This window comes from Jaculus jaculus, chromosome 9 (assembly GCF_020740685.1).
Source record: "Jaculus jaculus isolate mJacJac1 chromosome 9, mJacJac1.mat.Y.cur, whole genome shotgun sequence".
NCBI classification, from domain to species: Eukaryota; Metazoa; Chordata; class Mammalia; order Rodentia; family Dipodidae; genus Jaculus; species Jaculus jaculus.
This window is the reverse complement of record NC_059110.1, coordinates 38,782,632-38,899,680: the sequence shown is the minus strand read 5'-3', so window position 1 is coordinate 38,899,680 and position 117,049 is coordinate 38,782,632. Positions and strand designations below refer to the sequence as shown.

Sequence of the window (117,049 nt, the reverse complement as noted above, 5' to 3'; positions counted from 1 at the left end):
TTGCCACACTGACATCTGAGCTGCACCTCTACCATACTTGGCACAGAACTCTCTCAAGACATTTTCATTTGCTAATTTCACTGCATAGAACACTGTGCAGATGCCTATAAAGTTCACCCTCTCATCTCGTTCCAATCTCTGCTTTTTAATTCTATTTTCATTGAGGCCATCCAAGTCATTGTGTTTAAGTTAAACCTGTAACTCAGCATATCCTATTCTCTTTCTTCAGTTTTCCAACATACAAACTGACTTCATTTGTACAATCCTTCATTTACACAATTTTTGGTAGTATCATGAATGAGAATAGGAGCACCAAGGGAACAGATTTAATCAGCTTGACTCACTGTTGTATCTACTGAGACTCACTATATAAATGTGTCCAATACATGTTTACTGAGTGAAATAAATGAGTTTTCAAATTTCCTGATAATTGAACACAACACTTCATTTGGCACAGACTCTGTTACGTAAAAGGCATTTGCTGTTACTGAGAATGGAATATGATGTTGTCCTCCAAACTCTACATATGTACATGTACCTGCAACATACACATGCACTAAAAATAAATAAGACATAAGGAAATATACAAAAATGCTAAATAAATATATTACCAAGTACCATTGTGCCTTTCCTTAGGAGAGAAAGCTTTTCTGTAAATTGTGTAAGGACAGTAAATATATACTTATTATTCCTGTTGAAAATAAGGGACTTGCCCTCTCTTCCTCTTTCTCAGAACATTGGCTTGAGAAACTTTGTAATTGTAAATTCTTTTTCCTCTCTTTGAAATGTTTACAAGCCTTTTTAAAGCCTAAATAGGCCTGCCAATCTAGAGGTGTCTCTCCCAGAACCTGCACACCATCTCTGAAATGTAAATACTGGGCAGGTTAACACCCTTACCCACAGCTTCTGTAGGAAGACATGAACCCAACAAGAGATCCAAGCTGCAAAATTCTCTTTTATGATAAAAATACACGCCTGCTTCACCTGAATAAAGTCAGTCTTTTCTACAGATACCCAATTATCAGGTAAAGTTAGAATGAACTATGTGTGGCAAATAGTGTGATCTTATTGCTTTTCCTAAATACTAGTTATTTATTTGGAAATACGTGTAATGAATTGTATGTGAGTGACTACAGTAAGGATGTTAAGACTCCTGTTTTACTTTGCATTCGGTCAGTGCCTTTCCTGTGAGGTGAGTCACTTTCTAGCTCAATGATTAATTGATAATCAAAACACTTTCTCTCTATTACCTTTAGGGAGAGGAAATCCTGGTTAGGAGAAGATTTTGGTTTTAATTTAAATATAATTAAATAATTTCATAATTATCTAGTGAATTTGACTATGTTTGAAATGAAAACTAACTCTATGATTAGTGTCTACTATGGTTACTCTCTCCTTTCAATTTGATTGGATCTAGAATCACTCAAGAGATAAATAAATCTCTAGGCAGCTCCATTCCATGGCTGGGGTCCTGGACTGAATTGAAAGGAGAAAGCAAGTTGAGGACCACATCCATCACTCTCTGCCTGCTGAGCATGGATGCAATGTAACCTGACACTTCCTCATCCTGCCTCTATGGCTTCCCAGCCCTGATGGACTGTATTCCTACAACTGTAAGCCCAAATAAACCATTCCTTCTAAGTAGCTTTTGCCAGGAATTTTGTTACAGCAATAAGAAGCGTAATGAATTCAATGTCTATTTTTTTCTAGTCGAAAATTTCCTCATCTTGTTAATATCAGTAGTTGGGAAATACAGTAGTACCATCTTATTAAAACCAGAAGCTCCATTAGACCCTAATGGAAGTTAATTTAAGGTCATTCTTGATTTTGAAAACAACCATTTGTCATTAGCCCTGGCTAGTCCTTACCTTGGTTTTCTGCTTTTTGGCTTTAAAACATTCCCTGTTTGAGCTAGAGAGACAGCTTAGTGGTTAAGACACTTGCCTGCAAAGCCTAAGGACTCACTTTGCCTCTTTAGATCGCATGTGAGCCAGATGTGCAACGTGACTCAAGTGCACAAGGCTGCACCTGCACACAAGGTGGTGTAAGTGTCTGCAGTTCAATTACAGTGGCCGAGGCCCTGGACTGCCAGACAATTCTCTCTCTCCCACTCACTCACTTGCTCTCTTGCATAAACGAAGGCCAATCTGTGGAGTTGTCCCTTTTCTTTCTTCACTTTATTCACTGGTGTTCTTTTAAAAGCTTGGGGCTATGCCTTACATTGCTGTAGCCTACATTGGCAGTATAATTAAATATTCAAACTGGTCACATATGAGAGAAAAAGGTGGAATTAATAATAACTAAGTAGTCTTCTCCAACCAAATTTGTTATAGGCAAGACTAAATGCATGTAGAGTTTCCAGAAAAAAAATACAGGATGTCAGTGTTACTGAACACTTATGTTCAGAAACCCACCACCTTAATATTCCAAAGACATTGGTAAAGGAAAATAGACATTTATACTTTAGCTAAACATGAGGCAATATGGGGTGAAAGAAGTCTAATCCTTTCCATGTACACACTCTTCCAGTGGTGATCTTCTAATTAATAGAAGGTTGTGAGAAAAAGGGTAAATAAATAGGTAACTTTTTGCTTATGTGTGTGTGTGTGTATGTGTGTGTGTGTGTGTATGTGTGTGTATGAATGAATGATATGATGGTATGTGGTATGATGCCCCATACATTCTGCTGAAGTGGGGATGGGTGGGGGCACCTGCCTATAGTGGCCAGAGCAGAAAGTCAAATGTCACACTCCACTGCTTTCCCACCCCTTATGAGCTGGAGCCTCTTTGTTGATTTTGGAACTTGTAGGACTCTGATGATTCTTGGGTCTCTGCTCCCTGCAGAGCTAGGGTTACAGGCATGTATGGGGCGGCTATGCCAACACTGTAAATACAATCTGGAGACTCAAAATCTGGCAGTCACAGGGTCCCCCGAGTCCTCACGCTTGTGCAGGAAGCACATTTAGCCACTGAGCCATCTTTCCTGTACTAACAAGATAACTTTTTTGTTGTTGTTTTTTCGAGGTAGGGTCTCACTCTAGCTCAGGCTGACCTGGAATTCACTCTGTAGTTTCAGGGTGGCCTCGGACTCACGACAATTCTCCCACCTCTGCCTCCCGAGTGCTGGGATTAAAGGAGTGCGCCACCACGCCTGGCTAAGATAACTTTCAAATAGCAAAATACATTTGTGCTTTCTGCACAAAATTTTTGTTGGAACGTAAAACTTTAAAAGAAAATAAGCTTACATCTTAAACAAAATATATTCCATTCAGCTTTTCAAATAATTTTATCCTTTAGTATTCTAATTGGAACTTTAGCTTAATCTTCCCTCTAAAGAATCAAGAATATTGTTTTTACCTTATGAATATGTCTATATTCAGTTAAACTATAAAGATAAGGAGTTTCATTATATTTGACCTCTTATCTATTTTAAATAATATACTGTCAGTGCGTTTATTCACCCTACTCATAAATAAGAAACTACCATCTTGGAGCTGGGGAGATGGGTCAGTGAATAGGATGAATCCTTACCATGCGAGTGTGTGAGGACCTGAGCTTGGAGCTTCAGAACCCATGCAAAACTGGACATGACAGTGCATTTCTGTATCCCAGTGCTTCTGTGGTGCAATGGAAATTAGAGACAGGCAAATTCCCAGGATCTCATGGGCAGCTAGGCTTGCATACAGTCTGTGGGCAAGAGAACCTGTCTGAAACAACGGTGGAAGGCAAAGACTGGCACCTAGAGTTGTCCCTCTGACATATACACACATGCAGTGGCACATGTTTCACAAATGCACACATCCCGCACTGCTCCTTGAGGAGGTGATGGTAGTTAATGATTACTAGGGCAGGAGTCATTAACCTGGTGGTGTATCCACCATTGCTAAGAACTAGAAAGAAGGGTTTCTGCAGGGGTGAGATGGGAATGAGAGAAAGTATTGGGACGTATATGCTCAAAATATAATATTTACATATATGAATTTTTCAAAAACGTGTACATTACATGTCAGACATTTACATTTAAAAATTAGGTGAGTAAAAGGGTCTAAACAAATGAACGAGTTCTTACTTCAGTCAAATCTGTAGGATAATGCTACTATGTGTATTAAGTTTCTATAGAGAAACAGAATGAATGTATATTATGAAAAGAGCCTGAGTGGTCCAACAATGGCTGTAATCTGTATGCTGGAGAGGCTGAGAACCCAGTAGCTGCTCAGTGTATGAGGATAGATGCTCAGCAGTCCCAACCTGGAAGTATAGGTCTGGAAGATTCCTGAAGAGTCACTGATCTTTAGTCCAGTTGGAAGGCCAAGGAAGCTGGGTTCCAATGCCAGTGAAATGTGGTGGCAGCAACAGGATAGACACACTCATAAGTAGGAAGCAAAGTAGGGCAAACAAAAACAGCAGTTTTCACCTTGGACTTCTTTATATCTGGGCAGCTTTCAGGTGGATCTTCTCACCTGAAGATGCCCTGTCATACTAGCCTAGAGACATGGCTCTTAGCTGATTATAGATTCAATCAAGTTGACAATCAAGTTTAACAAGCACAACACTCTAGATAAACCAAGGTGGACTTTTTGTTTGTTTGTTTGTTTTGAGGTAGGGTCTCACACTAGCTCAGGCTGACCTGGAATTCACTATGTTCTCTCAGGGTGGCCTCAAACACACAGCTATCCTCCTACCTCTGCCTCCTGAGTACTGGGATTAAAGGTGTGCGCCACCGTTCCTGGCAACTTTTTAAATACCTAAACCAAACTACAGAGGGGTTACTCAATTGGAAAAGTAGGAGTGAAAACAAACAACAGGAATGGATCTTGGTAGTTACAGCCTGGCCTTGCTTCCATCTGGAGCTCTCTGCTTCATGGTCCTCTCTGCGGAGCTGAAGCTGCACACTCCTGCTGCGTAGGTTCCACTGGCCTTCCTCATGATGGACTTGATACTGAACTGTTCCCTTTCTTCCCTTAGGTTGCCTCCTTACTCTGTCCAACAATGAGAGAAAGGAAGTAATAAGGTCCCACAGCAGTGGAGGATGTGTCTCCAAAAGCAGCTGGATGAAAGGTGTTTGGTTCTTTATGATCTTTTCTCATCTCCTATCAACCTATAATAATTTCATAGTCAAGTTTAAAAAATAATGCCTTTGCCAGGCTGGAGAGATGTTTTAGTGGTTAGGGTGATAGCCTGCAAAGAAAGCTAAAGGATCTTGGTTAATTTCCTCAGGACCCACGTAAGTCAGATGCATAAAGTGGCACATGCATCTAGAGTTTGTTTGCAGTGTCTGGAAGCCCTGGCATGCCCATTCTCTCTCTCTCCCCCTCTTTCCTTCTTTGAAATAAATAAATAAAAATTAAAATATTTAAAAATGCCTTTGCCAACTTAATGCAAGTAAGAAAATTTTATTTTTTAAAATTTATTTTTATTAAGTTTATGTGTTGGTACTATCATTTCCCTCCTTCCTCTCCCCATTCCGCTGAGGGACCTCCTCAGTGGGATTGCTGGTATTCCCCATAGGGTTGTGGGTTATGCATTTGAGAGCAGCAGTTAGTCATTGTGGGATGGGGGCAATGCCTCTGTATATTTCCTCCTAACCTGTGGTTCTTACAGTTATTCCACCACCTCTTCTGCAAAATATTTTGAGCCATGGTAGGTGTGTTTTAAGTCTCCTTTAGTGTTGAGCTCTCAGGAGCTTCTGGATTTCAGCTTTGGTATGTCTTGAGTATCCTCAGTGTCTGTCTTCTTCACTCTGGTGCAGGTTGTTAGGTTTGCCATGACAGCAGCCCTCTTACTCATCTCGCCAGTTCCTCTGTATTTTCACCTGGGCCCTGGCTGATGCACAATGGGTGGTTCATCTCCAGCCAGGGAGTTAGCTTATATTTTCTTGTCTTGTTGATAGATTTTGGTTGTCCTTGGTTCTCACTGCCTTCTTTTGAAAAAGAATAGATTCTCCAACAGAGTAAGTTTAGTATAGGTTTAAGAATATAAGCATTGTTAATTTAGAGAGAATTTGTTGGATGTAGCCCCTCTTTGGGCTAAAAACTACTGGAAGCTTGTCACTGGAGACCATAATCTTGATCTCCATAGGATTATGACTTGGTTACCAGTTCCAGCTATGTGTTCCTTTCCACTGAGTAGATTTCTTAGCCAATCAGAAAGCCACTGGTTATCCACTAAGGCTGGGTATTAGCATTGCACAGGTGTGTAGGTCTTGTCAGGTTGGCTGCTTTTGTATAGCAGTGTCCCCTGTTTGCTCACAATGTTGCTGGCCACTTTCCTCAGCAGCTCCTGTAGCTCTTTCCAGCACTATACTGGCTAACCATCTGGGAACTGGCTTCCTTCCAGATTGCAGCCAGACCTCTTGATGTTCTGTGTTGGCAGCATGTGGTGTCTTCAGCAATAGGGTCTTACCTTTCACCTCAGGCAGGTAATCAAGTGCTTTGACAAAAGTCTGTCTTGTTTTGGGGACCCCATACGTCTCTCCAATCAACAGGTCAATATGGGTTGTAAACAATTCCTGGTACTGGGAGTTACAAGCCAGACCCCCAAATTAAACCCCTAATGAATTGGAGCCATAGAAAACTTTCTCATAGATACTAGACTAAAATATAGAACCCTCAACAGGAGTATGAGGGGAATGTCTGGTAGGAAGGGCTTCGGAGAGGGTGGGGTGAAGCCTAACCCTAAAACATTTGGCTGTGGCTTGTAAAGATTTTTGGTTTTGTGAATATATTTTGTTTTCATGTAAGTGCAGAAAATTATTGTTTTTTTATTTTTTGCAATTTATTTTTATGTGCAATTATTGATAAGAAAAGTTGAGACTTTTATGCATGAGAAATAAAGGGGCATTGACATTTCATTCCCAACCAGCTGTTCTGGGCACATAGCTAGGTGGAGAATAGGGTGTGTTGTGCTTGCTCATGGCTTTGGCTGCTGAACAGAAAGAGCTGAAAGCTGTGAAACATTCACATGTCCTTCGAGGTAAACAGAGCCGAGCTTCAGAGAAATTATGCTACTGCATCAATCAGTATTTTGCTTGTAAACTGTACATTAGACTCCACCCAAAATCGTATTGTTTACAACTATACAATCCCTTTTAGTTCTAGCCTGTTAGAGGAAGTTAAGTACCTCTCAAAACTCTGTATTGCATGCATGTTTATCATTTTTTTAATTTCTACACTTAAACGTAAATAAAATTGTATTTTCAAAGGAACATGTGATTTAATAAAGTCTGGATTACCAACTTGGTATGATTAAAGATTTTAGTAGGGAGTTGGAGAGATGGCTCAGTGGTTAAAGGTGCTTATTTCAAAGCCTAGTGGCTTAGGTTCGAATCCCCAGTACCCACATAAAGCCAGATGCATAAAGTGGCATGTGTAGCTAGAGTTCATTTGCAATGGCAGGGTGTCCTGGCACTCACTCTTTCCTTCGTTCCCTTCTTTCTTTCCTTCATTATCTTCTCTTTCTTTCTTTCTTTCTTTCTTTCTTTCTTTCTTTCTTTCTTTCTTTCTTTCTTTTTCTTTCTCTCTCTCCTTGCAGACAAATAAAAAATATTTTTTAAAAAATTAGTATAATCAGAAACCTGTAAAGGCTGTTAAAGTTTCCCAGTGACACTGGGGTGGTCAAAAATATCATAGACACTTTTCTACTGAACTGGTAGTAGATAAACATCATCTAAAATAGTAGAAATAAAAAAAATTGGAGCTATACTTAAAATAGATTTAATTGTATGTGACTGTTTCTATTTTTAAGGATAAAACCCTAAGAAAAATGCATAAACCATCATCAGGTTTGGGAATAATATTTATTTTGTTTTATTTTCATTTTATTTTTTATTTATTTACTTCCTTAGCTCTTGAATCTTTTTTCTCAATTTTTATTAACATTTTCCATTATTATAAAAAAATATCTCATGGTAATACCCTCCCTCCCCCAACTTTCCCCTTTGAAATTCCATTCTCCATCACATACCCTCCCCATCTCAATCAGTCTCTTTTTTATTTTGATGTCATGATATTTTCCTCCTCTTCTGATGGTCTTGTGTAGGTAGTGTCAGGCACTATTCAGTCATGGATATTCAGGCCATTTTATGTCTGGAGGGAGCACGTTGTAAGGAGTCCTACCCTTCCTTTGGCTCTTACATTCTTTCTGCCACCTCTTCTGCATTAGACCCTAAGCTTTGGAAGGTGTGATCAAGATGTTACTCAGTACTCTAGTCACTTCTTTCCAGCACTATGATACCATCTGAGTCGTCACAATGCCATCTGTAAAGAGAAGATTCTGTACCCAAAGTGAGAGTAGCATTAATATAAGGGTATGAATATTAAGAGAAGTGCTTACTGGGCAATTTGATAAGCATAGTATATACATTTATCCAGAAATCAGCAAATGTTACACCCCTAGGGCTCATGAGTACCCCTGCTTTAAGTTTTCAGTACCAGGAATGTATTCCCTCCCATGGAGGAGGCCTCCAGTCCAATTGGAGGGCAGTTGGTTTCCACCATGATAGATGTGTCACTATTGCACTTGTTGGCTCATTTGGCCTGGCCAAATAGAAGGCTTGCAGTGTCCACTGTTGAGTATTTTCACTGGTGGGATCTTTCTCCCATTGAACTGCATGTAGAATGTCTTCTTCCAGCTTTCTCTCAGCTGGTCTACATGGAGGAGGTTATCAGCTCAGTTCCAGCAGGATTTCTCAGTAGCCTTCCAGCCCAAATATGTGGAGTCTTTAGCAATAGGGGCTTACCATCTATTCCTGGTGGGAAACCAAGGGCCTCGGCAATGGCCTATAATGTTTTGCAGGCATCAGGGACCTCCCTGGACAACAACTCACTGGAAGTATCCCATCCCTGGCACTGAAAATTTTCTAGCAAGAATCTATGGCTCCAGAGTGTTCCATTGTTCAAAACTGGAGAATTCCATATGATTTATCCTCTTAGATTTTGATTAGCTCTCCCTCCACCATTTCTTTACTCAATCTCTTCCTGATCTCACATTGGTCCTTTTCACCCCTGTCAATGTATTCTTCTAATTACATATATACAATACCAACCTATTAAGTACCCTTCTCTCTTCCTTTCTCTTCCCTTTATGTCTCTTTTTTTTAGGTTACTGGCCTCTGCTACTGAGTTTTTCCTTCTCACGCAGAAGCCCAATCATTTGTAGCTAGGATCCACATATGAGAGAGAACATGTGGTGCTTGGCTTTCCTGGCCTGCATTAACTCACTTAGTATAATCCTTTCCTGATCCATGCATTTTCCTGAAAATTTCATAACTTCATTTTTCATTACCGCTGAGTAGAACTCCATTGTATAAATGTGCCATATCTTCATTATCCACTCATCAGTTGAAGGACATCTAGGCTGGTTCCATTTCCCAGCTATTATGAATAGAGCAGCAATAAACATGGTTGAGCACATACTTCTAAGGAAATATGCCTAGGAGTGCTATAGCTGGGTCATATAGTACATCAATCTGTAGCTGTTTTAGGAACCTCCACACTGATTTCCACAATGCCTGGACCAGATTGCATTCCCACCAACAGTATAGAAGGGTTCCTCCTTTTCCACATCCCTGTCAGCATTTATTATCATTTGTTTTCATGATGGTAGCCAATCTGACAGGAGTGAGATGGAATCTCAATGTAGTTTTAATCGCATTTCCCTGATGACTAGGGATGTAGAACATTTTTTAGATGTTTATACACCATCCATATTTCTTCTTTTGAGAACTCTCTATTTTGCTACATAGCCCATTTTTTAATTGGCTTGTTTGATTTCTTACTATTCAACTTTTTGAGTTCCTTGTATTTCCTAGATATTAAGCCTCTATTGGATGTATAGCTGGCAAAGATTTTTTCCCATTCTGCATGTTGCCTCTTTGCTTTATTCACAGTGTCCTTTGCTGTACAAAATCTTTGTAATTTCATGAGGTCCCAGTGGTTAATCTGAGGTTTTATTGCCTGAGCAATTGCGGTTATATTCAGAAAGTCTTTGCCAAGACCAATATGCTGAAGGGTTTCCCCTACTTTTTCCTTTAGCAATTTCAGAGTTTCAGGTCTGATGTTAAGGTCTTTAATCCATTTGGACTTAATTCTTGTGTATGGAGAGAGAGAAGAATCTATTTTCATTCTTCTACAGATACATATGCAATTTTCCCAACACCATTTGATGAAGAGGCTGTCTTTTCTCCTATTAGTATTTTTGGCATTTTTATCGAATATCAGGTGGCCATGGCTACTTGGACTTACATCTGGGTCCTCTATTCTGTTCCACTGATCTACATGTCTGATTTTGTGCCAGTACCATGCTGTTTCTGTTACTATGGCTCTGTAGTATAGGTTAAAATCAGGCATGGTGATACCACCAGCCTTATTTTTGTCACTCAGTATTATTTTAGATATTCTAGGTTTTTTGTGATTCCAAATGATGTTTTGGATTGCTTTTCTATTTCTGTGAAGAATGCCATTGGAATTTTGATGGGAATTGCATTAAATGTGTACATTGCTTTTGGTAAGATTGCCATTTTCACAATATTGATTCTTCCAATTCAGGAACATAGGATGTTTTTTTCATTTCCTAGTGTCTTCTGCAATTTCTCACTTGAGTGTTGTACAGTTTTCATTGTAGAGATCCTTTACTTCCTTGGTTAGGTTTATTCCAAGGTATTTTATTTTCTTTGATGCAATTGTGAATGGGAGTGATTCTCTGATTTCACTCTCTGTGTGTTTGTTGTTAGGATATAGGAAGGCTACTGATTTCTGTGTAATTATTTTGTATCCTGCTACATGGCTGCAGGTGTTTATCAGCTCTAACAGTTTGCTGGTAGAGTCTTTAAGATCCTTTATATATAGAATCATGTCATGTGCACATAATGATAACTTGATCTCTTCCTTTCCAATTTGTATCCCTTTTATGTGTGTCTCTTGCCTTATTGCTATGGCTAAGATTTCCAGTACTATGTTAACTAAAAGTGGGGTCAGTGGACACCCTTGTCTTGTTCCTGATTTTAGTGGAAAAGCTTCCAGTTTTCCCTGTTTAGTAGAATGTTCTATACCAGGTTCAACTATTTTTCCTCAAATTTTATTGTGTCATTTTTCTTACTGTTGTATAGAATTCCATTGTGTAGATATACCACACCTTAGTTATCCATTCTTCTAGTGATGGACATCTGGGTTGATTCCAGCTCTTAGCTATTACAAATTGAACTGCTACAAACATAGTTGAGCAAATCTCTCTGGCTTCTCATTGTCATTGAATTCTAGAAATTTTGTAGTTTCATTTTTAATTTCATCCACTATCCATTTATTGTTTAAAAGTGTGCTGTTCAGTTTCCAGGTGCCTTTGGGATTCTTGGTAGTTCTTTTGTTGTTAATTTCTAGCAACATAGCAATGTGATCTTATATCATGCAGGAAGTTATGTCAATATTCCTAAATATTTGGAGGCAGGCTTTGTGACCCAGTGTATGATCCATTTTAGAGAATGTTCCATGGGCTGTGAGAAGAATGTGTAGTCTGTGGGTTTGGGATGGAAAGTTCTGTAGATGTCTGTTAGGTCTAAGTGATCTATGATTTTGTTGAGCTCTCTTACTTCTCTATTGAGTTTCTGTTTGGATTATCTGTCTATTACTGATAATGGTGTATTGAAGTCCCCAACTATGATGATGTTGTTGCTTATTTCTGTTTTATTGTCAAGTACTTTTGGTTTATGAATTGTGGTGTCCCTGTGTTTGGTGCATACAGATTTATGATTGTAATATCCTCTTGATGGATCATTTCCATGATAAGTAGGAAATGGCCTTCTTTGTCTTTTTTGATTATTTTGGTTTGAAGTCTATTTTATCCAATATTAATATAGCTATGCTTGCTTGTTTCTTATTCCCGTTTGCTTAGAATATTGTTTTCCACCCTTTTACCCTGAGGAGGTATCTGTTTTTAGTGGTGAGGTGGTTTTTTTTGAAGACAACAGATTGAGGGATCTAGTTTTTTTTATCCTCCTGTTAGCTTGTGTCTCTTGATGGGTGAATTTGTCACGCCCGCCTCACCAGCAAGGAGGACGCCACAATCTGGATTCTTCTGAACACACTTTATTGGGGACTGCCAAACTGCTAGATGCGAAGACGCGAAGACCCAAAACCACGAAAGGCAACTGTTTATATAGGGTGTAGGCTGCTTACCCACAAATGATTGGTCAACTGTGGATATGTGGCCACCAGTGATTGGTTACTTTCTGGATGCCTCATTAGCATCGGCCCGCAACGGGTTGGAGCATGCGCACTGTGCTAAATTTACACCAGCTGTGACCAATAAGAGGCCAGAAACCGGCGCCAGCTTGTAATAGCATCTGCGCGGCTCCTAACATCTCCCCCTTTTTTTATTATTTAGACACCAAGGGACCAAATCACCGATCTAGCCTTTCCCACTTCTGGCAACAGGCGATCAAGGTTATAAGGCCTTGGAAAACTCACAACTCACCTTATCCTGTGCAATGAGTTATTCCTCAGGGATGTGCAAAGGCTGAGTGTGAAATAAAACTAAAAGTCTTATGCCTAACCTGGTGCAATGAGAATAAGCTCTCAGGGTGCAAAGGCCACAAGACAGCTCAAACGAAGGGAGAAAACGTCCAGGTCAAGCAATAGCAAAATTACACACAGGCACATCATGCAAGTACCAACGAGGCCCAGAGTAAGCACCAATCACTGGTTTCAGCTCCCTATTGTTTCAGAGTTATCAATCAAGCGTTAGGTGAGTGTCCTATTTCCAGTGCAGCAAATGCTTGCACTAGCATAGCAATGTCTCTGAGTCTTTGACTTCGCATTTTACAGAAACACCAAAAACACCCGATTGCAGCAACAATCATAAACAGCATCATGGAACCCATTCCAGCCCATTCCTTCAAATAAAGGGTAGCTTTCTATATCCAATCCAATAATCCCGTAACCAAAAACAAGTCCACTCATGTTGAATTCTAATGGGTCAGCAGTCCAGTTAGTAAGCAAATAATGTGATAACTGGCGTGACAGATTATACACAATCCATTTTCCATTCACATATCCACTATAATAAGTTCCCAATGTTTTGGCAGCACTGACAATAAAGGCAGACCTTTTTGTATAGGTCCCATAATTTGCATTTGAGTATTAATAGCTCTCAGGTCATGTAAAAGTCTCCATTTTCCTGACTTTTTCTTGATCACAAAAATAGGAGTATTCCAGGGTGATTGTGAGGATTCTAAATGTCCCTGCTCTAATTGTTCCTGCACAAGTTCTTTTGCTGCTCTTAATTTCTCGGAGGTGAGAGGCCATTGGGGTACCCACACAGGTGCCTCCGTCACCCAGGGTATGGGCAAAGCATCCTCAATGGCCCCTAGGAAAAACCCAGTCCTTTTCGATCTAATTTTTGAGTACCAGTCACAGGCTCTGGACTTCCTTGTGACATTTTTCCTAATCCTTTTTCTGGAACACACCCCATATCTCTCATAATTTGTTGACTCTGATTAGAGTAATCATTAGTCAATTTAAACTTCATCTGATGTAAAATATCTCGTCCCCACAAATTTACTGGTAAAGGGAGTACATATGGTACGAATTCTCCCGCACGTCCTTCATGATCCCTCCATCTTAAAGCCTGAGCACTTATACTAGGAGAAGACTCATATCCCAACCCTTGTAAGGTTTGTGAAGACTGATTGACAGGCCAATTAGAAGGCCACCATTTGGTGGAGATAATACTAGTATCTGCTCCCGTATCTAAAATACCAGAGAAAATTTTTCCTTGAATAATTAACTCCAAGGTTGGTCTTTCATCCAGATCCAGTGAGACATAGGCACATCCTCCTCTGGAGGATCCAAGACCTTTTGTTCCTCTAATATCCTTTTTATAAGGGAACAAGCCATGTAGGCTAGGCAATACTAAAAGCTGAGCAATACGATCCCCACAGGAAATAGAAGATATCCCTCTAGGGGAAGAGCACAGAATTTTTACTTGTCCTTCATAATCCTCATCTATAACTCCAGGGTGAATAATTAAGCCTTTCAGAGCTGAAGATGAGCGTCCTAGCACCAAGCCTACTGTATCAGAGGGCAGGGGTCCTTTAAAATCAGAGGGGATTGGTTGACAGCCCATTTGTGGTGTTAATACTGCTCGGGTGGTGGCACAGAGGTCCAACCCTGCGGAACCCAGAGTGGCTCTCCGTGGCTCCCCGGTGGCCTCATGGATACCTTGGGTGGCTCGACATTCATGGCCCCATACATTTGAGGGCCCTGGGGTCGAGGGCCCCTCTGTCCGTTTTTTGGCTGGCTATTAGAATCATTTGTGAGCACTCTCCCCTTAATATCTTTAACTGACCTACACTCATTGGCCCAATGTTTACCCTTCCCACAACATGGACACATCCCAGGAACTTTCTTCTGTACATTAACTCTGTCTTGACTTCCTGGAATCTGACTCTTACACTGCCTTTTTATGTGTCCTCTTTTCCCACAATTATAGCAAGTAATGTCTCTAATCCTCTTTGCAGCAAGGACAGCTGCTGCTATCCCCGCATTAGACAAAGGACCTCCTATCTCTCTGCATGCTTTCATCCAGGCATTAAGCCCTTTTCCTTTCCATGGTGTAATAGCATTTCTACACTCCTTTGTACATTGCTCATAAACAAGCTGTTCTATAAGGGGCATAGCAGTATCAGGGTCTCCAAAAATTCTACCTGCAGCCTCCATTATTCTTGCCACAAAATCCGAAAAAGGTTCATTTATGCCTTGAACTATTTTTGTTAAGTTGCCAGTAACTTCTCCTTTATTGGGCAGGCTTTTCCATGCTCGTACAGCTATCTGGTTAATCTGTCCATATACCTCCACAGGGTAGGCCGTCTGATTAACCGTCCATTGTCCCTGGCCAGTCAACATTTCATAAGTCCAAAATGGCTGACCATTAGCAGCATTTTGTCTAGCCTGAGCGGCACAGGCATCTTGATAGATAGATTTCCAATCAAGATATTGTCCCATTGTTAAGCAGGCTTTCACTGTATTATACCAATCTGCAGGAGTCATTGCATAAGCAGTGAGCCTCTCTACCTGAGCCTGAGTAAAGGAGGCATTAGTCCCATATGTCCTAACTGACTCTGCAAGATCTTTTAACTGTTTATGTCCTATGGGCTCATGATATCGGCCCTGAGCTGGATCGTCAAACACTGGAAATATTTGTTGAATTTTTCTTATTTCTTTTGGCTTGCAGAAAGAAGTTCCCTCCATGTATCTCAGTACTTCCCTATTTGTTAAAGGTGGGGCAGAAGGCACAACAGGTGGGTCAGGGCGATATCTCTCAGCCTGATGCCTGTCAGCTTCCTCCTCTAACAGAGCCTCATCATACAAGTCCAACTCCCCTTCGCTATCTGAAGATTCAAAAGATCTTACAGAAGCAGTCTCAGAACTTGATGAGCTTGCCACATGTAAATGTTTGAATTCACTTAATAAAGGATACAAATCATTACCTTCCAAATCTTTAACCTTAGTTTCCTTTTTATCATTAACCTTCATTACATTTTGTTCCTTCCTTTTATTACCTTCTAAATCTTTAACCTTAGTTTTCTTTTTATCATTACCCTTCATTACATTTTGTTCCTTCCTTTTATTACCTTCTAAATCTTTAACCTTAGTTTCCTTTTTATCATTAACCTTCATTACATTTTGTTCCTTCCTTTTATTACCTTCTAAATCTTTAACCTTAGTTTTCTTTTTATCATTACCCTTCATTACATTTTGTTCCTTCCTTTTATTCTGTTTTCCTTCCTGTTCCCTTTCTTCTGTTTCTGATATACTGTCCTGATGTTCCGCTAAAATCCTCTGGCCCTCTTTCACTTTCTTTTCACACTGCTTGTCATCCAGACAAGCTCTAACCATCTCTTGTACGTACAAGAGCGGGCAGCCAGCAGAGCTATCTACCTCTGACTTACAGCAACAAAAAACACAACAAACAAAAACTATAATGAGCACACAGGGCAAGAAGAAAATTACAACAATAGGATCAACCTCCCAGGGCAGCATACCTTTCAGAAAAAAGTCCGGATCCGTCCGTCCCGTGTGTCAGTTCTGAATCCTCCTTAAAACAGGGGTCTTCGCTGGTGCAAGATGTTCTTCAATTCCCGGGGTTTCGGCACCACTTGTCACGCCCGCCTCACCAGCAAGGAGGACGCCACAATCTGGATTCTTCTGAACACACTTTATTGGGGACTGCCAAACTGCTAGATGCGAAGACGCGAAGACCCAAAACCACGAAAGGCAACTGTTTATATAGGGTGTAGGCTGCTTACCCACAAATGATTGGTCAACTGTGGATATGTGGCCACCAGTGATTGGTTACTTTCTGGATGCCTCATTAGCATCGGCCCGCAACGGGTTGGAGCATGCGCACTGTGCTAAATTTACACCAGCTGTGACCAATAAGAGGCCAGAAACCGGCGCCAGCTTGTAATAGCATCTGCGCGGCTCCTAACATGAATTAAGGCCATTAATATTTAGGGTAATGACTGTGCGATTTGACTTGATCCCTGCCATATTGTGATGGTATATGTGGGTTGGTGTTTTCATGGACTTTGAAGTTTTTTTCTTTTGCCTACTTTGAATTTGGTTATTCTGATCTGCTTCATGTAGGCATTTGTGTTTGATTATTCATTTCTTCTCTGTGGAGAATTTTCTGTAATATTCTCTGTAGGTTTGGTTTTGTGTTTATATAATTGTAAAGCTGAGTTTTGTCATGGAAAGTTTTTCTTTCACCATCTATTATGAGGGACACTTTTGCTGGGTAGAGTAGTTTGGGTTGGAAGCCATAGGTTCTTAGACTTTGCAGTGTTTCATTCCAGGCCCTTCTAGCTTTAAGGGTTTCAACTGAAAAGTCTAGAGTAATTCTGATGGGTTTACCTTTTAAAGTGGTATGCTGTTTTTCCCTAGCTACTTTTAGAATTTTCTCTTTGGTGTCAATGTTTAGAGCCTTAATGATAATATGTCTTGGAGAGTTTCCCCTTTGGTCCAATCTTTTTGGAGTTCTGGTGGCTTCTTGTATCTTGATGGGCCTTTCTTTTAAGAGACTGGGGAAGTTTACTTTAATTATTTTGTTAAATAAGTTATCCATGCCTTTGTTCTGAATTTCTACTCCTTCTAGTATTCCAATGATCCTGATATTAGGACGTTTAAGTGTATCCCACAATTCTCTCATGTTCTATTCACAGAAACTTTAGAACTTATGGAAATTTTTGAACTCTCAAACTGTTTCTTCTATCTTGTCTTCCAGATCAGAGTTTCTATCCTCCACATGGCTGACTGTATTCTTGAGAGCTTCTAAAGAGTTTTGGACTTGTTCAATTAGGTTTGCATTTTCTACTACTTTTCTATGTATAATTTCCGTCCCTCTGTCAAGCTCCCTTTTCACATCATTTTCTGATTTTCTTGATGGTTCTTGGAATTCATCCTTGCATTTCTTTATGTCTTCATTTAGCATTGCCAGCTGATTTTTGAGGTTTTTTCTTTTTCCACTCTCTCTCAAATCTCTTTACTGCCTTTGAACTCCTTCCATTTTCTTATCTATTAGGTCTAGTCTACTGATGGCAGAATCCACATGATTATCGGTCCTTTCTTGCTTTTTTTGCAAGTTCTATCAGCCACTTGGTCAGGGTTGCATTGCTCATAGCTTCATTTTGGTGCTTTGATCCTCATGACTCTTCTGTGTTTTCATTACAGGTGTTCATTGTAGGACTGGGTGATCTAACTGGATTTTCTTGCATTTGATTTTTCATGTTATTTCTTTTGTGCTGTGGTCTGCCCATCACAGTATAGGGGCATGTAGATGGGTGGATCAGCCTGGGCTCAAGCACAATGGGAATCTGAAGTAGCCTGAGGCCATTGCCAAGCAGCCTGGGCTTCGGCTCTCACTTGCCAAAGCCACCTGAGTTCCTGCCTGGCCGGGGCGCCAAAGTTGCCTGATCTCTTAAGCAGTAATGTGCCAAAGCTGCCTGCCCTCATGCTAGGAGAGACAGTGAGGCACCAAACACTGAATCAGCCCAACCTCTGGCAGAGGAACACCAGGACATGGAAGCAGTCTGTACTCCCCCGCAATAGGACAATGGTGGGCGGCTGGCATGGCAGATAGGGAGGGAATGGCACCTGAGCTGGCGCAAGTGACAGACACGGTCAGGACTCGAGTGGCAGTTGTGATGGGCCTGGGATCATGTGAATGTGTGGCGGCCAGAGAAGTAAGTGAGCAAGTGGGTGGAGCAGTCTAAGCTTCCACATGCAGGGATCGATTGGCCTGGTGGCACCATTTGGCATGCAAATATATCAAAGGAGCCTGAGCTCCAAAGGGCCAGTAGGTGTAGCCTTGCCAAGGTCACTCATGGTCAGGGATAGCAGGGAGATTGCCCCTGTGTAGTGAGGCAAGTGTAACTATGTTGGCCTGGGACCCTTTTCCTACAGTAAGTACGGGAGGTTCCTGAAGCTGGGACTGTGGGAATGGTGGCTGGCTGCTTGGGGGGAGTGGTGGGTTACCCCCCCCTGGGAGGGAATCAGCGATATCCTGTTTTACCCCCTCTGTTTCCTCTCACTGGCAATCTATTGGAGATTAACACCCCCTAAAAGACCCAGTGAACCCTTAATGTCTTGCCTTTCTTTCCCCAGGGATCTGCAGTTAGGCAGTTGCCATCTTGGCTAGAAGTCTCCATGTATGCTTTTCTTTTTCTTCAGCATGGAGGATTCTTTCATGTATTTTCTGTAGAGCTGGTTTTGTCTTCAAATACTCCTTTAGCTTGTTTTTGTTGTGGAATGTCCTTATTTCTCCATCTATTTGAACAGATAGCTTTGCAGGATAAAGTGACCTTGGTTGACAGTTGTTATCATTCAGGACTTGGAATACATCACTCCAAGCCCTTCTGGCTTTTAAAGTTTGTGTTGAGCAATCTGCTGATAGGCTAGCCTTTGTAGGTATCTTGATTTTTCTTTCTGACCGCTTTCAATATTTTTTCTTTGGTTTGTGTGTTTGGTAGTTTGATTATAATATGGTGTTGCAGTCTGTTTCACATTGCTGTTAGAAATCACCCAACCAAGAGCAGCTTCTGGGAAAAAGAAATTTATGTTGGCTTACAGGCTCAAGGGGAAGCTTCACGATGGAAGGGGAAAACGATGGCATGAGCAGAGGGTGGACATCACCCCCTGGCCAACAGAAGGTGGACTACAGCAACAGGAGGGTGTGCCAAACACTGGCATGGGGAAACTGGCTTTAATACCCATAAGCTGGCCCCCAACAATACACTCCCTCCAGGAGGCATTAATTCCTAAATCTCCATCGGCTGGGAACCTAGCATTCACAACACCTAAGTTTATGGGGGACACCTGAATCAAACCACCACATTCGGCCCCTGGCCCCCATAAACTGATATCCATACATGATGTAAAATACAATGCATTCATCTCATTTTAAAAGTCCCCATAGTTTTTAATCAGTCCCAATGATGTTCATACATCCCCATAGTCCAAGATCTTTTAACTGAGCTATAATACCAAAATATAACCTCAAAAACCCCATAATGGCACAGAATAAATATTCACACTGCAAAAGATGGCATTGGGCATAGCAAAGAAACATTCAACCAATACACGATTTAAAACAACCAGGGCAAACATCAAACTCTGTAGCTTCAAGTCCAGCAACTCTAGCCAGTGACAAATCTTCAAGTCCGATAATTCTAACCAGCAACAAGTCTCTGGCATTCCAATTCTGCCCCTCCAGCTAGGCTACTCACAGTCCTGGGAAACTTCATCGGGGCCGGCAGCTCCTCGGCAGCCATCTCATGGTTTCAGCATCTCCAGTGGGTCTCCACTGCAAGCCACGGTTCATCCTCATGGCCTCATGGCGTCTCTATGCAGGCAACCAGGAAACCTGCTTCACACTGCCCATGGCCATTTCCAAAACACAAGACCATGTTGCAAACTCAATGACCCTCTTTCCAGCATTTCTTATACTCTATGATACCAGGTAGGGTGCCAATTTGTTAATCCAGGGGGAAATAAAGCAGACTTTGAAGAACAGGACACTCCTTGAGCACTCAGGCCCCTTCAAAAGAGTTGAAATTTTTCTGTTGCCCCAGCACAGGTCAGCAAGCCCAGTCTCAAAGGTTGTAATCTCTCAGTTGCAGCTGAACGGGCAACAGTTCACCCAAAGATTTTTCTTTCTGTGCCATATCCCTCTGCACACACTAGTTCATTTCTACGCAAAGCAACCCTGCACAACTTCTCAGGACATGGGCATAAGAGCAAGCTTCTACACAAACTGCTAGCCCAGTCTAGGCAAAGCTCTTTATCACCCTCATAAGCCAAACCTCACAGTCCATAGTTCTTACAGCCTTCAGGTCTTGTAGCTCAGACCAGAATAGTCCATCAAGCTGTACTTACAGCACTTCAAGGCGTCTCTTAGGCCAAGGCTTCAACTCCTTCCACATTCCTCTTGAAAATCAGCTCCAAAAGGCCGCAACCACATAGTCAGGTGACTAGCAGCAACCCCACTCCAGGTACCACTTTATTGTTGCAGTCCGGTTAGCATTGCCAGTAGAAATCACCCAACCAAGAGCAGCTTATGGGAAAAAGAGTTTTATTTTGGCTTATAGGCTCGAGGGGAAGCTCCATGATGGCAGGGGAAAACGATGGCAAGAGCAGAGGGTGGACATCAGTCCCTGGCCACCATAAGGTGGACTTCAGCAACAGGAGGGTGTGCCAAACACTGGCATGGGAAAACTGGCTATAAAGCCCATAAGCCCTCCCCCAACAATACACTCCCTCCAGGAGGCATTAATTCCCAAATCTCCATCAGCTGGGAACCTAGCATTGACAACACCTAAGTTTATGAGGGACACCTGAATCAAACCACCACACCTTACTTTTTTTAATGGAGAGTTTAATAGGTGTAGGCCCTCTTGTACCCCATGATTGATGGTAACTTGATATTGGAGAGTGAGCTTATGTTTGGATATGGTTCTGACTTGTTTCCCAGCACCAGCTATGGGTCCCGCACCACTGAGGGGATCAGTTAGCCAAATCAAGAGCAGTTGGTTCCTCACCATGGCTGTGTGCCACTATTGTACTTGTGTGGGCATCACAACAGGTTATTTATTGCTGAGTAGGTTAGACCATGAATTACTTGGACAGATATTGGTCATTTCTCCCAGTCGCCCATGAAGCACCTTTTGGCACTAGACACGCTGACTGTCTGGGGACTGACTCACTCCTGGCCTCCAGCCATGCCATTCCATTTTACATGTCAGCTGAATATGTAGTCTTAAGCAATAGGGTCTTACCACTGACCTTTGGTGGGTCATCAAGTACTCTGACAGAAATCTATCATTCTTTTAGGAAACATTGTAGGTTTCTCTGATCAAAAGCTCATTGTGGATGATAGCCCCATGCTGGTACTGGGAGTTACAGGTCAGTGCCCACTAAGAAAATGAGGAAAAAGATAACTAATATATAAGAGTTAGAGAGGAGAGAGAGAGAGAGAGAGAGAGAGAGAGAGAGAGAGAGAGAGAGGGGAGAAGAGGGTGGGAGGGGGAGAGGTATGGAGGGAGGATTTAGAAGATTTAGGTTAGATTTGATCCTACCCTCTCCAGTGTCTTATGGTTCAGGTGTTTCCTGTAAGGGCCTGGTGAAGGTTCAGCCATTTGGTCTGCCTTTTAGGAAGTAGAATTTTATGGTACCATTGCCATTTGGGTCTATATTAGTGTTTCCCACCCCTTTGATGCCCTCCCCTCCCTCCACCTCCATCCTAGTGTCTAGTCCATGAGATGCTTGCTGGATATGTAAGGTATCTTGGGTATATTGAGGTTAGGTGCTGTAGATGAGTGAGACTATGTGGCGATTTTTTTTTTTTTTCTGTGATTGGGTAAGTTCACCGAGAATGATCTGTTCCAGTTTCAACCATTTTTCCTCAAATTTCATTATGTCATTTTTTTCTTACTGCTGTATAGAATTCCATTGTGCAGATATACCACATCTTAGTTATCCATTCTTCTAGTGATGGACATCTGGATTGATTCCACCTCTTAGCTATTACTAATTGTGCTGCTACAAACATGGCTGAGCAAATCTCTCTGGCCTATGGTTTGAAGGTTTTAGGGTAGATGCCCAGTAAGGGAATAACTGGGTCTGTTGTATCTCTATAGTCAGCTTTTCCAGGAGTCTCCATATTGCTTTCCAAAGTGGTTGTGCCATCCTACATTCCCATCAACAGTGGATGAGTGTTCCTACTTCTCCACATCCTTGCCAGCATTTATTTTTGTTTGATTTTTTGATGTCTGCTATCCTTATTGGGGTAAGGTGGAGTCTCATAGTTGTTTTAATTTGCGATTCTCTAGATTATATTGATTTTTGGTGTTCCTTGTGTTATAATGTATATATTTTTGCATCCTGGATTATTTAATGATTGGATATTCTAGCTAGCTGGGTAATATTAGATGTGTCAGTCAATCTGATGTTATATATCTTCAGGGTAACAGCTTAAAGTACTAGGTGTGTCTCTCAAGACTCTCAGAGTATCTACAAAAATGAGTCTAGGTGTTGGGTTTGCCTCCTATGAGAGTATTCAAGTAGGCTGAGTGGAACCAAATACAGATAGTTTCTAAAATTTAATTAAACAATATACACTTTCAATGAAAAACATCATAGGGTATTTATCCAAGAGTAGGTATTATGACTACCAGATCCTCTGGCTGTCCTTTAGGTGGTGTGGTGCCTCACTTACTCCCTTAATGCTGACAACAAGGAGGTTAAGATTCTGGTCTGTAGAGGGTTCCAAGTCAGTTTGTGACCAGATGAGACCCTTCCCTAATGTATAACAGAAGAGGAAACAAAGCCACTATAAATCAAGAAGTAACAAATAACAAGCCCAAAATGCAGGTTAATTAAGAACGGCAAATCTGACCATCCATCAGATTTAACACATAATTTATCCTGATATGGCGGTGCAATTAGCACTTCCAGTTCAGGCCTATATACCAGGTTTATTAGACAGGTACTGACCTGGTGTAATCCCAATTATCTTTTGGGATGATTTTGGTCTCTGCTCCTGCTTGAATCCCACTGTCAGTTCAAGTAGATGTGGCCAGGTCTCTGGACTGCTGCTCTGTTCCCAAGAGAGAGCTGGGCACTGGTGTTGGGGGAGGAGAGGCTGCGATGTTGCTCTAGGTTTCTCTCTATTCCACATATTCTTCTACTTTGTGATCTATTCTTCCTTTGTTCATTGCCATTCTCCCTTCACATTTCTTGAGTTTGTGGAGAACTCCAGTGTGAGTGGAAAATCCCCTCACCTGGCTTTTCCTGAGGCTCAAGTCAAGCCTGGTGGCTGGCTGGTGCACTACCACTGTGGTCACATGTCCGAGCTGCTTCTGCCAGCCTGTGTGGGCTCTGAGTGGTCTAGATCTCTCCTACTTCTCCACTGCTGTTTCAATTTCCTATACACCTCACTTTTTAGTAAAAGTGTGTATTTTTCTGTGTTTTTTTTTTTTTTTTTTTTTTTTTGTCTTTTCCCCCCTAGGCTGCTTTGGCGTGGTACCTACACCACCATCTTAACCAGAAGTCAAGGTGTTCATTTTTTCCTGAATAATATTTAAAATGAATGGCTCAAACAGCTATAAAATATAGGGACAAAGGAAAAAATATATATTGCCTAGGTGTAAAAAACTGAAAAGTCAGAACTGCTTGATTATTAACTAAATCCTATTAACAAAAGAAAATGAACAATCTACCAATACTGTGGTGAAGTTCTGTGTGATAGTTATAGTGAAATCAATGCACAGCTTAAAAAGAGACTGGTGAGGTAGACTCACAGAACATTGTTCCTTCTTTGCTGGAAGATGAATGCAAGCCTTTGCCTTTTTACCTCATTTGGAAAACATGGACATTAATGTTAGTAATTTGATTAGTTATCAGTGATTGTTCACTAATTATTTTATGGGGAGTATGTGTGGTGTGATGTGTCTGGTGCATGTATGTCTGTGCACATCCACACACATGTGCAGAGGCCAAGGAGGATTGGAGGATCTTCTTCCATCTCTTTTCTGCCTTATTTTCCTGAGACAGAGTCACTAAACCTGAAGCTCCCTGATTGCTGTCGTTGTTTGACTGACTGTTCAGGCAACCCTAATGATTCTCCTGTCTCTATCCAGTTCAGATTGGGGTTACAGGCATGAATGACAAATCCCACCTTATCATGTTGGATGCTGGTTATAGTCACTAATTTTATTACAAATGACTTTCAGTGAAAGAACTATATAAATAATATTTAAAAGGTATATAATTTTTTAATGTGTGGAAAAACATGGATGGGCATATACATGAACAGCAACCTGTGATTCTGACATGGATGGACAAGCAGTCTTTTTGTGTCCTGTATGCAACAGAAGCCTGGAAATTACTGAGCAATAATGCCTCCTCTATCAGAATTTGTCTTTTTATTTTCTAGCAGAAAAAAGTTTATCTTTAAAAATTAATTTGTAAATAAGTTTGAAATGAGCTTGAAACCTTTTTTTTTTTTTTTTTTTTAGGTATGGTTTTCACTATAGCCAGCCTGGAATACACTATGTAGTCTCAGAGCCTTTAATTCATGATGATCCTCCTACCATTGTCTCTCACATGCTGGGATTAAAGGCACTTGCCACCATGCCTGGCATGAAAATTTACTCTGTGGCATAAATGGACTGGCTTAGGCAGAGAAAGTTGCTGATTAGATTTTTGGGTGATGAAATCGCTCAGTGGCTAACGGCACTTGTTTGCAAAGCTTGATGGCCTCAGTTCAATTCTCCAGCCACCACATAAAGCCAGACAGGTATTTATTACAATGGCAAGAAATCCTGATACGTATATACACACCCATACCCACACCCCCCCCCACACACACAAGCACACAATAAATGTTGTTAAAAAACAAACAACAAAAAATTTTCAATTATTGGAATTGCTCTTTTTAAATGGATAATTAAAAATATATGACAGCAGCTAAAACATGGATTTAAAAGATGAGTCATTGTTTTACCCAGTGATAAACAGTCATTCTCAAAGTTGCCTTAGTTAGTGAAGACATTTCAAGGGTGACTTCTTTGTGAAAGTGAAAATGCAAAGACTCTGTGGTAAAAATGTAGCAAACTTAAAAATCTGTGGGTTTGACAAAGCTTTGAAAACTTAATTCAACTATGTGATAAAAGGCACTACAAGAGTCTTACATTAATCTGTAAGATGCAGTCTTTTGAACATTCCTTTACTAAATATTTAGCAAAATGTCAGTCAGGAGACATCTGAAACACACCAGAGTGCCAGATCTTTGACAATACTCTGCTCATTCTGTCCTACTGGTTATGCTCATAAATTTTGCAAAATATAGATGAAACAGTTTTAATCTAGACACACATTTTTGGTGGGTTCAGGCTCTCAAAGTATTATGCAAGAAGAAAAATTACCATGCAATATAAATTTAGGTTAACTTAATTTTATAAATGAACCCAGTTTAACTATAACTAAGTAAGGACACAATGGGCATATTTTTGTTTCTCCAGGTAGCAAGGGAACAATATATTTAAAACATTTTATTGATTCATTTAACCCTCTGTCTCCCAGCACTTTCAAATGCTTGGCAAACAAAGCAGATGATTTTCATGTCTCGTTATGAATTGCATTTTTTAAAAATAGATCATGTGTGTGTGCATACACACGTGTGCTCACATGCTTCTGCCACTGCCAAAAATGCCAGAGACCTGTGCCAGTTTTGTATCTAGCTTTACATGGGTGCTTCAAATTTTTGCAAGCAAGCACTTTTAACTGTTGAACCATCTTTCTAGTTCCTGGTCCACAAATTTTCTCATTAAAAATCCCTCTAATTTAGATAAATTCTCCCTTACAGTGATCTACTTTAGACCTTATCAGATCCCACTGGGTAACTGTTTTCTTTTCTCTGCTGTTAGAGAAAAACACTCTCGATGTCCTCTTAGATTCCGGAAAGTACTTGGTAGATAAGTCAGAGGACTCTTGGATGACCTTGGAATAAGTGAAAACACAGAATTGGATGATACCCAGTGTTTCCTGTTGCCCAGGTCTGCCTGGAGCCCATCCTGGGCCTGCAAGGACTAGTCCTATAACAAGAAAGTTCCTGTTTACAGACCCTGGCTCTTCTCACTGGACAGCAATGAATCAACTCAGGACATTTTTGCCCTTGATATCTCTGTGCCAGAACTCCAAGCAGCCCAGTTTCCTTCTATTCACTCTCTCTGTGTATTAGATACTAACTTTTAATTTCTGACTTAGCTAATGTTTCTTTGATCTATTATGTGAAATTATGCATGGCTATTTGTCATATAAGTTCTAGGGATAGAGTAAGAAGAAAATAACAATAAAGGTGGAGAGAGAGGACACCACCTCATTCTTTTGAATTTGTTCCAGTTCTTCCCAGTGAGGACCTCGGATGGCATGCTGTCATTTCTGGTACCTACACGTATCCCATACTAACTAGATTGAAGTCACTAGCCATTTCTTTCAGCTTAGTGGTGATTGCCTCCAACAAATAGGGCCTTGTTTTCTATACGCTGGTTTCCAGGTAGGGACTTCTTGATTTCAGATCTTGTTTTGGTAAATCTCCTTCCAGAGACCCCTTCGTTTTCCCCAGGCTGGGAGCTCAAAAATCTGGTGCTTATTTATAGAAATATCTCCCTGAGAATGACCGCCTGCCTGTTGCTGAAGCACTGTCTCCATGGAGTCACTGCTGTAGTGCACTCCGCAGGCTTAGGAAAGCTTGGGAAGCCGTATGCTTTTACTTCCTAAATTCAGTCAGCTCTGACTCTCTGGACTTACTGCACCTTTCTCTTCTACACGATGGCATTCAGGTCTTGCTTGTCTCACCTAGCCTGGGCTTTCCTATGAAGAAGAGCACTTGCCTCAGTGACTTACCTCCCATTGTCCCTGTCACTTCTACATGTAGCTTCCTTTTCAAAGTGCTGTGGATGCTTCTCTGGTTTTCACTGCAAATTAACCTTTCACTCCAGATTTCACTAGCTCAGACAGCACTTTACTGGCTTAATTTCTAAAAATACTTCAAGTGAAGATTCAACCTTAGCAAATTGGCATTAAGATTGTTTAGGATCCTATAGTTAAAAAAAAAAAAAAAAAACCAAAACAGTAGACCCCAAAATACTGGATTAAACTTGTTTAATAATTCTTATAAAATTGGCGCAAGTAAACAGTTTGACTGTAAATAAGCTTCAGAAAGAAACTGGTAGCAGAGCTAAATGTGAGATTTAAATAAGTGCCTGTGAAAAATCAGACCTCCAGGAGCTCTACACTAAAGGAGTCTTATAACATGCTCTCCCAGGTTTAGGGAACATTTCAGGAGAGGACAGAAAGATTGTAAGAGTCCCAGGGTGAGAAGGTGTATTCAGAGGCACTGCCCCTCCCCCAGAGACTGGCTGGTGCCTTCATGACCCCACAGTGAACACTGATAACCCAAGGGTCCTCAGTGGAATCAGGGCAAAGGGCAGGGGACATGAGTATAACCTGAAAGGAATATTACTATTAGGCAATATGTTTATACAATAAAGTTCTCAAAAAATCATTGCTTGATTGCTATGGCTTGAATGTGTCCCTCCAAAATTCACACTGAAACTTAATCTTCAATGAAACATAATTAAGAGGTGGGGTCTTTATGATGTTATGCCAAAGAAAGTTATCCTCCTTATTGTGATCCCTGTAAGAGGCTCTGGGTTTACCTAACATTTAAGCCCTTTAAAAACAATATTTATTTATTGTCAGTCTGCCATGCAAGGATACAGGAACAGGGCACCAGCTTGGATGCAGTGAGCAGTTCTCACTAGACATTTTGCTCACACTTGATGTTGAACTTTCGAGCCTACAGAATTGTAAAAACTAAATTTACATTTTTCAAAAATACTTTTTATTTTAACTCGAGAGAGAGAGAAAGAGAGAGAGGGAGGGAAGGAGAGGGAGGGAGGGAGGGAGGGAGGGAGAGAGAGAAAAGAGAGAATGGGCATGCCAGGGCCTGTAGCTACTGCAAATGAATTCCAAACTCATGTGCCACTATATGCATCTGGCTTATGTGGGTTCTGGGGAGTTGAACCTGGGTCCTTAGGCTTCATGGGAAAGCACCTTAACCATTAAGCCATTTCCCAGACCTCAACTTACACTCTTTTTTTAAAAATATTTTTTGTTCATTTTTTATTTATTTATTTGAGAGCGACAGACACAGAGAGAAAGACAGAGGAGGAGAGAGAGAGAATCGGCACGCCAGGGCTTCCAGCCACTGCAAACGAACTCCAGACGCGTGTGCCCCCTTGTGCATCTGGCTAACGTGGGACCTGAGGAACCGAGCCTCGAACTGGGGTCCATAGGCTTCACAGGCGAGCGCTTAACTGCTAAGCCATCTCTCCAGCCCTCGACTTACAGTCTTTATAATCACCTATTTTCAGATATTTTGCTACAGCAGCACAAATGGACCACGATAATGCTTAGGTGAAGTGTTCTCATCTATTGTGGATATTTTTACACAGCAGGTAACTTTTCCTGATCCTTTTGCTGACAGGGAATGTTGGTATTCCTCGATGCTGGATAAACACAGTCTATGTCATATCCTACCTACAGAATCTATATTAAAACAACGCACAGGTACTAAAACTAGAAAATATTGTTCTAAAGTGAGCCTTACTCATAGCTTCCTGAACTTGCTAAACCCATATAAAGGAGGAATGATCACTGCCTGTTCAGAGCACCGAAAAGCAGACTCACATGAAAGTCAAAAGAGCACAGTAAACAACATCAGTGATGTGCATAAAACATTACAAAACAAAGATGGAAAAGAACGGTTCACTCTTTTTCCTCCTTCACTCACCCACTGGTGGTTTTCTTTTTATTTTTGGTCAGAATGGGACAAAGTTGGAAAGGGACCTTATCCAAGAGTCTGAAGAGCCACTTACCTATTTCCAACCATCATTGTGAGAAATAATTATCCCAATTATTATTCTATTTAATTTTTCCTTTTGTTACTAGCAATCAGAGTCCACCTTGAAATCTGCAATCAGAAGTTCACACCCCATGCAGTATGAATGTGCTTTTCCAACTCTATGTCTCAGATACACACGGGATATGACACAGGGAAGCAGACCATGAGTCTCCAGTACTGGGCTTGGGTTCCATCTATGTGACTTGGGCGTCCTGAGTCACATGCTTCTCATTACTCTGTCCTCTTCCCTAACTTGTAGATTTCTTCATAGCTTCATAAATATGCCTTTCCCAATGTCCCAACCTAACTTATTGGATTCATAAGATTACTAACATTAGAATCCACTTTTAAGTCGTATAATTCTATTTCATTGACATTCAGATCATTTTCTATGGTAAGAAAAATTATATAGGAAAATGATTGAGTAGCAGTCACCTTTATATTTGTCTGAAGGATCCCTCTACAATTTTGGTTTTCAATCTTTTATTCAGAAGCTCACTTTTGTAAAAAAAAAAAAATTATTTGCCAGAGAGGGAGAGAGCAAGAAAGAGAATGGGTGCACCAGGGCTTCCAGCCACTGCAAACAAACTCCAGACACATGTGCCCCTTGTGCATCTGGCTAACGTGGGTCCTGCAGAATCAAACCTGAGTCCTATGGCTGTGTAGGCAAATGCCTTAACCTCTAAGCAATCCCTCCAGCCCCAGAAGCTCACTTTTTTGAAGGAGCATAATTTCTCAGTGACATGAATAAGTCATTGCAAATTATACTTAAGAAAACTTTCAGAATTTGAACCTGAAACACTAGATTAGAAATTTGAATCTGCCTAAAAATAATGTAAGCAATTTCATCATGTAGATTCAAATTTCAGAGGGAAATGTTCATTTAAAGAAACATTCATCAGACTTATCTAGCAGTTAATATGGGCACACAGTGAATATGCACATGAGAAGCAAGGCAGGGCTGTGTCAAGAGCAGGTGTAGCTTAAATCCTGAGATATTTTGGGGAGCAGCTAGGTTAAATTGTGTATGCCTGTAAGTTCAGAGTGTCAGCACCACAGGAGTTCAGTACCAAAAAGGAGTAAAATACAAACATTCTCAATGTATATGCCACAGCAAGTGTTTCTCAACTTACTTAATAGCTTCTCCTGGCTGAAGATGTCAATACAAAGTGGTTGTTTTGTCAGAAAATGTGTCTAAAACAAGCATATTCATTTGTTATTTTAGGAAAGCAGATACTCTTTTTAGGTTAATATGTTTTTATTTTTTATTTTTCAGATGTGGAGCCCGGTTAAATTATCTATGCAAATCTCTTTTTAGAGGAAAACCAGTAAAGTGAGATAGTGATTTTATGATCCATAGGAACAAATGGAAGCTAAGAGTAATTTTTGAGACTCTGACTTATACAAAGTATTATATGTCTATAACTATATATGTTCATATTTGGTTTTAGGGCATAAGGCAGTACAGAAAACTTGCATGAGAGGCTCCTGTGGGCACCATGTGGGCATGCACCCACACCACAACCCTAGATCAAGAATGCTGCTTCCTTGTTTTCTTTCTGAAAACAGACAAGCATCAATGATCCCCTGCACAAAACAGAAGACTTTTCTTTTGAAAGCCTGTTAGGAAAAACAGGTAAATATGTGTTCCTGGTCAAATATTTCTGTAAATGTTTACAAAAGTCTTTAAATCCAGCAATGATACCATAATGAATAGTATGTTTGGGGGGGGGGGAAATGTTCATCCAAAGTAGAAAGATTACCAGTTAAAAATTGTAATAGGTCAAAAAATATTTTAAAGATAATTTTCATTTATGTGATAGGTTTTCCCATAAAATTATAAAATATCTTAAAGATAGTAAACAATATTCAGTGTCTTTTGAATTTCTTAAGTTTTTCTTTTCTTTTTTTTTTTTTTTTTTTTGTAGATTCTCACTCTAGCCCAGGATGACCTGGAACTCACTATGTAGTCTCAGGGTGGCCTTGAACTCATGGCGATCCTCCTGCCTCTGCTTCCCAAGTGCCAACAATTTCCTAAGTTTTACAATTAGGGAGTTGGACTATATGCTACTTATTTTTTCAGCTCAAATATTTCATGGTTTTCATTAAAAGTTTAAAATGGTCCTATTGGTACATTCAATTGACAATAGAAAACATGGTTTAAATTTGTAATGTAGTTCTTTTCATTTATAGATATCAAAAGCAATATAGGGAATGGAACTATAGAACCCAAGGGTTCTCATTCACTCAGTGTCACTGCTCCCACGGCTGCCTGGTCATTGTTTTATGCTCTTTTGTTTTCTTAAAGACTCTCAGAATCCCAGGCCTCCACTGTTGGAAATCTTGCTTTATTAGTTATGGGGTAAGATGAGGACTCTTTCAAGGACATCCTCAATATTCTGACTTGTACATAAAGGTGGGGAACATAGAGCAAGCCAGACTGCCTGGGGTGCAGAGATGGGGATGGACAGGAAATCTGCACATTATTTGCACACTATCCACAACAACCATTTTGGGCCATCATTTCATACCCAAGGGTACTTTCCCTGTACTTTCTTCTCCTGTGAAAAAGTATATAGATTGATATCACCTGGTATCTAGTTTAGTCTTCAGTGTTAAGAGTTCTTATAGAAAAATATACCCTGACTGAGACAAGAGTAGATCAATAGCCCTTGAGTACTGTCCATATCAAACTCACACTCTAGACACTTAATTCAGCTTATGTCCTAGGATTCTCCTTGTAAACCATGAAGCTAGGTATAACTACAGTAAGTATTGAGCTTTTGAAGGCATTCTGTGACTTACAAATTATTTCATTTTCTTCAGGGCATGATAAATAAAAAAGTGAATTCCTCTAAGTTGCTAGAATGTCACAAGGAGAAGGCGCACTGAATTCAGCTCACTGAATTCATTTCGTGTAAGAACTTGACATTTTTGGGAGTAAAAAGAAAAAAACAGCTGAAATAGTTAATTTTTAACTAACAGTATAACATAACTGATTTTAAATGGAGACAGTAGAAAAGAAAGTTGCTTCTAAAATTGTCCATGTAATTCCAAGCACCTCAGTATTCCAATTTCTTCTATGTCAGCTCTTGGTACAGATTTCATGCATGTGATGTATACAAATTGTAGCCAAGATATACATCATTGTTTCTCATGCTACTATGAGTGCCAAGTTAGTGTACGGCTTTTCTTTTTTTACATAGCATAAGAAATGCATTATAATTCACCTGTCAGTGCAATATTGTTCTTGGTCTTCCTTGCCAAAGAAAAGTAAAGTAGTACCTACTGATTTTAAGGAAAAGGTTATTATAGGAAACAAGAGTGACTTACCTCTATGTAGGCATGGCTCCAGATAATGAAGCTACACTACAAAGTTACCAAAATTTAACAAAAAGTAAAATATATCATAATTTAATTCTTTTTGCATCCCGTTTAAGGAATGTCTGTTACTGAGGTTGACAAAATAAAATTAATTATATTGTCCTGTCATTATTAAGGCAGTCTTTTAATACTGGCTCTGAGAATCAAGTATACAGTTCAGGCCACAAGAGACTACCAAATGATATATAAAAGCCTTTATGAACAATTATGTTTGCTTTAGAAGACTCATCTATTAAACCTGTGACAAGTTTTATTTAAAAGAATAAACAAAAAAATCGGTGGTGTTAGTTTATCTTCATATAGGTTAAGATGCTATTGAAAGGCTAGGTATAGAAAATTACCAATGTTAGGTGTGTGTATAACTCTTAATTTTCAATGCAGTTGTGGACCAAGTAAGTTAAATAATATATGAATCTGAAAGGTCTTAGGTTGGATACCTACTAAAAGGTATACAAAATATAAATAGAACTGTATATTTCAAAACTTTAAATAAACACAAAGAATATATAGGTGTACATGTTATAATTTCAAAGTTGATATTAGCATGTAAATTTCTTATCTAAATACACACTAGAATACTTTCTATGCCAACACATGCACTTACAAACACAGAGCCATGCACACAACCTTGCTTTCTGCATTTGCAAGAAAGTTAGAATATACAATATAGTACATTGTTTCAACTTAAATCATATTGGAAAAAATCAATGAAGATGTCAATACAAAATTCTGATCTATGTAAGTAAAGTATGAGGAGATAATTGTTCCATAGATTAAAAACACTGAAGACTGATGGGAAGCTGAGGTTTAAGCTGCTTGTCCCAGTGATCTTAAATGGCAGAAGAGAACAGGATTGTTGTAAACACTTCACAATGTCTAGTGTAACAATGGGGCCTAGAACTTTTGTAATCCAGCAACCCAGGTTGACATTTAGACCACTGGGGCACCAGATTGCAAAGAAATGTTGCAGGTGTAGGCAGTCCTCCGCAAGACAGGGGGCGCAGAGGGAGATCTGGATGCCCATCTTGATGGAAGCCTGCGGTTTGCTGGTCTAGCAGGTCGGGAAAATCCTTTACCATTGGAGGTTTTCACTGCCCCAGATTCCTAGAATATACACAAAAGCATTCATCTCACTACATATGCACCAGCACTGGCTTAATCTAAGATAGGGCAAGCTATAGGACTGTTTTAGCAAATTCACATGCTAGGAAAGCACTGAAAATGAAAGGATGTGTTTGTCTTATATTTGTAGCTCTGAATGTTTTAATGAAAGTCAGTTTTAGTCAAAATCCCAATTTTAATACAGAACATGACATTTGATAATCTTATAGGTCTCTTCACATTGGCAAATCTTAATAACAGTTAATCTCCTTGTAGAACTATTAGTTTGAGACTTAAAAGTTCATGTAAAAGAGCTTAATTTTTAAAATTTTATTTATTTATGTGAGAGGGAAAATGGCAGAGCGAGAGTGAACAAGAGAGAGAGAGAATGGGCACGCTAGGGCTTCCAGCCACTGCTAACAAACTCCAGACACATGTGCCACCTTGTACATGTGGTTTATGTGGGTCCTGGGGAATTGAACTGAAGTCCTTTGGCTTCTCAGGCAATTGCTTTAACTGCTAAGCCATCTCTCCAGCCCAAGAACTTCATTTTTTAAAAAAATTATTTATTTATTTATTTATTTGAGAGCGACAGACACAGAGAGAAAGACAGATAGAGATAGAGGGAGAGAGTGAGAATGGGCGCACCAGGGCTTCCAGCCTCTGTAAACGAACTCCAGATGCGTGCGCCCCCTTGTGCATCTGGCTAACGTGGGACCTGGGGAACCGAGCCTTGAACCGGGATCCTTAGGCTTCACAGGCAAGCGCTTAACCACTAAGCCATCTCTCCAGCCCAAGAACTTCATTTTTTAAATGCTGTTATTTACTTAATTGTATGTGTGGAGGTTCATGTGGGGTGTGCCAGGTTCTCTTGATGCTACAAACACACACCTATCTGACTTTACATGGGTGGCTGGGAAATTAAACCTGGACTGGCAGGCTTCTCAAGTAAGCACCTGTTTAACTTCTGAGGCAACTCCCCAGCCCCAGCCTCAGGAATTTTGATAATAGAACTACAAATGTTTCTTAGTTCTATATTAGGAGGTTTTAGTGTTATTTGAACATAAATAGATAATTTAGGGGTTGGGAAGATGGCTCAGCAGTTAAGGTGCTTGTCTACAAAGCCTAACAACTAGGTAGGGTGCGATAGTCCAGTACCCCTGAAAAGCCAGATGCACAAAGTGGCACATGCATCTGCAGTTTGTTTGCAGTGGCTAGAGGCCCTGACATATCCATTCTCTGCGTCTCTTTTTTCTTTATGAAGATAAGTAAGTACATTTAACAATTTTACAGCTCACTTATGCCAGATTACTGGCACACTTAGAATTCTTAAGCAAAAGTCACACAAATAAAATAACTTAACCTGATTTTTTAAGACTATGGATCACTGTTGTTATGATCTCACAAAATTTTTAAAGTGATTATTATTAAAATCCACTCCTCTTGGGTTTGTATGGCCTCACACATGCTAGGCAAGCATTCTTCCATTGAACTATACCCCAAGTTTAAAAATACTTTTACATAAAACTTTCTTCTAATTGCTAATGAAAAAGTTAGGATTTTGAGTATGTTCTCTAGAGTGAAAATCTTTTCCTTTTTTCATTTCCTTGATCTGTTAAATAAAATAAAAGCATCCTTTCATCCTAACAATAAAAAAAAGCTAACTAAGGGCTAGAGAGATGGCTTAGTGGTTAAGCGCTTGCCTGTGAAGCCTGAGGACCCTGGTTTGAGGCTCAATTCCCCTGGACCCACGTTAGCCAGATGCACAAGGGGCGCATACATCTGGAGTTTGTTTGCAGTGGCTGGAGGCCCTAGAACGCCCATTCTCTCTCTCTATCTGCCTCTTTGTCTGTCACTCTCAAATAAATAAATAAAAATAAACAAAAACAATTTTTATAAGTTAATTAATCAAAAAGATTCCATGATATATTTTAAACACTTGGTCACAAGAGGCCTTCTTTTGCATTCTTTTGAGACAAGGTCTCTATCACAGGCTGACCTAGAACTCACTCTGTAGCCCAAGCTGGCCTCAAATTCACAGTGATCCTCCTACCTCAGCCTCTCAAATGCAAAGATCAAAGGTATCAGCCAGTTTTCCAAGTGAGCTTCTTGACAAAGTCTACGTTCTTTCATCTGAGATAAGCAGTGTATATGGCCTCAATTTCTCCTATTTCAGTAATGGCCTGGCAGAAACCTGCATTTTCTCTCTGATGATTTATTTTTTAAACTTATTCACAGGAGTTTTAAAAATCAAAAGAGCAATATAACTTACTACTAAGGATCGGTAGTACAACAACCCTTCCAAAATTCCCAATCAATGCAAACAGAGAAAGCATTTAGCATCTGTTGTTAGTGACAATTTTGTTGATGTGTGCATATAAATCTATGTGTGTAACATTTCTATCTCCCATCTCCATTTTTAGGACCTACAGTGTTTATGGGTTCAACTAAAATGTAGACAAATACAAAAGCAAGGTAATTACTTGAAATGTTGGTTTTTAAATTGAATTTTAAATTAAAAATATGTCATTATGAAACTTCTTGCAAATTAAGTTGTTAAAGATTATATGTGCAAGGGCATGTTGTATCACTCTTCATAGTAAAGTCCAGTTTCTTCCCTCTTTCCTCCTATATTTAATGATATTCATATGTTTTTGTAAATAGATAAGAAAAATGGCTATTTACTTAAATACCCATTTTTCTAAATTCTATGCAAAGCATATCTATAAATAAGAATGGCCTTCCATATACTGTCTTTTACGTCACAGATGAGAACTCCATCAGTTGCTGTTTCACCCATACTTACATTCATGTAAGGAATCTTATGAGAACATGAATAACATGATGAGTGAACCACAGTAAATAAATGAGAGGTGAAAAGTTTTTAAAAATGTTTCTCTAGGGCTGGAGAGATGGCTTTAGCATTTAAGACACTTGCCTGTGAAGCCTAAGGACCCATGTTCTACTCTCTAGATCCCACATAAGCCAGATGTACAAGGTGATGCATGTGCAAGGTCACACCCACACACGAGGTGGCATACAAACCTGGAGCTTGACTACAGTGCCTGGAGGCCCTGGTATGCTAATATTTCCTCTATCTTTCTCATAAAACATGCCTCTATATACTTAAGTGGAAAACCTTTAAAGAATGAAATTTGTTAAGGCAACAGATGTTCCACTCTGACCTTTTAAAAGAAGTAACAGGGCTGGGGAGATGGCTCAGCAGTTAAGGAATTTTCCTGCAATGCCTAATGACTCAGATTTGATTCCCCAGTACCCACATAAAGCCAGATGCAAAAAGTGGTGCATGAATCTGGAGTTTGCAGTGGTTAGAGGCCCTGGCACACCCATCCCCCCTTCTTATAAATAAATAAATATAATTTTAAAAAGAAGAAATAACACATGTAACCTTCCTGAGGGTCTTTAAATCACTTTGTATTAACATGATTCTTCTTAAAGTTATAATGTACTAGTCCCCATTTTTAAAAAAATCTTAAATTGGTATTTGTATCTATTCACAAAGGATCAAATAAGAAGATGACAATCATAACTACATCTAACTTTTATGAACAGGCTACTGAACTGACGTCAGGGCTATTGCTAAATATGGATTTAGTCCTATTAAAGCACACAGTCAGCTTTCTCACCTCTGTTATCTTTTTCCAATCCACTGCATGTTTCACTTGCTGTTGACCATGTAAAGCTGCTTTTGACTGTGTCTTTTGTTCCATGTGACACATTTCTAAATGCTGGCTTAGCATGGCATCACCACTTATGACAGAATTACATTTGGTCCAGTTATCCCTGTAGCATTTAGAATTTAGCAATGCAGACCCCGTTGCTGTCTCATAGGTTTTCAGCAACTTTTCCACAACACCATAATTTGACCTAGGATCAGCTGACCTTGGTCGGCCAGAAAAATCACTTGGTCTCCAATCACGCTCATGGAACATATTCTGATAACTGCTAGGATTCGGGCATTCCTCCATCTGTTTGACAAAGCCTGTTGTGGATATTTCGGTGGCATTATCAAACACATTGTCCATGGTCAGAGACATGTGGTTACTGGTTTTTAGAACATCAGTCCCATTGTCACTTCTTGCCATGTTCCCTCCATGAGTACTTACAATATCACAGGGCTGAAGATGCTCAGGCAGTTTTGTGAGGCTTTGATTTTGCTGTATTGCACAATTTCTATCTGTTCTAAATACAGTTCTGTTAAACTCATCAGTCTTTGCTGCCAGCTTTTCATTCCTAGTAGTTCTTTGAAAGCCAGGGTTGATGCCTCTAAGTGGGCCACTGCCCTCTGACCCAGAGGGATGATGTCTGCTACTCACATGAAGACCAAGATGAGATTCAGTGAGTTTATCTGGGATTACAGATGCAAAATCTGGTTTACTAGAGACAGAGCTGGTTTCCTGAAAGAACAAAGCCAAAGGGTTCTTTTGTATACCGATTCTAGGGTCACATGACCACACTCTAAGTCCAGTGTCTTCATTACCTTCAGGCTTGCTAGCTATTTCGACTTCTTGTGTCAAGGAGGGAAGTATGGTCCTGTCTTTCAAACTCTTCCCTTCATATGTATACTGCGCAGGCTGCCTCCCAAGGAAATAAGAACTGCAGTTCTTTTTAGCTCCACACTCCTGTGACACCCACCTGGATGCCAAGCTTGCTTTCAGTCTTTCTTGAGCCTGCTCACAATACGCTGAACTCGGAAAATTCCGAGAGGTGCTTCTTGGAGGAGGAACTGGTGGTATTTCTTGTTTTAGCAAATCAATTGTACCAGTTTCACATTTTTTCATAGACTTATTTTGAAGTCCATCAGTACAGCTCAGATTCCTTCTGTTTCTCTGTTTTTCTTGCTCTAAACTGGCTGAAAGAGTGCCCTGGCCCTTATTGATCAGCTGGTCCCCATGAGGCACACTGTTTATATTTGGCATTTCCTGGAAAAAGTCTGACTTCATCCTAAATAATTACAAAACATGGTATATACATATATTAGTGATAACTTTAAGATTAACAAAAACATAGCTCAAACAATGCATTTCTGCTATAGGATAAAATGTCACATTTTCACATATTTTTATTATAAATTTCCTAGTCAACAACTTCCAGTCCATTTACTGTAAACCCTCCTCTCATTCATTGTTGCACTCAAGGCACTACTCTGACCCAAATTATCTTGTCAATCTTGTCTCTTCTTTCCCCCATTATGTGAAACTCATACTTGATTCAAAGAGAGTATATCATCTCTTGAATATCTGACCTGAGTATTCCTATTTCTATAGCTTTTCCCCTGCCATAGTCTTTCTTCCTTTTTCCCTTTGAAATCTCTATTCACTACTCATAATTTCTATTATAATTCAGTTCTAATTCTTTCTCTTGAACTCAAAGTAGAACTTAAAGCAGTGTAAATCTTAATTAAAGAGATAAGAGATAAGAAACTCCAAATGGAAGGTATCTTTTGAGCTTAAAATGAAAGTAAGATTTTTTAACTATTTTCTGAGGGCCACAGGGTAACCACAAGAGATTTATACAATGTGTGATTTGTATATGAAAACTGGCAAGTCTTTTTCAGATTTATTTATATAAAAACACAAACATAGCAAAATGTGAATTTACAAATAAAACAATCATATCAATAAATAGAAATATTTATTCATATTCAGTTTATAAAAGCTTATGACCTATCTTACAATAAAGTTTAGATAAACACCCACTCGCAGAGAACAGCAGACAATGCCAAAAAAGGAGGGCAACATCATGAGTAAAACACAGTTGGCTCACAAATCTAGGGCAAGTAAGTGCAAAGACCCTCTGGATTTCTTGAAAAGAAAAATGAAGAATCTCACTGTCATATCCTAGAATATAAATTTTATGGCTCTGAAGAAGATAAACATTAATTCAAGAATACCTCATGCATACTATGTAGAAAGTTCCACTGTTATTATTTTAAATATTTATTTGTTCATTTATTTATATATTTGAGAAAGGAGAAAGAGAGAGACTGCAAATGAACTACAGACCCATTTACCACTTTGTGCATGTGGGCTTTATGTGGGCATTGGGGAACTAAACCTGGGTCATCAGGTTTTGTAAAGCACCAATAGCCACTGAGCAATCTCTCCAGCCCCAAGTATTATTTAATGTAGCTAAGGCTTACTCTTATAATAATATGAGGTGTCTGACCTAAAACAGGACTTCTGTGGCATGTTTATGTATGCACACATAATATGTTCTGAAAAATATGTATACCTTTATTATTATACTAATTGCAGAGAAATAAATGACTCAGGCATAAAGTATTTTAGTAGAAGTTATCTAGAATTTATATACCACAATGTTCAATCTGACAGAGTTTAGAAATATAGTTAAATGGATTGGTCTAGTTGTGTATTCTTTCCCTAGTCCAATACTCAAAATGAGAAATTGCTAGAAGAATCATGTTCATTCACTATGGAAAGTCTACCTTCATTAAATGCCAGAAGAATAAAATATTCCTAAGATTTAAATGACAAAGAGAACTGGAAGTTTCGTTTGAATTATTGGTTAACCTATATACTTCCCATTGAACATAAAAAAAAATTAAAGCTGGGAGTCATGGTGTACATGTTTAATCCCAGCACTCGGAAGGTAGAGGTAGGAAGATCGCCTTGAGTTCAAGCCAACCTGGAGCTACAGAGTGTGTTCCAGGTCAGCTTGGGATGGAGTGAAACCTTTGAAAACAACAACAACAACAACAAAATTTAATACTTGTTAAATCTCAATGACAGACTATAAGGACAGGGCAGGTTGGATTCATTAACTAAATACAATGTTCTTTTTTTATATAGTAGCCTACCTTCTATGATTAGAGCGCCTTTGGATTTCCTCTTGAAAGCTGCATAATTCTTCACTAACTTTGGCAAGTTCTTCAAGAGCCTTTGTACACATATAAAGAACACATTGTTAGCACTTTGAAATGTAAACAGTTCTTTAGAAACAGTTCACTGCCAATCCCATCTTACTCACTATGTAGAGGGCACCAGAACAGTCTCTCCTCTCTTCCTCAGAAGGCCTTGGACCAGGCCAGGCCTCATGTTCCTTCTCATCTGTGGCCAAGGGATTGATAAACCTAACTGTTGTTTCTGTGGCTGCATTTTGTTCTTTGCACACTTGATTTACTTCCCCAAGAAATTCCTGTTCTGCTTTTTCTTTGTCCCTGTGATTTATTCCTGTAAACTCAGATTTTCCTGAATTATGGTAATTTGGAGGCGATTCCATCATTTTATCTTGAATAGCCTTCTCATGATGAAAATCAATGTCCTTGGAATGTTCATTCACGTTCATTTTCCTTCGGAGCTTTACTTCCTGGCAAAGCTGTAAGAAATAAAAATTAATCTTTCTCTTTTCCTAATTTACTGGTCAATATACTTTATACTAAGTAAAGCTTTGGAGTTCTCTATCATATTATTACATAATGCCTGGGGCAATAGTGCTTATGCCTCCAAATGTGCTTCTGAAGTATGGCTTACCTTGCACAACCTTGATGAACTGTTAAGAACACTTTTATTAGGGCAATGTATGGACAGGATGCTCTACTTTTCTAACTATAAATATGGACTGACTGAAAAATAAAGTAAGCCTGGATCTTTTTACTCATGAGCAGAAGCACAAAAGCAAAACCATACGGACCAGAGTCAATCACTGGCCATCTGTCTAACTACTTTCAGAGAAAAAGAGAGTATAAAGCCATGTATTTTCAATACAGGACCCTACTTGTAGCCCAGTATTCCACCATCTACCTAGCTGACAAAATCACATAGAAAAGCAAGTCATTCTCTTCTTATTAATCAAAAAAAAAAATTCCCCTATTTAGTCAATTACATTGCTGAGGGCTAGACACTATAGCAATGTTTTTAATGAAACATTCTTAAAACAGTTTTCTTTAAGACTAAAACAAATGCTTCCATGCTCTATGTGATCAAGTAGAGCTCTAAATCATGGAGCATCTATTTTCTGTGTAAAAGACATTCCTAAGTTATTTCTTGATGAGGTCTCAGTTAAACCTCTCACAGCTAATTCCTGAAGTCAAGAACAAAATGACCTCTTTAGGCTTGCATGTTGAAAAAGTTTGTCAAACTTCAAAACAGATGACTTTAAAACAAATAACTTTACAATCTCACAAACACAATGCCTAAACTACACATGTTATTCAAGAAATATAGTAACAGATTTACTGCCACTCAATATTTATGTAAAACTCTAATTCAGAGTATTATACATAAAATATCATGGTACATTTATTTCCCTAATATTGACCAATTGTGTAAGTATTTGTTGAAGAAAATAAGGACATCATCAATCTGCAGCCATAATTTTGTTGTACCAACTCAATTATACCAAATTGCTGTGGGCATTAGGAATTGTTTTCAACATGAGAAACTCAATACACAATCTTAAAAAGTATTATGTTAGGGCTAGGGGATGGCTCTGCATGTAAGAGCATTTTCTATAAGCATGAAAGCCTAAGACTGCCTGAGCTCCATCCCCAGGGCCTACATAAACTGGGTGGGTGGTGCATGCCTATAACTAGTCCTATGAGGAGTAGTTACTAGAGAACCAATAGGGCTCAAAGAAAGCTGCAACTTAGTGTTCAGAGACTACATCTCAATACAGTATGTGGATGAGTGACAGAGGAAGGACACTGAATGTTCTCCTCTGGCCTCTGCACACCTGTGCACACACACAAACACACATGCACACGCACAAGCACACACATGCACCACCCATACTACACATGCAAAAAAAAAAGTGTTATTGTAGATCTAAGATGGCTCAGCAGTTAGGAGTTGTTACTGAGCAAGGACGAGGGCCTGAGTTCTAGTCTTAGCTACAAAAAAGCTAGGGAGGGCCACCCATGCTTCTATGAGCTGCAAGTTCAGTGAGAGACTTTATCTCAGCAAAACACTGCACATGAGCCATGGATAAGAACATGTGATATCCTCCTCTGGCCTCTACACATGTGCACAGGACACATGTTTTTATTCATGCATGTATCATACAGGTATATATCTACCACACGCTACACACCTACACACAAAACCTAAGGTTGCTGTTGGCAATGTTGCCTTCTTTATAAGAAATCATGAGTGAAAACAAAATTGCTTTAGTTTTAGAACCAGGGAAAAATGTACTATTTGGGAGAAGCCAAGTTTTCTTTCATTCTTCTAGCATGGGAAAATATGCATTTGATAATTATGCTAGGTACTAAAAAGACACACTGCTGTGCTTCATATACAGTTCATCCTCCTGCCTTTATCTCATCTTCCTATTTTTGTTTTGAATGCTTTACTTTAAGTGTAATATTCTGTCATTATAAATTCTCTTAGATACTTACTTGATAAATAAGTAAACCCTTAGGCCACTGTAACTAATGGGACTCCATTTGTTCTGTATGAAGAAATTGTCTTACCTGGTACTCAACCCTTGTCAATGGTTTTCTAATCATTCTGCCAAAGGAGCAGAAATGATTGCAAAGTGAAGAGAAAATGTTGGAGATGTATATGAACTCTACACAGTGTCTCAGTAACCCATAACTGCTATCTAGATTACTCCATGTTTCAAACAGTCCATGTATATACACTTTGAGGTTTCAGTGGCAAGTAGAATGACCTTGGAGAGTGGCAAAGCAAAGATTTAAGCATCTTCATGTCCAGTACTGGGTGTTCTCACTTGAATGAGTTATCACTTACCATCACTCTCATATTCTAAGTACACACATAGGTGTCTACAATTCTCTAATGGCTCACTGACCTCCAAACTATTTAATATCAGAATTTCATAATAACTGTTAAATAGACAAATTCCATGCTTGAGAAATGGCATAATCTTATGTGTTGATTTCTTAATTTTAATTTTTTGCTTATTTTTATGTATTTGAGAGTGACAGGCAGAGAAAGAGGGAGACAGAGAAAAAGAGAGAGAGAGAATGGGCATGCCAGGGCCTCCAGCCACTACAAATGGACTCCAGATGCATGCGCCCCCTTGTGCATCTGGCTAACATGAGACCTAGGGAATCAAACCTCAAACTGAGGTCCTTAGACTTCACAGGCAAGCACTTAACTGCTACACCATCTCTCCAGCCCTGATTTCTTAATTTTAAAAACTTGTCTTAGTTCTATAATTCTCATATAAAGTATTTTAAACTATTAAAATATTTAATTCTCTAAAATACAAAAAATATTTTTCATCGTTTTTCTCAATATTTTGACTCTAGCTCTGTAGTTAACAGCCAATAAGAAGGTATCTCTTATGCATGTTTTGGTATAGATTTACTTATTTATGTATTTAGGTTTTCCGAGGTAGGGACTCACTCTAGCTCAGACTGACCTGGAATTCACTATGCAATCCTAGGGTGGCCTCAGACTCATGGTACTCCTCCTACCTATGCTTCCTAAGTGCTGGGATTAAAGGCATGTGCCACCATGCCTGGCTCACACATTAATTTATATAACAGGAACACACACAGCACTAGCATTTAGATATGATCTATGGACATTCTTGATAAACATATTTTATAAACATATTCCAAGTATGTCTTTGGAAATATAGGCAGCAAGATTCCCATAAAGGAAAAAGTAGTCCTTTGCCTCCTGGATGTAGAAAAATACATTATTGTGTGGACTTCACTTCTATTTAAAGCATGCCACACACCTGCTAACTGATGAGGTTATTGAGGTGACAGAGTAATTACTGGACAAAAGCAAATTTAACCAGATAGCAAACTGTTTTAGCTACATGGTTTAAATAACTGGCTGACTAATGCTGTATCCTTAATTATTTTGACTGGATGCTAGAATTACCTAAGACTGTTACTAAGTGCACATTATAGGCCAGTGACCCATGACTGTCAGTTTCTGACTGCATTTAAAATTTTTTTTTGTTCTTCAAGGTAGGGTCTCACTCTAGGCCAGGCTAACCTGGAATTCACTATGTAGTCTCAAGATGGCCTCCAACTCTTGGCAATCCTCCTACCTCTGCCTTCCAAGCGGTGGGATTAAAGGCTTGTGCCACCATGCCCAGCCTAAGTTTTTGACCCTGATTTAATATTGACATCTTCATGTCAACCTGATCTCTGGGTAAGGAGGGTGAAGGTAAGAAGCAAAATCTATTTTACTATTGGGAGAGGGACAAGTGGAGTATCCACAAATCTATAATCATACATTCTGTGGTGGTTCAGTTCAGGTATCCCCTATAAACTTAGGTGTTTTGAATGCAGTTGATGGAGATTTGGGAATTAAGGCCTCCTGGAGGCAGTGTATTGTTGAGGGAAGGCTTATGGGTGTTATAGCCAACTTCTTCTAGTGTCTGGCACACTCTCCTGTTACTGTTGTCCATGTGATGTTGGCCAAGGGGTGATGTCCACCCTCTGATCATGTCATTGTTTTCCCCTTCCCCTCAAGTCTATAAGCCAAAAATAAACCCCTTTTTTTCCGAAAGCTGCTCATGGTTGGGTGATTTTTGCCAGCAATGCGAACCTAATTACAACACATTCTAAGCTTTAAGTTAGAGGAAGAGTTTAATTAGTTACCTTGCTTTCATTTTTTTTTTGTAGGCCAGTTTGCTGATTTGCATTTGATTCACAACTTATTTCTTAGCACTATAAATACATAAAGGCCAGGGAATGTATTAAAATAATTGCTTTGACAAGTTGAACAAAACCATAAAATTCAATACTACAGACACTACCAGAATAAAGCAAGGTAAGTATATATTGCTTCCAGTTGAAGCAAGCTTGAATATAAACTAAAGCAAACTATACTTGAAGGAAATATCCCAGAGCTAACAGACTAGGGAATTATTTGTTTATTTATTTTTGGTTTTTTGAGGTAGGGTCTCACTCTAGCCCAGGCTGACCTGGAATTCACTATGTATTCTCAGAGTGGCCTCGAACTCACGGCAATCCTCCTACCTCTGCCTCCCAAGTGCTGGGATTAAAGGCGTGCGCCACCACGCCCAGCCCCAGACTAGGGAATTATTAATGAGAATAAACTTGACTCTGTGTCAGAGTCATGACATCGTTTTTAAGATCCTTTTCCTAATGAATGTGCCAAAAAATGTAGGATATCTGATGTCCACTGTCACTTTTCTATTTGATGTATGACACATCTTCTGATGACACTGAGTTATTTAACATATCATTTCCTTTGGTAGACATTATTCATCAATTATTTCATAAAAGATCTGTATTTTAATGTCTAATTTACAATTTGATCATTTATTTTTCACAAATTGCACACTTATTACATTTTCATCTTGGACTCTAGAACTTGAAAATTCATGTAGAACATGTATCAGTTTTGGTACAACCCTCTGTAGTCAGAAAATAATAAACTGATACATTGTAGAGTGACATCTCAAGGCTTTAATCTTCATGCAAGGCTATAAAAGAAACGTAGTCCCTATAAAATCACAGGGTGCGGTTATGCTGTCTGGTCTGGTAAATGTCATTGAGACACGTATTTCTGTGGTGGAATAAGGCAAAGAAAATCTGATGTAATACAAACATCAACAGAACTGTCATTCTGAGCTTGAATTTACAATATATTCAAAAATAATCAAGCTGTACCTCTTCTATCTTCTTCTGCATGATCTTCCATTGACTTTCCCATTCCTTCCTCTCGTTGTCAAACTGGTCCAGCAATTCCATCTTCTCCTTGTGCCAGTCAGTCTCTTTGTTCTCCCGCTGCTTATGCAGCTCCATGGCAACTGTGTGAGTGTCAGCGAAAACTTTCTGCTTGTCTTTGCCTTCTCTTAACTATTTCTTGGAAGTGTGGAACTGTTTTATCTGAAGCAGCGTCACCTGCCTTTAAAATATAGCCTGATATAAACATAGTAAGACAGAGATCCAAATTCATGTGCTTTCTGGAAACATACTTTATCATTTTTAAGAACCAATGATATAAACAAATTATAAGAAAGCTGGATTCAAAAGAAGAGAGGTAACAATCTGTCTAAAAAGATAAGAATTAAACACAGTCCAAATCTAACTATTGTCTAAGATTTCTTTTCCCTCTTAGAGACCAGGCAACAAAATTATAGTAGACAAGATGGTTTAGTGTACATGTGAGATATAAATATTCCTTGAACAACTTAATGTAAACATAAATTTTCAAATAAATATCTTAAAAGTATAAGTTTGAAATCTATCTATATGGTTATTATCCCCTCCAGTGAGGCAGATTCTGTGATGGTGCAATTCCTCCTTATGTTTTTATGTGACTTGATTTCATATTCCTGTGACATACAGTCCTCCGCCTCAATTCTGTACTCAGAGCAAGCCCAGGTCAAATGAGATTACCATACCAACCAAGACTCCAAAGTTGGTAATCATATAGGAACACTGACTCTTCAGCAAGGAACCAGCATAAATCTTAAAATAAATAAAAGCATTATTATTTTACAGCATCAAGTAAACTCTAAAAGCCTTGACAGTATCCAGAGACACACATTAAAATGTACTCATGTTTTCCTTTCTTTTAACTCTCTGTATTAATCTGTTCAGAATAAGAAATACAGAGAAGTGAAGAAAATCAACTCATTTTGTAGGGAATCTTCTACTACACTAATACCTGAAATGATATTAATATTCAGGATGTGAACATTTAGGGCTGAAGATTTACATTAAAATGGAGACATGCACAGAATTGTTACAAATATTAGGACCTAATGGATGCAAAATAATGCAAGAAATTTTTAAAATCCTTTTTTGGTTTGAAAGTCCTGTTTTTACTTCAACTGAAGAGAATTTTTATTGATAAAGTCATGTATTTTAGCAGTGTGTATAAAAACCTATTTACAATTAATTATCCTCTTCAAAATAACTATGCCTATAAGATACTTTAGAGCTGCACTTAGCTCACTGATAGAGCATGTGCTTAGCATGTACAAGGCCTTGAGTTTAATCTCTAGTATCTTTTGTTGAGAAAAGTAGGAAGTAAAAGAAAAACCCTAATTCTTCAGTATACTAAGCTATCATCATGATGTCACAACTTACCAGTGTACTAAGTGTACATGATGCCATAACTTTGCAATGGACTAAGTGTACTGAGCCATCATCATGATACCCTAATTTATCAGTAGCCACTTCCGTACAGAGCTGTAAAGAGCCATTCTGTGGCTGCTGACACTGTAGAATTATGCCTATGTAGCCGGCGACATAATTTTGTATTCACAGAAGGTAGATGCTTATGTCTTATGTCCATCAAGATTGGGATCTACATTGTTACTTTTCTCCTAAACCATCTGCCAATGACATGTGATAAATTTTTACCGATTTCCTTGGCACTCACCATATGATCAAGTCACTTAAGAATATAACTTCACTTACCTTCTGGCATGGTATTATATCTCATTTTATCAATCTAGCTGTGCTTTATTTGTAACATTGTTTTCTTTTCCTTTAATTTTAGAGAGTGAGTGCAAGACAGGGGGAGAGAGAGAATTGGTGCACCAGGGCCTCAGCCATTGCAATCAAACTCCAGATGCTTGAGCCACTTAATGGGCACGTGCAACCTGTGCATACCTTACCTCTGTGAGTCTGGCTAACATGGGATCTAGAGAGTCAAACGTGGGTCCTTAGGCTTGGCAGGCAAGTGCCTTAACTGCTAAGCCATCTCTCCAGCCCTCTAACATTGTTTTCTAACCCTCTGCTACTTCCTTCTTTTGCCACCTCAACATTTATAAGACACTAAGCACAAGAACTTGCCATAAATATATCAATGGAGACTTGGCAACATGAAGATAGAAAAGTATGGTCAAAACTTTGGCTTTCCTTTGTTTTGATCTAATCATCACTTATTCTGATTACTTAGTAGTCTTTTAGGTTCATCTAATAACTGTTCAGAGGAAACAAAGACATACATAGTACTAATTTTTTACACTGGAAGACTGCTTTAAAATTATATGTAATTTACTATGAGCTGAAACTGTCTCGGTGACTAGAACAATTTGCCACTGGGCTGTCTTGGGAAGTGGAGTGGTTTGAGATATCAAGCAGTATTTGTAGATTTAATTGAAGATGTTCTAAAAAGGGAGCAGTGACCACAAGATACTCAAGAGAAGAGGTTCAATAGTATCCTGTGTTTTGTTCCAAACTGTCTGTAATACCAGACATGTTCAGAAATGACCACCACCAGGTTTCCCTACAGCTATGTAACAGATAGGCCAAGTTTTTATCTCTATGTCAAACCCCTACTGAATTTTCAACACAAGTGTAAAAGGTGCAGTCTTCTCTTTTCACCTAAAGAGTTGTCCAGAAGTACTCTAATTGGTCTTGCTGCTCACAACATGGCTATGTTAGTTCTGGTAACATTCTTGAAAAGGCCTGAATCCTTAGCTGAACTGCAAGAAGCCAAGTTCATTGCTTAAAACAGAGAAAGGCCAACCTCCAGAACTTCCCTTTTCCAGGGTTAGAGCAAATATTAGTGCTAGGAAATGTAATGGTTATGGATGAAAAAGTCTTTGCAAGTTTTTTGAGTTTACTTAGCTTTCTTAGCATCTGTCTTGCTAACACAAATATAAAGTATAATTGAACTGATAATATTGTTTCCTCCTCCAAAAATAAAGTGTATGGGGAACACAGATATGTTTGAAGATTAACAGAGAAAAGAGAAAATGTTTAACAAAAGTGCCCAAACACTGCTTAGGTCATAATGAATGTTTGGTAAGTGCACATCTCTTGATTTGGTCCCCTGTCCTCTTTTTATTGTCTTACTCTTTTTCTCTATTATTTCCTTTAATCATCCCTCTGTATTCTGCTTAGTGAACTATATTTAAATAGAAAATTGATAGAGGCAAGTCTTATTGTGTGAATTCATGTATTTTCCATGATTTTGCTTTGTCCTAATATCTTTCAAGTGTTTTTAAAAATCATGTCAAGTTAAATACTTAGGGAAAGTATTTTCCTGGTAGTAAAAAGCTGAATAAATCGTATATAAAGCTGCTTCTGTCATCATTCTACATTAAAAAAATTTAAAGTCAAACTAAAGGGTCAATTTTGTAGAGACAAAATGTTCTATGGAGAGATGCTATGGAGCCAAGTGGATCAGTGCATTCAAAAGCTGAATGTTAGTGCTTGCCACAAAGCAAATGTCCAAGTTCTTTGTCCTTAGTTGTCATTCTTTTCCTCCCACAGATATTGGCATGTATGTAGGAGAGACGGATTGCTGCATTCAGCACCCATTTCCTACATTTTGCATTCTGTACCCCTTTCCCATATCCCTTTGCTATATGTTTCATTTTACTCCTTCCAGAATCTCATTCAGAGTAACAATTTATCAGAGAAAATGTGAAAAGACAGAGGCAGCTGCAATAGTTAATCAAGCACATGTCCCCCCACAAAGCTAAGCTAGCATTACATAATCCCTTTTAACCTCCTTCTCCTCCTCAGGGCCGGAAGCCAAGACTGGAGCGGAGCGCTGTGAGTGGGTAGACAGTGTGAGGGTGGGAGGCAGGCAGTGTCGCTGACCTTTCAGTGCCGCCGCGAGTGACATGGAGGGACAGCACAGGGGTCTCATGAAGTGATTTTCACCCAACATTAGCTTCAGTTTGGCCATGGCAACACTTGTTTTCTGATTCACACTCCATTTTTGTTACACTTTGGTGATGGCCATCGGAACGTTTATCTTGCCCAATCAAAATGGATTTTAGCCAAGCAAGCTAGAGTAGGAGAGATTACTCCATAGCTCCTTCTCCCCTAGGGGATTTCTGAGTACTTGTGTCTTGACCTTTTTTTCTGTTTGGTAAACATACTATTTTTCATCTAATTGGAGATTTTTTTCATTTATATGTGGTTGCTTATTCCAGTGGTACTTCCAGCCTCACAGTTCCTGGAAAAAAGTATTTGGTGCCTAGTGACCTCTGAGAGATTAGGAATTCCCCTGCCTGTACCTGTCATAGTGCTACATCATTTTCCTCCAATTCGCTAGCCCCTTTCCAGGTTATTAGAAATTACTGGCACTGTTTCAACTACTTAACCAATCCTGTTCCTCTTGTATTTTCCTCTGCAAATACACTGTTCCAGAGACCACCCTGATATGATTTTTTAGAGGATTAAAGTAACATTGTTTTGACTTCTGTTCCTCATATTCCAACAAGGTCAGAGACACAGCATTCAATTTTAAAGAAATCAATTTTGCTTCACATTTAATTTTCATCTCCTTTTTTCCCCTCTCTGGTTACCCACTCAATCTAGAAAGCACCCAAGCTATTAGCACAGCAGTTTTAGTTTTCTTAATTGACAAAATGCAAGCTTTGATTGAAATAATCTTTTGGCTTGGATAAACAACTGTCAAAATTAACCACCTTGAGCAGATGATATACTAGTGAAATTTAACCAAACCATGACAAACGTCTCAGAGCTCACACTACAGAAACACACATCCTGGAGCGTGCTATATGAAACTGTACTTATTTACTGCAGCTTTCAAATACAAGCAACATCAAAGGAATTGCAAAAATGAAAAAAAAAATCCTCATTCCAGCGTTAAGTTACATTATAAGAAATCATTAATGACGATAGAGTGTGTGAAAGACTGAGTAGTAGTGTTTGGGAAACACGGTCTCAGACAATGGATGGTGCTGTCAGTCCAGGGTTGGTAAATCCACCCTCAGCAGCTGAATGGCCACTTCCCCATCAGTTCAACCGTTAGGCACCCCGCCCACTGTCTTGAAGCCCATACCCAAGACAGCAGCACAGGCAGATGTTGAAATCACATTCCACTTAAAGAGTATCCATAGTTTAAGATGTACCAGCAGCAACCCTGTCCTAATTAGTCATTTGCTTTGGAATTTGCTAGAAAGAAACATACCTTATTTGTACGGGGGCCAATCCTACAGCAGGTTGAGCTCTGGTCAATCCAGCAATAGAAGTGGGGTGGAAAGCTAGTTGCTTTACAAAGACTCAGCTCAATGAATCTTGTTTCTTTACAGGATTAAATGCCTATAACCTAGGTCCAACCATTCCACAAAGCAGTACTGGTAAGTCCCTTTGCAACCTTCAGCACTTTCCCAGTCAAAGGACTGCTCAGCACTGTCACAGCAGCAGCTGAGACTACTGTGACGTCAGTGACTTGGAGGCGGCCTTTGGACCACTGCTTCCAACCAGAGCTCTGTAACTTTAGAGCAGTCACACTCTGGGTAAACAACTCCAGGTCCTGGACATTTTTAACTTTTATAATGGAGTCCAGCTTTTTAAAACTTGCCAAGAGAGCTGTCTGTTAACATCTCACAACAACAACGGCCAGTTTTAGAATTTTTTATTAGGAAAATAAACTCATTTTTTATGGGCAAGAATTGTTCCTCTCCTAGCATCCCTTGCTCTTTCCCCCTTTCACCTAGTAAGGATGCACTCCTTTAGTGCCTTTGGAAGTCTGGGCCTGGATGGAGCAGAACAACATGTCTTTATAGATAGATTAGATTGATAGATAAGAGATACATGGATGGTATATATACACCAAAAAGCATGATGTACTGAAAAACATGTGAAGGCCTACTGTACTTCTGCCTTTGAATGAAACGGAAATGGAACAAATATCAAAGGCAACCTTGCAGCTCTTTGCGATTTTATGACAGCATGTCATCCGTATCTATAGTACAGTGATATCTTAAGTTAGAGGAAATCAGAATTCAGGGAAAATAATGATGCCGCCTCACGGAGGGTAAGAAAAATAACAGCTGTCTGATGCCCACATACTGCCGCTTCAACAGGAAAACAGAGGTGCTCAAGGATATGGAAAAGTCTGAGCCAGAGAATACAACCCTGTTCTGAAAATGCCAGGAAAATTTGCCTCCAGAATCATTTCTAGGTGTTTTTATTTATTTGTGTGTGTATATGTGTGTGTGTTGTTGTTTTGTTTTGTTTATGCCATTTTTTAAATGTGTGGCCATATACACACACATGCATCTGATGGGTTAACTTCACAACTTTGGTTTACTTTAGTCAAAAAAGACTACAGAGCAACTTTACATTTAATGTATCAAATAAGCTGCACTCAAGTTTAAATGAAGGAGTCTTGCATTCAAGTTTAAGTTTCTGCACGGTCACAGCATGGTCTTTCAAGCATACAATACTTTCACATTATTTTTGCTTCCAGATACTATTACAGGGGTAGAGAAAATATTTAAAAATGTTGAACTGTTCATAGTAGTATTTATTTATTAATTTGGACAAGGTTCATGCTACAGCTCACGCTGTGCTTAGCTTGAGACAACCATCCTGCCTAAACTTCCCAAGGTCTAGGATCACAGGTGTGAGCCACCATACCCTGCTCTTAGTAGACCTTTAATACATGTAGGACAACTGAAATAAACATTTCTTGTTTTATTTACTCGAGAGGGAGAAGGGAAAAGAGAGAGAAAATGGGCCTCCCAGGGCCTCTTGCTGCTGCAAACGGATTCCAGACGCATGATACATGTGCCACTTTGTACATCTGGCTTTATGTGGATACTGGGAATTGAACCTGAGCTGGAGGGCTCTGCAAGCAAGTACCTTTAATTACTAAGCTATCTCTCCATTCCTAAACTAAATTTATTTCTGTGTATAGAGCCTAATCTCATAATCTCAACACAATAGCAACTATCATGTAACAGTTACAGCAGTAATAGTGATTTCGTGGGAGGAAGCTTTCTGAATGACTCCATGCTAAATACTTCCAACAGATCTTTATCTCAATTTATCCCCTTAGCAACTGTGCTTCAGATATTATTAACTAGATCTTATAGCCCTGTCGAAGAAAGCTGAAGTATCTTGCCAAGGCTCATAGAAACACACCAATGTGAGGACTTGGAGCCAGTTCTTCTCATTGGAGACCCTGGAACTTGTCACGGAGATCTAAGTTTCAATTTTATGGTGACCTTTAACTGTGTGATCCTGAGCCTTTAAAAAATATTTATTTTTATTTATTTCTGAGAGAGAGAGAGAATTGGCATGCCAGGGCCTCTAGCCACTGCAAACAAACTCCAGATGCATGTGCCACCTTGTGCATCTGGCTTACATGGGACCTGGAGAATGGAACCTTAGGCTTTGCAGGCAAGTACCTTAACCACTAAACCATCTCTCCAGCCCTCTTTCTTCACACATACTTAATGTGATAATTTGAATTAGGTGTTTCCCCCAGAACTCATGTGCTCTGAATGCTGGGTCCCCAGCTGAAGGCACTCTGGCAATTAGAGCCTCCAGGAGGTGGGTGATAGGGAGCAGGCTTATGATTGTAACATCCAGCTTCCCCTTGCCAATGTATGGCTCACTGTCATGTTGTGGGGTTCCACCTGCTGTGGTAGAGATGACATCCAGCCTTTGTTCATGCCATCCTTTCTTGTGCCATCATGGAGCTTTCCGTTGAGTCTACAAGCCAAAATAAACAACTTTCCTCCCATCAGCTGCTTTTAGATGTGGGTTTTGTGCCAGCAATGTGAAAGCAACTGCAACACATACTTCGTGCGTTAGTAAGAGATGAGGAGATGCAAAGAGTGAGAGGTACACAGTGGCAGCTAATTCCTGCTTGCCTCAGGTACTAATGCAAACAAAAGGAATTTCTGGGCAGTGGGGCAGAGTGAGTTTGTTGCTCAGAAGTATCAACCAGAGCTGTCAAATAATACTGTTCCTCTAGTCTCTCTCACTTTAAACCTTTTGATTTCTGTGTGTCCTTCATCAGTCAATTGAAGACTCTGCAGTACTATCAGAAATTTAGATATGTGTAAATTCCAGGAAAAGTTACATTGAACTACACTTCAGTGTTACTCAGTTGTGCCTATTTCAACATCGTTGGGTTCCCCCCCCCCATGGCCATCCTAAGTAAATGCTTGTTGCAGATCCTCTTAACCAACTTCTATCCTGGAAAGCTGATCTTACATTGTAGGTTGTTTTTGACAAAACCTTCACTCTAAGTTTACCATTTATGCTAGCATTACTAGCCCCTTTTAATGACTATTTGTGTATGTATACTTATATACATAATGTAACTTCCATGTCATGTTTCACATGCAAAAGATGTATGTCAATTAGATGATAGTACACAAAGGCAGTAACCATTAGCAAAGCTTTTGATCATTTTCATAAAAATGTTAAGAGTATTTTAAGAACTCCCATAGTCATGTACATGATGCAAATGGATTGACAGACCCTCAGCCCTACAGTAACACAGTGATATTTGAATATCTTAAACTGTGTAGCATTTTAAAGTAGGTATTATAATTACTAAAAATTATGTGGGAAACATGAATTTTTCTGTGTAAACTAGGTTGCTTTTAACCAAACGATTAAATTTTAAAGCATAAAACACCCCCAAGTTATCGTTCTATGGCTTATAAATAAGCATAATTGTCCTACCTGAAAATCTAACAACCCATTTTCCATGTATAATGGATATGTATAGGAATGTGATAATATTTAATAAAAATGCATGGAAACATGTTAGCTACTATGAAACAATATAGAAAATGATTCACAAAATATGTACTAAATGACAATATTCAACCATAATGAGACCGCTTGGGAAAGGGTGAAAGAGGGCTACTGAACACATAAATGTCACTAGCAGGTGTTTCCAGACTTACATAATTTTAGAGCCAGAAAGAGCCTCTGAAATCAGCTAGCTAACCTTCTCATCTTGCAGTGGGGGGACAGGCCCCAGTGTGAAGTCATCTGCTCAAAGTTACAAAGCTACTCACTAAGGGTGCCAAGAATAGAATCCAGTTTTCTTTATTTCTGCTAGAGTGGCTCGAAGTTTAACATTCCTGACAGTTCAAGGGAAGGGAACCAAACCCAGAGATAAGTTTTGACTGTGACAGGAGTCGAGGTTGACACCTGGCTTTGTCAAATTTATATTCAGTTTTCTTCTATGTCCAAATGAGGGTGATTATTCTGTATCCATCATATATGGTATGAACATCTTATAGCTGAGTGTTTGATGATACAGAAGGCTGGTGTCCTTAGCTAATAAAAATTCTGAATCAGAATACAAATACAAAAGAATTTTAGCATAGTTGAAAAGATCTAAAGGTCCACACATTAGTATGGTCTTAAACATGACACATCAGGCTCCATAGTTTTCTGTCCACTGGGTACTGTGAAGCATCACAGAACACTCACTTGGATCTTCGTGTGCCAGGCCTATCTGGCTGTTTAAAGACTAAGTGGTTTCTGACTTCTTGCTTGTAACACCGGACCAAATTAGGCAGAAAAAAAATATTCAAAGCCCTGGACATCAACTCTGGATGGTCTGATTCAAAAAGCTCAAAGGAGGGAAAACTTCAGCTTTTGATTTTATTTTAAATATAGATCTCTAAGTGATGTTTCAACTTTTCAAACTTTCTCCTTCCTTTACTATTCAAACATATTTAACAGCAAAAGGGGTACTATGTTTCTATTTCATAAGAAAGGGCATAGAAGTAATGAGAAAAAGTGACTGAAAATCTGTGCTTACTCTTTTCAGGTTAAAGTTTAGAAACTATTTTAGGTGAAATATTTTAAGTCATTAGTCCTTCTAGAATAATATCTAAGTTGTTAAAGTACATTAACATATATGATCTCAGTTGTTTAATAGAGCTCTTTAGTATTGACTTGTCTTCAATTTGTAAGGAGAATCAGGGGTACTTCAATTAACATTCTATTTATGAACATTTGTGGGCAGCACCTCTGCTAGACCAATCATGGGGATTTGAGAAGAGGAAGACAAATCTTTGTCCTCAAAAGACTCCATCAGCTCTAGAGATTCCCCAAAATGTGAACTACAGTGTGCCTGTTCACATCCTGAGTGTCTGGTACCTTAAAATAAATTTACAATGAAATATGAGTGTCCATCTGGTGGTCACTTCAGCATCCCATTCTGGGATGCACAGTTCAGTGTTGCTGTTAGCCATGGCCACACACTGCAACCCAACAGATTTATACATAACATAAAGATGGAATATGGGCCTTTCCATCCTACTTTGAATTTTTTGAATCAGACCAACCTTTGTTGAGGTCCAGAATTTTTTATTTTTTATTGCCAAATATGGTCCTATGTTCTGAGATCTGGAAAAGCAGAGTTTCAAGTGTGTGATGGTCAAACAATAATTTGATATATGTGGTGGTTTGATTCAGGTGTCCCCTAAAACCTTAAGTGTTCTGAATGCTAGGTTCCCAGCTGATGGATATTTGGGAATTAATGCCTGCTGGAGGCAGTGTATTGTTAGTGGGGAGCTTATTAGTGTTATAGCCAGTTTTCCCATGCCAGTGTTTGGCATACTCTCCTGTTGCTATTGTCCACCTTATGTTGGCCAGGGGGTGATGTCCACCCTTTGCTCATGCCATCATTTTCCCCTGCCATCCTGGAGCTTCCCCTGGAGCCTATAAGCCAAAATAAACCTCTTTTTCTCAGAAGCTACTCTTGGTTGGGTGATTTCTACCAGCAATGCGAAACGGACTGCAACAATATATCTGAGGCTCTGTTTCTGGGTATAACTGAGATGGCTATACCCAAAGTATTCATTGTCCTTAGAAGTTTCTACCTGGACTACTAAGCTTCAGCTAATGCTCTCCCTGCCCCCCGAGGTTGGATGTTTTCCCTTATTATCATGGAATACTGGTTCCTATTCTGAGAACTGGTGACATGTCAATAGATATTTTAGCCAAACAGATACATCACAGGGCTTATGTGTAGGCATTTCCAGATGTCAGGAATATTCGCCCCCAAACTCACTTAACCTATCAAGGTTTTATTCCCCCCCCCACCAAGTGCTGGTCCAAATTCCAAACAAAACCATAACATATTTGAGAAATGTGTTTTATTTAAAAGTAGAGACACTGCCCTTACATTTTTCAAATTCATTTTAACCATTGTGTTATTTACAGATTTGTGACTTGGAAGATGTTGATAATGATAGTAAAATAAAAACGCCAGAATAATTCGAGTGTTCTCTATTTTATGTTGTTGTTTCTTCGAGGTGTGGTCTCATTCTAGCCTAGGCTGACCTGGAATTCACTATGGAGTCTGATTGTAGCCTTGAACTCATGGCAATCCTCCTACCTCTGCCTCCCCAGTGATGGGATTAAAGGTTTGTGCCACCACGCCTGTTTTTCCCTATTGGTGACCAGAAAAGAGCCTTAGGAATGCCCACTCACCACAAGAGGGCCACCCTGAGTCATTTCTCTGTTATGATATTCTAGCAGAAAACCATAGTTAAGAGAGGCAGAGCATTTGATAGGTATGATTTGTAGTATGAGGAATTATCTCTAGTGTCCTAGATAGTGACAAGCCCACATATATCTTCTTCCAGAAATCTTAGAGTTGTCACTTCTGGGCTACAGGATCTTATTTCTAGGCGTTGTCTTCTAATGACAGTAATAAAGGAGGCCAATTACTGGCTATTCGCACTATGGCAGAGAACTGCCATCACTTAGAAACACTGGAAGGAGTAATATAAAATAGATAAGCTTCAATGGGAACGTGGGAAAATTCACCTGTTTAATTTATAGATTAAGTGGGGAAGGGGAGGTAAGACCCAAGTCGAGAACAGCAGGAGAAACATGCTAGATTTTGATCACATGGTGCCCAGGTGTGAAGAACTGATATTTGTGAGAAGGTTACAATAAAATATCTGGGCACAGGAATGTGAGGGTACAGAAAGAAAGGCTCAAAGTCACACTCATTATCACCTATGGCTTCACACTCTAGTAATGGCTTTCTACAGAGTGAGTCAAACCCACCCCCCAAGGTCAAGGCAAGTGGGAAAGTTCAGAGGCCTGTAAACGCAATGCCTTCATGGAAGTTTGCCCATGAACACTTCAAAGGTCCTTAATGGAAAAGTAAAATAGAAAAAGAACAGAGAGTGCAATGCAGTATATATACAAGAAAGAGACGGTCCAGTGCAGGAAGGAAAGAATAGGTATTCAGTATCTCTGCCAAAGTGGCTGTGGCTGACCCTTAGAGCATATTGTATTAGATGCCACTGAAGTAATTTATTCTATAATTATATTCTATAACTTTGCGATTTCTTTTTCAGCTATTTTGGTTCTACCCTACTACTTGGAATCCACGCACTTTTTGAAAATATCAGTAACTTCAAACTAGTAGCTACTTATCAATTGTACTCCTTCTAAAGTCACAAGCATAATCAGAGTCATCCCACAAAAGAGAAGGCATGAATGAAAATGTATTAAGTTCCCCATCACAGGCCTTCAGAGTGCCACACTGCATATTTTCAAAATGACCAACAGAAAAAGAGCCACCATTGTTTCTCCATCTCCTAACTGAGTAATATAAAAGCAATGTTAGAAACATCTGGGATTCTTTGCATTCATTGTTGTATGGCCAGGACATAAAACATTCTTATTTTGCATGAGTTTCTCTCTGAAATTCTACAGGTTGACTGCTGAGAATAACAGGACACATTCTTGAAATATGTATTTCATCAAAATGTATCTTCAAGGAAGTCCACTTCTATGGTGGTTTGAGTCAGATGTCCACCATAAAATAATGGCTTCTGAATGCTTGGTTCCCAGCTGCTGGCAATTTGAGAGGCGGGGCCTTGCTTATGTTTCTGGGTGCTGGCTTGGGAATGTTATGGTCAGTTCTCTCTTGCAAGAGTTCAGCTCACTCACCTGCTGCTGTTTTTCACCTGCTGTGGGAGAAGTGATTTCTAGACCCTGCTTATGCCATACTTTCTCTGACATCATGAAGCTTCCCCTAGAAACTATAAGCCCAAATAAACTTTCCTTCCATCAGCTGCTTTTGGTTGGATGCTTTGTCTCAGCAATGAGAAGGGAATTACAACAGCTACAAAAAAAAATCATATCAAAATTACAAACATGCTTAAAACTGTTTTTCACCATACCTGTTTTGCTTATAACTAGGATCTAAGCAGTTATATCTTTAGCCATACTGTTCCTAATTTTTTTTTTCTCAATTCCATTACTTTAAGAATGTTAGTTTCTCTCTATGTTTCTCTATGTGTTCATCCTCTACATTCACATAGGGCATCTGGCCCAACCCATGATGCTACCAGGTGACACTATAGTTCTATGAAAACACAGCCAGACACTGCATGGAAATTTGGAGTGGAGGCTGAGCTGCCAACCTGACATTTTAGCTTCAGTAGCAGATGATTTAACAGCACATCCCACTGCAGCACACAAGCTGGAGAGAAGCCTGGGATACAGGCGATAACACATTCCAGACTCAGAACTGATTTCCTTTGTTTTATGAGTATCACTCAGTTTTGTTTAAAAATAACCCTGAAAATTATTTTTCTCTTAAATCTAGGCTAAATTCACAAGGACATTCCTTCCTATGCCCAGCAATGTGCCATGCAAGGGAAGCTTTTTTTTTTTTTAAGTTTTTAAAGTTTATTTCCAGTGTAATGTTTACATACCAAACTTCAAAGGTGTACATAGAAGATCCTTTGTCTCAGTAATTGGGGGATTTTGTGTCCTTGAACAAAGAAGCCTGGTTGCTTTTTGGTAACTAGCTTAATGCAACAAAAATAATGTGAGCATTAGAATGAAAGAGGAGGATAAGGAGCTATTGGCTGCTCTCATTCAGAGGTTCTCAGACACATTTTTACTAACTTCTCTTCCCAACTCTAGGTTCTGTAGTGTAAGAGAGACAAACTCTAAGTAATGGCTTCCACAAAGAGCCTGAGAGCCAGGGAGAAAGTCTCTTTGTTCCTACTGGAAGTTTTCTGAGACCACATTCCACTCACCAACACCCTCCCCAAGTTTATTGTCTGTGCCTTGGGGACCTGAGTGCCTGACCCCGATGCATTTCTCATGGAATACCATAGCAAGATGGAGTCATGTGTTGGCACATTCACAATAACTAGAAACCTGACTGGCACTGGGAAGGGTAGAGTTGGAAATATTCTCCTTAGGTCTGAAATTTGCATTCCTGCATTCAAAGGTGCTGACCGAGGGATCCCAAGGCCACTGAGCGTATGAACAGCAGTCAAGCCAGTCCTGTTTCAGTGTGATTTCTTTTCCCAATATCTTGAAAGTTTTCTGTTTACAGAGGGTCTGAATGGTAAATTAGATTCACCTGAAGTTCTTATATAAAATCAATGTCTTATGAGTTCATATTACCATAATTACCAAAAGGAGATGTATAAGTATGGCTGGTGTTTGGTTAGCCCAGACACCTCTCCTTCTTTATCCAGTTTTCAAGTTTCCCCTGAGGTATGTGCATCACCATTGTAAATACTCTGTTCCTACAAGAGTGCCTATGAGTTGTGCAGTAATCACACACTGGACCACCATGAGGCTTTCATTCAGTGTGTATACTTTCCTGTCTGTACCGATGAGGACTCTCAATCTACTCATCTTGCTTCTCCCTTACGTGCTACTCCTACTTGTCTTCTCTGATGATTTTGTTGCTTTTGACGACTTCCATTAATGAAAAGAGAGTTTTTAAAAACAACACCAGGGCTGGAGAAATGGCTTAGCGGTTAAGCACTTGCCTGTGAAGCCTAAGGGCCCTGGTTTGAGGCTTGATTCCCCAGGACCCACGTTAGCCAGATGCACAAGGGGGTGCACGCATCTGGAGTTTGTTTGCAGTAGCTGGATGCCCTGGCACACCCATTTTCTCTCTCTCTCTCTGTCACTCTCAAATAAATAAATAAAAACAAATATTTTAAAATCTACTCAAGTCTAGACAACCAATGATCATATACTCTGAAACTCATGGTTTATCAGAACCTTTGCTAGGGCCACAGATAGACTGAGTGTGTACAACTGGATAACTCACATATCTGAAGCAATGTTTCTGGGAAGTTAACAAAGACAAATGCTTATCCACATATGTTCAATTTCAATTAAGAATGGGTAGGTCCTGCTTCAATTATCAAAACATCCAAGAAATCCTGATGAGTTGCTAGGGATGAGAAATACTGATGCAGATATTTAATTATTGATTCTTCCCATGACAAAGAAACAAAATCCCAAAGCCAATTCTTACGGCCACACATGACAGTAGGAGTGAACAAGCACACTATCCACCATGTTTCTTTAGACACAGTATCACAAGTTTGAGCAGAAGAATTATTTGTAATATTGAATTGCAGGGGAAGCTTGAACTTAAGGTTCTAATTCCTTCCATTTAACTACAAAAGAACTTCCCAGTCACTGAGACAACCTGTAGCAACTTCTATATATTTCCAAATGCTCTGTAGGTAGCTGAGACCTCTGACTACAAGTGACATAGGCATTTCAGATAAATTTCATCTTCCATGCATTCATTTTCAGATTCTTTGATATGGTGGCCTGGAGACTTATCAAAAACCTAGCAGAATAGGCAGACTTAATGGGTCAGGTCTTTAATCCCAGAACTCATGAGGTTTAGGTAGGAGGATCATGAGTTTGAGGCCAACCTGAACTACATAGTGACTTACAGGCCAGGCCAGCTTGAATTACAGAGTAAGAAACTGTCTCAAAACAAACAAACAAAAACCTGACTGAGGCCTTCATGACCCCACAGTGAATACCAATAAGCCAACTGAGGAGAGCTCTCAGTGAAATGGGGGGGAGGTGAGATGAGATATAAGATAAGATAAGATAAAATGAAATAAAATAAAGAATAAGGGCCAGAGAGATGGCTTAGTATTTAAGGTACTTGCCTACAGAGCCAAAGGACTCAGGTTTGATTCCCCATGATGCATATAAGCCAGGTGCACAGGATGACGCATGCATCTGGAGTTCATGTGCAGTGGCTGCAGATCCTGAAACATCTATTTTTTTTCTCTCTCTCCCATAAATAAATAAATAAAGAATAAGACATCAAAACAGAAGGACTACTTGGAAACAGGTAGATAGATGCTCAGTGGAATAGGGGCAGGGGAGGGGGGATAGGATAGGATGGGAATATGGTCAAATTGTACTACGTTAATGTATTAAAATTCTCAATAAAATATATTTTTAAAAAGGAAAGAAAAAATTAAAAAAGAATTTTAAAAAATCTAGCAGACTTGGATTGGTGGGATGGCTTAGTGGTTAAGGTGCTTGCCTGCAACACCTAAGGATCCATGTAACAATTTTCCAGGTCCTACGTAAGCCCGACACACAATGCAACTCAAACATGCAAGGTTGCACATGCACACAAGGTGGCACACACGTTTGGAGTTCAACAGCAGTGGTCAGAGGCCCTGGCATGCCAATTCTCTCTCTCTCTCGCTCTCTGATTTAAAAAAGATTTTAAAAAATCTAGCAGGCCGATTTTGGGTTTTATCTCTGAGAGGCAAATTGTTTCATTTTGTTTCTGTTGTTTGTGGGTGTTTGTTTTTAAGAGAAGTTTCATAGTGTGGTCTAAGCTGGCCTTAAACTCAGTATGTAGCCACAACTCACCTCCAAATCATGGCAAATCCTCCTACCTTAGCCTCCTGTGCACTGTGATGACAGATATGTGCTACCACACCAAGCTAAGGCAATTTGACCAAGAATAGAATTTATCTCATTTTCATTTTCTTTTTTGTCATGAAGTTCTACCTAACCCTCAGTGTCCTTGAATCTCTAGGAATAAAAGCCAGATATGGCTGGGGCTATGGCTCAGTGGCTGAGCACTGGACTGGCAAGTGAAAGACCCTGGGTTTGATTCCCAATACTGCAAAACAAAACAAAAACATACAAAACAAATAAAAGCCAGATATTTAAACATGCATTTACTCATTTCAACATCTGAGTAACACAACCCCTCCTCAAGGAACGGCAGGACGAAGGCGATGGGGAGCAGCAGCAGTGAAGCTGAACTCAACCACTCCAAATACGTTTTTTGCATTAATAGTTGATTGAAACTCCTTTGCAGGGAAAGGCTTTAGAATTTAAAAAATATTTTAATTTTAATTTTTATTTATTTTTGAGAGAGAGAGAGTGGGGAAGGGAGAAAGAGGCAGGTAGAGAGAGAATGGGCATGGCAGAGCCTCCAGCCGCTGTAATCAAACCCCAGATGCATGTGCCACCTTGTACGTCTGGCTTACATAGGTCCTGGGGAGTTGAACCTGGGTTCTTTGGCTTTGCTGGAAAATGCCCTAACCACTAAGCCATCTCTCTAGCCCAAGCTTTGAGGTTTTAAAGGCCATTACCCAGACCCTATTGCTGAAGACACCAGGTGCTGCCAACACAACACTGAGAGATCTGGAAGGAGGCCGGTCCCCAGATGGTCTGCCTGTGCTACATGAGCTGCTGAGAGAAAATGGCCAACAACTTTGTGTGCTAACAGGGCACACTGCTATACAAAAGCAACCAGCCTGACAAGATGGACATGCCGTGCAGCAGAGTGGCACCTGGCCTAGGTGTGTAACCATTGGTGCTCTGATTAGCTAAGAGATCCACTCAGTAGAAAGGAACTGGAAACCAAGTCAGAATCTTATTGCGACCAAAATATTGGACTCCAGCAAGAAGCTTTCACTAATCTTTAGCCAAAGAGAGGCTACACCCATCAAAATCTCTCTTAATAATGCTTATTATCCCACTAAACCTAAGCTGACCCAAAGTCTCCTTTGGAGAATCTGTTTTTCCTTTTTAGAAGGCAGCCAGAACAAGGAGACAAATCACCTGGCGCATGGCCAGGGCCCAGGTGAAACCACAGAGGAAGTGACAAGATGAGCAATAGTGCTGCTTCAACAGCGAGCCTGTCAACCAGGGGCAGGGTGCTGGAGACAGCCACTGAGGACACTCAAAATGCACCAAGCACAACTCCAGAACCTGCTGAGAGCTCAACACTAAAGTAGACTTAAAACACACCCACAGCCCAGGAAATTTTGTAGAAGAGGGGGCAGAAAGAATGTAAGAGCCATAGAGTAGAAGGGAATGTCTAGAGGCACTGCCCACCCCTACAATGACTGACTGATGTTCCCACATCTCATAACCTGAAAACTTAGGGGGAAGACCAGCAATCCCAGTGAGGAGGGCCCTGTACAGAATGGGCACAGGGAGGAGGGAAATGATGGTGCTGACATATGTTGTGTCCATACAACTTTCTACTTAATAAAAAACAGTAAAGGACATTACCCATACTTTCATAGCAGGACAAAACTTTCCCCAATGTTTTGCTGTGGCCAAGATACTATCTCATAGATTTTCACATCCACAAACCAACCCATGTTGGATTTCCCCCCCTTTTTTGTGAGTTCTCTATATGTACTCCAGGTTGGTCATGAACTCATAATCCTGCCTCAGTTTCCCTAGTGGTGGTATTATACACATGTGCTTCCACATCTAGCTACAGGGTTGGAATTTCTGAACTTTGGGTGATATCTGTGCATTCCAGGTTTCCAGTGGAAAGCTACCAAAAAGACAGACAGAAAACAATCTTTGGTACACAGAGCCACCTTAGGTATACATGAGGTGGTGGGTTACTCAGGTTCACCAACTACTTTCTGGCCTTGGATTGTGCCTTAATGAAATTCTAGATATTGTATCAGTTTTTCCCTCCCAAGATATTCTACATTTGTAGCACATTTCCTGCTTTGAAGGCAGTTCTGTATGGCAATTAAAACTAGGACTCCAGACAACAAGGTCAACTAACTTACATGGCTCCAAGTACAAGAAGTAAATATAGAAATAGATGATTTGATAGAAAGCTGGTGAAATTCAATAGGATGGGAATAGTTAGTCTCTCAATTAACTAAAGTTCAGTCTCATGCTTCCAAATACATCTCTACAGTTAGAACACATTAGACTTTTATCATAGTACTTTGCACAGGAGCCACATTTCATCACATATATATATATATATATATATATATATATATATATATATATACACACACACACACACATACATATATATATACACATACATATATATACACACACATATGTATATAATTATATAATAAATATATATATATGTAATATGTATACACATTTAATATTTTTAAAAGTTTATTTTTATTTGAAGTGGGAGAGGCAGAGAGAGAGAAAAGAGGCATGCTAGGACCTCCAGCCACTGCAAATGAACTCCAAATGCATACACCACCTTATATATTTGGCTTACGTGGGTACCATACAATTAAACATGGGTCCTTAGGCTTCATAGACAAATGTCTTAACTGCTAAGCCATCTCTCCAGCCCAGTTCACTATATTTTTGTAGGTATTTATTGAATGTTAACTATCATGTTGGCCTGAAACACTAACAGTATACTTTATAAATCTACCTATTATCAAAGATAGATTTTTAAAGCCATGATACTTTATATGATTTTTGGAAATGTGACTTATGGATGTCCAGCTTTGAATTTTCATAATATTCAACTACTAAGACATAATTATGAGATGTAGTCCATTTTTACAGTTAACCTACCAATTATTTGTTAAGATTACAAATTAAGATGTGAAAAAAAAAGAAAAATTAAGATGATTTACAGAAAAGAGCAAGTCACATTTACTTTCTTACCTGAAATAGTTTGGTGCTGGGGTTTCTTATTGAATTTGGTGTTTGTAAGATGTGTTAAGTCTTTATACAGAAATAAGCAGTCTTCAGTGTTTTTACAGCATTCGTTACTATAGAAATTAAACTTCTTTTACTTCTTGTCTTGAAGGATGAAACAAATAAAACAAACTGAAAATACTACAATGAATGGTAAATGATGAAAGATTTATAGTACAAAAAACAGTGTAAAAAGGAAGACAAGTTTAAATATGGTTGTGTAAGAAAGTGATGAAAATAATACAAGAATGAGAATAAGTAAAATGATAGGCTGGAACATCTGGGAAAGTAAATGCAAAGACAAAGAAAAGAAGTAATTAATAATAAATTACAAACCTTGTGTTCATATCAACTCATGTCATACTCATTCAGCTTCAAGAATTCCCCCCACAAGCCTTTATTTGCAAAATCTGAAAGCCCATTATTATAAGCAGTGCGTTCTCTCACCCTGCTAGCTATATTTTTTCTGAAATTTGAAAAGCCACATGCTTTCAATATTTAAAAATCTGCAGTAAGAAATGAAAAAAAGCAATTACTTAACATAATAAATAGAAAAAAAGTAAGGTTCCAAAGTCAAAGAGGTTTCATCATCCAGTACATTTTTACAGCGAAGCTGAGCAGCAAGCAAGGTAAGCAAGGGGTTGCAATTTTCCTAGCTGTGATCTACAGGCAATTAACTTAATGTCATGCTCTGTACGTAAAAAGCCTTTTCAAGACCAGCGTCTTGCGCGTGTTAAAAGCCATGCATGCTGTTGTACTTCGGTGGGTTCTCCAAAGGGATACAGGACAGCAGGCTTGCCATAAGGGACTATACCGCCTGTTTGGTTCACAAATTATTCTTATGTGGTTATCTCTAACAAAATGCATTTTCTTCCAAATGGCCGTCATACCTGGCCAAAGCAGCTGAGTCCAATTCATCCGCGGGGCCTCTACAAGTCAGGATGGAGTAAAGTGCTGGTTTTCCCTGTTCTGGAATAGCCATTACTATTTGACTGAATTAGTGTTGCCTTAACGCTATGACACAACACTCCTCTTTGGGGGTCTTATTATCTCCACTAATGAACAGACCACGATTTTCTCTAGAAATAATGTTACTCATGTTACTTCAACTCGGGTAATGGGGTAGGAAGAATTTAGCTTTGGTAGGCCTCTAGGCATCTCTACAGTACATTCCCACACGATCCAGCAGTATCTATAAGGTTTGTTTATTTAGTAATTTTAAATATCTTAACTCAATTTGGATTTTGGCTCAAAAATGTCAAATCACCACTAGGAGATTCCTGTTCCCAACCTTTATGCAGGTTGTCTTTTAGCAGGGTCATAGTGAAAAATGTTGACCTTCTAAAATAACGCGTATTAAAAAACCCATTAATCTTTCACGGAAAACCTGATGGTGGTGTTAACGTCTCAGAAACGTCCCCTAATGGCACAAGGTGAAAACAGGTGCCTCGCAGGGCTTCAGGCCCCGAGCTGTTGTGCGGAGTGGAAGTTGGGGTGTGGAGACGCCCCACGAGGGACCGCAGCTCGGCGGGCCAGCGTCGCCGTGGCCGTGGCTCGCAAAAGGCAGAACTGTACCTGACTCACGGATATGGGCTCCTCGGCACCGCGGTCGTCGGCGGACTTGGGCACCTCCAGGCGGTCGATGAAGGTCTGCAGCTCCTTGCGGAAGGCCTTCATCTGCGCGTTGATGCGGTAGAGCAGCTCGTGCTCGCGGATGCGGCTGCCGTCGTCCTCCTCGTCCATGAGTCCGAACAGGTCCCCGTTGGCCACGTAGATGCGCGCCTCGGTGATGATGGTGCTCGTGTCGGCGATGAGCCGGTCGATGGTCTTGCCCAGGCGCTCGGCCTCCGAGCGGATGTCCTTCATGTGCTGCCGGTCGGAGAGGCCGCGCGGCCAGGGCGCGGGCGCGGGGTAGAAGGAGCGCGTGGGCGTGAGGCAGCGGATGTTGCGCACCTCCTCCGAGTCGCTCTCGCCGCCGATCGGGCCCTCGCGCTTGCGGTGCGGCGGCCGCGAGTCGTCGTCGCTCTCCTTCTTGCCCGCGTCGCTCTCGGCGTCGCTGTCGCGCGGGCTGCCGCGGATGCCCAGGTGCGAGGCGAGGTCGTAGCGCTGCATGTTGGACATGAGCACGCGGTTCTCGTACTGCAGCTGCATCACCTTGCCGCTGAGCTCGTTGATCTGCAGCCGCGCGGCCTTCAGCTCCTCCAGCAGCGCCTCGCTCTTGGCGCTGTCGTGGTGCTGCCGCGCGCCGTCGTGGCCGCTCGCCTTGAACTTGTACTTGTTGAGCTCGGCCGTGACGCGCTTGTTCTGCTCCTCCAGGTCCGCCACGTTCCTCCGCAGCAGCTCCGTCTCGTCCTCCACCAGCTGCAGGTGCTGCCGCAGCTCCGACAGGGACTCGCTCTGCTCCCGCAGCAGCGGGTTGGCCGAGCCGTTGAAGTCGTCGCCCCGCAGGTCGTCCAGCTCCGCCTTCAGGCCGCGGTTCTCCACCTCCAGTTCCACGATCTTCCTGCCCAGGATGTTGGCCTCTTCCTCCACCAGCCGCAGCCGGAGCTTGAGCTCGGCCTCCCTGGTGCTGGGAGGGCCTCCGGCTTCTCCCTTGGGCAAAGGGCTGTCCAGGTCCCCGTAAAAGGATCTGTACTTCTGCAGCTCGTGTTCGAACCTGTCCTTTTCCTTATCGATCTTGGCCATTTTCTTTCTCATCAAAGCGGCCTCTTCCTTCACAAACTGCAGCTGGCACTTCAGATCTTCGTTGTCCTCCTCGTGTGGGGAAAGATGGGATAACATTTTTTTTATATATAAATGAAGACAACTACTAAGAAAGGACATCAGCAAAATCATCATCTTTTCTTGTCATAATGGCTCACCGAAAACATGTGTATATTTTCTCCTAATCATTTACATAATTTGGCCAATTAAAGACAGAGACGACATCACATTCTGGAAACAAAAAGGAAAAGTACAGGAACAGAGGAAGAATTTGGTCATTACTATTCAGAGGTGATTGTATGTGGGAACTCAGAGGACTGTTTCATGGTCATCGCAACCCTCCTTCTGTTGGTTTACTTTGTGTGTGTACTGGTGCGTGTGCACATGTGTGTGGAGGCCAGAGAACAACTTTTGCTGTCATCCCCAGGAATACCATCTGCCTTTTTGTTTGAGTCTGGATCTCTCATGGGCCAGAAGCTTGCCAGTGAGGTTAGATTGGTGGCCATGAGCCCTAGGGATCCTCCCATCTCCACCTCTTCAGTGATGGAAGTGCAGGTGTGAGCAACTCACAACCACCCCTGGCATTGTACATGGGTTTAGAGGCCAATCTCAGGTCCTCATGCTTGCAAGGCAAGCACTTCACTGACTGCACAATTTCCCCAGTCCCTGGTTCATTTTTCTAATATGGATATGGGCTGAATTCCCTTAATTGTCATAAATATGAAATTAGGCCGGGCATGGTGGCACATGCCTTTAATTCCAGCCTTTGGGAGGCACAGGTAGGAGGATCACTGTGAGTTCAAGGCCACCCTGAGACTACATAGTGCATTTCAGGTCAGCCTGAGCCAGAGCAAGACCCTATTTTGAAAAACCAAAAATAAATAATAAAAATAAATATGAAATTATCTGCTCTAAGGAACACATGGTTAACATTCACACACTCATTGCCATTTAATGAGCATGAGTATGAATCAGATATTGTATTCTTATTTACCAATATGATTTAATTTAATATTCAGGATGAACTTACAAGTAGGTATTAATATCCCTGATTTATAGGTAGGTATTCAGTGACTTGCTGAGAGTTACACAGTAGACAGAAAAAAGTGAAATTTGAATTTAGTTCTCTCTCAAACTAAGACTCTTCTGCCACCTAGCTAGCCCATGTTCCTTATTTCATCATTACTTGAAGGAGAATTGTGTAAAGTCCATTACGTAGGGAAAATCTGACACAAATATTCATACAAGGAGAAACTGGTAGAAATAAGAAGCACTGACACCCATTGAATTGAATGGGGCTGCCTCTGCCTGGTGAGAGACCAATAGAGTGGACATGTAGAAAGTACACTCGTACACACCCCTGAAAGCCGTGCCGTTAACTAAACTGAAAGTACTAAATGAAAAAGTAGAGAAGACTTTTTGTAGAAGCACATTATTATGTCTTAGAGCATGTTTTCCAAGAAGAATTTCTCAAACTTCTCTTTAAGTGTGAGTATGTTCTATAGACTTTGGTTTCCTCATTTCTGTCATCTACTTAGTCTGCCTGTCTATCTGTATCTATCTCTGTCTATGTGTGTCTCTGTCATTTATGCAGAGCTGGGGAGAGAATCCAGTGTCTAGTACATGGTAGGGAAGCTGTCACTGAGTGATCCCCTTCCTCCTTATTTTGAGGTGAATTCTGGTAAAGAAATGAGGGAAGATGATGAGAAAAATGAGCTTATGCCAGAGATGCTCAGTGAGAGACAGCAAACAGCAGTGGTCTTCTGTCCTTTCACCTACCAATGGAAGAAGGGAAGGTTGGAGAGCTGCTAGGTGTACAGAGCTGGAACACCACCTTCATTTTCTCACTATATCCTCATGTCTGTCCTTTGAGAAAATGATATTTTCTCCTCTTTATAGGCAAGAGAGCTGAACATGGGTTAAATACAGATCACTTTGAACTGCCTCTAGAATAGAATCACTAATGAAGGGAAATAGGATGATGGGGTAAAATGAAAGAAATCAGATGTATTAACTTGTAGTTTCCTCTAGAAGTTGTAAAAGAGCAAGGAGGGGCACACAGGGAGCTGTGACGAAAGAATTTTCAGTAGCCTACAGAGAGGATACAAGACTGTTTTACAAGGGCAGACAGGCAGCCCTGCAAGACACTGTGCTGAGACCACATCAAGAGAGAGAGAGAGCAAGGAAATGCTGAAATACTGAGCATCCATCTCAATGGATTTCACTGCCAGTAACAAGGCAGAAGGAACAAAGAGGAACAGGGTTTGGGTAAAGAATAGGTCCTTAGACTTTAAAGATGCTGTCTTTGAAGGACAGCAATGGAGGAAGACTGTGTAAGCACATCTAGCAATAGGCATGAAGAATTTCAGTTTCAAGATCATGGATGTTATATCTTGAGACTTGGCAAGTACCTACTTCTGGAAGGAGGACATAAGAATGAGTCGCTTCAATATGGTTATGGAGGTAACCAAATGAGAAAAGAAGAAAGGCAGACAGGAAGGAAATGCTTAAAGGTTTGGGAGGTCATGTGGACTAATAACTAGAAACAGTGTTTGACTTGACAACATCAAATATGTTTTTGCACAGGCCAAATTATCTTAGAAAGTATAATCAGACGAGACTGATAGAGTCACATGTGTGATAGAAATTCTTTTTTTTTTTTATTACAAAAAGTGTTGGCAGGCAGGTGTGATGGCATGTCTTTAATCCCAGCACTTGGGAGGCACAGGTAGGATCACCATGAGTTCAAGGCTACCCTGAGACCACATAGTGAATTCTAGGTTAGCCTGAGCTAGAGTGAGACCCTACCTCAAAAAAAAAGAAGGAGGAGGAGGAGTTAGCATATTGATATGTGTTGCGGTTTTAATTTAATTTGAACACCAGTGGGTGTGACACAAGCCACGGACTAGAGCAGCACAATACTTAATTGGGCGACATCAAGCAAATAAAAGATAGAGGAATGTCTGATATGAATGTATATGAGCTTGCCAACACAAAGAAATGAAGACAGAAATTGTTTTAAACCTTGGACATATTCTACATGGGACAAAGTCATTTTAAAGGAGGGAATGTAGCAAGGGTATTAGGGGCAAGGAAATTGGTTTACTTATTTAAAAGTAAATATTTTCAGGCTGGAGAGAGATATCAGCAAGGCATTTACCACACAGGCAGAAGATCTGGGTTGGATCCTCAGGCTGCCTGACTGGATTGCATAGCTAAATTGGTGAGCTCTGGGTTCAGTGAGAGACCCTATCTCAAATAAATTGGGGAGTGATAGTAGGAAGATCCTCCAATATTGACCTTTGACCTCCACATGTGCCCACACCCAGGGTACACACACACACACACACACACACACATACACCATATACATACGGTGCTGGCACACACATGCATACTCCATAAACACAAACATGCAAAAATAAAAAAAATTTTTTTTTCAATATTTAAAGTGTGCTAGTTTCTGGTACCTCAATTCTGTATGCAAATGTGCCTTGCATCTTTATCATATAACCTCTTTATAGGCTGCATTTAAAATGGTATAAAAATGTCATACGAAATTGAAAGGAATAATAAGAGCCATGGAGAGTAGCTGGTTCACAGTAATTGAGCAGTAAAATATTTGCTTCTATTTTCTGCTATGAATTGTATGCAAGAAAAATCAGATGATCTGAGATATGAAGCAACACATGATAAAGAAAACCAAAGATGATGAATGACCAGCAAGATGACAGTGGAGCCTTGCTTGAACATAAAAAGCCATTGTTTAATAACAATTTGAGTTAGTACCATAGAAACTGTCTTCCTATATAGTATTCTGCAAGATATAACCCTGACAAAGGGGTGGGGACCTGGAAAGAAGTACCCCATAGAAGGTAGAAAAGGCTTAACCCTAAAATCATGGGCTTTGGCTAGTAAATCTAGGGTCAGAATTGGGTGACCCCCACAGTGAGCTATTGGTAAGGGAGGCCCATGAGGTCCCCAAAAAACAATGCAGGACATTGCCAAAGACTTGGTTACTGACCACAGCTAAAAGTTAAGACCTGATTACTGAAGACAACACAGTCTGCAATCATAGAACATCAAGAAGCCATGCTGGAACTAAGGGAAACCAGTTCCTTCCTGAATAGCACTCATAGCAATGGAAAGTGCTATGGGAACTGCTGAGGGATAATGGTTGCCAGTGGTATGAATAAGCATGGAATCCTGCAAGTTGAAAAATCAACCAGCCACACAAGATAGTGGCACACAGCCTATGCAGGTAACCAACCATTCTTGGGTTGGACATGAGAACTGCTCAGTGAGAAAGAAATCATACTTAGGACTGGGAACCAAGTCAGGACCCCATAGACAGGAATCTCAGACTCCAAAGAGAACCTCTACTGCTCATTGGCTAATAACAGTGAGTATACATATCAAAAAGTCTCTCAAACTGGGCATGCTAGTGCACACCTTTAATCCCAGCACTTGGGAGGCAGAGGTAGGAGGATTGCCATGAGTTCGAGGTCACTCTGAGACTTCATAGTGAATTCCAGGTCAGCCTGGACCAGAATGAGACCCTATCTCAAAAAACAAACAACAACAACAACAACAAAATGTCTCTAAAATAAGTATGCTTACCCTCTAAGCTACTCACTTTTGGTTGGATAATCTGTTTTATCTTACAAATGGCAGAGAGTACTGGGGAGCTCCAGGATTCATTAATACAAGAAAAAAAAAGAAAAGATAGCCAACTGCCTACCACAACACAGGTCACCTCTATCACATCTGCCGGGGCCCAGGAGTCAATGCAGAGAAAATGGTGATGTGAGTACTGCTGTCTCTAAACACATGAAAACCAGTTCCAGAGAGATGGAAATAGACACTGGTCACTCGGATCACATTAAAACAAGTCCAGAGGCTACAGAGAATTCAACACTAAATCAAATTTTTAACCTGCCTACCAAGATTCAGGGAACACTGAAGAAGAGGTGCAGAAAGATTGTAAGAGCCACAGGGTACACAAGAGTAATATGAAACATAGCCCTTGCCCCTGCCCCCAGTGACTATCTGAGGCCTTCACAAGCCCAAGTGAATACCAATATCCCCACTGAGGAGGAGCCTCTGTGGAAATGGGGGTGTGGATGAGGGAAGAGAAGAGTATAACCTGGGGTGGAGAGATGGCTTAGCAGTTAGGTGCTTGCCTGTGAAGCCTAAGGACCCCGGTTTGAGGCTTGATTCCCCAGGACCCACGTTAGCCAGATGCACAAAGGGGCCCATGCATCTGAAGTTTGTTTGCAGTGGCTGGAGGCCCTGACACACCCATTCTCTCTCTCTCTCTCTCCCCGCCCCTCCCTTTCTCTCTGTGTCTGTTACTCTCAAATAAATAAATAAATAAAATGTACAAAAAATTTTTAAAAAGAAAAGTATAACCTTTAAAAAAAATAAAATTTAAGCCGGGCATGGTGGCACACGCCTTTAATCCCAGCACTGGGGAGGCAGAGGTAGGAGGATCTCTGTGAGTATGAGGCCACCCTGAGACTACATAGTGAATTCCAGGTCAACCTGAGCTAGAGTGAGACCCTACCTTGAAAAACAAACAAAAAATAAATAAATAAATTTAATTTTAAAACAAAACCAAAAAGCCATTTCTAGAAGCTAAGTTGTATTCTAATCAATTACATATCTACCTATATCCATTTAATTTATTCAAAAACTCTTCATTATCATCTTTGTTTTTATAGATGAGGAAGCAAAGGCCCAAGAATAAGTAATTTGTCCAAGGTTATACAGCTGTTATAAGCCAAAGTTTCAATTTAGCCTACTATTCTTAATTTCCATGTAATGCTTCTCAGAAAATAAAGTCACTCCGTGGCTAGAGGAAGATGTAATGAATAGATCAAAGGAGATGAGATAAAGGAACTTAACAAAATGTAGAGTCATGAAAAATATAACAGAGTATGAAACTTCCATTGCTGTACTCAATACCATGCTGTAAATTCCCAGTTGTTCAACTTTAGAAAAAAAGACAATAGTAGCCAGGCATGGTAGTGCACACCCTTAATCCCAGCACATAGGAGGCAGAGGTAGGACGATCACCGTGAGTTGTAGGCCACCCTGAGACAACATAGTGAATTTCAGGTCAGCCTGGGCTACAGTGAAACCCTAACTTGAAAAATCAAAAAGAAAAGAAGAAAATAGAGACTTTTTAAAATGTGTACTGAGCATGCCCAGAACACTAGAACATTAAACACAGAAAATGCAAAGCTGAATAAATCTGTTTACAAGATGCTATAAATGGGACAGATTAACTCATAGCACAGATTATAATATGAAGATGGGATGCTTCTAGTGATATGCATATGTGGATCAGTAGTCTTCAGAACAGTAAGTTTATAATTTTATAAAAATGACCCATTTAATAATTCACATCTATCCAAGGTAAGCTTAATCAGTCTCCTAGGATGGGTTTTCAAAGCCTATAGTTCACAGTCTCTGAAAATAAATGTGTTGGAAATGATAGCAAGGAATGTTATGCTACAACAGTACACTTACATGTTTTCCATGAATTTAGTGTCCATGAAATACAAACTAGTAGGCTACATGGAACCTTGCCTTTTATAAGGTACCAGGTACCATGAGAAAGTGATGAAAACCATGATGTTCTTTTACAGAAAGAAGCCCATGTGCACATGATGGAGAGTGTCCATATAGCCAGTTATCTCCGAGAAAAATGAATCCACTGTAACATAGTAAATCAAATGTATCAGAAACTGACTTAAGAATTTAGACTTGGGAATATACAGCATCCAGCTACTAAAGCCAGCCACTAAAGAAAATGTGTTAGATGGTTCATAGCGATGTGAGACTAGTCCCAATGAGGCAGCTAAGTCATAGCCCTGTTAGAACTGGGAGATCAGATTCTAGAAATGTTCTTATGTAAGATGTAAGCATCAGGAAAAAAGAAAACAAATAACAAAAAAACAATTAACTAATACAGAGCAGGGAGAAGCAGCACAAGGGAAAATATAATACTTGAAGATGTTACATTTTAGGGGCTGGGGAGATAGCTCAGTAGGTAAAGGACAGGAGTGATTTTAGACCCACACCTCCCACTTAACAATGCTGGTACGGTGGTATGAAGGGTTGGAGAGGCAGAGACAATAACCCTGCAGTCTACCTAGCCACTTTAGCCAAATTGGTGAGTTCTGGAGTCAATGAGCCACCCTATCTAAAAACGTGATGTACTAATAAAAATAAATAAATAAAATTAAAGACTTACCTGGACTCATTGGAAAGACAGAATTCAGTGGAAGGGAGTAGGGAAGAGGGACGAGGAGGTAATTGGGGGAAGTTATGATCAAAATACATTATATGTATAAAAATTGTCAATAACTAAAGCTAAAAGTATTTTTAAAACACAATATTATAAGCAAAAAGAAACTTACCTGAGTGAATTAAAATGAAAATTGTTTATATGGAACCACAGTTATGATTAAATATACATGCATAGTAACAGTTAAAAAAATAAGGTGAAGAGAGTAAGGAAACTGTCCTCTGGCTTCCACATACACATGCACACATGTGCACACACAGCTGAACACATACAAACACACAAAAACTCTCATGTGCACACCACATACACACAAAAGAAAATTTATGCTTTAAAGAAATGATTGAGATTACTTCTCTCAAATTTTAAATACTTAAATCAGTTTAGTTTTAAAGTTACCCAAAGAAAAAAATAAAGTTATTATCTAAAGAGAAAATTACTAATAATTATAAAACACATATGTACTAGTACTAGATATTCCAACTTTCACATTTACATTTAATATCTAGCTAAGTGTCTTAGAGCAACATGATGTCACTTCTGTCCCAAATATTTCCCCTTATATTTAAAATCTTCATTTGTACCTACTCACCCTAGTATCACAGCTAGTTTTTACTATGGTTGTATTTCCAATGTTCCTTTTTAAAATTATTCTTGTAAGTATACAAAGGAATGGGTTTTATTATGACATTCCATATATACATATCATTGTATTTTGTTCAGAGTCACTCTTCATTTCCTTCTCTTCTCTTTTTACCCTCCCATTGACTCCCTCTTCGTCATGATAATATGTCTTTTGCTATAATGCCCTGTGTGTGTGTGCATAATGTAGATTGTGTGTAAGAGAGAACTCATACAATATTCGTCTTTCTTTCCTATTACCCTCTCTTGTCCAATGTTTTCAACAAGGTTATGCTGAATATATTTATTGTTTTATTTGCTTCACCTCCAGTCACTGGTATAGATATTCATGTCATTCTAGAGTTCTTCAATGGCATCACAAGGCTCTCCCTTCTGTCATCCCTTTCCATAATAAAATATCTTTCTTTATTCTGCCAACACTATAGGAGCACTTATTCTAAAGCCTTTGGTAGTTTTGAGAGAATGAAATTAGCACCCAAGGGACAGTTTTCAAATAAGCAGCACATGCAAAACCATTGACCTGTGGCTGTGGGTTACAATGTAAAACCAATTATGACAGCCATGCTACTTCTGGCTTGATAAGCAAGTGCACTGAATTCTTTATACCACCACCAACTATAAATTGATATGCATAATGAGACTACATTTTGCACAAGTCTATTTGGCCATAATGTCTATAAATGTACCTTACAATGTTGTACACGTGCAGGTGTTTGATGTACTAGTTGACATTTTATTTAGACATACCTCTGTGGGAGTCTGCTGAGCCTTTTTTTCAGATTTTGGCAAATCTTTGCTTCCTCTTCTCTTCAGTGATAACTGAAACAAAACATAGACATGCTTAGTTTGGTAAACGGTAACTTTAGTTGAGTTATAATTTTAATTAAGTTTTGTTCATGAATGTTCTAATGTCATGAAAAAACTTAAGACAAATGAGTTAGTTCATAAAGGAGGGGAAAATGTCCCAAACTGGATAGACTTAGATATATTTTTACTTAAAACTGGTATATATGTATATATCACAGTGAAATGTAGCTAGCAATTAGCTCACTCATTTGAGAAATACAGTAACCCTACCGTGGAAATGTAAAAAAAAAAAAAAAAGCAAACTCCGACAAAATACAGATTGGTGCCTTGGTGCTCATTTCCACTCCTCACCCTAATACACTCAGAATGGTCTGTGTAAATACTAGTTGCCCATACATGCAACTATCTACCAGTACCAACAGATGCTGCACTGGAGATTCATTGATGAATTACTGTTCATACCAGCAAGTGGCTCAAATGAGGCACAGGAGAAAGGGAAGTAAATAACTGCATTGCAGGATGGTTAACTAATTTCTTCAGGTTCTGTGAAGCAAGATTTTTTTTTTAACTTTTTATTGACAAACTCCATACATTCACACAATGTACTCTGATCATAATTCCCTCCAACCATCCTCATTTGTCTGTCACCTGTCTCTTGCTACCTCTCCACCCAGCCCCTTCTTTCCAAGTAGCACCTCTTCTATTTGATGCTATCATTGTTTTTTTGACAGGGCCTTTTTCTAAACGTGGCATCAACTGCATGATAAACATGCCACTTTGCAAATGGTAGAAAAATATTTGCTGAACTGATATGTAAATATAAGACATAGAGTTCTGAAGTCTAAGAGAAGGACGTGGATTGAGAAAGACCATAGAAGTGGGCATAACTTCTCAAAGCAGGATGATTGATGAATTTGTAAAATATTGTAAAACTAAATTCTTTGAATGTTAATTTCTACTCTCTACCCAGTGGTAAACAGAGGCATATGCTCTAGCACAGAGGCAGGGGAAGTATATGGTTGCAACTGCTTTTGCTTACTCTGGAATTGAAACTACAGAGAGAAATGCATAGTTTAGATGGTTATCCACAATCAATTCTCTAAAAACAGTTCTCTGAGCTGCCTGCACAACCTTCTTAAATGTGAAAGTTCTGCAGACTGATCATCATAACCAATGGACATTTGGAAACCACTTGGCAAAAACAATTAAGAATAAAAAATAAAAACAACAACAACAAAAACTTCCATAGTCCAGGTAAAGGCTGCCTACAGGAAACCATAGGTTTGTTTTTAATGAATATCTACTGAATGTTTTTATACTGTACTCACTCAATTATTGTTTGTATCTCACTTCATAAGATACTTGTACTGCAGCAGCAGCAACGCAAGGTGATCACTGCTCTCTGCGGAGCTCCCAGTCTACTCAGCATGGTCTGCTCAGCGTGCAGAGCAACAGGGAGTGAGAGCACTGAGGACGTACAGAGACTGCTCACAAACATGGATGGAGCACAGGTTCATCTTAAACACTACCTCAACTAATTTTTACAGCATCTTGTTTAGCATCATTTGAAAATGCTGAAAGTGAAGCTTAGAAAGGTGAGTAAACTGGGACACAATGGCTCAGCAGTTAAGTCTGATTCCTGTGCAAGCATAAGGGCCTGAGATGACCCAAATTCTTCAAAATCCATATAAAACAGTTGGGTGTGATCACACATGACTGTCACCCTAGTCCCGTGAGGAACAGAGACTTGAGAATCTTTGGGGCTTGTGAACAGCAAGCTCTAGAATCATTAAGAGACTCAATCATTGGAAGAAAAATAAATTGGAAAAAAATGGGCATTGAGTGATGGAGGGGGATACCTGCTGTTCTCTTCAAGCTACCAAAGGCAAGTACATGGGACATGTGGATAACACACACACACACACACACACACACACACACACACACTATGTACATGCACAAAAAGGATAAGTAAATGTTTTAAAGCAATGTTTTTCAAAATATATTTACTACAATAGAATTATTTATTATCACTGAAAAGTTGTTAGAAAAGGCAGATTCTTTGGACTCATCCCAATGAATCAGAAACTCTGAAGATGGCAGCCTGTGATCCACTTTTTACCAAGTGCTGTAGTTTCTTTCCTTCTTTCTTGGTCTTTTTGATCAGACAAGTTTTCACCGTGTAGCTCAGGCTGGTCAGGAACTAACCATCCTCCTGCTTCAGCCTGCTAAGTGCTGGAAGTATATGCATGAGCAACAAACTTTGTCTTTGTAGGGGATCATTATGCTCAAGTCAGCCCTGGTGTAAAATTAGTACTTTACTACTGATGAGAGGCAGAATCAAACCTCGATTCAAGTCCTGGTTATGGTTCTGCAATGTCCAAAATGAAGTAACATCGCATGTTCCACCTGGAGTATGAGTAGGCTATGGTAGATGGAAAGAAATAAAAAAGTGTTTATATGGGGGGGAATAACAAAGATTCCATGGTTTAAAAAAAAAAAAAAGAATCAAGTCTGAGAAAACAGAAATCCATTGTGGGTGTGCTAGACTGAAAAGATGGTATGAGATTTGCTGGTGACCAGGAATAAAGATGTGGAATAAAACTTGGTTGTTAGCTCATCCAGGTAATAGTATTCCTTTAAGGTTAATTAGGAGCAGTGACAGGCTTTAAGAAAGGATTGTCATTAGACCATCTTAGTTCATCAATACAAGGACACACAGACGGCAGTCTAAACGCAGGGGTTAGGGGGCACAGGATGTTCTAGCTCAGAAAATGCTTTTTGTTCTTTGTGTTGTAACCAGTTTAACAATACCTGATGAACTCTAAGCATTGTATAGTAAACAAATATGATCAAAAAAGCTTGGCTTTCTCCAATGAGCTCTTTGTGCTGACAAAACTATGGATGAATCTAGAACAGTAAGCAGAATTAGATAAGGGCAGTAAATAAAAAACTAACAAAAATCCAAGCTACATGAAAGAAGCTATTACTTCAGATCTTGAGAAGGAGAGAAAAATCATCTAAGGGGGTTGAAATTTGAAAGATTTTGCAAAATCTTAACAGTATAAAATGAGTAAGTAGCAGGAGGAAAGACACAGAGAAACGAGTGAACTTAATAGTTGTCTTAACTTGTGAGCAGAAATCTCAGAGCTGGTCCCTGAAGACAAGGAGTAAAAGCAGACCCTGCAAAGACCAAAGTCAGCTTTAGGGACACAGAAATGTACACTTGGGGATCTGGGGTGATAACTCAGTGGATAAAATGCTAGCCTTCAAGCCTGAGTACCTGAGTTTGATCCTTAGACCCCCCACTTAAAAGCTAGTGGCAGTGGCAGACTTCTGTTATCCCAGCACTCAAACAGAGAGAGATGGGAGAGGTGGAGAGAGGAGATCTTCCCGGAAGTGTTTGCAGAGCACAGCAAAAGGAACAATTCTAGAAAGAGTTTGTTGGCAATGGCAAAAGAACCTGGTTTGTGTCCATTCACTCTCTCTCTCGTTCTCTCTCCACAGATAAATAAATAAATAAATAAATAAATAAATAAATAAATAAATAAATAAATATTTTTAAAGAACAAAACCCAGTCTCAAATGAGGAGGAACAGCCATAACAGACAAAAACATTATCTTCTGGCCTCTACACGCAGGTCCTGGCACATGTGAGCCCATAGTCACACACATACACAATCAGACACACACACACACACACACACACACACTAAATAAATAAAATAATAGAAATATACAATTTGTCCTGTACATGTGTTAAAATGAGACCTACAAATTAATACAAGAGAAATGGTAAAATTAGGACATTCTTCACTAAGATGCATTTTCTATTTTGCTTTCATTAACTATCATTTAAGTGGGGTATTAACTGAAGCTCCGTTAAAATAAAAGAAAAAGCTCTCCCCTGGAGTAAAGGTAAAGGTACTAGTATTCGAGGAGTATTAGTACTTTTAAGCATCACATTACAATTTTCAATAAATATTTGCATGTCTCTTCATATTCCAGTGGGTTTTTATTCACTTGCAGACTTCCATGAGAAGGGTAGAGAAAGCCAGAGCAGCAACGCCCACCCAAACAGCCCCTTCCTAAAGGTCGGATGTGCCTTATCCCCATCTTGGCATCAGCAGTGTCATGATCCACTCAATCTCAAAGTTTCTATGGGGGAGCAATTTGGAAGGTGAGAATAAAATCTTGGTGAGAGCAGATGATTCTCCAAGAAGTTTATTAGCAAATATTTCTTGTCTACTTCTTAATTCTTTGCATTCCCAGCTTCAGCTTGTCTGAAAGAGACTGCTGTTCTTTTTTTCCCCACACAAAGGCCAGGAATTAGAGAGCTTTGCCAGTAATGATGTGTGCACAGCAATTCTATATAACAAGTTGTTTGTGTTCTAAAAGTGTTAGGAAATTGGCTTTCTCAACTGAAACTTGGTCTGTTTTTTTTATCTTTTTTACTTTGTTTTGTTTTTATGAGACATCATGTTGTTTTGTAACCCTGGCTTGGCTGATGCTTGCTATCCATTTCAATTGCTATTGACTCACAACAATCCCCCTGCCTCAGCATGCTGAGGGTTGGGATTGCTAATGTGCACTACCATACCAGGCCTTGTTCCACTTCTTTATATCTGTATCATTTTAGCAGTTAAAACAACAGAATAACCTGACTAATGTGCCACCAAAAGACATTTTATGTATCAACACTATTAAAGAGATTCATTTGTGTGGTGATTAAACCAATAATTAGCTATATTAATGTATAGGGTTTTATTAAGTAATAAATATGTGGCATGCACTTTTATAAGCACTTTACATATATCCACTCATTTAATCTGAGACTCATTTAATTTATGAGTTTGACATCATTCACACAAGGGACGAACTACTCAGCTGGAAAATGTTAGAACTGTCATCAAGTTACCCATGTTCAAAGCTCTCCGTATGAATTACATCTTATTGTAACTCCAAAGGAAGAAAAGTACAATATAGCCAACAGCTTTATTATTTGTGAGCATATCCTTTTCTATGCTGTCAGAGCATGGCTGCATGGGTGTGGGGAACTACGTCACTTATCTTACACATAGAGAATGTGTCTTTGTATTTTCTACATAGGCCCTGGCAAAAGTGATATACAACTGGTCCTTATAATCTGGAATAATTTCAACTTTAGGAGGGAGGTCCAGGAATACCCCACTGAAAGCTAGAGTGAAACTAAAAGAGGTAGGACCTCTGTCTTAATGAGATCTTGGAAGCCAGGCTTGGTGGTGCTAATGAGTATTTGGGAGATGGAGGCAAGAGAAGATCATGAATTCAAACCCCAAACTAGCCTATGTAGCAAGTTGAAGGCCAGCCTAGGCTACAAGACAGCCTGTCTCAAAACATTGGGTCAGGTCTTTACAGGGCACAGGAGGGACCCTTGTCCCTAGAACTCGTCCTCCTCTTCTTCAATGACATTCTTAACACTTGAGTAGAAATCCTGGCAGAGGGAGGATAGGTGAGGGCATTCTGCTCAGAGATTCTGCTCAGTAACACATTGTCCATTGTCTCTCTTGAAGGGTGAGATAGGATCACAAGCTTGACACTAAGGGATGTCTTTTGGGTAGAGGTGGATGTGGGTGAAGGAGAGGCAGAGACAGGGTGAGCTGTCCAGGCAAATCTCCCAGTGTTTTTCATCTGCTCACAGTCAGAGTTATGCTTTACTAGACACAGGACCTTGATTCTACCAGGAATCTATCCCAAGAATATTGGCAAAGCTTGTTTTATTTGTAAATAGGATCTCAATCTTTAGCTCAGGCTGGAGCAGAACTCATCCTATAACTCAAGGTGGCCTCAAAATCATGGTGTTCCACTTGCATCAGCTTCCTGAGTGCTGGGATTACAGGTGTGAGCCTTAATGCTCAGCTTGACCAGGCTTTTTACAACACAGTCTCAACAATGTATTCTTTTTCTCCCCTTTGCCAATATTTTGACTTCAAAAAAATTTAAGGGCTGGAGGGGTTGCTTAGCAGTTAAGGTGCTTGCTTACAAAGTCTGACAGCCTGGGCTCAACTCCCCAATTCCCACATAAAGCCAGATGCACAAAGTGAGACCCTGCCTCAAAAAGCTAAGAAAATGGGGAAGGATATACACATGTGAACATACACCTTCTTCCATCATGAGAACAGCTCAAGGTGACACTCAAGGCCTTGTAAACAAGCACCTTAACTGCTGAGCCACTGCTCCAGCTCATATTGTTCTTCCTAAAGAAAATTTACCTTGTTGACATTGTTACTCAGATTGACAGAATTCTAGGTTAATATTAGGATGAAGCCATCATTTATTTCCTATAAATATGTCCCTGAAAGCAAAGATAAAAATGAATATTCGGTCTTACTAGAAACAAATCATGAAGCGTTTACCACAAAATAAGAAAATTCTCACTGAAAGCAGTTTGTGGAAGTCAAACAAGAGACATGATTTATGTAATATATTCTGAATAGATGATATGTGTAGACCAACCAAAACTAGGCATCCTTATTTCTTGAAAAGTTAAATATAAATTTGTCATATCATCCAGCATTTCCACTCCTAGGTATACATCCAGGAAAAACAAAAATATATTCATAAAGGACTTGCATCAGAAATATTTTAGAAGTATTACTCATAAGAGCCCCAAACTCTAAGCAATCCAAAATGTCTGTCTACCAGTTATATATAAAGCATGCTACGTATGCAATGAAATATTATGTGGCAATAAGAAGAATAATCTACAGATCAATAATGTAACACAGATGAACCTGAACATACTGTGCTAAGACAAAGAAGACAAACAGAAGAAATCACATATAATACAAACGCCTTTACGTGAAATGTCTAGAAAAGACACACCTGTTGATATTGGAAATAGATTAGTGTTTGTCTTGTATAATGGGAGGAAGGGAAGGAGTGGGTATTAATAGTTGGAGAACATGAGAAATCTTACTGAAGTAATGAAAATGTGCTCAAACTGACTTATTATTATAATTAAAGAACTTGGGAAATTTTTATCCAAACCGTATGGTTGGAATGGGTTAATTCTACAATGAAACATAAACCTATGAGATTATTTAAGAAGTAGAAACTGGGCTGGAGAGATTGCTTAGTGGTTGGGGCGCTTGCCTATGAAGCCTAAGGACCCATGTTCAACTCTCCAGATCCCATGTAAGTCAGATGCACAAAGGTGAGGCAAGCACAAGATTGCATATGCCCACTAGGTGGCACAAACATCTGGTGTTCAATTTCAGTGGCTGATGCCCTGGCACACCAATTCTTTCTCTGTCTCTCTCTCTCTTTCTTGCTTTCTCTAAAATACAATGAAAGTAAAAAAATATAAAAAGTAGCAACTAAGGAGCTGAACTTTTGCATCTGATGATTTTCGCAGCATATGCACACATGTCATACATGTTCACACATCATATATCTGGGTAAGTGGTCTGGCCCATTTGCAACAAGCAGCTTTCTGGTTACGTCAATGCCAGCACAACTTGATGCTATACAGGAAAGAGCTAAAAGGCCAACTGAGCAGTGAATCATGAGATATACTTTTCCTTATGCATGGCTTTACATGTAGACGCATAAGTGGAAAAAAGAAAACTTTGAGAACACCCATGTTAGGTTTATTGCTTTGCATATTTTAAGGTTAGTCAAAGAGTAACTACAGTTGGTTTGAAGTTTTTCTGAGATAAACATGTTCCTGAACTGCAGGGTCCTTTAGTGTTCAGTATTACACCATTTTATTTCAAACAGACCACAGTTAGATTAATGGAGAGCACCAGCAAGCTATTCTACATCTCCAGAGCAAAGAGTGAGCCAATAATAAGAATTTTAGACATTCATTGATATTCTCAAAACATAAATGGGAAAAAAGCAGGGAAAATATATTAGGTTAAGATAATTCAAGGAGGAAAAAGTCTTTTCAGCAAGTATTGCTGGGGAAATTGGAGAAACACATGCAAAAAAGGAATACTTGGATCCCTCTTAATAGAATACCCAAAATTTGATGAGAAATGAATAGTACATCTAAATATATAAGCTAAAATCACAAAAATATTAGAATAAAATAGTGGGCTAAATATTTATGTAGATCAGAAAAAGAATTTTTTTAGATATGATACCAGTGGTATAAGCAATACAAGGAAACAAATGTACCAAGAGCCAGGCATGGTTGTACATGGTTATAAGTTCCAGACTTAGTAGGCTGAAGCAGGACTATCAAGAGTTCAAGGTCAGCCTGGTATACTTAACAAGAAAGAATAAAATTTGAAATTAAAGTTGAAAAATGCATAATTTGGACTTTCACATTTTTCAATTTATACTTAAAAATATAATACCCTATCATCTTAGCCCAGTTACAATGGACATTATCAAAATAACACAAAAGGTTAGGGAGATGGCTCAGTAGTTATAAGCACTTGTCCTGAGACCTATCTACAGGAATTAGTGTCTCCACCACCCACAAAAAGCAGGAACAACAGTGGTGCACATGCCTGCAATCCCAGTGCACCTACAGGAACAGGAGATGGAATCAGGAGAAACCTAAAGCTTGCAGACCAACTCATCTGGCCATCCCTATGGCAAACAAGAGAGGCCCTGTTTTAAGTAATGTGAATGGCAGAGATCAACATTCTGAGGTTGCTCTCTGACCTCCACATATGCACCATGTCATGTGCATGCCTACATACACTATATATATGTACATACATACACCAATAAAAAGTGAGAAAAATAAAATATTGGGGCTGGAGATGGAGAGAGGGCTTAGTAGTTAAGGCACCTGCATGCAAAGTCAAAGGATCCAGGTTCTGTTTCCCCAGACTCACGTAAACCAGATGCACAAGGTGGCACATATGTCTGGAGCTCATTTGCAGTGGGTGGAGGCCCTGGTACATCCATTCTCTCTCTCTCTTTGATTGTCTCACTCTCTCTGTCTCTCCCACTCCCTCTTTCTATCTCTTAAAATAAGTAAATAAATACATAAAACAGTTTTTTTAAAAAAATAATGCAATCTGGCAAGGATGAACAGAAAAGTAAACTCTTACATACAGGTACTGAAAAATAGTGGGGAATTGCTAAAAACTAACTGAATAAAGCTACTACTATATGATATAGTAATCCCTCTGTTCAGTATAGATCTAAAGGGGAAAAAAAAAACATTACTTTAAAGACATACCTGCACACCCATATTTATTGTAGTGATATCCATGACAAATAAAATATCTAAATGAATGGCTAAAATGTTAGCTATATATTCACTGAATTAGTAACTTTTGCTTCACTGTGGGGAAATATTTGACATAGACAACTTAGGGTACAAAGATGTTTGCTCATGGTTTTAGGGGTTTCAGTCCATCTTGGAATGGGAGGTATGGCAGAGCAAAGGCATATTATGAAGGCATCATGGCAAGATAAGGTCTCCATGGACATAGACCTATGACTTGCTTTTTCCAACAGGATCAGTCTGCCACAATTTCACCAAATCCCACCACTCAGGAAGCTGACACAGGAGGACTGTCTTAAAATCATGGTCAGCCTGGATATTAGTGTGAGTTCTAATCCATTCTGGGTTATAGAGTAAAATTAGGTTGTATAACTAATGCAAATGAATTTATGGCATGTAAATTACAGCTCTGTGAAGTTACTAAACTGAGTTTCACTAAGCTGATTTTTAAATTAGCAAAAGGGAAAGGACAAGAACAAAACCAAAAAATCCCTCTGAAAACTATTTATTACCAGTTGTCATAATTATAGGCAAGTAAATGGAGTAAGTTGGTCTCCCACATCTTTATATAAATAAAGTAAAGATTATTTTCACTGATTTAAATAACTATTTATTATGAAAAACAGAAGACAGGGCTGGAGAGATGACTTAGCAGTAAAGGCGCTTGTCTGCAAAGCCAAAGGATCCTGGTCGGAGTCTCCAGGACCCATGTAAGCCAGATGTACAAGGGAGCGCATGCATCTGGAGTTCATTTGCAGTGGCTGAATGCCCTGGTACATCCAATCTCTCTCCCCCACTTCTCTCCCTCAAATAAATAAGTAAAATATATTTTAAAAAACACAGAAGACAGCTTTAAAACATGGTATTCTTTTTTAGTTTGTTCGTTTTTTATTTTATGAAGATCTCACTCTAGTCCAAGACCTGAACTCACTCTGCAGGCCAGGTTGACCTTGAGCTCACAATAATCCTCCTACCTCAGCCTCCTGAGTGCTGGGATTAAAAACATGTGCCACAAAATCTGGCATAACATGGTATTCACATATAAGGTTAAAAAAAAGATGGCGTCTGAGCTAAAGGGGTCATAAGAGGAGATTAAGCTAAGAACACTAGGTTACTTCTGGATATAAAATTCAGTGCAGGAATTAAAATTAAATAGGAATTCAATTAAAAAGAATTGATGTGACAAAATAAATTAATTCAGGGTGATATTAAAATCCTGAGAAATTATCCAATGAGAAAGAGAACAGCGATAAAAGTGAAAGGTTGAGAAGCTAGCAGTAAAACATGAATAAATAGGGCTAGAGAGATGGCTTAGTAGTTAAAGCACTTGTCAGAAAAGCCAAAGAACCCAAGTTCCATTCCCCAGTACCCACATAAGCCAGATGTACCAGGTGGTGCATGCGTCTGGAATTCATTTGCAGTGGCTGGAGTCCCTGACATACCCATTCTCATTCTCTCTCTCTAAATATATAAATAATAAAATATTTTTTAAAAATGAATAAATAAATGAAGGAAATGTAAAGAAAAATTAGAACATGTGATTATCAAGCATAACACAAGAAGGCTTTTCATATTGGAGTAAATGTCTTCAAATGAAAGGGCTTACATTAAAGAAAGAATATTGCCTATACCTGGCCAGGTATTAATCCCTGAACTAGTTAGTCTCAGTTACCTACCCAGATCCATCCTTACTCTGACCTGCTGTGCTCCAGGAAGCTTACCCAATAGTGTTCCCTGGAAGCCAGAAAGAGTAGGGAGGAGAACAGGGTTTGCTTAGGCTCAGTCCTAGCTGGGATTGACAACAAAAGGCACAGGTACCGGAATGCTGAGGTATGGAACTTGAAGTTGAGTCAGGATATTCCTCCTCACGCCCCCACTTTATCACATCACATATAAGGCAATGGTGAAGCCCTCAGCCCAGGCAATGGATCCACTAGGTAGACCTACTCTCCTGCCCAGTTTGTGCCAACCTCTGTAGCACTACTTCCTCAGCACTGTCTCTAGTTGTGGTAAAGGTTTCCAGTGTACCAGGTCTTCTGTGAATGTCATCAGCCCTGGTTTGTTTCTTAATCCTGCTCATACCACTGAACCATCTTAGGTGAACTCTCTTTCCTACTAGGGGTTTAGATTTACACAAAGGGTAAAAAAGAATAGTTTTAGGTATGTAGATAGAACATAAGTTTTGACCTACAAATGAATCAGTCATATTGCCTCATTCTCATATGTTCACAACAAAACCTGAGAGCTAACAGAACAGAATAGAAAATGAGAGAGGAAACTTGTTTTCAACTCAATAATTCCAAATGACAATTCTGCATGAAGTCAACCAAAGGCAACTTTTAAAAGTATAACAGCTCAGAAAATAAACTCAAGAGACATGGTTTAATAAATTAAAGATTCTTTAAAACTATACTTCAAAAGTATAGAACTTTGAAGTTTATGTGAGGTTTAATCATTAACTATTGAAATTGTTTGAAAATATAGGATTCATATATAGCTCTAAAATTCAAACAGTTTACTGGAATGATGAATAATGGTGACAATCTTAGTCTGCAGTTCTATATTAAATGAATAAGGTCCAGACTGTCTTCTCAGGGGTTGAATGAACTGACTAAATTACTTGTTTCAACTTTCATTTTAGCAATTGGGAAAACTGAAAACCACATATATAGTACAAACAAAATAAAAGCTTAAAATTAAAATTAGATCAAAAGCACCAAATAAATAATGTGTTTTCATTAAAATTCAGTTGAGTATAATCTCAAGACATAACAAACTTTTCAATTTGGAAAATACTTCCCAATATGCAGTGAAATTGCATGTCATGTTTACTCTAAAGTAACACAATGTTAGAGAACAAAGGAACAGGCTAAATTCTAATTTAAACAGCCAATGATGGGATGCCATGATAGCAATCTTATCTTATTATAAACCTCTTTTACCTCAGCATTTGTAATAGTATGTTTGTGATAATTAGATAGAAATATGTTTGTTTTCTTTTTAATTTCAAAGAACTCGGAATTTGGTTGTGAAGTCAACAAAAGCTACAAAGCAACATTAAGCAAGGTGGGCTTTATTTCTTTCCATGTGAAAAGAGCCCTCCCCTCTGTACTTCAGGAAGAGTACTCAGAATATCAAGATAAGAGAGAGGCTTCCATTAACCACCCATTCATTTTGTCGGTAACATACTAATGACTGTGGCAGAAGATGACCAGGTTCAAAGTCACTGTTTCTTTCCTCACTCTCAGGCATTAAAACATCTTTGTCTTTTTCTTTCTTTGGTTTTGATTTTTGAGGTGCAGTCTTGCCCAGGCTGACCTGGAATTCACTGTGTAGTCTTAGGGGGGCCTTGAACTGACAGTGATCCTCCTACATCTGCCTCCCAAGGGCTGGGATTAAAGGTGTGTATCACCATGCCCAGCTTTTCTTTCTTTAATTAAAATCAATATATTTTACTTTTATTTATTTGACACACACACACACAGAGAGAGAGAGAGAGAGAGAGAGAGAGAGAGAGAGAGAGAGGGAGAATATGGATGCACCAGAGCCTCCAGCCACTGAAAATTAACTCCAGACGCATGCGCCACCTCTTGTATCTGGCTTATGTGGGTCCTGGGGAATCAAATCTGGGTCCTTTGGCTTTGCAGGCAAGTGCCTTAACTGCTAAGTCATCCCTCCAGCCCGGTTTTCTTTTTTCTTTTTTCTTTTTTTTTTTTTTAAAAAACACTTTATTTTTACTTATTTGAGAGAGAGAAAGAGGTGGGGGTGGAGAAAAAGGAGAATAGGTGCACCAATGTGTCCAGCCACTGCAAATGAATTTCAGACACAGCGCCCCTTAGGCATCTGGCTTACATGGGTCCTGGGGAATCAAACCTGGGTCTTTAGGCTTTGCGGGTGAGCCCCTTAACTGCCAAGCCATCTCTCCAGCCTAAAGATATCTTTCTTAATTTCCATACTTTCAGAAGCACTAATTGTTCATCATCTTTTACAATGTTCTTACATAACTGTAAACACAATGATGAAGACAGATTCAGCCCTTAGTCTGGGAGAGTTTATAGTCTAACATGGGGAAAATGTATATGTAAGTTAAGTATGAGTGGGTGTGGTGATGCCTGCCTATAATCCCAATACTTCAGAGATGGAGGCAGAAGGATCAGAAGTTCAAGATCATTCTTCTGCTAAATAGCAAGTTAGAGGCCTCCCCTAAGCTATGTAAAATATAGTCTCAAAAACAGGGAATATTAGTATGAAATGGCCATTATATTCAGGAATGATGATCAAATTGCTTATATGTGAACACTAATCTACCCACAAGGACTAAAACACGAATGGGTCCTGACCTCATAGAAACTAGTCTTGATCTTGTGACAACTTCCTGAGGTCGTGGGCATCAAAATATTTGATATACTAATGCATATATATAATGGTTGCCAAAGTACAGCCTGCACAAGACTGTCATTTTCATAAAACTTATTAGCTTGGGATGAAGAGAAGACAAGAGTTAGGTGTGCTTCCTGTTAAAGCATGAGAGCCTGAGAACTGCCTGAGTTTGAATATTCAGAAGCCAAATACACAGCTAACATGGCCATGTTCGCCTGGAATCCAAGTCCCATGGAGAGCAGAAGCAGGAGAATGGCTGAGAGTCGCAGGTGGCAAGCTCTGGAATCAGCATGAGACTCCTCAAGGGAAAAACAGGCATGTAAGTGATAGAGTGGGACACTCTATCAGGTAGAAGTTTTCTTCTATCACCACAGTCCAGAGCACAGGACACCACATCAGCACATGTACTTGACACACACCACACCACCAAAACTACAATAATAATTACCTTGAGGGTATAGACTAACCCATGATCATATTTATCTACTAGCACTTACGTATACATATATACATATATAAACCTACATATGTTTGTTAATGTAAAGTCAAATACAATTTTATAGGTTCTTAGCTTTATTTAAAAGGCTTAAAGCTGGAGAGATGGCTTAGCAGTTAGGGTGTTTGCCTGCAAAGCTAAATACCCCAGGTTTGATTCCTCAGAACCCATGTAAGCCAGATGCTCAAGGTGGTACATGCATCTGGAGTTCACTTGTAGTGGCTGGGGCCCTGGTACACTCATACTCATTCCCTCCCTCTCCCTCTCCCTCTCCCTCTCCCTCTCCCTCTCCCTCTCCCCCTCCCTCCCTCCCTCCCTCTCCCTCCCTCTCCCCCTCCCTCCCTCCCTCCCCCTCCTCTCTATGCTTATTTATTTTTCTCTCCCAAATAAAAAATAAAAAAATTTTAAAGGCTTAGACAGAGATACAATGCTATTTTCTGACAATATAGTAGCAGGCAAGGTCTTTCCAAGGCAGTGGGGCTAACCATGGTACTGGGAAGTAGTAGACAGTAGTGGTGTTAATTACCTCATGTGTTAGTTACTATCCTTTTCACTACAACAGAATACCTGACAGGAACCACTTAAAAACACACTTTGTTTTTGTTCACAGTTTCCGGGTGTTTGGTCCTATGCTCTTGGGCAGATACCATAGCAGTGGGAGGATGTGGCATAGGAGACATCACTTCACAGTGGATAGGAAGTGGAGAATGAGGACGTGGCTGGGAACCAGGAATTGCCTTCAAAGACACACCCCCAATGACCCAATTCCTTCGGTGAAGCCCTACCTCTAGAAGCTCCCAAAATATCACCACGAGGTGGAAATCAAGCATCCAAGGATGAGCCCATGGGGAGCATTCATATTCACACCAGGGTACTACCCAGAAGCCTCAGGGCATCACATGTACTACTTAGACCCAGCTGTATGATTGAAGTCCCTTAAGATAGGGACTGTAGTTTTTAATAGGGGTTGGTTTAATTATCAGTCCTGTCACATATGTAAGGCAAGGAACCTTAGTGAATTTTATTATACTTTAGGAAACATAAAAACTTGCAATTTCAAAAACCATTAAAAGTCATAGTGAAGTGAAAATCATTAAATTTCAGTAATGGCAAAGTACAAATGTTTGGATGTGAAACTAAGGACCATTGTTCATTAACCATGCACTCCACTACAGCCACCAGAATGACAGCCTGACAGCTTTTAAATGAAGAACTGAGGAATCAGGGGTTTTCTTTATATTGTTAAAGAACACCCTTCATTTAGAAGGCCTAAAACCCTCATTTAACACTCTGGTATATTTATTGCAAAAGATGGTAAATTCTTCATTTGTCACCTGGTCTTTGCTAATATTACATCAAAGTTTATGGCTCAGATGATAAGGAAGGCTGAAGTGGTCATGTAACACCCTCAGTTTTATTCTACAGCATGAAACCAGGATTCAAGTGCTGAGTAGGCAACAATCACAAAGCTCATGTATTATTTTCTATGTTAAAAGTACTTCTGGGGCTGAAAAGATGCTTAGTGGTTAAGGTGCTTGCCTGCAAAGCCAAAAGACCCAGGTTTGATTCCCCAGGGCCAATGTAAGCCAGATGCACAAGGTGCATGTATCTGGAGTTCATTTGCAGTGGCTAGAGGCCCTAACATGCCCACTTTCTCCTACCCCCTTCTCTCCATCTCACTTTATCTCTATCTGCCTCTTTTTTTCCAAATAAATAAATAAAAATACAAAATACAAAATTTTTAAGTCCTTCTTCAAAGTGCTTTCGTGAGTGCAAACTCACGAAACATGCTCTGCCATCTTTATGCTCAGTATCTGTTATATCTTTATGGTCAAACTACAGCAGTAGTGTTAACTAAATACATGAAAAAATAAACTAGTAATGAAATTGAATTCCATCTGTGGCTATCAAACTTTCAGGGAGAACAGAGATGGGTAATTGAAAAAACAGAAAATACCTGTGCTACAAGGACCTTTGAGAACATGCAATTTTATCTATGCATTTACAAATAAAGAAACTGATGTCTACAAATTCCAAAATACCTGTCATGAAGAATGACAGGTAAGGTCTCATTCAGTTCTAGGCTCCATAAATAATTTCTAAAAAATGATAATGGCTAATGACAGAATGGCCCAATTTATTTTCTGCAGTTATATATTATGTAGATAAGAAGTGACAGTTGTTTGGAAGGGTCATCCATCCATGTTGAGTGTCATGTAAGAATATTATTGCCAACCTTTCCTTGTACTGTAATGAATCATCTTCATAGTTATTTCAAAGACTTCATATTTCTAAATAAATCTTAAAAATGTATTCATAACATGGTAACTCCAAGAAGACAAGCTTTCCAATGCTTTTCTGGCACACTTTTCTTTTGTCTTTATCATTCCTGTCTATAGTCCAGAAGCTATTGGTTCTAGAAGATAATGATTAAAGAAATAATGCTTAACTTATTTGCTTAAAAATGTGGTCATTTCAACAGTAATTACCACTGTTCAAATATAATTTTAAGTGTTTATATGTGTATGCCTATCTGTATGCATGTTTGTGTGTGTGTAGGTGCACATGTGTGTGCAGATGGGAGTGCACGTGGAAGCCAGAGAACCGCCTCAGGTTCACCCTTGGGAACACTGTCCACATCCTTGGAGATGGGGTTTGTCATCAGCCTGGTGCCTACCGCTCAGGCTATAACAGCGGAACAGTGAGCAGTGGGTATACCCCTGTCTCCATTTCGCAGCACTGGAAATATAGACACATCTAACATTTTACATGAGTACCAGGAGATCCAACTCAGCTCCTCATGTTTGTGAGGCAAGTATTTTACTGATTGAGTTATCTTCCCAACTCTGCATTGTGAAATTTTAATATACTGTCAGATTGAGGAAAAAATGTTTGCATCCCAAAGAATTTCCCATTACAACTTCCTCTGCGGCTTCTTTATGACTTATCACTCAGTATTTCATCTTGCACTGTATAACTTAGATAAAACCTATCAACTAAAATATAGTGTTTAATCAGTGCTTTTACACAAGAAAATAAACAGGAAATCATACACCTGTAAGGTATTGATTTGTCTATTCAAATGTTATGTGTACCTGGCATGGTGGTATACACCTTTAATTTCAGCACTCAGAAGACAAAGGTAGGAGGATCACTGTGAGTTCAAACCTGGATCTACAGAGCAAGTTTCAGGTCATCCTGAACTACAGTGAGAACCTACCTCAAAAAAAAAAAAAAAAAAAAAAAAAGATAATAAGTTAGTTAAAAAGGAGATATAAAGGGAAGAGAAAGGGAGGGAGGAGGGTACTTAATAGGTTGGTATTGTATATATGTAACTACAATGATTGAGATGGGGAGTTAATATGATGGAGAATGGAATTTCAAAGGGGAAAGTGTGGGGGAGGAGGGAGGGTATTACCCTGGGATATTTTTTATAATCATGGAAAATGTTAATAAATATTGTGAAAAAAAGATAATAAATAAATCAACTGTTATGTATATAAAACAACCAAGTATACTAACTAATATGCTCACAGGGTATTAAAGGAACAAAGATATTTTGTTAAAATTTATAGTACTAATTATTTCTTTTATTCTAAAATGAAAGTTCATTATAATAGATGGAATAAATTAACCAAGTGCACATAAAATCAAAGTCCCAAGATATATGAAGCTATTGTAGTCTGGCAGTTAAGAGCACTCTAGAGTAAAGATAGCAAAAAATTAAAAAAAATTATTATCCTTAGGGCTCTTATGTAAGAGTGAGAAAGAAGCATCAAAAATATAAAGCTTCTAGGGCTGGAGAGATGGCTTAGTGGTTAAGCACTTGCCTGTGAAGCCTAAGGACCCCTGTTCAAGGCTCCCTTCTCCAGGACCCACATTAGCCAGATGCACAAGGGGGCGCACGCATCTGGAGTTCATTTGCAGTGTGGCTGGAGGCCCTGGCATGCCCATTCTTTCTTCCTCCCTCTCTCTCTCTCTCTCACTCTCTCTCTCTCTCTCTCTCTCCCTCTTTCTCTCTATGTTGCTCTCAAATGAAATAAACAAAAAAAAAATTAAAAAAATAAAGCTTCTATCTGATTAAATAGTTCCCACCACAATTTTCGTATCTCCACTCTTCTTTTGGTCATTTTTGTCCAAATGTATGTCATCAATTGTTTTTCAGCCACCACATCTTAAAAGTACTGTGAGCACATCCCTCCCACATGAAGTTTTAGAGCACTAAAAACTGTCCACTCCTACAGCAGTAGAACATCATGAAAGGCACAGACCAGTTTAACTCAAGCCAAAACTCCTTCAACCCAGAGAACATGTTGTGCAGAGCCTCCTCCAGACCCTCAATTTATCCTATTTGTGCAAAAACTTATTCTGATGTTCAAAGAACATCTTGTTAATTCCATGAAATAACTTTCCAAAATCTCTGTCACTGTGATCACTTGTGAGGCTGCAAGACAGTCATTTTCTCAGGCTCACAGAAAGGTAAAGACATTTTTCTCCAAGGAGAAAGTATCCTGTCACTGACAATCAATGTGTTATACAAAGGGGATAAGAAAGTAGTAAGATTTGAAGGTAGCATTCTAAGGTCACTCGTATTTGCACTTGGCAGAATATCAGCTGCTTCAATAAAAGAAAAGAACTGGAAACGACTGAACTAATTTCCCCATTCAGCTTCTATGTGAGTCTTGCTCCCATGCACCTATCCCATCCTCACAGGAGGAGAAGATAAGCATATGGAGGTGTGCAAGTGGGTAGAACTTGAGCAGCTACTAGCTTTGAGAGCAACTGGTCAATACCCTCACGGCTAGCTAAAGCCCTAGAAAACAGTTCCAAACTCCTGCAGATGGTCTACTGGTCCCAAGTGTGCTGTTTCACATCTCTATGATTCCATATAAGAAAATAAAATCTTGGAATTAGAAAACTGTTTCTGTTTAATATTTTATGATTTTAGCCTACAAATAATGTCTTTTCTTCATAATGGAAAAGTTGACATGGTTCTATTCCTCTCCACTGACAGAATGATACAAAGGGTATATAGTGCACATGGTTAATATTTAAGAAAAATTTGATTATGTTTTCATTTACAATTAAGGCAGCAGATAGTTAATAGCCTCTATCCACAAAGTAATCCAGAAATTATTTCAGTTTAGTTTTAATATTATCTTCATAGAGGATAACAAACATTTCTCATTATAAGCCACCTTTTCTACTGATACTTTGCTAAACACCATGAAGGTCAAGCTAAAACGGATGGTTATAAAAACACTCTTACCAGAATATTTCTTCATTTTTCTATTATACTTAACATTTTCCTCCTTTCTGCCCCTCTCTATTTCCTATCATTATTTTTCTTAATAAAAGGATGCTTTAAAAGGTGATGTCTTACACAAATACTTCTAAAGTCCCTAGACTTCATGGCTGTACTCTTTAATCAGAGACTGGCTTTTATAATTCAATAACGAATCTAAGTTGCTTTTTGGCTTAAACATCTATGCCTGCACTGCCTGACACTGTGACAGCATTTTCTCAATCTAGATATGGATCCCCAATGGATGAAATGATCAGGGAAGTGTGTGGGGAATGGAACCAAGGAAATGCATCTTTCTCATGATTTGCTTCAGCACAGTTCTGGGCTCTAGCCCTTCCACCGGGCAGCCAGATAATTTTGAGTTTTATTTTAAGATGGAGGTGGTCCCATCTGTCTAGATGGTCAACAGTTGTTAAGATCTTCTTTTCAGGACATAGAATGACAATCAGAAAACTTACACCTTTCAGACTTCCGGTTAAGATGGCAGTGTAGGTACCACGACAAAGCAGCCTAGGGGGCAAAAAGCCAAAAAAAAAAAAAATACACACTTTTACTAAAAAGTGTTGTGTATAGGAAATTGAAATGGCAGCGGAGAAGTAGGAGAGATCCAGAGCATCCACACAGGCAAGCAGGAGCAGCTCTGGCAGGTCCGCAAATCACAGCAGTGAAGACAGCGCACAACAAAGCCACCAGGCTCGGCTTGAGCCACAGGAAAAGCCAGGTGAGGGGAGCTTCCACTCACACCAGAGCTCTCCGCAAACTCAAGAAAAGTGAAGGGAGAGCAGCAGTGAACAACAGAGGAGCAGATCACAAGGTAGAAGAACACGTGGAACAGCTAGAGAACTATAGCAGAATCGGCAGCCTCCCATCCCCCACCACCAGTGCCCAGCTCCAGTGAACAGAGCAGTGGTCCAGGAATCTGGCCATGCCAACTTGAACCGACAGAGGGACCCAAGCTGGAGCAGAGGTAACTGGGATTACACCAGGGAAGGGTCTCTCACCTGGTCACTAGATGAATTGGAACCCTCAACAGATGATAAATCGTAACCTTCTTGTGTCAGGATTAAGGGTGTGGATGGGGAACTACACACCCCAAGGGACACTTAGAGAGAATCTGGTTGTCATAATACCTACTTGTAGATAAATACTCTGAGAGTCTTGAATGACACACTAACACCTTAAGCTCCTACCCTGAAGTTGTATAATATCAGATTGTCTGAAACATCTAATACTACCCAGCTAACTAGAAAATCCAATCACTAAATAATCCAGGATGCAAAAATATATACATTATAACACAAGAAACACCAAAAATCAAGACAATATAAATCCACCAAAAAGTATTAATACATCAGAAATGACCTCCAGTGAGAACGAGTTAGAGGAAATGCCTAAGAAAGATTTCAAAAGAATGATAATAAATATGTTCAAAGAAGTCAAAGAATAAATCAAAGAGGAAATTAAAGGAATCAAAGAAAACATAGGACACCAATTTAATGAAATAAAGAGGTCAATACTAGACATAAATAAGGAAATAGAAATAATAAAGAAAAATCAGTCAGAATGACTAGCAATGAAGGACACAGATAATGAACTAAAAATCTCTGTAGAAAATCTCACAAGTAGAATGAATGAAGGAGAGGACAGAATATCTAAGCTAGAAGACCAGGTGGCAGATAAAATACAGCCCAACAAAGAGAAAGACAAACTAATAGAAAAGTATGAGTGGGAATTTCATGATATTCAGGACACTATGAAAAGATCAAACATAAGAATTCAGGGCATAGGAGAAGAATTTCATTCCAAAGGCATAGTAGGCGTCCTCAACAAAATCATAGGAGAAAACTTCCCCCAATTGGGAAAGAGGTACCAATGTAGATACAAGAAGCTTTTAGAACACCAGCCAGACAAAACCTGGAAAGAACCTCTCTTCACCATATTATAATCAAACTACCAAACACAAACCAAAGAAAAAGTATTGAAAGCAGTCAGAGAGAAAAATCAAAGGCAAGCCTATCAGGATTACAGCAGATTACTCAACACAAACTTTAAAAGCCAGAAGGGCGTGGAGTGATGTATTCCAAGTCCTGAAAGATAACAACTGTCAACCAAGGTTACTTTATCCTGCAAAACTATCCATTCAAATAGATGGAGAAATAAGGACATTCCACAACAAAAGCAAGCTAAAGGAGTATTTGAAGACAAAACCAGCTCTACAGAAAATACATGAAAGAATCCTCCATTCTGAAGAAAAAGAAAAGCACATATATAAGGAACTGGGAAAAAAACAAACAATACTCAAATACTAGTTAACACAAGACAGCAAAGGTAAAACCAGAAGAACTACAAAAAATGGCAAAAATGAATACACACCTTTCAATACTATCTCTTAATATCAATGGCCTCAATGCCCCAACCAAAAGGCATATCTTTGCAGACTGGGTTAAAAAGCAGGATCCTTCAATTTGTTGCCTCCAAGAAACCCACCTTTCTACAAAGAATGGACACATTTTAGGGTGAAAGGTTGGAAAATGGTGTTTCAAGCAAATGGACATGGAAAACAAGCAGGGGTTGCTATCCTAGTTTCTGAGAAGGTAGACTTCAGTCCAACATTAGTTAAGAAACATAAGGAAGGTCACTATATATTGATTAAAGGCACCCTCCAACAGGAGGACATTACAATCCTAAACATACACCCAACTAACATGGGGGCCCCCAAATTCATCAAACAAATGCTATTAGAACTAAGGTCACAGATAACACAAAACATGATGGTAGTGAGTGACTTCAACACCCCACTCTCATCAATTGACAGGTCATCCCAGGAAAAAATAAACAGAGAGGCATCTGGACTAAATGAGGTCATAGAAGGAATGGATCTAAAAGATATCTACAGGACATTTCATCAAAATGCTGCAGAATATACATTATTTTCAGCAGCACATGGAACATTCTCTAAAATAGATCATATATCAGGACACAAAGCAAATCTTAACAAATACATGAAAACTGAAAAATTCCTGGCCAAAATGGAATCAAACAACAAATCAATAGCAAGAAAGGCTATACAGCATACACAAAATCATGGAGATTAAACAACACACAACTAAATGATGAATGGGTCAATGAAGAAATCAGGAAGGAAATCAAAAAATTTATAGAGTCAAAGGATAATGAAAACACAACATACCAAGATCTCTGGGACACAATGAAGGGAGTCCTAAGAGGTAAATTTACAGCTTTAAGTGCCTATATTAAGAAATTTGAAAGGTTGCAAATAAATGCCCTAATACTTCACCTTAAAGCCTAAGAAAAAGAACAAAAACCAAAAATCAGTAGACAGGAAGAAATAATAAAGATTAGGACAGAAATTAATGAAATAGAAAAAAAATTCCAAAGAAACAATGAAACAAAGAGTTGTTTCTTTGAAAGGATACACAAGATTGATAAACCCTTAGCAAATCTGACCAAAAGAAAGAGAGAAGGACACAAATTAATAAAATTAGAGATGAAAAAGGTAACATCACAAGATTACAGAGAAATTAAAAAAATCATAGGGATATACTATGAAAGCATATACTCCACAAAGTATGAAAATCAGGAAGAAATGGATGATTTCCATGATTTATGTGACCTACCTAAATTAAATCAAGATGAGATTAATCACTTAAATAGACCTATAACAAGCATGGAGATCCAAACAGTTATCAAAAATCTCCCAATTAAAAAAAAAAAAACAGGCCCAGATAGATTCACTGCTGAATTTAAACAGATCATCAGGGAAGAAATAATGCCATTGCTTCTTAACCTTTTCCATATAAATGAAAAAGGAGAAATCCAACCAAAATACTTCTATGAAGACAGCATCACCCTGATACCAAAACCAGGCAAAGATAGAACAAAAAAAGAAAATTACAGACCAATCTCCCTCATGAACATAGATGCAAAAATTCTCAACAAAATATTGGCAAACAGAATACAAGAATATACCAGAAAGATCATTCACCCTGACCAAGTAGGCTTTATCCCAGAGATACAGGGATGGTTCAACATACACAAATTGATAAATATAATACATTACATAACTGGAAAGAAGGGCAAAAATCATATAATCATCTCATTAGACGCAGAGAAAGCGTTTGACAAAAGCCAACATCCCTTCATGATAAAAGTCCTACAAAGACTGGGAATAGAAGGAACATATCTCAATACAATAAAGGCTGTTTATGACAAGCCTACAGCCAACATATTACTAAATGGGGAAAAACTGGATGTTTTTCCACTAAAATCAGGAATAAGACACTGTCCCCACTTTTATTTAATGTAGTACTGGAAGACTTAGCCATAGTAATAAGGCAAGAGACACACATAAAAGGGATACAAGTTAGAAAGGAAGAAATCAAGTTATCATTATTTTCAGATGACATGATTCTATATATAAAGGACCCTAAAGACTCTACCAGAAAACTGTTAGAGCTGATAAACACCTACAGCCATGTCAAAGGATACAAAATAAATACACAGAAATCAGTAGCATTTCTCTATGCTAACAACAAACACACAGAGGATGAAATGAGAGATTCACTCCCATTCACAATTGCATCAAAAAAAAATAAATAAATAAAGTACATTGGAATAAACTTAACCAAGGAAGTAAAGGATATCTACAATGAAAACTAAAAACAATCAAGCGAGAAATTGCAGAAGACACTAGGAAATGGAAAAACATCCCTTGTTCTTGGATTGGGAGAATCAATATTGTGAAAATGGCAATCTTACCAAAAGTAATCTACACATTTAATGCCATCCCCATCAAAATTCCAAAGGCACTCTTCATGGAAATAGAAAAAGCAATCCAAAAATTCATTTGAAATCACAAAAAACCTTTAATATCTAAAATAATACTAAGCAACAAAAATAAGTTGGGAGGTATCAGCATACCTGATTTTAACCTATACTACAGAGCCATAGTAACAAAAACAGCATGGTACTGGCACAAAAGCAGATATGTAGATCAATGGAACAGAATAGAGGACCCAGATATAAGTCCAGGTAGCTATTGCCACTTGATACTTGATAAAAGTGCCAAAAATACTCATTGGAGAAAAGACAACCTCCTCAGCAAATGGTGCTGGGAAAATTGGATATGTATCTGTAGAAGGATGAAAATAGATTCTTCTTTCTCTCCAAGTACAAGAATTAAATCCAAATGGACAAAAGACCTTAACATTAGTCCTGAAACTCTGAAATTGCTAGAGGAATAAGTAGGGGAAATCCTTCAACATATTGGTCTTGGCAAAGACTTTCTGAATATAACCCCAATTGCTCTGGCAATAAAACCACAAATTAACCACTGGGACCTCATGAAATTACATAGATTTTGTACTGCAAAGGACACTGTGAATAAAGCAAAGAGGCAACCTACAGAATGGGAAAAAAATCTTTGGCAGCTATATATCTAATAGAGGATTAATATCTAGGATATACAAAGAACTCAAGAAGTTTAATAAAAAGTCAAACAAGCTAATTAAAAATTGGGCTATGGAGCTAAATATTGAGTTCTTAAAAGAAGAAATACAGAGGGTGTATAAGCATCTAAAAAAATGTTCTACATTCCTAGTCATAAGGGAAATGCAGATTAAAACTACATTGAGATTCCATCTCAATCCTGTCAGATTGGCTACCATCATGAATACAAATGATCATAAACGCTGGCAGGGATGTGAAAAAAGAGGAACACTTCTACATTGTTGGTGGGAATGAAATCTGGTCCAGCCATTGTGGAAATCAGTGTGGAGGTTCCTAACAGATAAAAATTGATCTACCATATGACCCAGCTATAGAACTTCTAGGCATATATCCTGAGGACTCATCCCATTTCCTTAGAAGTACATGCTCAATCATGTTTATTGCCGCTCAATTCATAACAGCTGAGAAATGGAACCAGCCTAGATGTCCCTCAACTGATGAGTGGATAAAGAAGATGTGGCACATTTATACAATGGAGTTCTACTCAGCGGTAAAGGAAAATGAAGTTATGAATTTTGCAGGAAAATGGATGGATCTGCAAAGGATTATAGTAAGTGAGGTAACCCAGGCCCAGAAAGCCAAGCATCAAATGTTCTCTCTCATATGTGGATCCTAGCTACAGATGATTGGGCTTCTGTGTGAGAAGTAAAAAACTCAGTAGCAGTGGCCAGTAAGTTAAAAAGGAGATATAAAGGGAAGAGAAAGAAAGGGAAGGGGTACTTAATATGTTGGTATTGTATATATGTAAGCAGAAGAATAGACTAATGGGGGTGAAAAGGCCCAAAGTGAGATCAGAGGAAGCGACTGAGTAAAGGAAAGGTGGAGGGAGGGTTAATCAAAATCTAAGATAATATAAATAAATCATATGGAGTCCTTTGGTTTCAGACAATGGAACACTCAGTAGCCATAGATCGTTGTTAGAAAATTTTCAGTGCCGGGGATGGGATACCTCCAGTGAGTTGTTGCCCAGGGAGGTCATTGATGTCCCCCAAACATTATAGGCCATTGCCAAGGCCTTTGGTTTCCCACCAGGAATAGATGGTAAGACCCTATTGCTAAAGACTCCACATACTTGGGCTGCAAGGCCATTGAGAAATACTGTAGGAACTGGGCTGATAATCTCCTCCATGTAGACTAGCTGAGAGAAAGCTGAAAGTAGCCATTCTACATGTAGTTCAATGGGAGAAAGAGAGAACGCCAGTGAAGAGACTCAACAGTGGACACTGCAAGCCTAATAATTGGCCAGCCAGGTCAAAGAAGCCAACAGGTGCAGTAGTGGCACATCTGTCATGGTGGAAACCAACTGCCCTCCAACTGGACTAGAGGCCTGCTCCATGGAGGGGAAACACATCCCTGATACTGAAAACATAAAACAGGGGTAGTCATGAGCCCTATGGGTGTAACATCTGCTGATGTCTGGAAAAATGTATATACTATGCTTATCAAACTGCCCAGTAAGCACTTCTCTTAATATTTATACCCTTGTATTAATGCTCCTCTCACTTTGGGTAGAGAATCTTCTCTTTACAGATGGAAGTGACCTTGGGATGACTCAGAAAGTATCATAGTGCTGGAAAGAAGTGGCTGGAGTACTGAGTAACATCTTGATCTCACACCTTCCAAGGCTCAGGGTCTAATGTGGAAGAGGTGGTAAGAGCCAAAGGAAGGGTAGGACTCCTTACAATGTGCTCCCTCCAGACCTTAAATGGCCTGGATATACATGACTTTATAGTACCTGACACTACCTACACAAGGCCATCATAAGAGTAGGAAAAGACCATGCCACCAATATAAAAGAGAGAATGATTGAGATGGGGAGGGGATATGATGGAGAATGGAATTTTGAAGGGGAAATTCAGGGAGGGAGGGAGGGTATTACCATGGGATACTTTTTATAATCATGGAAAACGTTAATAAAAATTGAGAAAATAATAAATAAACATAAAACTTACACCTTTCTTAAGTACAACTCTCTGAATTTGAATATGACACCAAATGTAAAAATCTTTCTTTCATGTCTATCTCCCAAATGAGGATTGTTTTATTTGAATGTTTCCTATGGTACAAACTGAGCAGGGCATGGAGCCACATGAGCATGGCAATGAAGTCTCTATTTGCTTATAACAGCTTATAAACTATTAATTGATGTGGGCTGAATTGTGTTCACCAAATTCATGTGTTGAAATTGTAACAGCTGATATAGTATCTGGAGATATGTTCTTTGTAGAGGTGTTATGATTTTAATGTGAAATGTTCCTCATTGGCTCATGTACTTGAACCCAACTATTGTCCCCAACTATTGTCACTCTTTGGTAAGATTCTAGAATCTTAAGAAGATGGAGCATTGCTGGAGGCAGTGAAATGACTGGGGATGGGCCCTACTTCTTGTTTGTTTGTTTTTTTATGTGCTTCTTAGATGAAATGTAATTAGTAGGCCTACCATGTATTCCCCACTGTTGATGGAATAAATCCAGATAGAACAAATCCTATCTAGCCATCAATTTCTTATTGTCTGGTATTCACTCACAGAAACCAAAAAGTCCCTAATACATTAAGGAACCAATTTAAGGTGAAGTTATAAAGTTGGTCCTAAGCCAATATGACTGGTGTTCTCCCAAAAAGGAAATTTTCATATGCACAGTTACATAGAGAATGCCATGGGAACATGAGCGAGCAAGGAGAAAGGTCTGAAGCAGGTCTTTTCCTATAGCTATCAGAAGGGACAAGCCCTACTGAAACCTTGATTTTGGACTTCTAGCCTCCAGAACTGTGAGATGATAAACTGATCATCAAGCCATGTAATTTTTGGTATTTAGTTACAACAGCTATACAGCTATACAGCTGCCTATTTCATTCCCTCCTCCCCTAAAAATAAAATTTCAAACTTTGACTTTCTTCATCTATACGTTATTGCTAAAGATAATACAAATATGCCTACATTAATTCCATATTTGACTTCCTAACTTAAAAAAAAATATCTCTGCTGTTTTTTTTAAGTGTCAATGTCCTAGATTTTGTGAGGAAGTATATAGTAGCAGAAGGAGTTGAAAATCATTTAAAACAACCTTTGCAGTTCAGAATAAACAGAGGCAAGTATACTCTAGGAGCCTTTAAAGATTGCCCATTAGTTATTGCTGAAGAGAATGGCTCTTAGTCTCCACGGTTTTGTGATATACCACAGTGGATAGTTAGGAGTAACAGGACCCCAAAGTAAACAGCTTTCTCCTTGACTAAACATGAGAATTGTCCATGGTGTTATAGGGAAAATCTAGATCATCACACTTTACTACAGGTCAGAAATGTCAGAAGGATTTAGCCTTTCCTTATCTCTGCCCCATAGGGAGTCCTTTCACCCCATTCTGAGAAGGCCATTCCTAGAGAATTAAGATTTCTGGCAAGATTTCCCTTTTCCAGAAATCCTGACCCCAGGCACTCCACATCAGTACTAGATTTAGACTGGCTAAACCAGCTACACTTCCATGAGTCTCACATAAAAAAGTTTTCAACCTGAGTCTGAAGTAGGTTTCCCAAACCTTCTCTTGTCTCCCTGGGTAACAGCCTTGCCTTCCTTCCATCTCTTAAGTTCTGGGCTTCTCAGACCTCATTTTGCCTCCTTGGACAAGTCCTAATGTCTTTCTTCCCCTTAGGGCCCCCTTCTCTTACTACTCTCCCTCCTAAAGCTCTAAGCTATAATAAAACCTCTCTGAGCCAGGCATGGTGGTGTACGCTACCTCAATCCCCCCACAAAACACAAATTCTCTGAACCTTATCATCTGGTCTGTGGATTTCATTCATCAAATACATAAGACAAAAATCCAGAGATCCCAAAAGTATCAGTGCATTAGCATATACTGGTGCAATAGCAGAAGACACCCCAGAGTTCCTGTGTCACTCCTGAGCTACCTTTGGCTAGTAGCCATGGTGCACACTCATCAAAATGGCTTTCCCTCCTTTATGAAGTTAAAAAGCTATTTAGGCTAGGCGTGGTGATACACACCTGTAAGTCTAGCACTAGGGAAGCAGAGACTGGAAGATCATTGAGAGTTCATAGCCAGGAGGTCAGAAGATTGCTAAGTGGTTAAAGGCACTTGCTTGCCAAGCCTGCTAGCCTGGGTTCAATTCCCCAACAGTCCATATAAAGTTACACGGATATACATTTGCAGCAGCAAGAGAGCCTGGTGGGTCCTTACATGCACATATACGCATGTAAAAATAAATTTAAAAAATTAAAGCTCTGAGGAGAGTTCAAAACCAGCTTGGTCTACAAAGCAAGTTCCATGTCTATATCTGAGAAAATAAATTAACTCATGAAAAATATGTCTAAATTTAGGGTAGTATAGGAATAAACAGCACTAAGAGCACAAAATCAATATTTGGCTCACTGTTTCCATACTCCACTAAATCTTCCCACTCACCTATTCTTAATTATTGATGTTATCACTGTTGCATGACAGATGAATTCTGTATGCACAGAAATTACAAGTGGGTCAATATCTCAGAGCATGTAAAGATTAGTATTTTCTTTGGAATTCTGTACATCCAAGCAGAGGACATTGTTCAAAAGGCCATCTTTCCCTTTGCTAAGTGTCAACAATAGTTCACAACTTGTGTTGTACATACTCAGGCTGCTTTCATAGAAAAAAATATTATTTTAGTCCAAAAAATTAACATTTATCATGAATCTAAGTGTTGATAGATCTTTTTTGTTTTGTTTTTCTCAAGTTACTTCCTGTGATCTTTTTGCTTGCTATTGTTGAGAAAACTCAAGATACATAAGAGAAGAGTCTTTAAATAGTCAATATGGAAAAGTGAGCTTTGAATGTTACATACTAAAGGGTAGAAATAAAATGAATCAGTTTAAAGTGCAATTACATAGATTTCAACTGAAAACAAAGAAAAATTTTAAGCAGATTTGTGATGGGATCAAATTGGCTGCTGTAACTTCAAGTTTACTAACAGTCTGAGCAATAGACTATTTGGAACTTTGTTATCGAGAAAACTCAAGCAATGTTTGGAATATAGTGAACAGTCTTTACAGCCCTTTGTGTTCTTAAAGGTGATGGTTCTGTGAAATCACAAACTATTTCCCTCAAGTACCACAAACTTCACCTCTTCATGGTGTGTTTAATTTTGTAAATTGACATATGTTTTGATAACACAGAAATGAAATGCCAGGGCTGGAGAGATGGCATAGCAATTAAGCGCTTGCCTGTGAAACCTACAGACCCCGGTTCAAGGCTCGATTCCCTAGGACCCACGTTAGCCAGATGCACAAGGGGACGCACACATCTGGAGTTCGTGTGCAGTGGCTGGAGGCCCTGGCGCGCCCATTCTCTCTCTCTTTCCCTCTCTCTATCTGCTTCTTTCTCTCTCTCTGTTGCTCTCAAATAAATAAAAATAACAACAACAACAACAACAACAACAAAAATGAAATAACAATTGTAGCTCATAGTAAATCCAACTGGAGGTAGGGCTCAAGTCAGATTTTTCTTTGTTATTCATCTGTCGTATGAAATTGGGTATTTTTTACTAGACTCAGTGAGAACAAACCTTGCATTAATGAAAGAAAGCATGATTTCAACAAATTATCTTAGTCCTTGAGATTTTTTGCTAAAGAGCTGAAATTATACAACATATCCTGAGATAATTGAATACTAACCTCTTTCATTTTTTCCAGTTCATTCTGTAAGGCTTGTTTTGCAATCTCAACTTCAATAAGCTGCTGCCTCAGTTTCTCATTTTCATCTTCTGTTGTTGTTCTTTTTTCTTCCACATTTTCCAATTCATGATGAAGTCTCACAGATACATCCTTTGCCACCTAAATTAAAGTGTTTGTAACAATAAAATATATTTCATTCACATTGAAAGGATTGAGCCAGCATTTATACAGTACTTATCATGTGGCAGTATTCCCAGTATCTTATAGACACGCCATTCATTCATATATATCCTTCATTAATCCTCACAATCCCACAAGATAGTTATTACTATTACTATTTTATAGACAAGGAAACAGTCTCAGAGTAGTAAGGTAAGGTGGTTATAGTCACATAGCTAACAAGTAACCAAGTGATCTGGTACTCAGTTATGTCCCCTAAACCCCTAATATTCATTACTCTTTGAATACCAGTATGTATCTTTAAAAGTTTTGAGGCTACCTTGAAAATTAGAGGGTTTGGACGAAAAAGAGACTATCTCATGTACAGTCTTGGGACCCAAATTGTGGTTTCAAACTGGGTGGAGAATGAGCTTGGCTATTTCCAAGCTATGTTTTAGGGAGGAGCACTTGCATGTAACCTGTAAATGGTGGTATTTTTTTTCCACCTGTAAGATAGTTCTATTACTGATCTCTAACTTATGGAGCTATTTGCTAGAAATTAACTGATAAATGTGTAATGAAGCTTGCTGTTATGAGCATACTATGCCTGATGAAAAAAGAATATTCAGGGCTGGGGAGATGGCTTACAGGTTAAGGCGTTTGCCTGCAAAGCCTAAGGACCCTGGCTCAACTCTCCAGGACCCACATTAGCCAGATGCACAAGGGGTCGCACACGTCTGGAGTTTGCAGTGGCTGGAGACCCTGGCACTCCCATTCTCTCTTTCTCTGTATTTCTCTCAAATAAATAAATAAAATGTTTTTTTTTAAAGAAAAAGAATATTCAACAAATGTTCAGAAACAAATGACAAAATGAATACCACAAGGACGTTCATAAAATGTTTACTCATAGCTTTGTTTAAAACAAATATAAAGTAATTACACTTTATTTTCGTACTGATGGAAGTCAATACAGTTAAAAGTATACTTGACTGCCAGTGGTGATGAATTAAATATCTGGTTCGCAATGTCAACGAATCTGACTATAGAAAAATGGAAAGGCCTGAGCCTGACTCATAGAAGGCTTGCAAGGCTTGAGCTGTCTCCCCTGGGAGAGGCTCTGAATGAGCAACCTCACTTCAAAAGGAAGTTCTTTGATTTGCTTCATCCATTTTACACCACTAAAGAAGCTGCGATTTAGACTGCCTTCCAGTCATGGAGTTACTGAAGTGGACAAAAGAAGTCCCGCATGGAGTGAGACTTGAAAACAGACACCTTAACTCTGCAATCCCTCCCCCAGTGCCATTCCTATCCGGGGTGTCAGTAGCTATACAGTAGTCCGCACGCACCTCCCTTAAATACTATCCTGGCCTTCATTGGGATTATAACATTTGAGACCAGATCTCTGGGGGATAGGGCAGGTACATGCTGTTTTCCCTGCCCTTGCTTCAGCCTATAAGTGTGTGGGGTAGGGAGAGCGTTTTCTTCTCGCCATTTCCCGAACAGTCAGCGACGCCCAGCAGAGCCCAGCTAAACTAGCTCTGGCCGCATGAACTGGACTCTAGACCCACCTGTCTGTTCCTTCTTGCGCAACCCTCATCATCTTTTGTGGTCAGCTCTGTTAAATGGCATGTCCCTAAGGTTCCCTAGCCGACACCACAGGAAGCTTTACAGCTTTTTCCGCGTAAAGAGCCCCGGTGACCCTGCCCCGCGCCGCCCGCGCCCGCCCGCGCCCGCCGCAGACCTTGAGGTCCTGCTCCAGGCTGCGCAGCAGCTCGCCGTCGATCTCCCCGGTCTGCGCGTAGCGGAGCCGCTTGCGCTCGGCTTTGCGGAGGCGGTATTGCAGGATCCGGCAGTTTTTGTTGGCTCTCTCCAACTCGTGGCGCATTTCCTGCAGTTGACAGGCATCCTCCTCGAAGAAAGTGTCCCTCATCTCGTCCATCTCGGTCCTCAGCTCATCGATCTCATTCTGAAGTGGTGACAGGCCGCTGGTCGCACCCCTCCGATAGGCACTGCGTACCCCCCATCCCAACTCCCAGGGCTCAGCTTTAAGGTCCTCTCTCCTTGAGACGAGTGACAAGAAGCCAGAAGAAGAAACTGGAAACCCGGCCCACCTGAGGCCTTCGCTTGCTCTCTTACTCAAGCTCTCTCTTCAGGGAAAAATGGGACAAACCACGACGATGAGAGAGTGAGGGGGGGGGGCACAGAGACAGAGAGAGAGAAGGAAGGAAGGAAGGCCGGCCTAGATTTGGTAACACTACTATTAGGTTCCGTTTCAAATCGGGGGCAGGCCTTGGACCCCCTCCCCCGCGCGCCTTTCTTGTTCCCCAGCCTCCCCCAGCTCCCCTACAGGTTAGCAACAGCCTCCCTTGACCGTCAGGACACGCCCTAGTCCCCCGGGGCCAGCGCCCCTCCCCCATCCCGTCCCCCTCCCCCACCCCGGCCCCCTCCCCAGCCCAGCCTCCTCACCTTCAGCGTCTCGTTCTCCTCGCGCAGCTTCTCCATCTCCTCCTGCATCTCTTCCTGCTGCTGAGGCTGCAGCTGCGACGAGGGCGGTGCCGCCGCCTGCCCGGCCCCGCCACCGGCGCTGCCCTCTGCGCTCTGCTGGGGGCCCTCGGCCGCCGCCGCCATCGGGGAGGAGGAAGAGGAGGAGGGGGAGGAGGAGGGGACCCCCTGGGGCTCGCAAACGGCAGGGGCGCCGGCGACCGCGGAGCTGCTGCGGCCGCCAGCGCCGTTCTTAGAGTGCATCTGGGCCGCGGCCGCCGCGCGCTCCTTCTTGAGGTGGAACTGGATGAGCTCAGACTGCAGACATCCTTCCTTCCAGTAGCCCCCGCCGCCCCCGCCGCCGCCCGAGCTCCTGCTGCCGGCGCCCGGGGCTTTGCAGGCCGACGAGGAGGCTGGGGTGGCCGAGGGGCCCTCCCCGCCGCTGCCGCCCCTCTGCGGAGCGCGGACGCCTTTCCCTCGCCAACCCCTGGGCGGCGGCGGCGGCTGCGGAGCGCCCCCCTCCCGGTCCCCCGGGCCGCCGCCGGCTCCTCCTCCTTCCCCGCCTCCGCCGCCTCCTTCCCGGATCAGAGGGGCTTCCCCGACTTTCGAGGCCGCCGACTCCACGTCCCGGGGCGGCTCGTCGGGCGGCGCGGTGGGCCTCCTGGGGCCCACGGTGGCCAGAGTGGCCGCGGGGCCCGCTTCAGCACCGACCGCCGGCTGGACAGCTCCTGGAGCGGCCCCCTTGGGTGCCGGGGGCGCCGCCTTCTCAGGGCCGCCTCCGCCCGCTCCTCCCCGGGAGCCCGCGGGGGGCGCGGCCCGGCCTCCGAGCTTGGTGCTGGGCTGCAGCTGCGGCTGCTGCAGCAACTGCTGCTGCCGAGCCGAGTTGAGCTTCGTGCCCGCGCCCACCGGGGACCGCGCGGACGCCGACGTCGGTCGCAGAGAATTGTCCCTGGACCTGGCCGGGGACTGAGCTCGAGGCTGCTTTCGGCTGCTGCCCTCCGGGTGCAGGCGAGCCTCGGGAGCTGTAGAAGCCGAGGCTGCGGCAGGGGCAGCGCCCCCGGTCGGTGGCTGACTCATGGCAGTCTAGGAAGAAGCCACCGGATGCGACTTGGAATCGTCCATCATTAGCTCATCCTCTTCCCTCCTTCTGCCACCAACCTTCCTTTCTAAGTGGGACAGAAACAGAAGAGAAATATGCAACATGACTGCACTGTCAAGTGCAAAAGGTGATTTGCAGGACAGGAGAAGGTGCGGGAAATGAACAGGTTTTGGAAGGCGCTAGCTAGCAAGCTTCGCCTGGAAGAGGATGCATGCTTATTTTGCATAAGGTGGCGCTGTCGCCATCTCCCTGTCTGAAAGCAGCTCAAGCTAGCATTCTCTAGGAGCAGGTTTTGGAAAGGCTGACATAAAGGCTCAGGGGGAAAAAAGGATGGAAAAGGAAATAGAAAAGAGGTCAACAGGAGGCTTCTGAAGGGAAAGGAAATGTCTACATACTAGAGTTGTCAAACATCCGCTTTAACAATTTGGCTTTCTTCAACATCAAATCGCCATTTAAAACTTTCATTAGCTGGAAAAGTTTTACTTAATTAGTACCCAGATGTGTCATTAAGAGACACAAGGTTATGATGTAAGTTCCTACGGAAATTTACTTGGATAAATGACACTTATCTCAAGTAGTTTCAATATTTAATACTGCCTTTAGAGAAATGTAGCCAATTTTCTCTAGAATAGGACCTGGTTAAAACAATAAGTATTGAATGACTTTAAGTCCAGCTTCAAGAAAACAATGGCATTAGAAATTAGTTACAAGATCCAGTTATTTACAACCTCAAACAGATTTGTTTTGTTTAAAAGATACTTTTGCAAAAGTTCATGGGCAACTCTACACAGTCCATAAGCTTGAGGAGGCGTTGGAAATCATTTAAGTTTAAGTGTGAGTACAAAATAGAAAATGTTTTCATTCTTAAGCATCTTCTCAGATGGCATATAATAGAGCAGGTTGTACTTTGCAAAATTCCCACTCCTTCTTGTGGGTCCAAACTCTTAAGACAGAATGACCCTCATCCAGAAAGCTGATGCTACTTCCTCACTGTGGTGAAATCGACTCCCATTGTGTTATCTTTTCCAGATAAATCCATCACTGTCCCCTTTAACTTAGAAAGCAGCAAGCTACTGTCAAATGGGTTTGTCTCCTTCCTGATCCAGTCAGCTAGCCAGTTTTCCTTGGAACTATTACTTCTCTGTGAAGCACAGGAAAGGCATGACTCGGCAGAAAGCTCTTTTACACACACAACACACCTCCGTTTAAGAGAGATTTACCTGATAGTTACTTAAATTGTTCCTGTTATTGTCTCGCTTACATATCATAACTTAAGATGCAGTCATTTCTCCTTTTATACGGAAATATGACTCAAAGTTCCTCACCCCGTTACCATTTCTGCCTGTCTAATCCCTTTCTAACTCACTTTGTGATATCAAGGTGAACAAAGAAACGACTTCTGGGTGGGGGGAGTTGCCTGTCAACTTTCTGCATCTCTTGAAGCCACAACCCTGCAGAGTGTCCAGCCTACTTTACCAGCACGAGTCAGACAAATGTGGGCCACTCAACTCAACTACATTGCCAATTCAAGGTTGTTATTATTATTATTATTTTCATGAGGCAGAACCATCCTCGAGCTAAAGAGCCATCAGATAATGAATGCATAAGCTTGGCTCCCAGACAGCCTTAATTCCTGAGAAATCTCTGCTTCAGGGAACTGGGCTCCACAATCAAAGACACTTGGTGACTGTCACGTGCTCCCCCACAAAGTGACAAGAAGCTGCATCTCACGACTTCCCCCATGGAAATCGCCACCCAAGCAACCCCAGCATGGCCAAATCAACACTGTTACGTCCTAGTTTGACTAGTCTGCCGTGGACCCTCCCCATCTCCTTAGAAATGCCGAACTGCTCACTTCTCAGCAGAGGCGATGCTTCCAAATAGATGCAAACCGACAGCAGTTTCTTCCAGATATTCCGGAGACCTCAGGGTCTATTTTCTGTGTCTTTCAGAGAAACTTCAACTCCGTGGCGTTCTGTGCCACTTTCTGGTTTAGCACGACGGCTCGCCCCGCCGGCACCCGCGGTGGTTTCTCCAGACAATGGCGGTACCGCGCAGACGCGGCGCTCCTGCGGCTCACTCGCGGGCTGGCGGCTCGCAGCAGGCCATCGCCGTCGCCCGGGTGCCAATGCGTGCCAGACACTCGCCGGGAAGTGCAGCGGTATTCATGAGCTGACCTCACCGGGCTGGGGAGAGGGCGGGATTGAAGGGAGGCTGGAGTAGAGGTAACCAAAGAGAGGTTACTTTGAAGAGGAAAGGGAAGGTGGGGACAGGGGGAAGGGGTGGGAGAAGATAAGACAAAAAGGCCAGAGCCACGCCCGGGATGGAAGATTGGCAGCTTTGCTCCAAGTCCTCGCTCCACTCTCATTTCCCGTACTTGGCAGAAGATTCCAAAACCGCTTAAAATCGGATGCAGTGGGTTCCTGCAAAGCTTTGTGTCGGGTCAGATCAATCCCTATCAATTATTTACTTGAGCTCTTTTGCTGGGGAGGCGGATTGGAGCATCCTTCCCGGTGCGACTCGCTTCTCCGGATGCAGCGAGAGGCGCTGGCCGGCTCCGGGGAGTTCTCTTTGTTCACTCACTTTCATTCTCAGCCCAGCGCCCCACGCCGCTACTCCCCACCCCCAGCACGGGCGGAGCCATCCGACGTCGTCCTCTCGTCGAATAGATGCTGCTGGCAGACCCACCGCCCCACAGACAAAGGGCTCTTGCAAAGCTCGGCTACATTAGCGCGAATTGAATAAAAATGCCTACAGAGACGGTTGCTGACAAGTTAGCTCTAGGCAGGGTTCCCCTCTCCTTCATCCAGTGCAGGTTTCTTCTGTGAAAGCAAACACAGTTGCTGGAGCCACAGCCTTGACTCTCCTGCACATAAGGAACAGAAGACAAAATTATTCATGCAATACCAGCTGAATGGGCAATTCAGAATATGCATTTGCAATGCCCTCTTATCCATGCTTTTACACAATAATGTCCTTAAAAATCGAGGGGCATTTTCTCTTTTTTCCTTACAGGCTTTCAATTAATTAATCTTTCTTTGAGGAGGAATAGGAAGGGTCATAAAAGCCTCCCTTCTACCTACAAAAAAAAATTCCTTTGTGAGCTTGAACGCCATAATAAAAATAAGCCCGTTTTGGAAAAGGTTATTAGAAATTAAGTTTCTCTTACATTTGTGTTAGAGAAATGGTGGCATCGTGATTTCGTAGGGACGATAAGTATTGGCTCTAATATAAATCCTAACACAAGAAATTTTGTTTGACAAATAAAAATCTTGCACTGTGTTAAGGTGAAAACAATTTGGGAGTAATCTGCACAGAAGCAATCATTGCATTAAAATAAAGAAAGTTTAAGCCCAGGTGATTTATGTCTCAGGCAACATCAAATATGTTACCACAGCAAACTCATTACAAGGTCCAAAACAGAGGTGAAGAGATGGTCTATGCCCAGCACTGTCCAAGGTGCTGGGGACGCAAAGACAAGCCCAGAAATTATCTCTGTACTGAGAAGACTGGAGCACACTGGGGTGAGTTGAGACAATTGACATACTGTCCTTATTCTTCTTTGAACTTGCTTGTGAGGTAGAGAAGTGACACTTGTGATATTTATTATGAAAAGTCCAACAGTTGACCAACAATAAAGGGGGAAAGGAAGAGTGAAAGTGTTATTTTGAGTTTATTATTAGACAATTTCTCATTATGTTCCCAACATTAGTTGTAACAGTCTTAAATTATAAAGATCCATGGGTATCATTCAACTAGAGTAGGCACAATGGATAAGAATATCCTCAGTCAATCTTTATATATAAAATATTGATATAATAAACAGCCTAAGAATACCAAAAAAAAAAAAAATAGTCCTGTTTGTCTAAGAACTGGTCCTCTGCCCAGGCATCTTCATTTAAGTTTTTCCCAAGGTAGTCATATTCGTTTCAGTGCAAGCAGTAACTTTCACAAGTCTAATAAAATTGAGAATGTATTCATATTGCCATCAGAGTCAGTGTCTGTTACAGTTAGCTTCATGTTGCTGCCAGGAAACACCTGACCAGTAGCAGATTGTGGGAGAAAGGGCTTATTTTGGCTTACAAGCTCAAGGGGAACTCCATGATGGCAGGTGAAAACAATGGCATGAGTGGAGGGTGGCATCGCTTCCTGGTCAACATAGGATGGACAACGTCAGCCAGAGAGTGTGCCAAACACTGGCAAGAGAAAGCTGGGTATAACACCCATAAGCCTCCCCCTCAACAATACACTGACTCCAGGAGGCTCACATTCCCAAATTACCACCATCTGCGGAACTAGCATTAAGAACATGTAAGTGTATGGGAGACACCTGAATCAAACCACCATATTCCATCCCTGGCTCCCATAAACTGATCACCATCCATGACACAAGGTACAGTACATTTAGTTGAACGTTAAAAGACCCCATAGTTTTTTATCAATCCCAGTAATAATCAAACATCCTCTAGTCCAAGATTTTTTTAACTGAGCCCTAATACAAAAAAAGACAAAGAATAAACATTCACACTACAAAAGATGGTATTGGGCATAGCAAAGAAATATTCAACAAATACAAGATTTAAAACAATCAGGGCAAACATCAAACCCTGTAGCTCCAGGTCCAGCAACTCTAACCAGTGGCAGTTCTCCCAGTCAGATAATTTAAACCACCGATGAGTCTCTGGAGTTTCAATTCTTTCCCTCCAGCTCAGCTGCTCACAGTCCCAGGTATACTACACCCAGTGCCAGCAGCTCTTGGCAGTCAACCCAAACTCCTGGCTTCTACATTGGGTCTCCACTGCAACCCACAGTTCATCACCATAGTTCAACCAGGCATTCAAATAGGTAATTGTGGTGGTTTGATTCAGATGTCCTCCACAAATTTAGGTATTCTGAATGGAACTGATGGGGATTTGGGAATTAATGCCTCCTAGAGGGAGAGTATTGTTGGGGCAGGCTTATGGGTGTTATAGCCAGTTTCCCCAAGCCATTGTTTGGCACACTATCCTGCTGCTCTTGTCCACCTTATGTTGGCCAGGGGGTGATGTCCACCCTCTGCTCATGCCGTCAGTTTCCCCTGCCATTGTGGAGCTCCCCCTTGAGCCTATAAGCCAAAATAAACCTCTTTTTTCCATAAGCTGCTCTTGGTTGGGTAATTTCTACCAGCAATGCAAACCTGACTGCAACAGTCAAGTGGTATCGAGTGGCATTGCTGCTGGACACCTGACTGGGAGGCTTTGGCCTTTTGGAGCTAATTTTCAAGAAGAATGTGCAAGGATTTGAAACATTGGCCTAAGAGATGTCTTACAG

At 40.1% G+C, this 117,049-nt stretch overlaps 2 protein-coding genes across 7 annotated transcripts; both read right to left on the bottom strand.

Moving 5' to 3' along the window:
- Positions 1-31,345: 31,345 nt before the first annotated feature.
- On the bottom strand, positions 31,346-66,038 carry Kiaa0408 (KIAA0408 ortholog). 4 transcript variants are annotated; one of them, XM_045158306.1, is made up of 6 exons: positions 65,903-66,038; positions 46,109-46,360; positions 40,510-40,857; positions 40,340-40,419; positions 37,146-38,463; positions 31,346-33,501 (listed from the first exon to the last, which is right to left on the bottom strand). In XM_045158306.1, the coding sequence occupies exons 2-6, from the start codon at positions 46,241-46,243 to the stop codon at positions 33,328-33,330; spliced, it is 2,055 nt and encodes a 684-aa protein (XP_045014241.1). In that variant the 5' UTR covers positions 46,244-46,360; positions 65,903-66,038; the 3' UTR covers positions 31,346-33,327. The 4 variants fall into 4 exon arrangements, with proteins under 4 accessions (XP_045014241.1, XP_045014242.1, XP_045014243.1 ...); XM_045158307.1 differs by having other exon boundaries at positions 46,109-46,346; XM_045158308.1 differs by lacking the exon at positions 65,903-66,038 and adding an exon at positions 45,071-45,139 and having other exon boundaries at positions 46,109-46,246.
- On the bottom strand, positions 57,292-113,733 carry Soga3 (SOGA family member 3). Of its 3 annotated transcripts, none has more exons than XM_004651223.2 (8): positions 113,595-113,733; positions 110,626-111,806; positions 109,901-110,125; positions 108,001-108,159; positions 77,340-77,411; positions 67,511-68,689; positions 65,903-66,215; positions 57,292-59,297 (listed from the first exon to the last, which is right to left on the bottom strand). In XM_004651223.2, the coding sequence occupies exons 2-7, from the start codon at positions 111,715-111,717 to the stop codon at positions 66,105-66,107; spliced, it is 2,838 nt and encodes a 945-aa protein (XP_004651280.2). In that variant the 5' UTR covers positions 111,718-111,806; positions 113,595-113,733; the 3' UTR covers positions 57,292-59,297; positions 65,903-66,104. The 3 variants fall into 3 exon arrangements, with proteins under 3 accessions (XP_004651280.2, XP_045014239.1, XP_045014240.1); XM_045158304.1 differs by having other exon boundaries at positions 57,292-59,207; XM_045158305.1 differs by having other exon boundaries at positions 67,520-68,689.
- Positions 113,734-117,049: the final 3,316 nt, after the last annotated feature.

Coding starts and splice junctions, on each gene's coding strand:
- Kiaa0408 (XM_045158306.1), bottom strand. CDS start 46,243: ATGGAGCTGCATAAGCAGCGGGAGAACAAAGAGACTGACTGGCACAAG. Junction 38,464..40,339: donor AGGCGCTCTAATCATAGAAG/GTAGGCTACTAT, acceptor GTAATTATTTAG/GATGAAGTCAGACTTTTTCC. Junction 33,502..37,145: donor ATTGGAAAAAGATAACAGAG/GTGAGAAAGCTG, acceptor TGTATATTCTAG/GAATCTGGGGCAGTGAAAAC.
- Soga3 (XM_004651223.2), bottom strand. CDS start 111,717: ATGAGTCAGCCACCGACCGGGGGCGCTGCCCCTGCCGCAGCCTCGGCT. Junction 110,126..110,625: donor AGGAGAACGAGACGCTGAAG/GTGAGGAGGCTG, acceptor TCACCACTTCAG/AATGAGATCGATGAGCTGAG. Junction 77,412..108,000: donor AACTGGAAAAAATGAAAGAG/GTTAGTATTCAA, acceptor GTTTTGTTTCAG/TTATCACTGAAGAGAAGAGG.